At 38.0% G+C, this 144,179-nt stretch overlaps 4 protein-coding genes across 6 annotated transcripts; 3 read left to right on the forward strand and 1 right to left on the reverse strand.

Moving 5' to 3' along the window:
- Positions 1–17,496: 17,496 nt before the first annotated feature.
- Positions 17,497–37,726, forward strand: CIBAR1 (CBY1 interacting BAR domain containing 1). Its single transcript, XM_081326187.1, has 8 exons — positions 17,497–17,550; positions 21,907–22,141; positions 22,599–22,667; positions 27,210–27,311; positions 29,430–29,534; positions 30,363–30,476; positions 31,481–31,600; positions 34,113–37,726. Exons 1-8 carry the CDS (start codon positions 17,519–17,521, stop codon positions 34,206–34,208), a joined length of 873 nt encoding a protein of 290 aa, XP_081182313.1. The 5' UTR covers positions 17,497–17,518; the 3' UTR covers positions 34,209–37,726.
- Positions 37,727–38,287: 561 nt separating this feature from the next.
- On the reverse strand, positions 38,288–44,508 carry RBM12B (RNA binding motif protein 12B). Of its 3 annotated transcripts, none has more exons than XM_081322363.1 (3): positions 44,490–44,508; positions 41,613–41,658; positions 38,288–41,058 (listed from the first exon to the last, which is right to left on the reverse strand). In XM_081322363.1, the coding sequence occupies exon 3, from the start codon at positions 41,028–41,030 to the stop codon at positions 38,730–38,732; it is 2,301 nt and encodes a 766-aa protein (XP_081178489.1). In that variant the 5' UTR covers positions 41,031–41,058; positions 41,613–41,658; positions 44,490–44,508; the 3' UTR covers positions 38,288–38,729. The 3 variants fall into 3 exon arrangements, with proteins under 3 accessions (XP_081178489.1, XP_081178488.1, XP_081178490.1); XM_081322362.1 differs by lacking the exon at positions 44,490–44,508 and adding an exon at positions 44,191–44,481; XM_081322364.1 differs by lacking the exon at positions 44,490–44,508 and adding an exon at positions 44,336–44,472.
- Positions 44,509–46,829: 2,321 nt separating this feature from the next.
- Positions 46,830–82,216, forward strand: TMEM67 (transmembrane protein 67). Its single transcript, XM_081322517.1, has 28 exons — positions 46,830–47,001; positions 48,421–48,509; positions 48,620–48,713; positions 49,558–49,657; positions 50,120–50,189; positions 50,771–50,845; positions 51,662–51,724; positions 52,651–52,805; positions 52,901–53,009; positions 53,894–53,980; positions 55,481–55,546; positions 57,481–57,640; positions 58,679–58,802; positions 59,884–59,989; positions 60,999–61,055; positions 61,141–61,239; positions 63,108–63,206; positions 63,560–63,646; positions 65,236–65,335; positions 65,739–65,878; positions 70,317–70,457; positions 71,365–71,445; positions 74,138–74,254; positions 75,632–75,748; positions 77,487–77,591; positions 78,114–78,216; positions 79,755–79,897; positions 80,756–82,216. The coding sequence occupies exons 1-28, from the start codon at positions 46,866–46,868 to the stop codon at positions 80,834–80,836; spliced, it is 2,904 nt and encodes a 967-aa protein (XP_081178643.1). The 5' UTR covers positions 46,830–46,865; the 3' UTR covers positions 80,837–82,216.
- A 14,572-nt stretch (positions 82,217–96,788) lies between these two features.
- On the forward strand, positions 96,789–106,352 carry PDP1 (pyruvate dehydrogenase phosphatase catalytic subunit 1). Its single transcript, XM_081324059.1, has 2 exons — positions 96,789–96,924; positions 102,495–106,352. Exon 2 carries the CDS (start codon positions 102,539–102,541, stop codon positions 104,147–104,149), a length of 1,611 nt encoding a protein of 536 aa, XP_081180185.1. The 5' UTR covers positions 96,789–96,924; positions 102,495–102,538; the 3' UTR covers positions 104,150–106,352.
- Positions 106,353–144,179: the final 37,827 nt, after the last annotated feature.

Consider the following 144,179-nt stretch of genomic DNA (forward strand, 5'->3'; position numbering starts at 1 on the left):
TATGATTGCTATTCTAAGGCACTTTGTTTTCCTGATTTTGCATGCATAGCTTTCTTTTTTCACCTTTTTTGACCCAAGCTAAGCTTCATTTTGGCAGATTCTCTGATGTGGATCATCCCCAGAAGTCTATGAAATAACAGTGCATGTCGTCCTATAATTTTCTCTTCCATTCCCGTTAATGAGTGAAACTTTAGTTTTTTTCTGAGATTCTGTAAATAAATATTGAGAGATCACAGGACTGATTGGTCACCAGTGTAAGTTTTTCCTTAAAATGCTATCATCTTTTAATACTGGCAAGGATATGCAAAGGCCTCTCTCAAATAAGAACCAGGAAGAATAGGAGGAAGTACAATTTGTTGCCAGATTCTTATCATTCTTACAGATTTTTTTAAAAAAACTTCATATGAAGATTTCCATTACAAAATTTCAACTTCGATTGATACGTTCTTCTCCAATTCTTTTCTTATTCTATTATCCCTTGGTATTGCCAGATCAATTATTCATACTTTCTTCTTTTCAACCATAATTAAATCTAGTGTGTTATGAACAAGGCTTTATCAATTTGTATTTGGAAATCCTACAGTATTTTAACCTGCTCATTTTTTACTACTTTTTCAAATATACAGTATATTCCCAACAGGCTTTTGTTAATGGCACATGATAATTTTTACAGATGTTCCAGTGAATAATTTTGATGACTGTGTTATGTTGTTGTTTATTATCAGTTTCTGTAATTTTCTGGCATGAGCTGAGTATATGATGTACTGTTTCTTCTGCTTCTTTACACAATCTGCACTTTGAATCATTTGACAATCTTTCAGTTGTGGCCTTAAGTGCATTATTTTGAATAGCTTCTTGGTGAGCAGCCAAATCAAGCCTTCAGTTGGTTTTTAAGGTTTCAAATGTACCTTTTTCTAGGTTGTATCTTTACCCTTGATCTTTTGTAGAAATTGACTATGTAATGCTTTTTCTTGCTAGCATTCTGTTCGATATTTATGTTTTGTTTCCTATATAGTCAATAAGTTCCAATGTTTAACTTATATAAGTGCTTGTTCTTGGCTGTCTTTTACTTAATCAGCCAATCCAAGCTTTTCTTCTTCAACACTTATTGATTTGAAGTAAACCTCCACCATTTCTGCAAGGCAAGTTGAATCTGTCATTTGTGCCTCAAGTGAGAACTCTAGATTGGTTTGATGATCCATTTGTTTGTTTTCTTACTTATCCATGGTATTCTCAGGTATTTTCTCCAAACACCAAAGTTCAAAACTGTCGACAGTCTTTCTATCTTGCTTCTTCAAAGTTCAACTTTTCCTTACATATAGTGTCACAGAGAATACCAACTGTTTGCACATTTCTGATCTTTATATGTATAAATTGTTGTTAGTTGCGAAGTCGTGTCCGACCCATCGCGACCCTATGGACAATGTTCCTCCAGACCTTCCTGTCCTCTACCAGTATAAATACTTCATCGCATTTGAATATTGCTTCTAAGGTTTTCATAACTGCTCTACGAAGTGCTATTCTGCAAATCTGTATGAATTAATTGCATTCACATAATTAATACCAAATCAAGTTTGGACTTAATAGAAAAAATAGTGAAGTGCAATTTGTGCAGGTGTTAGTGTGATAGAAAAATCTATCCCCAGAATTGAACTGAACAGCACTTCAGCAATTCATTGAAGGTTAATTTTCTTATTTCTTGGGAGAGGGGGAAATTAGGCACTGATATATATTTACTTTGGCATTTGCTGTATTACCAGGTTATTTCTCAAAACTGGAACAGACATGAGAAATCACAAGCTATACAGTAAGAAAAATGAATAAAAATCTCTTCTGATTTAAACTTGAGTTACTTTCCACAAAGAATAATGGATTCAAAATAAAAATCTAAGAAATCCTATTTTGTTCCAATTAAACTGATGTTTAAATGCACTTTCTAGATCAAAGTTACTGGTTTTATACGACATGTCACGTGAAAAAAGACTTAATATGTTGTATCTATTTTCTTATCAAAACAATTTAGCTTTCACATAGTAATCAGAAGAATGAGTTCTGTATTAATTTAAAAAAGGGAGTTTGATAAAAAATATTCCAATTTATTCTACTCTTACCACTTGGTCATTTTGGGGGAAAAATGGGGAAGAGAATGAACATCATACATAGGTTCGCTGTAATTCAAAAGGGCAGGATAGGGCCTAAGCAACAGATAACAAATATCTGTACTGTTCAAATGTAGTATTTTGCTGCCCTCTAGAAGGAGATTCATGAACATACTTTGGTGTAATGAAATGTCCTAGCAAAATATGTGGGCCTTAGAAAATTAAGCACACCTATGCCCTTTTGTTGCTGCTGAATTATAACTCCCAGCAACCCATACTGTTGACCATACCGGTAGGGATCACTAGGAATTATAGCTAACAAACATCTGTAGAAACATAAATTCAACATCCTTATTTTAAAAGATGCAGTTCTACTCATATGGGCATACATCAAATTTCCATTGATTTTCCAATATTTTTAATATATAATTTTTTGTAGATAAGTATTTGCTCAGCTAACAAGCCATATCATCAGTCAGCCAGAGATAGTTTTTTAAAATGAATTGCTTCATAATTATATTCTTATACTTTTAAGGTTGCCAAGTCTGAGAAATATTGAGCTAAGGTTACAATAACCTCAGGTGGACACAGGATGGGGGAAAACAAGATTAATAGTTGAAGGGGGGGAAAAGAAGACAACTTTTTCCACCTGCGATTTCTCATTCTGTTCTGTGTAGGAGTTAAAAAAAAGAATCATGTAGCACCTTTCCCGACTAACAAATTTTATTAAAAGACATGCATTCTCATGAGCTGCAGCATTTTTCATTCAGTGCTAGACTCCTGATACTTTGCTCCCTTAGACTAACATTGCTCTCCTGCTATAATCATCCCTGTAGTGGTGTGGCTGATGACACTGTGCCCTCTGTAGATGCTGCTGTCAATGCTGCTAACATCAGATGTTTTTGCTTTGACAACATATGGAGATGCAGCCTTTTCCTTTAAATTGCTTTACTCTTAGAATTAGATGATACTGGGGGGGGAGGAATGTGATGGGAGTTAGTTAGACATAACAATATTATAATAGTTGTTGTGATTCAGGGTCAGCCTGTGGGTTCGGCAGTTGGGTCGGACGACTCAGAGGAGGAGGAGGAAGGGGGTGTTGAAGAGCTTGCTGAGGGGGTTGGACAGCTTGATGAGAGCCCTCAGCCAGGCCCCTCTCACCTGGTCACGACGCAGACCCAGCTGTGTGAGCCTGACAGCGTGGATGAAGATGACCCACAGCTGGCCCTGTTCAAGGACGCCCGACGAAGGAGGCAGTCAATCAGGAGTAAACAGAGGAAGGCAATGGGGCTCCTCGGAAGGAGGCAGAGAGAAGCCACACCCTGAACTGTATTTAAGGGGGAATGCGTGGGAGGGCTGGTTTGCTGAAGGCAACCGCTTGAAAAGCTCCTGTTTCTTGGTTCGTGTCTTGTTCTATTTGTTTTTGTAGCAATAAATTTGGCAGGCGTAATTCCAGCCTCTTGCCTTCTTGTAAAAGGGGTTGCCCCTGCCTTTTCTGCAGGGCCGGTAGCAGGCTGGTACAGAACAATAGTGTGTGTACTCAGGGCTTTTGAAATAAGAGATGATAAGAAATGGTGGGTTGAAGAACTGGAGGGAAAGCCTGCATTTCAAACTAATTGAGGAATGTGATTTATGACTGTTAATTAGAGGAGGGAATTGTGTTTGATACTATGTGCGAAAGAGAGGGGAATTCAGATTTTGGCTTCGACCATGTATGTGCCGAAGCCATGCTACTCGAATAAAGATTCTTTAAGGTAAACAATGCCTCAAAGTTCTTTGAAGAGTTTCATCTGTCAGAACCATGACAGCTGCAGCCATTCTGATCCTTAAAATTCTGGCCCAAAATGGGGAGGAAAACATTCAAAACTGCCAGCTCTACTCCTTCTGGGGGATCATGGCATGAACATGGCAAAATACAAGATGAAAGAATGAAGTATTGCTAAGAAATGTTAATAATTTCACCTTAGTTCAAAAGGCATTTAAGAAAATATAAACACATTACCCTAAACTGAACAATTTACATTTTGAAATACTAGCATACAGAAGTATCATTTGCACAATCCAGAAACCTTCCTGGCTCAGCTGTTCACTTCCTTTCTGCAACTAGAGTTACCTTCCAGTACATTCACAATACTTGTAATGTATTGGGCTTTGTCTTGTTAAGGGAACACCACGTGGGTTAATTGCTAGAAGGTTGCTTAAGCAGGGAAGCTGGCTAACGGCTCCCAGGTCCTCAGACAACCCGTCTCCAGTGCCGCCATTGGCTGCCTCTAGGGCGGCAATAGGTTGCTTTAAACCTATTGGCCGCCGCCTAGAGGCCAGGGTATAAATTGCTGCATTCGCAGCCCTGTTTCTCAGTTCAGATCCTGCAAGCAATAAACAATGATCTTTGCTGAACTCACTCGCCTTGTCTCGTCATTGAAGTGATGAACCCAGTATCTAACAATACTCTCTACCTTTCCACTGGCTGGAGCCAACAGATCCCTCAGCCCATCCCTCATGGCTTTCCCTATTAGATCTGAGAGACTCAACAGAAAGTTGTGTGGCTTGCATTGCTGCTAATCAAACTGGACACCAGCAGGAAAGTTTATTTACCTGGTGAGAGAGACAGGAGGATTGGACAACTTGATTAAGTGCAAACTAGCCATTAAGATTACCTTAACACAATATAAGTAACTGTTAAAACATAATTGTAAAGATTTTTTTTAAAAAAATGCCAAATTTCATTGTCTAAAAGCCTGAAGCAGGCAATCTCATTTAGATGGCAGTCAGAAATAGCTGGATGAATCTATAGAAATGGCTACATCAAAATCTCATGGCTTGATATTCAAGTTTCATGAAACATTTACATATGAGGATAATGATGCTTGCTTGTTTGCTTGCATTGTCACGATGCCAACAGTCCTGCGAGGAAGTATAGAAACTGGATTTCTTAAAGCATCATCTATCAAATAAACCTCATATGCCTTTCCACTGGTTGAAGAGCATATGCTATGCTCTTCTATTTCTTTTTTAAAAAAACCATTTTTTTACATGGAGGGTTGCTTGGCATGTTACTTGAAAATCCCTCCAAAAATACAGAAAAGGCAAAATTAATCTGGAACACAAGCAATAGAATCTAAAAGAAATAAATGTTCTTATTGATAACGTTTTGTTGGCTATAAAAATGAACAGCTTAATGCTTTTCACTCAAGATATTAATAAGCACATAAAAAGTGCATGCTTTCCCCAGAGAATTGGAAAAGAATTCTTTTGAATTTCTTAAAATTATTAGCAGCATTGTACAGAAGTATATGAAGCAGCATTGGCAACATTTCATACTTGAGCTTTTGATGAAAGCACAGATGCATCCCTCAAAGATATTTGGCCCTCTACTTTCTTCCTTTCTTTGCTTACTTGCTTGCTGAGGCTTGTATGCTGCTCAGTTCTCATAGATTTTGAGTAGTTTAAAAAGGTAAAGGTAAAGGTTCCCCCGCACATGCGTGCTAGTCGTTTCCAACTCTAGGGGCCGGTGCTCATTTCCGTTTCAAAGCCGAAGAGCCAGCGCTTGTCCGAGGACGTCTCCGTGGTCATGTGGCCGGCATGACTAGACGCCAAAGGCGCACGGAACGCTGTTACCTTCCCACCGTAGTGGTCCCTATTTTTCTACTTGCATTTTTACGTGCTTTCGAACTGCTAGGTGGGCAGAAGCTGGGACGAGTAACAGGCGCTCACTCTGTTACGCGGCACTCGGGATTCGACCCGCCAAACTGCCGATCTTCTGATCGACAAGCTCAGCGTCCTAACCCACTGAGCCACCGCCCAAAACATCTGAACACCTCCAATCATATAGAATACACCTAAGTAATACATCATGAGTGTAATGTCACAGGGATATGCTAATCTCCTATATCCCCAAATGAGTGGCCTGTCAAAGCCCAAAAATGTGGAGGAGGTCCTGCTACTTGCAGTGCTTGTTCTATAGAAGAGGAACATCACCTGAGAAAGCTAGTCCTCAGGAGGTCTGTAGATAGCAAGAGCAATAGCAATTAGACTTATATACCACTTCATAGTGCTTTACAGCACTTTATAAGCAGTTTACAGAGTACGCATAATGCCCTCAGCAATCTGGGTCCTCATTTTCCCGACCTCGGAAGGATGGAAGGCTGACTCAACCTTGAGCTGCTGAGCTGAATTAGCCTGCAATACTGCATTGTAACCACTGCACCACCATGGCTGTAGATGGCATTCTCCTGACGTAAGGACTCTCAACAAGCTTCCTCTCTTGAATGTTACCTTTCAGAAGACAGCAGATTCAATCTGGAAAAAGTAGTCACCTAGCCTTGAGATGCTCTGTCAAACTTCCACAATACTTTGTAAATTTCAAGAAATACAGAATGCTTCTGAATATGATTTAGTAGCTTTCAGACCTTCCAATAACATGCACTGGGCACTTTTCAGCAATTATTTACAAGTATAATCACATTTTGGAATACTTTGAGCAAAATAAAAATAGCAGTCTAATTTCTAAAAGTTGCTTGCAAGAGTTGGTTCTCAGACTGATACTTAAGCATTATGTAGAGAGCCAGCTGAAGACTTACTTATTATCAGTAAAGACAGCTGCCTCCTGTCTGGTATACCAGAATGCTATCAGAAAAAGACTGTTTTAATTGACCCCAAGAATATTTGTTCTAAACTGAAAAGTAGTTATTTGTTAAAATTTTTACACCTCATGTTTCCATTTTAAAGAACTCTTGCTAGAGACAGTTCTATGAATTCCCACTTGAGGAAAAATCACTTTAAGTTTGAGCACCTGTAAAGGGCATAATATCATCACAAAAATTTTAAAAGCATGGAGAAGTAAGTAAAATTAAAAGATTAGACTGAAGTTTTGTTGAGGACTTCCGGTTTTGTGTCGTGGTGGAATGGGACACAAGAAGGCAGGGCACTGCCTTCTACACCCAATTTCACCCTGCTAAGGGCCCTAAAAAGGGCCTAAAGTCAGCCCGAAGAGGCAATGAAGAGGAGGAGTGCCTTGTTGATCATGCAGAGATGGTGGTTTTTCCATTTGATCCAAGGAAAGCCCTCCAAACCAGCAGGGGAAAGACTGGTTACATTCTTGTGGCCGGCCATTGGCTACTGAAAACTGAAGAAGAAAAAGCACTAATTAACACATTGTAAACAGCATGTTTGGAACTGGGTGAGAATATTAATCCTTTCTTTACTACTTTACAACTGAATTTCCTGGGAAAGGCTCCCAAGAAGCTAAAAACCTCTGAATGTGAACAGAAGTGGCATTTTAATTTCATGGGGGACAGAAAGAAGTAATATAAAGCTACAGTTTTGATAAATTTGAGAACTGAGATAACTTTTAAGATTTTCTCTTTGGAAAACAAAACATTGAGGCGAAATATAAGAAATCAATCCTTTGTCTTAAGAGTGGAAAATGGACATCTAGTAGTGGATTTGTGTACAGCACTACAATTTGCTTCCTGGCTGCTTGGTGACTCCTAGCTTGGGAGAACAGCTGGCAATAAAGGGAAATATTTTGGCATACTTATCACCCTGACCTTCTTGGATTATAAATACCTACTGAGCTTGGACTTTTAATCTTAAGAGCTAGTAGGATAGAAAGAAAAATTTCACTTTGGTCTATGCCTGGCTGGGAGAGACTTTTGAGCTGTTCTCAGGGAGGTTGAACATTTTGAATACCATGAACGTTGTGGATTACAACCTTGCCTGATTAACAAGTTTTGGATAACTCAAATAAATGATCACTATAAAATATTGCTTTCAGGACTGGACTTATACTCTGAAACCTATTGGATTATAAAGGCTACATATAAAGACCAGAAAACTAGATGAAACTTTGATCCACTCTTACTGAGACTGCTGATACTAGAGGATCTCCAGGAACAATGCCTCAAGAAAAAACAAACACCTTTCAGAAGGAAATATACTCTATGCTACAAGTAATTCATCAAACAATTGTTGCATACAAAGAGGACATAAAAAGAAACCATAATGAGATTAAAAACAATTTAGATAATATAAATGAACAAATATCCAAATTAAATCTACAACTAGAAACTTCCCAGACAACAATTACAAAGTATGAACAAATAAACCAGAAATCAGAAGACGAAGCAGAGGAAATGGATTTAGAGACAGAAGAGATAAAAGATGGGAAATATAAATGAGTATATACAAACAAAATACTGCAAGACTCAGATATAACAATGAAAATGCAAAAGACCCCTTACCCCTCAGGTCTGCAGAATACATCTGATGATAAGGAAGAAGATTTTAAAAATGGAATACAGAGATGTTAGGGGAAATGTCACAACTCAGGAGACAGGGAATGAAAAGAGAAATTGAGGGAGAAAGAAACTGGGAGTTGCTTAAGGAATATGAATGAGCGGAATTCCACCCACCCACCCCCAAAAAATACCCTACCTAAATTGTCTTCACAAAAATAGAAAAAAAATATTGGGTGATTTAATTGCCCTGGCTTGGAAAGCTACTTGGCAAAGAAAGAAAGCGAGAGTTAGATTTAAAAAACAGAAGATTTGACATTTTACAGGGCATTATATGTTTAAATACTTGTTTGAATAAGATTAAAAGAATGGACAACCCTTAAATACTATTAGACTTTTATAATGAAAGATATGATTTAGAATTAAAATAGATTGTTTTTCTTTCTCTTTTTTGATATGGGAAATATGAAAATAAGAGGAGGATTGATATGAATAAAACATTTAGCTATATAAATGTAATTAATATTGAGAAAATCATAACTAACAAAGATATTTCAAATACTGATGGGAAATTAAACCTTAACAAGAGCATGAAAAACAGGATATTGATTTATGAATTGATATTATTATTTGTATAATATTAGTAAAATATGATGAACATGCTTATATCTAATTTTGTATACATCAATAGTACCAAAAATTGTAACTCTGTAATGAGGGGAAAATGGAAAAAAATATGGGCAAGAAAGGAGGATCATGGGAAAAAATACTGGATTGTGTAGTACTGAACAGATTCATATTGAAGAAGTTAATGTCAAATATATGAATCCAGACAACCTATTGTTTACTAAGCACTAAAAATTGCAATTCTTAAAAATCAATAAAACGTTTATATAAAAAAAGATTATAATGAAGTTTTGTTGAGCTGTTTTCATCATCCATGTTGCTTCAAAATGCAATCTGACATCTGAAATAAGCATTTCAATTTGCATATAGTAAACTAAATGAGATCAGAGGACAGCATCTCTGAGAGTCAGTTTTATGGAATGACTAAAGTTAAGGTTGTTTAAATTGGAGGTTCCAAGAAAATTATCAAGTGGATAACCAATTTTATAATTACTACATGAGCATCCTATGTGCTAACATGCTTCCAGAGAATGAGATTGGATGAGGGAGGAGTCTGCTTTAGTTTGCACAGCAGTAGCACAGTAGAATTCACTTCTGGAAATAAGCAGGTCAGTTTCTTGTGTTCAAAATGTGAAGATTTTCTTGCTGGAAATATAGGAAATATTTTCACATAGAAAAACTCTAATACATATGTTTTTCTCTGTGCAGTCTTGGAACCATTAAGTCGGCTGCTCTAAACAGGTCAACTTACAGATGAAATTACAGCTAGTGCACCTTATTATACGTTTAGGTGCATTTTTAACAAAATAACAAAATTATTTTCATCACAAATTCAGAAAAAATAAAGCATATTATTTGTATTATACCCTCTTCGGTGCAGTCAAGTCTTGGCAGACACATTTGAACTCTGCTTCAAAAAAAAGGTTTCACAAAAGAAGTCTTGCACACAGTCGCCATTCCTGAAGCTTTAAAACCCTTGAAGCTTTTTTTTTTTTGGCAATAAAAATGATATTTTATCCCAAGTGCTGGAGTTTAAGGAAAAAGAAAAGATGTAAATTCTACAGATACAAATGCATCATGACTGAGTTTCTCCATAACAAAATAAAAAATAACCCAACACAATTTAGAGAGCAAAATTGTGTTAACTCATTTCCACAGACTTTCTTGTCTCACTATATCAGTAGTTATGTTACACAGGGTAGAATCATGCACTAAAATAAGACTGTTGCACAGCTGGTTTATTGTCTCAGGACCAGTTCTTCCTGATAATTTATTTTTCCAACAGAAAAAGAAAATTTTAAAAATACTGTCATCCATGCTTACAGCTATGTCTACGGCTGGGATGAGTACATTTCAATGTTAGGTAATAGCAAGTACAGTTTTAAATCCTTTAGCTATTTTCCTTACAAAAGGTTATGGCTATGTTTCATGATTGGATATATTATAAAAATAACCAACATTACTTAAACAGGCACTCTATACGAGATTTGGAAATTGCACCAAAGAAACAAAACTAACAACACCTAGCCTCTTTTCTTCAGGAAACTCAGTCTGGCAGCAATGCTGGATGTATTACTTCATATTTAGTCTAAGCAAGAACTAAGACAAGCTCTCCTGCTGTTCCTTAGGTGCTGAACTGAACAAGTCTAAGTGCCCAACTGAAAGACATCGGGAAATGTAATGCAACACCACCATCTGCTGACTGTTACTGTGATATTAAGCCTTCCATCTTTCCCAAGTTTGCCTACAGAATATCACCACTTACTGCAGAAACTCATCACTGTATGCCATACAGTAATCCAATCCACTGCCTTGGAAATTCACCACACTCCTGGTTCTTTATAACATTGGTGATTCTCTGATCTGCTTATATTGCCCAGAGACCAGTCTGTTGTCAAGCCCTCAATCTCCCAGATCCTGTGGCATTTTATGTCTCCATAAATCAGGACACATCAGCCATGTCAACCAAAAATTCAACATTCTTTCTAATGAATTATTATCCTTTCAAATTTTCTTCCAATCTTTTATAATATGAAAGCAAAGCTTGTATAGCCCAGACATTTTATTTTGATTATAGATATGTTAATGCAATTTTGCTCTACATTTTGCTCTTCTATATTAATGTACATGTTCAATATAGGAGGATGTTTAGTGCAATTTACGCTTCATTCTGAATTATTTTACATAGACAATCTGTCCTCCATTCTTTGTCCAATCGAGTCTATGGGTCATTCTCAACTGACAACTACCAGTATTTGTTTAACGATTGTTCAAAGTTGCAACACATTTTTTAAAAAGTGATTCACATGATCAGAATGCAGGCGCTTGGCAGCCAGATTGTATTTATGATGGCTACAGAATCAAGGGTCATGTGATCACCATTTGTAACCTTCCCAACCAGTTTCCCAGAAGGAAAGTCAAAGTGAGAAGTTGGATTTGCTTTAATGACCTCATGTTTCACTTAACAACTGCAGTGATTCATTTCACAATAGTGCAAAAAAGGTCCCAATTGTGGTCATAAGTTGGGAACTATCTGTAGTCATTTTTTAGCAGAGAAGAACATTTTGATCAGTTGCGTGATGACTGTGAACAGCAGTGTCAACCTTCCCACGTTGGACTCCTTTGACTATGATAAGACTAATACTCAAAATTCTTAGATAGTAAAGTTCCTTGCTGACCTACAAAACTCATTGACCAAAGAGATGAATTCTAGTTTTGGAGTCTGCTCAGCATGGATGAAAAGAACAAAGACGTATTAAACATCCCTAAAGTGTTGAGGAAGATGCACCTTCCGGGAATGTGTCCGCATGTTTCACACATGATGTCCCCAGTCCATTGCCATTTTATTGGTGGTCCCAGAAGAAGTGTGGTTTATATCTGCAAACACACCGAGAGGCAACTTTGGAAACAGATACACCAAGCCTTTGAGAGAACTTGTCGGCCTAAATTCCTTGAGGAAGGATGTTTTGTTCACATCAAGATACTTGGTGAAACATCCTTTTGAATGTTTTGCACAGCCCTAACATTAATCACACAACTAAGAAGTATCTTTATTCAATGTTTTTTGTTTACATTTTATTTTTTATTATTAATGATATTTATATTCTACTTTTCCTGAAAGATTTACGGGCACACATATAGTATTTCTTACTCCTTGGGATGAGAACTCCATAACTTCAGAACCATCCAACAGCAAGCTCTCTTTCACAAGCTTCTCTTGCTGATCCAAATAGCAAGTCACATTCAAGACAGGAGTAGCAGTCCCTCACACAGTGATCCCTAAGCACTTCATGATTTTAAATGTCAAAAACAGCAGTAAAAAAAATGAATCAAGAAAGGAACAAAAAATCAGTGAAACTCTAGCAGTGGAGACATCACGTGATCCTGTTTTCTGCACTACTTAACTTTTTAACTACCGGCATCATGTTTTGTACCAGTGGTAATTTCTAAGCTCTTTTCACAGGCATCTCCACATAAAGCATACTGAAGCAGTCAAGATGAGGTATAATCAAAGCATAGATGTTAACTGAGGCTGAAAATTTCAGAAAGAGACAGTTTAATTAATTAATTTAAAATGCTTCTAATGTATTTCAATCATAATGACTCAAAGTCAGTGGTGAGCAACTTTATGACCTGTGGACCTCAGCTCCCAGAATTCCATGAAATCCACAGGTGGTAAAGTTGATATAGTTGCCCACCCCTATTTTAAGTGATAAGTTGGTGCACTAGCCTAACATATTCGTGCAAAAAATGCTCCCTTACTTTTGATCTCTCAAATCTTTCAGATTATGTACACTGTTTTCTATTGCATGTTTTCTGTTAATTTAAGTTTTTTCTTATAAAAATGCATGAATCCTATTATTTTTAAGCATAAATATCAGCTACATATTGAAGGAGCATTTTCCAGCTTACAAAAGTCCTCAACATACAACCATAAATGGAGCTTGCCCCATCATGATTGCATATCCTAACAATCATAAAACAGGTAGATCACGTTGGCTAGGGGAATTCTGGGAATTGAAATCCACACATCTCAAAGTTGCTGAGGTTGAGAAACACTGCCCTAAGCTAGCCATTTCTTCCCACCTTGGTTTCTCTGGGTCTATTTCCCTCAGTGGAGTTCCTAGGTTTGCACTTGCCTCCAGATGTATTCTGTGCAACTCACAACACTACACCTTTTGTATCTTCTCCAGATTAGGTTTTGTTCATTTCTCTCACCTCTCCTAATTCCAGGTTTCTTGTAAGCTCCCCTTTTTCTGCTAAGAAGCCCCTTGTCTCTCCCTGTGATCAAATTACTTTACAATTTCCCCATTTATTTTTACACTCATGAGCTCTTTCTTACATCCTGATAATTGCAAACCCTGGGCCCCAGCTTCTTAACACACAAGGTATTTCCTCTCCTCTAATACCAAATTTCTACTGCTTGTACCATTTTCCCCACTCCTCCCATTTTACTGCAACCTGCTGGGTTATACCACCAGTAAATTAAAACTAATATTTCAGGAATCTGTGGGCAAGTGATGTGCCATCTGGGCTTGGGATTCAGAATGGAGAACTCTAGGGGTCTATTTTCAACAAAGTTAAGAAAAGATGTTGTTTTTTTTTAATTCAGATACTGTTCATTTATTCTCTCCATATATTTAATTTTTTCACTCACCCAACCCTGAGCAATCGGGATGAATAAAAACATTATAAAACAAATTAAAATTAGTCATAAACAGCAGCCAAGACAACCATACTATAAAAATTCAAATTATACTAAGTGAATGCCACCTACTGTTTGCTTACCACTAAACATAGAAAAAAAAATTCAAGCAAAATGTCTTTGCAGAACTTTAGGAAAATATTCAAGTGTATTGTCTGGCAGATTGCCAGAGGAAAAGAGTTGTTCTATTGCATAATTTTCAAGACATATATTCATATAAGCACTGGAAGTCTGTAGCTGCAGAAAACAAAGCCCAGCCATGGTAATTTGGCCCTCCAGGTTTGGAATTTTACCAGAAATGTGCATTTTAAATCATTTTCAGAATTTGAGCTGATTTGATACCACATCTGCACTACCTGAAATGTATTGTATTTAGTGTGATAATTTAAGAATACTGAGGTCAAAGCTACACGTTATATAGAAAATCTTTTAACAAAGGAAACATCAGAAGTTCCAATAGCATAAGAATGATAAATGGTATAAGTTGGCCTTATATAACATATATGACAATTCTCTGGCAATGCAGATGACAACACGTAGAGTGCAGTGCCTGATCCTGGAATAACATCCTCTTGGGAAGCTTGGACTTCCCTGCAAGCCGTTTAGACACTTTTAAAAACCTAGGGATTTTCCGCAAGCTCTTCCAATAAGCTAGTGGTACTATATGCCCATTTGTTGTTTTGATTGTGCTATGTGCTTCCCCTGTTAGGTGGTGTTCTTTGAGGGGTGATGGTCATTTTTAGGTATTGTACTGGTTTTAATTTTACAGGGTTTAATTTTAAGCAGTGTCCCAATGTCTCAGGGGTTGCCACAAAGAAGAGGGAGTCAATCTATTCTCCAGAGCACCTGAAGGCAGGACAAGAAGCAATGGATATAAATTAATCAAGGAGCCAACCTAGAACTAAGGAGAAATTTCCTGGCACTTAGAACAATTAACCACTGGAACAACCTGCCTCCAGATGTTGTGAATGCTCCAGCAATGGAAGTTTTTAAGAAGAGACTGGACAACCATTTGTCTGAAATGGTATAGGGTTTCCTGCCTGAGCAGGGGCTCAGGCACTAGAAGACCCCCATGGTCCCTTCCAACATTATTATTGCTGTTGTTTTGTTGTTGTTATTGTACACCACTGATAGTGGTCTGTAAGGGCTGTTTTTGTGGGGGGAATGTCTTCAACTCAGTGTTGACTCCTGGCAACTGCCTTATAGTACCTGCAGTTTTTCTGCAAAGTTACAGAGGTGGTTGCCTCCTTCCTAGGGATAAGCAAGAATAGCTGGGCCAAGAGCACCTACCAGAGATCATGCCTAAAACTGGAGTAGAAGTCATGGTCTCCTTGTTTCTAGTCTGGCACCTTTACCACTACAGGTGCTCCTTGATTTATGACTGTTTAACAGTGGTCTAGAATTACAAACAGCCTCAGAAATGGTACTTTATGGTCCATAAAGGACTACTGGCCATCACAAAATGTTGTATTACTACTCCCATCCATGTTTGTTCAATTTATATTCACATTTCTGAACTGTCCCATTTCCCTCAAAGCTTCAGCCAGCCAGCTATGTTCAAGGGCTATGTTCCTCATTCTTACATCCATGCCTCCACAGGACCCCAAAAGACTGGTAAAACACACCAGCATGTTTCTCTAGTTCTGCATCTTTTTAATACGGGTAGTCCTCCACTTACAACCACAATTGGACCAGAATTTTGGTTGTTGAGCAAAGTGGTCATTAAGTAAGATAACACATGATTCTTCACTCAACTACAATCCTGGCTCTCCCAGGTATGGTCATTAAGCCCACTAGAGAGAACAGTCACAAGAATACTGGCATTTCCTCCAGCATGCTGAGGGACTTTTCTCTTCCCCTCCAGAAAAAGGTTCAAAATGATCAGAAAAGGCTCAGAACATTGATGTTCACTAGCAATTTCCCCTTCCTTCCAGAGTCTGCTGGAGGAGAGTGGAAAACACTGGCTCAGGATGCTGGCCTTCCCTAGCGTTTTCGCCAGATTTGAGGTCCATTCCTCCTCCAGCGCATAGAAGTTCCCTCTCTGCATGGAGGGGAGGGGAAATCCCTTGGCATACTGGGGAAATAGCCCTCAAATCCAACATTCCCTCCTCTTGCAACCTTCCCTGCTGAGTTGATTTTCTGTGGAAGCCAGCAGAGAAGTTTCCAAATGGAAATCACATGATCATAGTGTTGTGTAGTGAGTTCTTTGGGGGCAGTAAGCGAGACGAGAGGTTGCAAACAGGAACATTGCTTTATTGAGGCAAACAGGAACAGAACTGAAACAGAGGCTTCTGCCCAGCTACTTATACGGTTGGCCACTAGGCGGCGGCCAATAGGTTTAAAGGAACCCATTCCCACCCCAAATCATCCAAAACTCTACTTAAAACTTTGTCTACAGCATTTTCTGCAGCCACATCCCCAGCATGGAGGGGAAACTCAGGCAAATCCTGAATTGACAAGATGCGAGCTGCTGGAGCCGGATCTGGTTCTACCCGTGGCAATGGCAACCTTCTAAGGCCATTTGCATGGCCCATGTCTTTGCTGGGTTTGTGAACCAGCCTGTAGCTGTAGGCTGACATAAAAATGGACCATCTTAGCATTCTAGGGGACAGTATTTGAGGTATCTACCTATCTATAGTAAATAACCCCAACAGTGGCTTGTGATCAGTGAAGACCGTGAATTTCCTGCTATATAAGTAATCATGGAATTTCTTCGCCCCGGCCAATACATTACATATAGGGCACTTTGCAATGGGTTGCAAATACCAACAGGTTGTCAAGCATCTGAAATGCAGGCATATGACCAAGTCGGTGCAATGTTTTGTAATGGCTGGAAGTGTTTTACAGGTTGTAAAGCACCCATACCAAGGCTGCTGTGACTGTGAACAATCCTTAAGCACTGGTCATAAGTCACGGACTATCTGTACTGTAACATAATAGAAAATGATTCCCCAGCAGAACATGAAGATAATCACCTCCTGCTGCTGCTAATTTTTGATAGTGTCCTTCAATTTTAGTCATGACTAATAAAGATAGGATTCTCTGTCATTCATTCACTTAACTTCTCCTTCAGTGTGTAATAGTGGGGAATGAGAAGTGAAGTCTCCAACGAATACTGAGGACTACCAGAAGTTATCTCTTCCATTTGCTTTTGCAGCTTTCAACTGGAAAATACTTAATTCATTCTTAGCAAAAAAAACTGAGGCTACCCTTATCATAGTTTCTTTTGCCATTTCTTCATTCACACGTTTACTGGGCAGCAGCCATTCCTGCAGAAGTCGAAAATAAATGGTACTGTATTTCTTTTTCCACCTTTTCACAGTGGGAGGGAAATAGAAAGATTTATTCAGCACTTATTCGGCAAACACTCTTGAGTTCCCAGAAGAAGAAAAACAGATGCTTGAATCGACAGGGAAAATGAGGCTGGAGTTCCCGTCAGGTCTCCCTGGGAAAATCCCAAGATATAAGGCTGCCATATCTAAGCTCCAAAAAAACCGAATCAGAGGGAATAAAGAGTTTTCCTATCACTTTACTGCCACCTAGGGAACAGATGATTTAGTGCGTCGTAGAAGGGTTATCCAGAAATGCAAATAAGGTTTCATGAAGGGGAGAATGTAAAGTAACGCCACCGACTCTGCCAAAGATTGCGGAAAGGAGAGAAAAAAACATAGCAACAGGGATGACTCGAACGCCCCCAACCCCCCCAGTTCTGTTGAAAGGCGAAGAGTAACTTCGCATCAGCCGCCGGGTGGGTGGTGCTTGGCTTCCAGGGCAACCGGAGAGAAGTGAAGCGCATGCGCGCACCATCCACTTTCAACCGTCAGCGGCAGCGGCGGCTGGTCGCAGTCGCCATGTTGATGCTGGGCAGGGGGCTGGACGGCAGGTAATGGGGTCGCGGAGGGGCAAGAGAGGGCTTCTGGTCTGGGGGATCCTGCTCGGGTCCCACGCTCCCTGGCGCGGGGTGTGTGCTCGCCCCGGCATGGAGGGGAGCGTTGTCCGGCTAGGGCAGGGGTCGGCAACCTCGGCTCTTTTATGACTCGTGGACTTCAACTCCCAGAATTCCTGAGCCAGCATAGCTGGCTCAGGAATTCTGGGAGTTGAAGTCCACGAGTCATAAAAGAGCCGAGGTTGCCGACCCCTGGGCTAGGGCGTGGGCAGATCCGTCCCGTTGAAGGAGAAGAGGGGGAGAAGAAGACAAGAAAAGGAGAAGACAGAAGAAAAGGCCTGCCGACTTAAAAGTACCCTTCCTCATCTTGATCAGGGCAGATGGGAATGGTAGTCCAGCGCATGCGCTACAGCAGGGATGGGGAACGATGGCCGTCCTTCGATGACTTGTAGACTTCCAACTCCACAAGTTGAAGCCAGCCACAAGTCATCCAAGGGCCGTCGTTCCCCACTCCCTCTGTAGATTTTCGGGGGAGCGCCGGAAACTGTTTCGGCATCCTCGCCCTGATCCTGAACGAAAAGGAATGAGGCGGGCGAGGCTCTCGGGAAAAGCGCGCGCTCCTCCTTTCTCAGCCCTCAGGTCCATCACCGGCTTGGCAGCACGCTCGGGGACTCGCCTTCTGGGCCGCACCGCTGAGAGAAGCCGCGACGTCCCCTCATTCGAGCTCAGCCGGCTTCCCTTCCTGGGCACAAAAAAGGGGTTCGCAATCTCGCAGACAGTCCAGATAAAACAGTAAACTAAACCAAACCGGGGCCTGCGTAAAGACGTGAACCCCAAGTCTTAAATGCTTTTGGGGAGGCTAGGAAAATGCAGTATATAGTTCGAAAGCTTGCAGATGCAAGTAGGTACCACTTTGGTGGAAAGGCAGGAGTGTTCTGAGGGCCTTTGGTGTATAGCCATGCTGGCCACATGACCACGGTTCCCTGGGCCAAGAAACTGAGATGAGCACCTTGCTCTAGAGCAGTGTTTCCCAACCTCGGGTACTGTAAGATGCGTGGACTTCAACTCCCAGAATGGCTGGGGAATTCTGGGAGTTGAAGTCCACGCATCTTACAGTTCCCGAGGTTGGGAAACACTGCTCTAGAGAAACCTTTACTATTAGTTAGGTCTTTTAATCTTTAGCAGAATTTGCACTGACCATGGGGTTGGATTAGGTGACTCCTTGACCTATTTACACTTGTACGTTGATGTGTAAGGACAATTTTTGCTAGAACATCAAACACAAAATCACGGGCTATTTTTATGACTATAGGTATTTTAGTATGAGAATTCAAACCAGTGCAGCTTTTCATTTATTGCCTATTTACCCAGGTATACACCTCTGATTGCAACATTTACCTTAATCAGAAAGTGGAGAGCATCTTAACCTTGGTAGCAATAAATATTGTGTTAAGTAAAAATAAATTCAATATTGTTGTACTTTGATAATTTGGTCATTAGCTATCTAAAAACATCCTCTATGAAACCTTCGCTGGATCATGGAGAAAGCTAGGGAGTTCCAGAAAAACATCTACTTCTGCTTCATTGACTATGCTAAAGCCTTTGATTGTGTGGATCATAACAAACTGTGGCAAGTTCTTAAAGAGATGGGAGTACCAGACCATCTTATTTGTCTCTTGAGAAACCTATATGCGGGTCAAGAAGCAACAGTGAGAACTGGACACGGAACCACTGATTGGTTCAAAATTGGGAAAGGAGTCCGGCAAGGCTGTATACTGTCGCCCTGCCTATTTAACTTATATGCAGAGCACATCATGAGAAAGGCAGGGCTAGATGAATCAAAAGTTGGAATTAAGATTGCCGGAAGAAATATCAACAACCTAAGATACGCAGATGATACCACTCTAATGGCAGAAAGTGAAGAAGAACTAAAGAGCCTCTTGTTGCAGGTGAAGAAGGAGAGTGCAAAACTTGGGTTGAAACTTAACATTAAGAAAACCAAGATCATGGCATCTGGCCCTCTCAATTCCTGGCAAATAGATGGGGAAGAAATGGAGGTAGTGACAGATTTTATTTTCCTGGGCTCCAAGATCACTGCAGATGGGGACTGTAGCCAAGAAATTAAAAGACGCTTGCTCCTGGGGAGGAAAGCCATGGCAAATCTAGACAGCACACTAAAAAGCAGAGACATCACCCTGTCAACAAAAGTGCGTATAGTCAAGGCTATGGTCTTCCCAGTTGCAACGTATGGCAGTGAAAGTTGGACCATAAGAAAGGCTGAGCGCCAAAGAATTGAGGCCTTTGAACTGTGGTGCTGGAGAAGACTCCTGCGAGTCCCTTGGACCGCAAGGCGATCAAACCGGTCAGTCCTAGAGGAGATCAATCTTGACTGCTCTTTAGAAGGCCAGATCCTGAAGCTAAAACTCAAGTACTTTGGCCACCTAATGAGAAGGAAGGACTCACTGGAGAAGAGCCTAATGCTGGGAAAGATCGAGGGCAATAGAAGAAGGGGACGACAGAGAATGAGGTGGCTGGATGGAGTCACTGAAGCAGTAGGCGTGAGCTTAAATGGACTCCAGAAGATGGTAGAGGACAGGAAGGCCTGGAGGAATGTTGTCCATAGGGTCGCGATGGGTCGGACACGACTTCGCAGCTAACAACAACAACAAATGAAACCTTATTTCACAATTTTGTATGTATGTATGATAAAAAAACAGGGAGGTTTTGAATTTAAGCTAGTCAACCTAATTATTACAATCTATTGAAACTGCTTTATTTTTATATCTCGGTATGGTAGTAGCACTATAGTTTTATGTGATCGATACAGTAAACTGAAGGAAATTACATTGTTTAAAAATTTAATCATAGTATTCAAATTGAAATACAGCTTTGTACATGAATGAAATTATGATAATTCAGTAATTATCACTGAATTATGCATTTCAGGAAGAATGCTCAAATATCGAAGTCTAAAGGTTGGGTTAATGAGGCTTCCAACTTTTCAGTTAGCTTTATACTGAAGAAGGGTCAGGAATTGACTCTTCATTGCCTGTTTTATTTATTGTTTAAAAATAATTTAATTTTAATTTAATTTATTAATATTTCTATACTGCCCTTCTCCCGAAGGACTCAGGGCGGTGAACAGGGCAAGAATAAGAAACATTATTTTTATTAAAAATAAAACTATGTTGATGAAATTGAAAAAGAAGTTATACAATTTCAATAACTTGTTTTTTTTCCTTTTAATTTAGCATTTTTGTCTGTTTTTGTTGTTTTGTTTAGCTTTTGCTATTTATTTTCAGGGTTATGTTCTTTTTCCTGCTGTGCAGTTCAGTATAGGGTTTTTTATTTTATCATATACAGTAGCTTTGTGTGACACACACACAGGTAGCCCTCAGCTTACAACCATGGAACCTGCCCATTACACTTGCATATTGCAATGGCCGTTAAGTGAAGCATGTCATTTAATGACCCTCATTCCTGCTGTCCCCAATGTAATCCTTAAATGAATGTATGGGTTGTTAAATGGAGCAACAGGTGCCTCCAGTGAGGGAGGTCCTTGGACGCCTAACACAGGTCTCCAAAGGCCTCCCTCACTTCCAAGACACCTGGTGCTCTACTCCCTGTCCTGCCCCTTGGGATTCAGCAGGTTTTGGCCAGCTCTCAGCCTGACTATTCAGCTGGGCAAGGAAATCTAAAGCTGGTTCACAGAAGTGATTGGCCCATGCAGGTCACTTATAGCCTGTAAAATGATACCTACTTGCCATCCAGCCACCGGAGACTTGCAGGACTTAGCCTGCTCGCCACCCAGCTCCAGAGGCCAGGAGCACTCAACTTTTTTTTGTTTTATGCAGAGAAGCAATGCAATGCAATGCAATGCCCAGCTTTGCAGAGGCTACCAGCCTCATGGCAACCTTGTGCTATTCTACAGTTTCTCGTGAGATTGTAGATTGTTTTTTAAGGAAGCTCTCTACAAACAGGACCTCATTAAAAATAGAGAGCTCACAAGAAGTACTACTCTGCTGACCAGCTTTAAAACTTTTGCTAAATAGGAGCCAGTTGAGGCTGGGGAATCCCAAGGAGCAGAGGGAAGCAAGTCGCCAGAAGCAACATGCACACAGAGGGCAGTTACCATCTGTAGGCCAAGGCTTATTTCCCATCCAGTCACCCAGGGTCATCATAAGTCAAGGTTTATGTATATAGGTTAGATTTTCTATTCAGATTTAATGGACACTCAGATCTAACAAATGTTGCTTCCCCAAGTAAAGTTTGCTTGCTGGTAATGTTGGATGTGCTTATAATTCTCAACACTGTCCTTTGTCTTTATTAAGTCAACTCTCCTTTTTTAAATAGGGATAACCAGACCAGACAAATACGGGAAGCTGTTTCAAATGTGGAAAAACATTTTGGTGAATTATGTCAAATATTTGCAGCATACGTACGAAAAACTGCCAGGCTACGAGACAAAGCAGACCTTTTAGTAAATGAGATACATGCTTATGCAGCTACAGAAACACCAAATTTAAAGTTTGGGTTGAAAAATTTTGCAGATGAGTTTTCCAAGCTTCAGGATTATCGCCAAGCAGAGGTATAAATTTGCATTCATACATTTTCTTATATGTCAGTACTCAAATTTTGAATGTTTGCATGTTATGACCATGATAACAAATTACAATTACAGCCATTGGAATCTAATACTATACAGTGTAACTTACCCATAAACAGAACTTCCAAACTTTTGATAATTTCTGATATAGTCCCTGATTTGTTCCACAATAAATTTTCAGAGAATTAAAACCTTTTTTTCAGTATATTAAGAAGATGTTGCATTAAACTTTAAAAGATGACAATGGCAAACTATATTTTAAACTAAATAATGAGTATACTAATTAACATACCATTAGATTTCTTTATTTCAGAACAAGGGTTTTTTCCCCTCTATTATTTCCTTCTTGATTGTTTTCTATATTTCAGATTCACTGAAAATAATGGGAATTTATGCAATGAAAAATTCTAGAATGATTCATCGTGACCTCTTTTTATAGGTAGAAAGACTTGAAGCTAAAGTTGTTGAACCTCTGAAATGTTATGGGACCATCATAAAACTTAAAAGAGTATGTGACAGACTTTGTTTCCCTTTTTCATGTTTTAAGGTACTTCTCTAAGAACCTGGTGTTTCTAGTCTTTCTTAATTCAAGTAATCAAATCCTAAAATCTATAAAAGACCATGTTTAGTTTTAGTTTTAGTTTTAATTAAATTTTTATACCGCCCTTCTCCCGAAGGACTCAGGGCGGTGAACAGGGCATATAATAAAAATACAAAAATACAAAAGTTAAAATAGAATTAAATTAATGCCCGAAATAAAACAATAAAATATACAAATATTTAAAACCCTAAATTAACTCCCCATCAGGCCAGGCCAGCTTGTTCAAATAGGTGGGTCTTTAACCCGCGCCGGAAGGAGCGGAGATCCGGTGCCATCCGGAGCTCAACCGGCAGTTGATTCCACAGAGCCGGGGCGCCCACAGAGAAGGCCCTCCCCCTGGGGGCCACCAGCCGGCATTCTCTGACCGGAGGCACCCTGAGGAGGCCCTCTCTGTGGCAACGCACAGGGCGGAGGGGAGTTGACGCCGGCAGCAGGTGGTCCCCGAGGTATTCCGGACCCATGCCATGTAAGGACTTAAAAACCATCACTAAGACCTTGAACCTCACCCGGAAGACAACTGGTAACCAATGCAGCTCGCGGAGCAAAGGTGTAACATGGGAGTACCGGGAAACTCCCAAGACAACTCTCGCGGCCGCATTCTGTACCAGTTGGAGCCTCCGAGTGGTCTTCAAGGGAAGCCCCATGTAGAGAGCATTGCAGTAGTCAAGACGAGAGGTCACGAGCGCATGAGTGACCGTACACAAGGCCTCCCGGTCTAGATAGGGCCGCAACTGACGCACCAGGCGAACCTGAGCGAAAGCCCCCCAGTCACGGCTACTATATGATCTTCTAAGGTAAGCCGCGAATCTAGGAGGACTCCCAAGTTGCGCGCCCTATCCACGGGGGGTAAAGACTCACCCCCCATAAAAAGAGATGGAACATTTTGAATGTCCCGGGATGCCGGAATGTACAGCCACTCAGTCTTGTCAGGGTTGAGTTGAAGTCTGTTCCTCCCCATCCAGACCCGAACCGCCTCCAGGCAACGGGACATCACAGCGAGGGCATCACTGGGGTGGTTTGGGGTCGAAATAAAAAGTTGGGTATCATCAGCATATTGATGATACCCAACTCCAAAACCACGAATGATCTCACCCAGCGGTTTCATGTAGATGTTGAACAGGAGAGGCGAGAGAACCGACCCCTGAGGAACTCCACAAACGAGAGACCTAGGGGCCGATCTCTGCCCCCCTGCCAACACCGACTGCGAACGTCCCAGGAGATAGGAGGAGAACCACCGAAGAACCGTGCCTCCCACTCCCAATCCCCTGAGACGCCGCAGCAGGATACCATGGTCGATGGTATCGAAAGCCGCTGAGAGGTCTAATAGGACTAGGACAGAGGAACATCCCCTATCCCGGGCCCTCCAGAGATCATTCACCAGAGCGACCAATGCCGTCTCCGTGCTGTACCCGGGCCTGAAACCCGATTGGTACGGATCCAGATAATCCGCTTCATCCAGGACCAGAGGGAGCTGATGCGCCACCACACTCTCAACAACCTTCGCAAGAAAGCGAAGGTTGGAGACTGGACGAAAGTTGTTCAACACAGCTGGGTCCAAGGCTGGCTTCTTGAGGAGGGGTCTCACCACCGCCTCCTTCAAGACGGTGGGGAAATTACCCTCACTCAAAGAAGCAGATATCACCGCCTGGAACCAGCCTCGTGTCCTCTCCCTAGCTGCATAAACCAGCCAGGAAGGGCACGGGTCCAATAAACATGTGGTGGAGCTCAGCCTCCCCATAATCCTGTCCACTTCATCAGGGGTCATAGAATCAAACTCCTCCCAGATAACATTGACAAGACCGCCCGTCTCCTGATCGTCAGACTCTGCCCAGCTGGAGTCCAAACCGGTCCGAATCCGAGCGATTTTATCCGACAGATGCTGACCAAACTCCTCGGCACGACCCTGCAAGGGATCCCCCCTCACCTCCTGATTAAGAAGTGAGCGAGTCACCCTAAACAGGGCGGCCGGGCGATTATCTGCGGACGCGATGAGGGTGGAGAAGTAATTACACCTCGCCGCCCTCATCGCTGCGAGATAAGACCTAATATAGGTTCTTAACCGCAACCGGTCGGATTCGGATTGGCTGGACCTCCAGCAGCTCTCTAGGCCCCGTTTCCGACGCTTCATCTCCCGGAGCTCCGCGGAAAACCATGGAGCTCGCTGGGATCTGCACCGGGTCAGGGGCCGCAAGGGTACAACTCGGTCCAGTGCCTCAGTGGCTGCCCTTTCCCAGGCTTCCACTAAGGCATCCGCCGAGTTGTGAGCGACGGAGGCAGGTGGGGATCCCAGCGCTGCCTGGAACCCGTCAGGGTCCATTAAGCGCCTGGGGCGGTACCATCTGATTGGTTCCGTATCCCCACGGCGGGGGGTGGTAAAACGGAAGACCAGCCGCAGGAGGTGATGATCGGTCCATGACAGGGGCATAATAAATGGAGAGCCCCCACCAAGATCATCCAACCATCGTCCAGATAAAAAAACTAGGTCCAGGGTGTGGCCTCCCTCATGAGTTGGTTCAGAAATTACCTGCGTCAGGTCCATGGCCGTCATGGAAGCCATGAACTCCCGAGCTAACTCAGATGACCCTCCCAGGGATGGTAGATTGAAGTCACCCAAAACTAAAAGTTTGGGGAACTCAATCACCAAACCGGAGAGGACATCGAGTAGCTCAGGCAGGGCTGCCGCTGTGTGACTAGGCGAAACGTACACCAGCAGCAAGCCCAACTGCGCCCCCGAACTAAACCTCAAAAAGAGAGACTCACACCCGACTATCTGAGGGACGGTGGTCTCCCGCGGACATAAGGTCTCCCTGATAACTACCGCCACTCCCCCGCCCCTACCTTGAGCCCGAGGCTGGTGTAACGCTCGGAAACCTGGTGGGCAAAGATCAACCAAAGGGACCCCACCCTCTGGGCCCAACCAGGTTTCGGTGATACAAGCCAGGTCCGCATGCTCACCCTCCACCAAATCCCGCACAAGGGGAGCCTTATTAACTACGGACCTGGCATTCAGGTAAACCAGCCGGAGCTTAGCAGGCTGCACATCCTCGCTCCCGGCACCTCGGGGAAGAAACAGAGGGTCGGAGCGCCTCACCGCTTGTAAACAGCGGGGACGGCCCTCCCGATAACGATACGGCCCTCTGTCCATACGCCTGCTGCCATACCCCAGTGTCGTGGGAATCGGTAATCCCACGACCCGCTCCAGAGCCCCAGACGTAACCACACCCCGCTCCCCCCGAACGCAGTCGGACCCAGGCCTGGCCTGCACCATGGTTGTATGGCCACCCCCCATAGTCAAACAACCATTACCCCCCACCCCTCTCCCTAACCCCCTAAAAAATTTAACTAAAAAATTAACCAGGGGCCTCCTATTAAATTTGGATCGAGAGCCCCTGACCTTACCCGGCCATCTCTCAGGGTCCCAATAATTGGGCCCTTCATTGAGACTGGGAGTGGCAAAAAAGGCGGGACGCACCCAGGAGAGGGGGGCACCCCTGAGGGCGAGCAAGTCCGTGCTGGAATATCTGTTCATAAGTCCAACAAGTCCAGATAAGGCAGTCCCATAATGGAAAAGTCCAGTAGGAGGTTCTAAAGGAAGGGCGTGAAACATTCGGACCATCAACCAGCCTACTGCCACCCGGTTGGATGCTCCCGGGGGCAGACCCCAACCCGTCCTCCCACGACAGGTCGAACGTCTGATCCAGGGGATGGTCCAGAATGTACACCCTGGGTGGGGCATAACCCATAGAGCTCCCACCTCTATGGGAGTGCCGATGTAAAACAAGCCGATGTAAAATACTGCACGTTTGGATATTCAAAATTGGCAATGTCCAGGAAAACTTGGAAATTCAAAAGCATATATTTACTCAAATTCATTTAATAGGAAGCATGTATATATAAATCATAATTTCATTTGTTCATCCAAGCCTACATATAAATATACTGAATATTGAATCAACTATTAATCAAACAGTACCTTCCAGTTCAGAAACAATAGGCCTGGCCATTTTATGTCCCATGGCCCATATCTGGCCTTTTGGTTGTCCCTGTCTAGCCATCAGCCGCTGGGAGGCAAGGCCCTGGCATCAGTGGGGCAGCTTGGGCAGTGGCCCTCCGTAACAGTCCCAGCTTCTCCTGTGTCCCCTTGGGAAAATTGCTCACCCCTGCTCCAGATACTAGTAGTGAAGATCCAATTATGATAAATGGCTGTTTTCCTCATACGTTGCCCAAGACTTTAGAAAACAGAATGCTGGGAAAACAGCCTTACCTAGTAGTTCATCCTATAGCAATTCTAAAAAATTGGGAAAAATACTTTATTTAAAAGCACAACCTTTGTTGTATAATTTAATCAATAGCCTTAAGTAAATGCCTTTGAATTCCACAAAAATGTAAATAATTAGAAACCTCTTTTTTAAAAATATAGTTTTTGACATGCCTACAATCTGTTTGCAGGAAGATCTTAAAGCAACTTTAACAGCAAAGAACAGAGAAGCAAAACAGTTATCTCAACTGGAGAGGACCCGTCAACGAAATCCATCTGATCGGCACATTATTGTATCCTTTGCACACATACTTATTTAAAACTTTATATGCAATAGTTAAAACTGTTGAAAAAGATTGGTACATGTAAAAAATTAAGTGCAATTTCTTTTACATTGCTTTCCTAAAATACCTTAGTTCAAAGGTCTCCAACCTTTCCGGGCTCGACCAGAGGGAAGGAGAGCAGCTTCAAAATTGGTGCGCACACTGGCACGGCACTAGCAGCTCCATTCATGCATGCGGCATGGGCTGTGTGCATGCACAAATGGCTGTGCATCCCCCATGGTGGCTAGCGGCCCATTCGTGCATGTGCGAATGGGCCACGCAAACCACCTGGGATAGCAGTGCATGCACAAACGGGCTGCAGACACCCATACCACGCTAGCATCCCCGTTCGCGCCTGCCTGCATGTGCAAATGGGGCTGCCGGCGCAAGTAGGGGGAATGCGCGCCCATGCATATGTGCACCGGGCAGCCGTTTCCACGGCCCGCTGGCCAAGAGCACATAGGACCATAGGTTGGGGACCCCTGCCTTAGTTGACAAGTAGCTATATTGATTATTCAGCAATTAAAAGTAATTACCTTATATAATTCTTTTTCTTTATTCCCTAATTTGTTATAGTTTCAAGATTTACTAAAAACCAAAAGCCATCAATAATTTCTGTCTGATAAACTAGAAGCTTGGTGAGTTGTTATATGGAAAGGATTGTTTAAATATCAGAAATACTGCTGCAGTATTTTCTGTAACTTAGAACATTTTCCTTTACTGTTAACACCTTCAGTCACAGGTGAGTCTTCCATCTGAAATGATAGCATAAGTTCTATTGATAGTTATGCTTTTTCATATTTATATTTGTTCCACCAATAAGAAAAATAAGTTGTATCTACCTACAGATACTAAGATCAGAAGTAGGAGTAGAAAGTAGATTTTCATTAAAGATCTCTTACTTTGGAAGGCAAAAAAGGAGTTTGGTACCATGTTTTCTGACTAGTACTGTATTAAAATTCATAAGTTAGCTAGCTAAATTGGTTTTTTTCAATTAAAGTTAATGATTAGTATTGGCATAAAACATTGCATAGCTAATATAAATTAGGCAAGAGATCTAAACTGCTGTACAGCTTCGTATTACACAATAGAATTTAGTCACATTTAAAGAAATACAATCATTGAAGTCTTAATGTAATATTTGTAAATAAAACTGATCAGAATGACCATGGAGTAAACGGCTCATGGTGTCAGTTTCAGTGGCTTGTTCACCACATGGGCTCAATCTAGATTTAAATAGAATTTTCTGATAATATTTTAACTTTTATTTTTTATTGTTTTATTTCTTAAGGATATAAAGATGGGGTATCTGTAGTATAAATAAAAAAATAACTAAACATGAAATAAACTCAAAATACTAAGGAAAATATTACTCCTAAGATTAAAAACTATACCAACAAATCAGCTTAAATTCCATAAAATCTTTGAACTAAGTTTTAAGAATGAAAAATAGTTATGTTTTATCAGCACATCTATTGCAAATAATGTTTCCAGTAAATATTTCTAAGTTACAGGTGAGAAAAATAGAAACATTTTCCCATCTATATCTTAGAAATCTTTAGAAACATTTTCCCCCAAGGATCCTAAAGCTACAGCATCTCATGGGAAAATTGTGAGTCCCACTTGTAGTAGGGATTTATGGTTAATAGGTACTTTTAATGCCCAGAGAAGATTTTAAAAGGTGTTTCAAAAAGACTGTTCATAAATCAGTTCAACTTTTTAATTATTTCCCCAAAAGAACACAATTTGATTAAGAAATCAAGCTCTTCCAATTGTGAGGTTAAAGGTTTGTTTCCCAAGCTTATGGGTTGGTTTCTGAACTTTTTGTTTGCAGGCTTATCCTACACCCAAGCTACAGATATTGGCCACTTTTCCAATTATGCTAATTATGAATATGTGTGATAATACATTGGTGTAGGTCCACTAGATAGAATTTTTCCAAACTGTGGGAAAATTAATGTTAATTTACTTAGAGTATCCTATCTAGGGCTATAGATAAGCAGAATGCTTTCTCAGGCAGTTTATCTAATTTTTAAATGGAACATTGGAAAACATCTGTTGTCGGGGGAAAAATACTTTATTTTTAAGGCTGAAAGTGAATTACAGAGAGCCTCTCTGGATGCAACTAGAACGAGTCGGCAGTTGGAAGAAACAATGGACAATTTTGAAAAACAAAAGATAAAAGATATTAAGGTAGGTATGTAATACAACGCAATACAGATTAGCAGACTACTTCTGAAATGGGAACAAACCACAGTCTTGACACAGACCTCTCCACACGTTTAATGAACTTGTAAATAAGTGAGCCAAGTTTATTAGCCTCCATGCGAGGACCCTAGAAAAAATATAATTCCTGGTTTTATTTTTAAAATTGGCATGTTCAAGTTTAGTGACAGAATTCAAATTATGTTCACTAAATAATTCAAACTGGCAGATTTTAAATACTCATAGTACATGTCAGACACAGTTTAGCCCCAACAAATTGCTGCTTCTGTTAAAATATCTCATTTACAGTGAAGAACAACACTGCTCAGATTTATTACTGAATTTGATCATAGTAGAATTACAGTATTCTAGTGCAAATAGTATTTGAATAGATTAACATTAAAATGTATTAATTCTAAGGAGCAGGCAATTCCCTTAGTAAATAAATGAAATGGGAACTCAGTATTTAACACTGAGACAGATACTAGCATGAGTGGGGGAAAAATATTGCTCAAATGGTCCATGCTGTTACATTTCGGATAAGAAACCTTCAAAGTATAGAAGAACTTTTCCCAGTTGAATAAGTTGTGGCTGCATTGGTCTCTTCTAGGCAGATACCAAGTCAGCCTGTTCAAAAGTCACCAATTATACAAAGACTGTTACAAACAGTAAATTGAACATTCTTTTTTTCAAGCATAGTGAAGTTTTCATAGTGATGGCTCAATTATTGCCACAACTGTCATAAAGCAATAGATACACACACACACACACATGTATGTGTGTATATATATATAATATTCTACCCTTTATTTTTAGAACATACTTTCAGAATTCATTACAATTGAAATGTTATTTCATGGAAAAGCCTTAGAAATTTATACTGCTGCATTCCAAAATATACAAAATATTGATGAGAATGAAGATTTAGAGGTAAGAGACCAAATGCATCTTTGGTAAAGGTGTAGTCAGTTGATTATTTTGTAGCATATTACAATTTTAAACGCTAGCTGTTCCAAAATAATTTAATATTTAAATATTCAACATTAAAAAAACCTCAATTAAGGAATAATTATAGTCTGTATATATTTTAAAACAGATAAAAATAGATTGAATAAGTAACAGAAAGGTTTCCCATTCTTGCTCATTCTGTCCTAAGTAGAGATGCAATTTATTTGAGTGTTTCCTATCTTATCAAAGTAGATTTGGTGACAGGAAGCAATGGGTAAGAGAGATTTATATTTAACTCTTTATCTTCCTAATTTCAACTTTTTAAAAGTGTAATGTGCCTCCCTAAATTGTCTGATAAGGAATGTGTTGAAATAATTTTTGCTGGTTTAAGTTTTAGCACTTCAGCTGCTAGCAGTTCAAAATTGTTTTCTTTGTGACATGGAAGGCAATTAAATAAGCCTTTTTAATCTGATTTGCAGAAATTCTTCCGCATCTAGAAGTTGGAATATAACAATAAACTAGGCATAGGTAACATAAATTCAGCCAAAACTTTTAAAATTGCTTTTGATAATTTAAAACTGAATGACTTTCAAAAAAATAGATTTCTAGCTTTTCTCTTCAGTACTGAAAAGATAAAGGAAACTTCAGTTATACAAGCTCTCTTGCTTGGCCTGCACATATTAACTAATATCTAGATTTTGGACTGACGTTCATGTCTGGTAACATTTATACTTTCAGAAGAGATGAAGTGGTGTAATTGTTCAGCTTGCTCTCTTTGCAGCCATTTACAGTACATCCTAGAATCTGTATTACTTTGATTAACACCAGTCTGTTTAGATTAAAATGTGGTCTACTGGGAGTATTCCAAGAAATTATGCATTGAAATGACGTTTATATCACTTAAATCAGCGTAGTACTAATAGTGTACCTCAGAATTGCTGCATGCATTCCAAATCTCACTATCAACATTGAAGTTTTATTAACAGGTATTTCGGAGTTCACTTTATCCACCAGAACATCAAACCCGTTTGGATATTGTTCGTGCAAATTCCAAATCTCCCCTTCAGAGAACTGGTTCTTCCAGAACTTGTACTGGAATAGTTCAGGTAAAAAAAGATCTTGAATGTTTTTGTTACTAAATGCTACAAATGTTTTAATATAGCCTTTCCAAATAATTTATTGGATATCAAATTGTTTGAATGTCCAATTTACTTGCCATTTCAGTGAATAGTTAAAAATGAATTTATAAAACCTTTTATTTCTAAAAGCGAATACGCACAATGAGATGTGTAAATCATTTATGAAATATTACACTTACTCAGATATGTAAATTATTTGTGAAAACCGTAGGGGTAATATTGAAACTTGTTTTAAGGGGCTTTTTTAGTACCATTTTCAAATACTGAGGCTAGCATTTGTAATACAGCTGCATGTAAAATACATATATATGTTTTGGAGTAAAACAGACTGTTAAATTTAAAAATGCATGCCAATTAGTTTTGCATCTTATCTATATTTGTTCATTTTGGAAAATCTGGCTGAAAATACTTCCATTTGTAAGCCATTAAACATATAATTCAGAAAGACAAGTTGATACAGTCATGGCCGAAATTGTTGGCACCCCAGGAATTTTTCCAGAAAATCAAGTATTTCTCACACAAAAGTATTGCAGGAACACATGTTTTGCTATACACAGGTTTATTCCCTTTGTGTGTATTGGAACACAACAAAAAAGGGAGGAAAAAAAGCAAATTGGACATAATGTCAAACAAAAGTCAAACAAAAGGACTGCCGATGGAACTTAGGACTGCCTCTGACCTCCGCTCATTCCGCCGGGACCTGAAAACTTGGCTCTTTGAGCTGTCGGGCCTAGACTGAGGGGTTTTAATTGGATTTTAATGTTTTAACTTTTCTAAATTTTGGGCTCTAAATTTAATTAATTGTTTTAATTAACTGTTTTAAATCTTCTAATTTTTGTATGGTATGATTTTAATTGCCCTGTAAACCGCCCTGAGTCCTATGGGAATAGGGCGGTATATAAATCAAAATAATAAATAAATAATAAATAAAACTCCAAAAATGGGCTGGACAAAATTATTGGCACCCTTTCAAAATTGTTTCAAGCATGTGATGCTCCTTTAAACTCACCTGGGGCAAGTAACAGGTGTGGGCAATATAAAAATCACCTGAAAGCAGATAAAAAGGAGAGAAGTTCACTTAGTCTTTGCATTGTGTGTCTTTGTGTGCCACACTAAGCATGGGCAACAGAAAGAGAAGAGAACTGTCTGAGGACTTGAGAACCAAAATTGTGGACAAATATCAACAATCTCAAGGTTACAAGTCCATCTCCAGAGATCTAGATTTGCCTTTGTCCACAGTGCACAACATTATCAAGACGTTTGCAACCCATGGCACTGTAGCTAATCTCCCTGGTCGTGGGCGGAAGAGAAAAATTGATGAAAGGTTGCAACGCAGGATAGTCCGGATGGTGGACAAGCAGCCCCAAACAAGTTCCAAAGGAATGCAAGCTGTCCTGCAGGCTCAGGGAGCATCAGTGTCAGCATGAACTATCCATCAACATTGAAATGAAATGAAACGCTATGGCAGGAGACCCAGGAGGACCCCACTGCTGACACAGAGACATAAAAAAGCAAGATTACAGTTTGCCAAAATGTACTTGAGTAAGCCAAAATCCTTTTGGGAAAACGTCTTGTGGACAGATGAGACCAAGATAGAGCTTTTTGGTAAAGCACATCATTCTACTGTTTACCGAAAACGAAATGAGGCCTACAAAGAAAAGAACACAGTACCTACAGTGAAATATGGTGGAGGTTCAACGATGTTTTGGGGTTGTTTTGCTGCCTCTGGCACTGGGTGCCTTGAATGTGTACAAGGCATCATGAAATCTGAGGATTACCAAAGGATTTTGGGTCGCACTGTAGAGCCCAGTGTCATAAAGCTGGGTTTGCGTCCGAGATCTTGGGTCTTCCAGCAGGACAATGACCCCAAACATATGTCAAAAAGCACCCAGAAATGGATGGCAAGAAAGCGCTGGAGAGTTCTGAAGTGGCCAGCAATGAGTCCAGATCTGAATCCCATTAAACACCTGTGGAGAGATCTTAAAATTGCTGTTGGGAAAAGGCGCCCTTCCAATAAGAGAGACCTGGAGCAGTTTGCAAAGGAAGAGTGGTCCAAAATTCCTGGTGAGAGGTGTAAGAAGCTTATTGATGGTTATAGGAATCGACTGATTTCAGTTATTTTTTCCAAAGGGTGTGCAACCAAATATTAAGTTAAGGGTGCCAATAATTTTGTCCAGCCCATTTTTGGAGTTTTGTTTGACATTATGTCCAATTTGCTTTTTTTCCTCCCTTTTTTTGTTGTGTTCCAATACACACAAAGGGAATAAACCTGTGTATAGCAAAACATGTGTTCCTGCAATACTTTTCTGTGAGAAATACTTGATTTTCTGGAAAAATTTCTGGGGTGCCAACAATTTCAGCCATGACTGTATGTCGGATAACCTGGCAACAATGAATCCTTAACGTACAAAAAATACTGTACAAAAATGTTTTTCTTTCTCCAATGAGTGCTTTTTTCAGTTTTATTCTTTGCTAACAGATTGCTAGGAATCGCCTTAAGGAACAGGAGGCAGATGAAGAGGAAGATGAGGAGGACGAAGAGGAAGAATTAGAAACCACTAAGGAGGAAAGATAGCTTTTGCCACAACAAAATATTCCTCAAAAATGCTAGTTTCATGTTAAGACATCATAAGGACAGCCATTAAAATTACAACAAAATACACTATTTGACCACCTTATGATCTTAGTAGTATAACATGTACAAAAAGTTGCTAAAATGGAGATATTTTTTTAAAAAAGTTGTGTCAATTTTGACAATTACCGTAAGGAATTCACCAAGTTTTCTTGTTTCTTTGCCTTTCAAAACAGACATTCCCATTGATTATCTATTAACAAGGGGAATGAGGTATATGTTCATATTTATTAAATATAAGCAGTCATCCCCCAGTAACGAAGTGAGTTACATAAATTTCTTTGATGTATCATAGAATCCATCCGCTGTCAAAACATCTAAATTTGCTTTGGCCTATATGCCTAAAAAAACCCTGTAGTTCTTGACTTACAACTACAATTGAGCCCAAAATTCTGTTGCTAAACAAGACAGTTAATGAGTTTTGTCTCATTTTATTATTTTTCCAGTTAAGTGAATCCGCAGTTGTTAAATGAAACATGCAGTCATTAAGAGAATCAGGCTTCCTCCATTGACTTGTTTGTTGGGAGCTGGCTGGGAAAGTTATAAATGGTGATCACATGACCCCAGGTCAGTGAAGCTGTCATAAATACATGCCACTTGCCAAGTGCCCAAATATTGATCACATGTCCATCAGGATGTTGCAAAACTAGTCATGTCACTTTTTTCAATGCTATTATAATCTTGAACAAACAAATGGTTTTAAGTGGAGAACAACTTAGAAAGATCTTTCATTAATCACTTCCAGCCTTACCTTCCAGCATGCCATATAACTGGAGAGTGAAGCCTGAATGTAATTTTCTCTGCTCATCCTTAGCCAGATTCTTCCCCAGAATCTAGTTTTTGGTGTTTAACTGAATAATCATATTTGATTTGCAACAGAAGCAGTGTGAGTCAGTATTAAGTTTACCTTTCAGCATTTTACGGTATAGCTTTTAAGTTTGTAGTCAAAATTCACACACGACTTTAGAAGAAAAATGGGATTTAAATTTTCTTCTCATTTCATAATTAGATTTAGTGCTTTAATTATGTATTAGCAGTATTCTAACATCCATTCTGTTTAATTGCCGGTTATCACATATTTTAAAAATAAAAAATGCATTTTCACATTAAGTATTTATATCCTCTGTCTTAGTGATTCTTAAACTGAAGCCCATAGCAGTGTTTTTAAACTGTAGAACACACTAAGTTTGAAACCAGAGAATAAGAAATAAGCATTTAACTTCCTTCTATCAACTGTAATCAAAACGCAGATGTGCAAACACCTAAAACTGAACCATAATCTCTTCACCTCAGTAACTAAAAATCAATTAACACTGTATAATATATATGATAAACTATATATCCATGCTGAAAAAAAGCAGTTTTCTATACTAGTCATACTTGGAAAAACATGTTCCCTGGCTCAGCTAGAGTAATAAATACTGCAGAGATATGTTGAAGAAATTGGAAATGCAGCATTTTCTACTAAAATGTGAATGGCAGATTTTTAATATTACGTTTAGTTATTGGAATTCTACCAGATGGAATTTAAGAAAAAAGTCACCATTTCCCAAGGTTAAGAGATCATATAGTACTGTACAACTCAAGTTACATCTCATCTGCGTAGAAAACAATGTCAAAATTTTGCTTTAGTATGAATAAATAATTCAGTTATCATCCAGGTCCCTAGATGACAGGAGTCCCTTTTATCATATCAAACACTATCTTTAAGAGACGAGATTAGTGGTATATGAAATAAGATGCGTTGATTGAGGAGACTATCATCCTGACTTATCCCATACACCGTGCACAGTTTTAAGTATTTTAACCATATCATTTTCATGCATATTTTCCACCTCCAAGCTGTATAAACTTGAATGTTTAATGGATATAAGCATATCAAGTAATGTGTATTTGTGTAATGAGAGGGTGTAACAGCTTAAGGAGATCAACACCCTATATCAAGGTGTGCATAATTACTAGGCAGCTTCTTTTCCTCAGGCAAAATGGGCCAAAAAAGATTCTAGCACTCTTGAAATTGCTAAGATATTGGGGCTTGATCACAGAACCATCAAATGTTTTGCTGTAAATAGTCAACAGGGTTGCAAGATTTACACTGAGGAAAAAAAGATGCACGTTAACTGCCAAAAATTTGAGATGAATCAAATGTGAAGCTTATCAGAAATGTGTTATCCTTCAGTGCTGTCATATTCCAGAACCGCAACATACCTGGAGTATCCAGAAGTACAAGGTATTCAATGCTCAGAGACATGGCCAAGGTAAGAAAGGCTGAAACTCGACCACCACTGAAAAAGACACAAGTTGAAATGGCAAAACTGGGCCAAGAAATATCTGAAGACAGATTTTTCAAAGGTTTTATCAAGTGATGAGGGACTCTCAACGGACCAGGTGGATGGGCCCGTGACTGGATCAGTAACGGGTACAGAGCTCTACTTCGACTCAGACACCAGCCAAGGTCAAAGTGGGGTACTGGTTTGGGCTGGTATTATTAAAGATGAGCTAGTTGGACCTTTTTGGATTGAAGATGGACTCTAAATCAACTCCTAAGAAAGCTAAAACCACACTTTTACTTTCTTAAATATTCAGGTTTGAGCTTTACTAGCATTTTGGATTTACTGAGAGCACTGTAGTTGTTCAATAAGAAAATTAATCTCCAAAATACAACTTGCCTAATAATTGTGTCCACAGTGTATATAAGTATATCTGGAAGAGCACATGACAGCTGTGACTAGGGGAGCCTTTGCCCAGGTTCGCCTGATGCGCCAATTACGGCCCTATCTAGACCGAGATGCCCTACGTACGGTCACTCATGCACTCGTGACCTCTCGTTTAGACTACTGCAATGCTCTTTACATGGGGCTGCCCTTGAGGACCACTTGGAGGCTCCCAACTGGTACAGAATGCAGCCGAGAGAGTTGTGTTGGGAGTCTCCCGATACTCCCATGTTACACCTCTACTCCGTGAGCTGCATTGGCTCCCAGTTGTCCTCCGGGTAAGATTCAAGGTGCTGGTAATGGTTTTCAAAGTCCTACATGGCATGGGTCCGGAGTACCTTAGGAATCACCTGCTGCCAGCGTCAACGTCCCTCTGTCCAGTGCGCTCCCACAGAGAGGGCCTAAGGGTTCCGCCATTCGGAGAATGCCGTCTGATGGCTCCCAGAGGGAGGGCGTTCTCTGTGGGCACGCCTGACCTATGGAACCGTTTACCGGTTGAGCTCCGGATGGCTCCCGACCTTCGCTCCTTCCGACGCGACCTTTGAGCAATCCGGTCTGGTCTGACGGGTTCTGTTGTAATTACTGTTTTAAGGTAACTATCTTATGCATTTGGGAAAAATTAGGGTTTAATTTGTTTTCAATATCTGTATTTGTGCATTCTGTTATTTATGTCACTGTTAACCGCCCTGAGTCCTTAGGGAGAAGGGCGATATACAAATCAAATAAATAAATAAATATTCAACATTGCCTTTGACAATCTAATTGATACCGTCCAGATTGTTTAATTCCCAAGCAAAGTAGCTGACTAAATTTGATGAGAATTGCATTCTAATTGATTTGGAAGACACACAGTTGGGAAAGACTTGTCTAATACATACAAAGCCAATGTAATCATGTCAAAATGATGCTGCAGTTGCAAGTGCCCAAGATGAGTAAAAATGCCCTTACAATGCATGTAGATCAACTTGAAAATGTTTCTAAAGTTTTAAATACCGGATACTTTTCAGCTGCCATTTCCTTTTCCTCCCATCACAATGCTTAAAGGAATGTGTTAAGGCTTTTTTTGACCCAAGGATAATATTGTTGCCAAATTAATAGAAAATGTAGGCATGAAGCAAAATTGTAAGGGTATATGGGTATCACAATAAGTTGCATTCTTTAGGCTATACTATGCAAAATTTTACATTGTGCCAACTCCTCTAAAATGTAATTTATAAAATCATTATGTCCACATGCCAAATATAAAACTGGTTTTAGAATTGCAAGATATTACTGCTATGAATAAGCAAGGCATCAATGACCCACATATTTCAGTGCATGTACTTTTATTTTGAAAGAAAAGCTGAGCTGACATTAACAAAACATTCAAACTATCACTGAGAATTAACAATGGACAAGAATCCTATGGATTTAAGTTAATATATACAAGGATGACACAACCTATGCTTTTGAACAACTCTGAAAATACAATGTTTTACATCAAACCATATTTAGATAAACTGCAAATATACATGCAGCAGAGGGATGAAATACGTGTTAAATTTCACATTTCAGCTATGCGTATTTTAAAGTTAACTTGTCAGAACTATCAGGTTGATCCATTATTTTAAAAAAATCAATTAAAAATGCTGCAATTTTAAAATAAGACTTAACGCTTTATAATGCTTAACATTTTGGGGTGTCTTCATTTTCCAAGTAAAAAAATTTGAATTATGAAATAATACTGTATATTTCTTTATCTCATTTTCACCTATACCAAGGTTAATCTAATTTTGCGCTGGCCAATTGGCCTATGGTTCAGTTCATTAATAGCAGCCTCTGCCTCTTTGTAATTTACTAGAGCAATGATTGCTTCACCAGAAAACATTCCATATTCATTGTGCTGAACAGAAAGAGATTCTGGTATAATTTTATAGCCATGGAAAAAATCCAGAATTTCATTAGGAGAAGCTCGAAATGGTATATTTTTTAATTTGACCAATGTTACAGAATCTGAGCCACCACCAAAGTTAGAATCAGGCATAAAGTGCCTATCGGAAAAATTTTCAGGAATACCATCACCAAATTCTTTAAATGAGGGAGGACCTCTATCGGATGAATAGATAAAATCATCAGACAGGCTTCGATAATCACCTTCCTGCACAGGTCCTTGTGAATCAACAGAGTAAAAGTTTTCATCTCTTTCGCGTGTATGGTGATGCCCTTGCATCTTTTCATTAGATGCTGGTGAAATATTAATACCAAACTTTTGCATTTGCTCCTCAGGTATACATCTTAAGAGTACCTCTGTCCCCAAAAAGCATCGGCGATTTAAGCTTTCAGCTTTTCGGGCCTGATTTTCTGTCCTGAATTTAACTAGTGCTTCTCCCAGTCCAACTCCTTTGTCATCATAAAGCAAATAAATGTCATTGTCATCAATATTAAATCCTGCAAAGAATTTTTGTACTTCAACATTTGTCACATCAAATGGAAAATTTCTTACATACACACACGTCTTTGAGCCAAGGTATCCATCTTGATTTTTATCCTTTACATGGTGATATCCTTCTGGTGATCCAATTAACTCTAGGACTGTTCTTTTGGAAACAGGGAAAATGTAAACTTGCCGACCAAAAAGATCAAGCTTGTGATGATTCAGTGCTGATGTATATGCTCCTTCTGATCTGAACATAACAACTGCATCCTTGATTCTTGCCTCATTATCATGTGATTTTAGAAAAGTAATGTCCTTGTTCACTAAAGTTAGCTCCTGAAAGAACGCCCGCAAGTCTTTCTTTTTAACAGCAGCAGATAGATTTTTAAGATGTATGTAATATTCCTTGCTCTGGGGTGAACGGGACTGCCTTGGAGCAGAGAAAGGTGAGTTAGAGTGGGTTTTAACCCTCCTTGGAGACCTTGAATGGGTACTTGCTGTGATCCTCCTGGGAGAATGTGAACGCATAGGTTCCATGACCCTCCGTTGTGGTGACCTTGAACCATTGCGTGCCATGACCCTCCGTGGAGGAGACCTTGATCCAGTGTGTGCCATAACCCTTTCTGGAGATCTTGAATAGGCATGAGCCATAACCCTTTGTGAAGGAGATTTTGAATAGCTGCGTTCCATAATCCTCCATGAGGGAGACCTTGAATTAACCTGTGGTCCTACTCTACGTGGTGGAGTTCTGGATCGGGTACGTTTCCTTGAAAACAAATAGCTTGGCTCTCTTTTTGAATATTCTATGTTTGAAAAATAATGTCCTTTATTTGAATTTTGTTGAAAGTGGAAAGAATTATCTATCTTCTCATCTATCTTGCCACCATACTTAATCCATGTTTCTTCCTTGGAGGGACGTACTTCTATAAACCGTGAACCCATATAATTCCTATCCCGTTGCAGTCCTTTCATGGCATCACTTACTGTAGCAAATTTGACAAAACCATCTCCATTGATTTGACCATTGGTTTTTAACATAAGTATCTTCTCCACTTGTAATCCAGAAAAGAAATTGAGCACATCATCTTCTGTTGAAGAATAAGGCATACCACGTATGAATAAATATAACCTATCAGATTTAGACACTTCCTTCCTAGGCTGGTTAAAATTTGATTTTGAAATATTTATATTGGCATTTCGAGGGCCACCAGAATGAAACTCATCCTCCAAAGGAACCCTGGAATCATGGCTAGATTTACCAAATCCCTTTTTAATGACTTGAACTATATTTGAAAGGTTGCCAACATCAGATGTTCCTGGATTATTAGGACCGGTCCGCCTATCTCCTACTCCTCTTCCACCACGATCAAATCTTTTCTTATTAATTTCTATTATGTTCTGCATTTCTGTCTTGCTACTAAGAAAGAACTGTATACGTGAATCCTTGATAAATCCTCCTGAATAGCTCATTGCTTGTCTGGCATCTTCATCTGTTGCAAATATAATAAAAGCTTCCCCCTTTTCTCCTCCAATAATATGTACACCTCCATCAGGAATATTCAATCCTGAGAAGAAACGACGAATATCTGCAGAACCCGCAACAAGAGGAAGTCCCTGTAAACGGATGACTACAGCCATTTTGAGCTCAACCCACAGCAAAAATCACCTGTGGATAAAAAGGCATACATGATAACAAGCCTTCAGTATACTGGAATAATGCTAGGCCTACGCTACACCATTTAAAACAAAACAAAAAGAAATCCTGCCATTATTGAAAGAATAACTCCTACATTTCAAATCATACAACCTAATTTAATCTGAATGTTTATAAACACTGGCCAGTCTGAAATAAGTGTACAGTTCCCAATAATATTCTCAATCAAAAGCACCAATGTCATTCATAACATCTAAAATAAAAGCTATTGAAGCTTTCACAGCATCTTATAAAATCCAGTAAAAGAAAACATCGTTTTCCATTATCTGACATTCTGAACTACTTTGATCAAAAAGATGTCATATCACTTCCAAGCAATAATGAAGTTTAAGTATTTTCTGTCAGGCCGGCTCATCTCATAAAGAATTAAGTTCAGTAATCTTTTTCTCCATGTTTATTCTTTCCTATGATTAGATAGCCAACTGGACATCTTCCTTTCCAGTCATCAGCTTGGATGAAAAGCCATCAAATCTGACAATATAAACATCAAGCTTTCAGAAGCTTACCTGGTTCTTCTTAGAAGGCCTGATAAAGGCTGTGAAATCAACTTAACTGTGGAAAGAAAATGAAACAAAATTAATGGCCAAGAAGCAGATTTACATTTTAAGCCACATTCAGTGGGATATCCAGAACTATGGTGAACATTAACAACCCAGTAAGAAATAAAAAAAATAAGTTGTTCTGTTCCTTTCCTATTCCAGAGATGTACCAAAAAAACCAGGATTTGTGAATTTCTGTTGTATAGTATCTTGTTTTTCACATGTTTTGAGAGGTTCATTATGTTCTCTACTTAAAACTGATGTCAGCAACAATGATATGAGATTGATCTTCATATTTTGATACTGGTAAAAAAATCCAATTAAAAATATTCTTTTCATCAATGTCCTCAGTCCTTGAAAGTTCCACCCAAAAAAGGTAAGTGTCCAATTGTTCTAACATGATTTTCTTTTACAGAACATAGCAGAATGTTAATCAAAAATTGAATAAGTGACCAAATTAAGGAAACATATTCCAACTGCAGAAATTCCAGGAAAATATACTGATGATATACCAATTTCCCCATAAAGCTTGCTGTGCCAATATGAATCCAGAGGAATCCAGTATGTTAGAATAACTTTGAATTTAGAAGATAAGTACCTTGCAGAGGAGTACACATGTAATGACTATATGCAGAAATAGATTCACACAGCACTTGTAATACCCATATTTCACAAGTTCCAGAAAAAGAAAATAACAGAAAAACTACAAACCTAAATAACCTTAGAAAAGTAAAGCTCCACTAAGCTCATCAAAGTCCACTTATGAACGTACACAGTACTGCAGTTTCAGTATCAAAGACCTAATACAATATCAAATACATGGAAGGAAATGTATTCAATTTAATAGTCTATTAATAGAATATTAATATCAGAACCCAAATTACATATATCTTATGTAGAAGTTTTAAGGCTGTAAACAATGATAAAATATACTAAACATTCAAATCTGTCACTATGCTTAAAACCAAACTACTTTCTCCAAACCCTACAAAAGTATGGCACATCCATCTTTCTTTTTAAAGACCTAATTTGTAAGGTCCAATCCATTTCACTGAAAACAATGGCAACTAATCTAGGGACATGAATAACAACTTGTTCAAAAAGCTTACATTAACAAATGCAAATTAGCCAACTACAACTGTTACTAGCATTGGGCATCTCAATTTTTCCCCTGAAAGTGAATAATAAACAACTAGATCCAAACAAAAATTGACAGCATTATATCCTGCCCTTTATTTCCAAAAGAGGTCTACCAAGCAATGAAAAAGCCTTCAGGAATTCCAACTAAAGTAAAATTAACAATTATTAACATTTCAATTCCTGACTGTCAAGTACAACTAAGACACATATACATTAATCTGGTAACAAAATGAGAAAAACATATATATCAAACAAGGAGTTCAGGAATTCAGTAAAACGTATTTCTGAGCAGATTAGTAAGCTTTAAAACTCCTTCTAAAAACCAATTGAATACTGTAGTTAACCACATGTCAAAACCCTCCAATCCTCTATGGACCAGTTTATATTATACAATTGCCTACAGAGGATGAACATCAGCTGAAGTGGTTTATTTATGTTTTTGCAGTTAAAATATACACACTACATTTTATTCTTGTGTAATCCATATGTGAATTCAAGCGAGCAAGCATTGATTCTTGTTAAAACAGGCACATTCATTCCTATCCATTCAATGGCTGCTGGAGTAATGCCTGGTTGACTCTTTCCCAGGAAGATAGTTGCCAAGATTTATTCCTCTAGAGAATGCAGAGTATAGAACTCTGGAATATGAGGCATGACTTCCGTGATTGTAATCCTGGTAGAAAAAATACATCGTAAAAAGACCAGGTGGGGAGAAAAAGCATGTCTTCTCTAGCAATTATCAATTACCCATTCCTTTCCAAAGATACGTTGACTAAGATAAGATCAGAAATACCCATCGAGATAGAAATCAATCGGTAGAACAAGCTTGCGACTCCGGAGTTTCTTCATCTTGTACAGCGTCTATATACAAATTCAGTTTCTAGTATCGTCCAACTCACTCCTCGGGAAAACGTTCGGAATGATCCAATATTCTCAGGAATGTGCCGTTTAAACCAGCGAAAGAAAATACAAGAACTACGAGAACTTCCGTAGCGTGTTCAATCCTGAAACGACCTTCCGACACAGAACCAGAGCGATTTTTTCCAAGCACGCCAGACAGTTGTTTTTTTTTCCCATCCCCCTCGTAAAGGAGAAAGAATTCACTTTCGGAGAATTGTTTAAACGCCTCAATATGTTATCAAAACACTGAAGAGCAAACGCCTCGGCATCACCGTCCCCGCAGCAGGAGCTGCCCGGACAGTGCTCAACGCCTTTGCCACCCACCCCCTCATTTATCCATACCACTTGCCGACCTCGGTGGGTCTCTCAACTCAAGAGCACAGAGAAAATACGGCATGCCAAGTGCAGCTTAGACGCTATCCTCGAAGCCAGCAATCCCACAAACACATACGCACACATACGGAAACCCGTAACAATGACCCCTTCGCGTTTCAGTTCTACTAACCAGGCCCCTGGGAGTCGAAAGAGGCCTTGAAAGCGCCTCAGCTCCGTAATTTCCCGCGGGAAAGAAGAGCAGAACCCCGCGCTTGCTTTAACAGGTCATGAGGCAACCGCCGCAGCCTCTTCCCTCTGCTCTCGGGCGCGCCAACCTCTCCAGCTGTCCGTCAGGAAACCGGCTGCGGGCGTCTTGCCCTCTCAAAAAATACGGTGCGCCCCCCGCTTCGACCTTCCGAAGCGAGAAAAGACCGACTCGCAATCTACAAAATGGCAGCCGCGCTTCCGCTCCAGCTTCCCGCGTCCCACCTCAGCAAAGCCATCGAGCGCGACTTTCGGTGCGCAGGCTCAGAGTGATATTCTAAACGCATGCGCCATGTCCCGGAAGTGCAAAATTTGGTCAGGAATTCGATTTGCCCAGTCGTTTTCGATCGCTGATAGTACAAATTTTTTTACCTGCAAAAAAAAACAACCCCGAAAATTTTGTAAAGGGAATAGAAAGGTAGGGAGGATTGAAAGATGGCAACTTTTGTTAGCAGTCCGATGGCACGTAGAATAGCGTTTTGCACGGGACTAGAAAATTTAGCATAATATAAACATTAACTCCATTTGGCCTCCTAGGGTTTTCTTAAATACAACTCAGAATTTTTTTTTTTTAAAAAATGAGCTATTTATACAAGTAATGTGTAACAATGTGTATAATGCCATCATGAAAACCAAAGAGCTTTGATTTCAAATAGGTTTATGATTTCATGTGACTGATTTTTATCCATTTTAATGCAGTGCTCTTCTCTGTGAATATGAAAAAAATAATTTCGTTGATATTTTTGAGCTTAGATTTGAATAGTATTGTGATATAGATCAAAGGTCCCCAACCTTTTGGGCACGAGGGACTGGTTCCATGGAGAAAGATTTTTCCACAGAAGGGAGAGTGTGTAGTTTTGTGTGCTGCCTGCATCCCATGGATGGGATTTTGCTTGTTTGTGCAGACCGGTTGTTGGCATGCCGCGGCCCAGTACTGGTCCAGAGACCAGGAGTTGGGGACCCCTGATATAGATTGATGGTTGTGGTGATGTTATCCATTCAGTCATATCTGATTCTTGACACTTCTGTGGGCCAGGTTTCTCCATGTGTTCCAATCGCCATTAAAAAAGACTAAACTTTTCTACATATAAACATCTAACATCCAAAGTGATGAAGCAACCAATCATGCTGTTTCAAAACCTACACTAGAAAGTCCTTGACTTATGTTAACAGTTGGGAACATAATTGCTAAACAATGTGCTTGCTAAGCAAGTCACACCCCATTTTACCAACCCTTTCTGACCGTGTTATGCAAATCACTGAAACGGTTAAGTGAATCACGCTATCATTAAACGAACGCAGCTTTCCCCATTTATTTTACTTATCAAAAGCTGACTGAGAAGGTTAGAAATGGCAATCATGTGACCGTGGGATGTTGCAACCATGATAAATACATACCAGTTGCCAAATGCCCCAGATGTGTCTATGGCAAGGATGCAACAATTGTAAATGCAAAGACCAGTCATAAATCATTTTTTCAATGCCACTGTATCTTCAAACAGTTATGAAATGAGTAGTTGTAAGTCAAGGACCATTTGTATAGCAGGGGTTCCCAACAGGGTGTGTGAGACGATATTCCAGGAGATGCAAAAACTTGGTTTTAGAAGTTTAAAAATTATACTGTATATGCATAATTCATTATTTTGAACTTTTATAAAGGGTGCAAGCATTCTATTGGTGCGGGGTATAGAAAAGGTTGGGAGCCGCTGCTCTATAGGAATAGGAAATTCAATGCATCTGGAGGTTTCAGTATCCTGGTGGGCAGTTACGTTCTCCAGCTGGTTATAAAATAATTTTATATTTAAATTTATTTATAATATAACAATAAGCATTTTTATAATTTTTATAAAACATTTTTTTAAAAAATATGTGTTGCATCAACAAATCATTTTTTATTTTGCCAGTTGTAATAGCCTAAGAAATAGATTCAAAATCATTACCTGGAAAATGTGTTACTGCAAAACACTACAAAGTACATAAGTAAGTACATAATCCCTTACATAGAAGTATTTAAAATTACTGGAAATTGCTCAGAAATTATTACACCAAAAAAGCTGTGAAAATGAAAGCTAAATTTAATAAAATTTTGTAACCATCCATTTCATCATATAATGATGTCCTAATACCATCATCTGTATAAGTGATGTTGACAATGTTTTTTTTTTCTATTTGAGATCTCATAGGTAACAAAACAAACAATATATGCACCATATTCTCAAATAGTGTTTTTTAAATGCAATTTTTTTTTCCAATTCAACAAAAATAACATGGGGGCAAGAAGTGCAGATTATGATTTAATTTTCATGGACTGCTATTCACTCATCAAATGACTGAAATTTAATCTTCAATCGCAAGGATTCCATTTAAAATTGAACCTCATCCATCTTTCATTGAATGAGCCGCAGGACCTCTCTGCTTTGCGGGATATAGAGTTGGAAAAAGTGATCGTGTATACTCCTGAGATTTTTTTAACCCTCTTGGCGTTCCGTAGTTCGAGTTTCAAACCCGCCTTTCCAACAGGGAATTCTCGATAGGGTGGGTGGGGTCGAGGTTTGAGTAGCCATGGCGACGCTGCGGCGGTGGCTTGCCGCGGCGCTGGTGATGGTCCCCTTGAGCGCGGGCCGCGGCTTTTTCCTCCCATTGCGCGACCCACAGAGCTGCGCTGGGACTCAGTACTTCGATATCGCCAGCTTGGACTGCCGGCGTTGTGGGGAGTTCCAGAAGCAAAGCGCTCAGGGTGAGACTACCTAAGGGCTCAACCGGATGGAAGATGGAGCTTTTTAAAAGGTTCATTCAGACGTTGCGCTGAATTCAGTGGACCTTCTTGAACATAGTGCGTGTAGAATTGCATGTTCATTTATCCACCCAAAAAGCAGATAATAGTTGTGCTTGATTACTTACCATCTTCCGGTCATTATGTAACTAATGGTCAGATCAGGAAGAGTAGCTGCTGCTCGTCATTGGATCGCCTCCAGGGAAAAGAATACATATAACCACAGGGATAAATTAAAGATGGTGAAATTGCTTTAAAGTGTGTTTATTAAGAAGCAAATTAGTTGTCAATAGAGGGACAAATCCCCGCATAATACGAACAGCAAGCCTGATATTCTCTAGTTCTTGCTTCGTACTGAGGGTGTGTGAATAAATAGAAGCAGGGCTTTTTTTTCTCATAGGATGCTCAGAACAGAGTTCTGGTACCTTTTTTGGATGGAACCTTGTAGGGTAGGCAAAGCGGGTTGTATGACGTGTGAGTTCCAGCACCTTTTTCTTTTACAAAAAAAGCACTGAATCAGGTGCCATATATTTTGCTGGAGCTAGATCTTTTGTAGTCATTCTCTATCCAGACAGAGAAATACTAAATGCTGGTATTATTGGACAAATGCCGACTATTATGCCATTAAGAGGCTGAAATTGCTGTAGTACATAGAAGAACAATTAGAAGTAAGTGAAAGTTTCATTATCTACTCAGAACCATCTTGGCTCACTTTCTGTCTGGATGGTGGCCAGGCATCCTTATTTAGCTCTGGAGATTGCAGGTTGGTGGGTGGAAACATTACATTCACACATTCTTACATTTAAGCCCTATCTTCCATTAATCTTGAGCACTATAATTGGAAGAGAAAGTAAAGTAACTTCTCCCAACTGCTATAAACTGTAGGTTCTTTCCATGCCAAATAAAGAAGGCATCTGGGTAGAAGAGACGAAACTTAATCCTCTTTCCATCTATTGATTCATCTCTCTATCAATGGATTCCCACTAGTAGGGAAGGACGGTGGAGACCCGCTGAAGGCACCTTGTTAAGAACATTTCAAAATCTGACTGTCAGTCCTCTCAGAATTTTTGGGATGTCAAGATAACCTCTTTTTTCAGGTTTGACTCTAGTACTGAAACCTGCTAGAGAATACCTACTGTCAAACCAAAATTCTACCAGGAAACATGAAGATTACTTTAGAAAAATGATTCCAATTTATTTCTTTAATTTATATAGTCATCCACCTCTTAATTGCTTCTCTGGGCAACGAACATAAAATATTTAAAACCTTAAAAACTTTTAAAGGCAATATATGTAGACAAATTTAAGAGATCTCTTTCAGTCATATCCTTATTAAATATTTTAATTTGAAGCATATAATACAAGATATTGTGTATTTTTCAGGTACATCATGTGATTGTCTTCCAGGATTCAAGAAAGTTTTTGATAAAGATGGAACAGCTATTATGTGTGAAAAATGTCCAGAAACTATGGTAAAATCAACCTAAAATATTTCTATTAGAAAAAGTAGGTAGATTAACTTTATTTTTTCTACACCATAAGCTTTAAAGTGAGTTTTAAATACTTTTATTCTTTCATTTAGAGTGGAGTTACTCAAGATGGATGGGACTGCATTACTTGTCCCAGTGGCTTAACTATAGAAGGAAAATGTATATGCGCTAATAATGAGATTTTAGGTAAGAATTTTATAGTTATTTTCTGTTTGTTTATTTTTCCAGGTAAATATGTAGAAAGTTACATGTGAGATATACTTTAACATTTTAGTTCAGTGAACAGATGAAAAATTGTAAAGTTTTATTTATTCCAGGAACAAAATGGATATAATTATGTATTTCAATTTGTGTTTTTAAAAAATAAAACAATTCATATGTGTTTTTTCAGATCCACTATTCCAAATAATAACTGAATGTAAATTTTATGACTATTTCCTTACTTACTTCTCTAAAATAAAAATCTCATTTAGAAATCACTGATAGTTTTACAGGAAAGCAAACCTGCTCTGTTATATAAGCTGTCAATGTCTTTGATTGAATGGTTTTCAGGATCTTCTTCTGAGCTCTTTTATTTTCCCAAATTGAAAATAAAATATTTTCTCTGAAAATATGTTCTTCTGAATTTACACTTTTGTTGCAAGTTAGATTATGATACCATTTTTCTCTTTGATGAAAGTTGCAAGATAGAATAGTGTTGAGAGAGACTTCCAACATAGCTTCTGTTGTTACATAATTAAATATAACGTTTCCTTTTAAAAACATGTTAGCTGATTTTTCCTCTTAAAATAGCTGGTATTAATAAATGATCAAGCACTTCCATATTTACAAAAAGTTATTTTTTCATTATTCAGTGTAATTTCTGGAAAGTTCATGACCAAGAGGTCCAAATTGGGAGTCATGTATTAAGCGATGTCAACTGAATTTTCTGGATTTGCTCTTTTTAAATATACATTTTAAATATTCATGCATTACCCACTATATTTAAGTATAAGTATATTCTAAGATTATTACTTGTAATTTTTTTAAGTGGAAAGAAATATTAATGGTTCACTACTGAAAGCTGCATTATGTGTTCAGTGTGATGGAAAGGAACAGTCGTTTTCAATTGCAAATGCATTAAATAACATGTAAGTATATTATTTCTATAAGATGTATATTGGATTAGGAAACATTTGCCTTTCTTATTTATTCTCATTAAATTTGCACAATTGAAGAAACTAATTTATATTTGCCAAATGTAAAGATTTCAAAGTGTTTCCGCTTTTAAAAATGTATTGGGCTGACTCAGGAATAAGACTTTTACCTTCCCTCTCCCCTTTCATTCAGTTGTGTCCTCCTTTGAAGGCAATTCTCATTATTTTGCTAAAAGGGAAAAAAAGTCAGTGAAAACTTGTTCTATTTCCAGGCTGACTTTTCAACATTGATTTAACTCTAGTGCAGTACTCAGCTTTACCATGATACCATGACACTGAGAGATACTGCATCCATTCATGTTGCTTATTAACTTAAGAACCATTGTATCCTTTATTTAAGGTTATTTAGTGTTAAACTCTATGTACATTCTTCACAATTCATTCTATCTTTTGTAGGTGCAAAAGATGTGAACCAACATTCATCAGCGTTAACAAATCATGTAGCTGTTCTGAGCCAAATATTTTAGTAAGTGTAACACATAGCAGATAATAAAAACAGCTGCTTTCAATGTTATTTGGGCACCGAGGAGGGGTATAAATTTAATAAGTAATCATAGTTCATTGTACTGAATATGGGGAAGCTTGTTCACATAAGTTGCCTGCATCTACTTTTCCCCGGTTCTCCTAGAATTGTGGAGGAACCATTTATCTTTCAGGTCCAGACCATTTGTAGTGCAGCAACCCTACTGCAACCTGTTGGAGTTTTTACAGGACATACATGGGACTATGGTAGAAGGGATAGGAATTAGGTTTTGCATGCCTAAATATGAATTAGACTGCTATACTAAACCTAGATATCAGTGGAATGTTCACTAAAATGAGACACACATGTCCTCCCAAATTCTTTCCTCAAACAGCTTTGCACGGGAGATAGGAAAGGACACTCAAATAAATGGTGAATTACTGAAATTCAAGTGGCTTGCTTTCTGAATTGCATCTATTGTTGGATCTTCAGTGTAAAAGAAACTTTCTTATTTTATCTAGGTTAAGACCTCTACCTTTAAAATAGATATGTTCATGACAAGATTTATTGATTTTCAATTTCAGACAGGAAGTTTATGTTTTACAAGCACTGGAAATTTCCCTCCAAAGGGAATTACAACTGTTCGATTTGGAAAGCTAGTAAGTTATAGTCACATTTTTATATGAGATTACAAAAGCACTCAGGGCGTAAAACAATTGTTGATTTTAAGCTCCTAAAACTACATAAATACATCATTTTTACCCAGAGCATATTAATATAAAAGCTAAGTTTAATATGCAGTAGCACCATAGACATGAGTCAAAAGAAGCTATTTGAACTTATAATCCAATTTAGTGCAGAAATCTGTGTGAAAACATCAGTGTCATATAACTTTCCAGCCTCCATTTGATGCATCTAGTGAATGAAAATACACCATTAGATTTGATTTTACTAATGAATTTTCTTACCATTAAGTAAGAAACTTGATACTGTAAGATTTCCTCTAACGTTCATTCGGAAGCTGTCTTCCTATAAATCTGTATTCAAAGTCTTGACAGCCTTTCAGGTATTTGAGAAGTGCTATTAAATTTAATTTTGGTTACTATCAAGTCAGGTGTTGCTGATTCTTCGAAGGAAAAAGTCATCAGAGTACAGTCTTTCCTATACCTGGGACTGACTTAAGAGCCGATGTTTATAGAATTATACTAAGATATCTTTAACGTGCATGCAAATTCATTAGAGAAGTCAACGATGCTAGGAATGGTTGGTGGAACAAAAAGAAGGGACAAGCAAAGAACATGCTGGCTTGGTAACATCAAAGCTGATACAAAGATTAACATTCAACAACTGAAAGAAGCTGTGCTTGACAGAGCAGCAGTGAGAGCACTTGCCTATAAAGTCACTAAAAATTAGATATGACCGAATTGGTTAAAACAACAACAAACCTGTAACAATTTGAACCGTTCCATTTCTAGGGCATCACATTGAGATCAGAATGGTTTTATAAAAATCTGCAAGCATCAGCAGCTGCTTGCTGGGTATGTATTAATTTTCTTTTAGAACAAAATTAATGATAAACATTTCTAATCCATGTAATTTATACAGCTCTGAAGTTTTATAGTAGCAGTTGGGACCAAAATTTCCATTACTTATCAACGCAGTCATAAAGTGTAATGTCACATCCCAGCATCCCTGTGGTCATGTGATCACAGTCTGAGCTCTTGCCAACAGGCTCACACTTAGGACCAGATACAGGGCCCTGTGGTCATATGGTAGCCATTTGCAACCTTCCATGCCAGCTTCCCCAGAAAGTCAGTGGGGAAGCCAGCACGAATGGGCACAAGTTGCTTAGCTAAGTCATCTTCACACATGCACCTTGCCTCAGGGCTTTTAGCTCACATTGCCTTGGCCACCCACACAGCCTGTGTACCCTCCATGCCTGCCTTGCACCTCTGTGTACCCTCCCCAAACCTTGTCGCACCTCTCTCATGCGCCTTCTCCAATTCTTATCACACCTCCCTTCCACCCACATGCACCCCATTCTACCCTACCCTACCCTGCAGGAGCCTCTTACCTACCTGCCAACTTGCTTACAAGCCACCTGGGACTTGCAGCTACTTGCTAGCATCCCCACTAACATGGTTGTGATAAGTCAGCAGAAGGAGGCCTCGCCTCAGAACCATTGGATTCGGTTAATGATGGCAACTGGGATGATTTAGGGATTGCCATCACTAAACAATGCAGTCACACTTTACAACCACATTGCTTAGCGATAGAAATTCTATTATTGATTGCATTGTAAGTCAAGGACTAACTGTATGGAGCATAATGTTAGAAAACAACCCATGATATTTTCTTTTGTTCAGAAGGAGGGGTGGGGGACGCATTTTTTTCTTTTTAATTTTTTTTGTTCTTTTATATAATTTTGCACTCTGTTCCTAATTGATGGCTTACTTTCTTTCAGCTATATTCCAATCTTACATCTTGCCAAGCCTTGGGAAATATGTGTGTTATGAACATGAATAGTTTGAGCTCTGCCACCCCTGATGCATGTGGTTTGTTTCAGTTTGTGTTTGCAAATACGGTTGGACTTGGTACTGTTCATTCAATATCATTTTGGTACGTTGTCTTTGTCAGTCATTCCTTTGAATTATACGCTATATGCTTTTGCCATAGATAGGTTGCAGTAAACACTATATAATTGTTGTTTGCAGGAGACAGTCTCTACCATGGCTATTCTATGGTGACCAACCAGGCTTAGCATCCCAGGTTCTTGATGGAACGGAGTTTCCTACCAGCTTCACTTTTAAAGGAAAAGACGAGGTAGGTTCCCTGCAGTAAAATTCTACTGTTTCCTGCAATAAAAACTCTTTTTTTCAATCTAGACTTCTCCTTGATGTGATTTTGTAGTGATTAATTTACCCAGGTGACTATTTTAATGTATTAGTTCATTTCTTGAGGATAGACTGCTTTTGAATATGTATCTTAAAAATAGAACATTAAAATCCATGTTACAGTTATATTGGAGTTTTTCCATGTAATTTGAAATGACCAAGCTGTTTTTATTTTCAGGTTTCCATTATTTGAAGGGGATGGGAAATTAGCACTGTGCTGGATCAACACAGCTTATTTATTAGGATTTAATTTTATATAAACTGATTTCATTTCTTCACAGACATATATAAGCTTTTCTGTTGGGGTTTGACTTTTTTTCTTGAAAACAACATTTTAGGCAGGAGAGCATTTGCAGGCATACGTATGGTAGGCAGACATTAATTTTTAATATGTACAATACAAATAATCATGCATTTAAGATCTTAATTAATTAAAAGTTAATATTTCCTCATAACTGTTTTGCTGAGAGAGTTCTATCTCGTAGCTTCAGGTCTACATTGGTACATTGTAACACTTCTTTGTATTAAAATTATGGTCATTATTCTTTTTCATATTTTTGAAATAAGAAAATAACTTCTACCTCTCCCAGATAATGTTTCCATATGGTGGGCTACACAGTAGGTGGAGTGGTAGGGATTTATATTTAGTACTTAATTCTTATGATAGTTTTTCGTATACAGTTGTAAATTTGCAACATGAAATATTAATATTATATTAATAATTAGTAATCTGAATTTCTTTTTCATCTTGCATAAAAGATACGCCTAAGATGCAAGAATCTAGATCTTGAAAGCACCTAATTTTTTTTACAGGATGTAAAATTAAATTTTATTGCAGCTTCATACGATGCAATGGGAAATTTTCTGAAATGGCAACATTTAGAAGATGGCCTTTTACAGGTAAGGAAAGAGCACATCACCTTGTATTAATTTGGGTTAGGAATATAGGATCAGATTTAGTCAAAACTGTCTATTGAAATCTCATAGAACAAATTTGTCAAAAAAGGTTTTGAATAAATTTAAACAGGGCTAGATGTAATGTTTCTTCCTCTCCCATCACCACTACTGCATACTTTGCAGGAACTCAAGAAGGTATGCCAGACCTCCAAAGCAGATACAGGGGTATGCAGAAGGTGGGATGGGGAAGAATGTATTTGAGTCACAGAAGCAGTTCCATGGAGAAAATGATATCATTGATGCATTTCTAATTATGAATCCACATGCTTGCATTTTGAATCCCATCAACATAGTTTCAAAATATAAAGTGTGGTGGCAAAACATTCTATAGCCTTATCATCTAAAATCAATTCTAGGAAAACGTACAGGTAGTCCTCAACCTATGACTACAATTAGGAGCAGAATTTCTGTCACTCATCATTAAGTTGCATCTGATTTTAAGATCATTTTGCTGTGGTCATAAGCCAAACACATGCTGATTAACTAAATTTGGCTTTCCCCATTGACTTTGCTTGTCAGAAGGCCCCTGAGAAGGCCGCCAATGGCCATCATGTGACTCCAGGGTGCCGAAACCACCATAAATACATACCTGTTGCCAAGCCTCGAATTTTGATCATGGGACTACAGGAAATGCTGTGGCATTAAGAGCTGTGAGAACCAGTTGAACGTCACTTTTTTCAGCGCTGTCATAACTTTAAACAGTTATTAAACAAAATGGTTTTAAGTTAAGGATTACCTGTAATGGTATGTGGAAATGACCTTGGGAGACCAAGAGGAGGAGCTGCAGAGTGGGCGACCCTCATGTTAAAGATATCTCAGAAGGAGGAGGGCATAGGAAACAATTCAGAAGGGACCCTCTTGAGTTTTCCAAAGAGTAAAAAGGAGAAGAGGAGAGAAATTCCTTAAAACTCTTAATGTCATCTTAGAAAAAAGATAGTGTTGATATCCCTGGTACAGTTTAAATTTATGGTGAGTCCCACAAAAGGTACTTAGGGCCCAAATACACATTTCTGACAGCCACACACATGCAATCGTGTAACTGCATTTTGGGCACTTAGCAACTGGTCTACATTTAAGGTTTACTTGTTTACTTCCAGATTCCAGCAAAAAAATACTTCAGAGCAAACGATCAGTTCACTTTTTACAACCCTATGTCTGTGTAACAGCTGTCAGAAAAAAAGTTCATAAAATCGGGGGCAGTCACATGATGATCCCCTCGGTGACTGACTTGACTTTTCACCAGGCTCAGTCACAGTCATAAGTCAAATACTACCTGTAGCGCTTTACATCAATTAAAAATCCAAAGTGACAAGACTGCATTTTGCATTCATGGAAACATAAACCCTCTATCTTTTTTTTTAAAAAAGGAATGAGTGTAACATTTATTTAAAAATCGGAGAATATTGTTATGAAGAATGCTAACTATTTTATTTTAAAAAACAGCTTTGTCCAGACACATTAATGAGACTCAATGCTGCTTATAAGTTTGGAACAACTTACCAACAAAAGGTGAGCATTGTTTTTTTTTAAGGTTCAAAGTATCTACATTAATTAATGCTAGAGAAGAAAGTGAATATCCTATTATTGTGCTTATTCTAGTGTAAAGCTCCCTGCTCTCATATGGAGTGACAGAAATAAGATTATTCTGGGTTGTCACAGTATGAACACAGTTGAAAATAGTTTGGTATTTATACGGTATTTTGAGATCACGTAAGTTTAACTAAGAAGTGGTAATATACTGCATATTTTGCAGTTCAGAATTTGGTGGTGTTATTGGTTTTTAAGGCATGGCTGAACTCCAAATATATAAAATAAAAGGGCTTTTTAGAATCATCAGGGCATGAAAAATCAGTACTACTTGAAAGTGCATACAAAAACACTATCAACAATTCATTCAGTGTTAAATTTGAGGGTTGTCCTGTTATTTTTTTTTTAATTAAAATTATCTAAACAGAAATGAGTAATGATTTTGGAAGTTTAAAGCATAGTATAAAAATACTTAAATAGCAGAGAAAAAAGAGTGGGGAACAAAAGAGGATGGCTGCTTGATTGCTTTTTTATACAATTTTTTCTATTTTTAAGTTATTTTTAAATATTTATCTTTAAACATATTAAATCTCATCTTTTGAATTTTCACTTCAATCCTCATCTCAGTGTAAAACTTATCCAACACAAATAACAGCTTTCTTTTAAAAAACAAAAACAAAAATCAACATGGACATGTTAACATTACCTTGCTATTTTAATGCAATTGTATTATGCCTTTCTCCTTTTTGTTGTTTTATTTTTATTTATTTATATTTATTTTCCATGGTTTTACTTAACTAATTAAATACTGAAATAGTAACATCACTATTATAAACCTACTGAAATGTTTTTTAAAAACTTATCACATTTTTAAATATTTAATAAATTTAACTTGGTGATGTTAATCATTCTGTTCAACAGCTCATTAGATGAGGCATTAAACATAAAACTGCCAAAAATGTATCATAATGCTGTTAAATAAATCATATCTGAACTGGTGTGGACCGCTGTATTTGCAGTATTTCACTAGCATTATTGTAGCATCAGAAGAAGTTCAGAAAAAGACCACCTTTCCCAATGGAGCAACCTTCCCAGGAGTGCATTGAAAGGGCTTACAGGAACCCCTTGTTGAAGTTTTAGAAATTATCAGAGTTCCTTGATTACAAAAAATAACAAGTTCTTAGTGCTTTCTGAGCTTGGTTGTTTTCTTGCAGATGTTTCATTATCCAAACTAGGTAACATTATCAGTGCATAATAGTGAAATGTCAACAAGAAAGTAACCAAGCTTAGAGAGCACCAAGGACCTCTCATTTCAACCCTGAGCTACAAATATTCTTCTCAGTACAAAAAAATAGTTTGATAAAATGTAATATTGTGACTGTGAATAGTGGTGAGGCTGTTGTCATCCATCTATTGTTTATGACAAAAGAGTCTCTTGTTAGCAAATTGACTATACACCCTGAATTCTTCCATATGGAAAAGTTACAGTGCTTGGCCCTTTTTCATTTAATGCAAAGTCATTGGAGGAAGATTCAAAATAGGCAGAAAGAAGGACTTGTTTACACAGGGAATCAAGCTGTGGAATGCAAGATGATTCTTAGTAGTTGAGTCCCTCTTATCAAAATAGGTCCAACTGATGGAGAATAAAGTTCTCAGTATCTTTCTAAATTGCCAGGTATTGGGGAATAGCAAAAGGGAAGCTGTTATTCTCATGTCCAACTCAGTGTACCCAAAAGATTCTATCTTGACACTTTGTAGTTGTATACAGACTTTTGAAGCCATTTGTATTCTGTCATTCTGTCTGCTAAAAATAATAAGGTACATGTTTTAAGGGGAAGGCCTTTTTCCTTCCTATTTTAGAGCTTTCTTGGATGTTACTAAAACACATTACACGTTCATTTGCTCTTTTGATACAGTGTATAATTTCAGTTTCCAAGATTTTAAAGGATTATGCTGAACCTGTGTTTTACGATATATTCCTTGAATATCGTGATGAAGAAGATGGACAGCAATACCTTTGGGCTGTGCCGGTGTTAAATGTGAATCTTAAGTATAATGAAATATCTGTGAACCAAGGTAAGAATATTCTGTTGATGTATCTCAGTGAATCAACAGGTAAAAAGTAGGTGTAATAAATATATGATTCCGCTTTCTTGTTCTTCAAAAGTAACTCTACTGGCACTCTAAACCTCATTCATACATAAATGACCTCATTTCAATAAAATACAAAGCTATAATTTGGTATTAAGTGAACAAGAATCAGATTTGGACCTCCCTATTCCTTCTCTTTTCAGGCAGCCCTATCAATAGGAGAATAGAAGTGTTCATTCAGTTTTCAGTTAACTGAAGCTTAATATTTAAGCACTGTTAATTTAACAATAAGGTGGGTTAGGACGCTGAGCTTGTCGATCAGATGTTTGGTGGGTCGAATCCCGAGTGCCGCGTAGCAGAGTGAGCGCCTGTTACTCGTCCCAGCTTCTGCCAACCTAGCAGTTCGAAAGCACGTAAAAATGCAAGTAGAAAAATAGGGACCACTCTGGTGGGAAGGTAACAGTGCTCCGTGCGCCTTTGGCGTCTAGTCATGCTGGCCACATGACCACGGAGACGTCCTCGGACAAGCGCTGGCTCTTCGGCTTTGAAACGGAGATGAGCACTGGCCCCTAGAGTTGAAAACGACTAGCACGCATGTGCGGGGGAACCTTTACCTTTACCTTTTTTTAATTTAACAATGTTATTATTGAAATAAGCCAAGTTTGTAAATGATCGTTTGAAACTGAATTGTTTTCAGTAAACTATAAGGCCAGCCACAGTTTATTTGAACATCAAATAACTATAGTTAATTAAAAGCAGAATCAGAAATTTAGTCTTAGGGCAGTGCTAGGAGAGAAGGAAACGCAGTATATATGTGTTCCTGAAGTAACTTCGGTTAGTTTTAAAAGTAAATCTATTAAAGCGTATTTAATAGTATAGAACAACTTAGTTATTCAACATGATTGTTATCATTGTTATCATTGTTCTATATTAGTGATAATGCAAGTTTCCTTATTTTTCCTTCTCATACAGTAATTCTCAAAGTTTTTTTTCTAAAGTTGTAATTTTATATGTTTTTCAAAGGCAGTAATGTGAATAACTGGTTTTTGACACGGCGTATATTTTTGGTGGATACCTTAAGTGGACGAGAAAATGACTTAGAAAGCCAGCCAAAAGTAATCCGAATTGCTAGTAAAATAGCAATAAGGTAAGGTTATATAAAATTTGGATAAGATGCTGCCCAGTTGTAAATTCCCAACTTCTAATTTGAATTTTCTTTGATCCAACATTTTGCTGTGAGAAAAAAAATAACTGCACAAAAATAAGATGGCCCAATGCCCTGCAACAATCAAAACCCCCACATGTATGCTCAAAAGGCAGCTCTGTTGAATTTATTGGGATTTATTCTGCTCTTTTCTACATAAAGTGCGATCATAGGTTGAAAATGGTCCATCCATGCTGGCGATAATATCCTCAGTTCAAACAAGTATTTTGCCTATGCATACAATGTGAGTCTAAAGGAAAATTTCAGGAAGTTATTGCTATATGTTTTACTCTTGAAGAGGGAACTTGCTACCATAAGTAGCGAAATGGGAAGCAGCTTTAAAAATGCTATGATTCATACTCGGAATGCAAAGCAAAAGCTAATTTCATATTTGACTTGCTACATTAAAGCCATTAGTCACTGATAAAAGTAAGTGCTGTTGATGAGACATGGGACAAGTATATTGTCTTAATTTTGTAATCTGTACTTTGTAGAAGGATGAATACAAACAGAGAATAAGTTTGTTTTAACCCCAAACAAACACACCATGGCCTGGAAGTTTAGCCAGGTAGACTGCTAACCCAGAACCAAAATATTTCAGTTCTTCTGAATTTCATCCAAGACAAAATCAAGAGCGGTTTTACCAAATAAGTGGGACAAGGCCAATGTACCACATTCCTTTCTTCTGCCCTCTTCTGTGATCTATACCCCCTGCCACCGTTTCTTCCCTGTCTCTGCCTTTGCCTATCTTCCATTAACAGTAATAATAATATTTTTTAATATAACAAATAACCATATTTAATCATAGTTCCATAAATGTTCTGGGAGTTAAAAAGAGTAATGATTGTTTAAAAAAGAGATGCTAGGCACATTACATTAAGTGAATAAGAAAGCAAGTTTAAACAAAACATAGAACTGGGTGCACAGTCTATAAAGACATTACACATTGCACAGTTGTTACCTTACTTCCAATGGTGCCAATTGCGATTTTCTATCTAATGCTCCACTGCATTCCTTTTTCCAGTATTCGTCTTGTGCAGAACACTCAAAGGGGAGCCATCTATCCACCTCTGATAACAGTTGCCTATAATGATATTCTCATCCAGAATCCCAATGCTGAGAATATAATGGTAAGCTCTTCTCTGCTTCTCAGCTACATTTAACAGTAGCTTAGCCAAGCAACCAAAACAGCATAACCAAGTTATAATCCTGCTGAATAATGAATAATCCCACTGATAAACTGGAAAGCCCTGAATTTTGATCATTATAAAGTTTTCACAGTTAACAAAAAAAGTGCAAGTCAGAGCTTAGTAGCAAGAAATAAGCTCTTACCTGTTTAACCCAGTTTATTGAATCGGAATGGGACAGTGAACTACAGGCACATAGCTGCGCCCACTTCATTATGGGCCCCTCCGCCACAGTTAATTTATCACAGGCATGCCAGCCGAGGATAAATGCCCATGATGGGTCAGTTGCAGCAGGAGGTACGCGGTGAAGCAGGCATGGCCAGGCAGCCACGTTCAATTGTCCTAGACCCTTATTGAATGGCCATTAAAATGAATGATTACAAACTGGTGCATCCTCACAAAATCTCCATTCTGATTTATTTAAGCATTGATCAACTTCTTGGTTTCCTATTTCTCCCATAGTTGCGCTTAATATCTAGGCGTCCATCTCACGAATATGACTGAGTGCCATATAAGAAAAACATGTTCAATAGTCTGTGATAATATTTTATGATTCAATTTTGCATTCCCAGATTACTTTTTTTGTAAACAAGAGTAACTGACTTAGCACTTCCTACATTCTATTCTGTATTATTTTTTAAACAATCTCTCAGTACCAGTTTTACATATAAAGCCATGCTGTTTTGAAAATTCCTTACCAGTAACTGTTCAAATTTCTATATTGTAGCACTATTTTTCTGACACCGTCCATTTTATCTGTGGTGTTATGACATTCTTTTGCCAAAATCTGAAGACTTAACTTAGCAAATAGATGAGAAGCCGATGACATACATTTTATTTTAATTATATTTTATGACTTATAAACTTACGTTGTGTGGATGGTGGTGATCAAGTACAGGTGATTTAATTAGTAAAATTATACTTTTGTCATTCTAACAATTTCACTGTTTAGGTTTCCTTCTCAGTCAACTATGAAATGAATCAATCAGAGGCTCACATTCACACTGATGTAAGCATTCTCTTCTCACCAAATTTTAATTTCTTTGCTCATTTCCATAGGCAAAGCCATATGATTTGCTTACTTGTTCCTGCAGATAGCACTAGGTGTTCTCGGCGGCCTGGCAATTCTATGGTCCCTTCTCAAGACTGCTGGCTGGAAAAGGCGTATAGGAAGCCCCATGATTGATTTACAGGTATGAACAGTTATCTAATACTAGATAATACTAGTTTATCTACTATTATTTAGTTATATATGTTAGGACACTTTCCTGCAACAGCTTTGACCTGGTTAAAGCATAACACCTGGGTACTATAACAAACTGATGTTATGAACACACTTAGTAAAAATAAATCCTATTCAGTTTAATTATTTTTTATGATGCACACTTATGCCAGGATTACAACTTTAAGGAATGTAAGCACTGCGTTAACAGCATCAAACTGGAAACTCCAGTGTCAATACAGGTTTTTTTATAAAACTGCAATCCTAGTATGTATGTGCAATAGTAAATTTCATGAAGAATAGCAGAAAGGTTATTTTAATTACTCATCTCTGAATGGAAGGAGCCCTCTATGTCCTGCATGAGGAGGCTTATTTTCAAATAACCTGGCATTCTAAATCTCATTTTAGCAAAGAATATATTTATTCTTTGGGGTAGTATAGCCTTACTACTGCATTCTTTCAACCCACTGTTAATGGCATAATTTATTTTTATTTATTTATTTTATTATATTTATATACCGCCCTTTCCCGAAGGACTCAGGGCGGTTTACAGGGTGATTAAAACGAAAAATACAAAAGTTAAAAACAATTAAAAAAATTATAGCAATCCCTGAACAAATAAAAACCCCAGTTAAAATTAAAATTAAAATTCTCAGCCTGGGCCAGAGAGCTCGAAGAGCCAGGTCTTCAGGTCCCGGCGGAATGAACGGAGGTCGGGGGCAGTCCTAAGCTCCACTGGCAGCTGGTTCCAAAGGGCAGGCGCACCCACTGAGAAGGCCCTATCCCTGGGTGTTATCCGCCGGCAATCTTTTACCGGCGGCACCCTGAGAAGGCCCTCCCTGTGGGAGCGCATTGGATGAAGGGAGATTGATGCCGGCAGCAGGTGTTCCCTCAGATAACCCGGACCCAAGCCATTTAGGACTTTATAGGTCATCACCGGCACCTTGAATCTCACCCGGAGGGCAACCGGGAGCCAATGCAGCTCGCGGAGTAGAGGTGTTACATGGGAGTATCGGGAAACCCCCATCACAACTCGCGCGGCCGCATTCTGCACCAGCTGAAGCCTCCGAGTGGTCCTCAAGGGCAGCCCCATGTAGAGAGCGTTGCAGTAGTCTAAACGGGTGCATGGTATACAGTAAGAGCAGCACAGTATTATATTCATGACTTACGTTGGCTTATTTGAACAGTAAGAAATAAGGAAAACTGTTTCCTAAATACACTTCCACATTTGGGTGCTGAACTGTTATCTCTCCTACAGATTCTTTCAAAAAATCTTCTGTGAAGCCCCTACATATTTCTTCAAGTATAATTTTTAATTAAAACTTTTAAATAAGAACCTAAAAGCTAACACAAACTAATAGACACTAAAAGGAAAAAGAAAACAGAAAGCAAAATGTTCAAGAAAAGGAAAAACAGGTAAAAACAAATAGAAAGGAAAAGAAAAAACACAAAGTGGCTTCTGATAGTCTTCAGAGCATAGCAATTACAATATATTTGACCTCTCTCTAAAGTTACATCATAATACTTTACTTTCTATGATCTATATCCTATCTAATCATCAAAACCATAAATTACAAGTTTGGGGTTTTTTCATTATTATATAAATAGTTCATAAGAGGCTTCCCGTCAGCAATAAAAAGATAATGTGTTTTCTCTAATCAAAGAAGTTAATTCATCCATTTCAGCAAAATTTGAACCTTTCCTGCACATGAAGCCTCTGCATGTCAAGAGTCTCTTGACAGGTAGATGCAGCTGTTTAAAAGTCACTTTTCTGATCATTTCTGCTGGGGGGAAAAGTCACTCCACTGCATCTTACAAAAACATAATTTTGTATTTTAGACAGTTACGAAGTTTCTACTTTTCTATGCTGGAGACCTTGCCAATGTTTTCTTCATCATCACAGTGGGAACAGGGATTTATTGGCTTATATTTTTTAAAGTAAGTTTTTTCCCTTTTTTGTAAATGAATAAATCGTTCTGTATAATTATAAGACACCTGAATACTTAATATGTTTTACTTTCTCTTTTGCCTTTTCTGATCAGACCATTCAGGCAAGTTCTGCATGTTAAATGATCTTTTTGTTTGCTCTGATGGTTTTTTATTAGTTCCTCCCCTCTAAGTACACTTGAAAAAATAATAGATCTAGTTAGTACCTATTCTATTTCGCTTTCAAGTTCATTAACTCTTGCAAAACTGCTGCTATTCTTTAAGTAATATCCAAGCTAGTATGATTAAACAAGCATAATTGTGTTATATCCTGTTTGGTATAATAAGAGTTTGTTGCTCTTCAGGCACAGCAGTTTGTCTCTGTTTTACTACCTCAGCCAAGTCAAGAAGATAAGTTCATTTCTTACGTTGGATGTGCTTTTGCTCTGAAGGTAAATATATGCCCTTTTGATTTCCAAACATATAACTGCCACAATTTATCAGTGTCAGTTTGGAAACAGTTTGCATTCATTATTGTCTGAAGGGAGAAAAGCTTTAATGGTAACTTCTTTTTTGGAATACTACTTTCTTATTAGTGTTCACTAAGTTAAAATTCAAGGAAAGAATCTGATAGCTGATGAAACAATTCTTGCTAAGTGTATTTTTAAAGTCTAGTTGGAAACTCACTCATTTTTATTTCCTAATTTTCAGTGGGGACATGAGATTACTTTTAGGCCTGCACTGAGTCAGACGTGATACGTACATGTTGAAAACCTTGGAATAAGCCTGAATTTTAGCACAGTTGTAACTGAAAAGGAACATGTTTTTCTCCCCATATCCTTAAAAACAGAAGCATATGCTTTTTTCTATTTGAAAGCTCTTGGGTTTTTTTAATTTATAAGTATTTGAAAGTACAGTACATGTATGTACATTGGTGAAGCATAAAGATTCTGTATATAATTCAGCACTGGATTTGAGGTAGGAAAAAAACAGATACCTTTTAACAAGGATTTAAAAATTGTGTTCTTTAGAATTACAGAAATTAAATTCAGTAAAACTTACACCTCAATAAATTGTGCTATTACTGGGAATTTCCTACTGGAAAAAGCTGCTAAATGAAACAGTCTGTCCAGAACGGTAGTGTACTTCTGCTTGTTGGAAGCTTTCAAATGAAGCTGCATCACTTGCCAATCAGGGATGATTTATTGGAGGGCTTGGAAAAAAGATGACCTACAAACTCCCTTCTAATTCATACATTCTATAATTGTGTGATCTGATTGGAATTGCATAGGGAATTTCCAAGTCATCCATCATGAAGAGAGAGATTCAAGGTGCTGGTGATTACCTATAAAGCCCTAAATGGCATGGGTCTGGATTACCTATGGGAGCACCTGCTGCCGGCGTCATCTTCCCTTCGTCCTGTGCGCTCCCACAGAGAGGGCCTCCTCAGGGTGCCGTCAGTCAGAGAGTGTCGGCTTGCAGCCCCCAGGGGGAGAGCATTCTCTGTGGGCGTGCCAGCCCTTTGGAATCTACTACCGGTTGAGCTCTGGATGGCTCCCGACCTGCGCTCTTTCCGCCGTGATCTGAAAACCTATTTATTTGAACAGGCCGGCCTGGTTTAAGGGTTTGGGGTATTCTTAATTATTTATTGTTAGGGCTTAATTAATTTAATCTTATTTTTAACTTTAGTATGTAATGCTTTTATTGCCCTGTACACCACCCTGAGTCCTTCGGGAGAAGGGCGGTATAGAAATTCAATAAATAAATAAATAAATAAATAAATAAATAAATAAATAAATAAATAAATAAATAAATAAATAAATAAATAAATAAATAAATAAATGTAGAACATACAACTCCTGTTGATGGCAATAGGAGGCAGAGGTATTAGACAGGACTTTTCTTATTATTATTTGATAGGTGGCAATGCAAATGTCTTTCTCCATGTAATTCTAAATTATGGTTGCTTTTCTAGAATTGTCTTCTTTTCCAAGACAATAATTTTAAGTTGTATTTTTTTATTTCATCTAATGATTTTTAGGCGCTGCACTTTTTGCATCTACTTGTTTCCCAAGTTTCAATAGATATCTTTTTCATCGACTGGGAGCGTCCAAAAGGAAAGGTTCTTAAGGCAGTAGAAGGTATAAAATGTTTTTCCAGTGGTTGGTTAACTTGCCGATTTCAGAAATGGTGCAAATCACATCCTAAGCATTCTATGCTTATACATAGAAGAGTTTTACTTTTACAGACATATGTAACCACATCTATATCTTCATTCTGATATTATATATGAAGTAACTGTACACATTCTTTTCATGTTGTGATGCTTTTCATACGGCTTTTGGATAATAAATGCATTTATATCCTGGATTATATAAAATAGACCTGGGGGGGGAAACAAAAATACATGAGGTTATTTAATTTAAACACCTATGATATGCTTTATATTAATTTTATATAATCTAATTATGCTATCTAATAACTAGTGGTGTCTGTGTCATTGAGGCCAAAATAAAAATTTTAACGTATGTTTCTTCTTTATAGGAGAAAATGGCATAAGAAGTGTTTCTGCACCAGTCAGCATATGGAGAACATACTTCATAGCAAATGAATGGAATGAAATTCAGACCATTAGGAAAATAAATCCTCTCTTCCAAGTGCTTGCTGTTCTCTTCTTTTTAGAGGTGACATTTATTTATTTTTTCAATGCTCAAAGATGTAATTGGGTCATGAAAATAGGGTAATGAAAAAAAATCACATTTATAATACAATAGTTGTCACAAACTGGGCCTCCTAAAGCACCAGTTTTGAACATCTTTAAACTGACTTATGCAATCCAGACATCCAGCTATGAAATTATACATAATAATCAAAGCAGTATAATTAAGCATATCTGAAGCTATTTGCATACAAAACGATCAAATAGTCACTAACAGTCTATCAGGAATGTAATTCTCAGTTTTATGAGAGAAAGACAAGGGTGAAGTCAAAAAATGGTAAGCAGAAAACACGATTTTAAGAAGTTCATATTAATGGGTACATAGACTGGAAGGGCATACAGCAAAGATGAAAACAAAGCTGTCTTGCTACAGCAAAGAAATCAAGAGATCTGCAGATACAACAGTTCAGGAAAATAAGATAAAGATAACTTTATTTCTAAAAAGAAAAAGGATTTCTGGTTCAGGAAGAAGAAAGGATGTGTCCTTCTTGTGCAAATTGTCTGCTTTTGTCTGCTTGGTGCACTGGAAGATGGTGTAGAGAAGTAGACCAAGACAAATACAGACGAGTTTCTTAGCAGAGTAGGAATCCCTATGCTTATGTTCTTTCTTTTTTGGATGTTTGAGGGCCATTTTTACACCTTTCTGGAAAATTTAAAGAAATCAAAACAACCATCTCACTTTATAATCTGAGAAATAGCAATAGCACTTAGACTTATATACTGCTTCATAGTGCTTTACAGTACTCTTTGTTGGTTTATAATGTCAACATATTGCCTCTAACAATCTGAGTCCCCATTTACCAGCCTCAAAAGGATAGTAGGCTGAGTCAACCTTGAGCCCTGTCAGGATAAAACTGCAGGCTGTGGTCAGAGTTTGTCTGCAATACTATATTTAACCATTACGCCACCAGGGCACCTAAGATATCTATCATACAAAAGAAGAGAATCTTTTTTTTCATTTTCTTTCCTACTTGTTAGTGTAATGATTGTTGATAAGCAGCTTTTTTTTAAGTTTGATCGCCAATAGATTAATTGCATATTGACAATAATTATTCTAAACAAAGGGCAATGTTGAATGATCAGTCCAACATGAGGAATGTGAGCACTGGAATTGCCAGTTATTCAGGCACTTAAGATTTAATTTTTTTCTTTTACAGTGTCTATTAGCGGTGTCTATTTGTATATACCAATCCATGCCACATTTATAGTTTTGCTATTAATCATAATTGAGGAATCATTGGAAGAATTCATCAGGAGCAGAGTGTGCTTTCAGGAGCTGACATACAAATTTGGGTGCATCTTGGCTGAGTCTTAATAATGGAAAAACTTCTTTGATGTTTTTGCTAAGATTGAACTTTTATTTTCAGTTGCTGTCTAACTCTATCCAACATGGATGATAGCTTCCTGACAATTCCCTTTATTATTGAAACAGGTCTCATGCAACAACATTCAGCAAACCAAAACTGTATCAACTTCTTCTATATTTTTATAGTCATGTACTACAATAAAATATAATAAAAGAAGTCAGGCTACAGCCAAGAACCATTTCCCACTGAAAAGGAGCAGATACTTGTTTGGGTTGAAATATGATTGATTTATGACTTACTTCAGTTCCTAAGACAGACAGGTTAATGGTTTTTTCTCTGAGCATAAATAAAAAATCTTGACAATATAGCAAAAGAATAGATGAGCTTATTTGTCAGACATGCAAATTCCATTCTGTTACTTTCATTATCTTACTAAAATCAACAGCTATTCAAAGGCTGAGAGGATATTTGAAAGACTGGGAGGACATCCTGGGTCCTTTTTAATGTAATTTTATTCATGGTTTGGCCAAAGTCAAATATTGAATAAATCAGGCACGGGAGGTCAAATCAGGTAATCCAGTGTCTGGCAGAAGGATATGCTTTTAAGTTTATATTATTTTCATTCATTATCTCTGTGTTCCTGGTCTTGAATCTGTTCAAGATACAATGAAAAGAAAATATATTTTCTAGCAGAATAAAAGTTAGCTGATGCATACGTCTTATATGAGACATAGATAAGAACAAATTTGTTTTATGCATATAAATGCGATAACAGAAAGGTCAGTACATCATCATACGCTCTAGGACTAGAGTTTCAATTTATATTCAAGCTGCCATTTCCTTTTGCAAGTTTACATTTTGGCTGCCAAATCAAATATATAAAGCAGAAAGTGAAGCAGAGAACTGCAGAATGCAGGGTTATTCATATGAATTACAAAATTCCAAGTTAATATTATTTGATGTTGGTTTTAATTTTTGCTAGGTATCAGCATATATTTAGCTGTCTTTGGATAGAAATTGTAACAAATGTTTACAAAGCTCCAGAATACGTTTTTCAACTGATAAGTATTACTTTCTGATTGTACTACTTTAATCAAGTACCATTTACATTATTATTGCAAGCCTTCCCGTAACCAGAGCTGTGATGAATTAGCTCCAGCATCTCTTCCTGTAGGCCATTCTGACTGGGGATAATAATTTAGTAACAGCTGGAGAAATAAGTTCTCCACACTCACCTCAAGGGCTAGTATTATTTAAATGGAAAAAATGATATTGACAAACTATTACTTGCTGTTTAGTGCGCGCTGAAGTATATTCAAAAACTGAAAGTGATTATCTAGGCAACTTAGAAAATCTTGCAGGATCCAATCTGGGTCAGTCACCAGGACCAGGGATTTTGTCTTCTAAGTTTTCGGACTTGTGCTAGAGCCCATCCTCAGGAAACTTCTCTCTAGCAGAGAGTGTGCTGTTCTATGTGTGGTTTTTATAGGGCTCCTGTTGTATGTGGCTTTTTAGGTGCTGATTAGGGTGTGTTGATGGCAGGCTTTTATGTTATTGGCTGTCATTTGCTTGTGCTCCCCAGCCCTCACCTTGTAAGTACTTGATATGCTGGTGCTAAATCAGCACTCCTGTTGATGGATGAGGGGCCTTTTTCCTAGGCTTCAGTCATTTCCCTGGCTGTTTTTGTACCTGCTCGTCCAACAAGCTTAGTAGCTGCAAAGCTGAATGTGTGTCCTTGTTCAATGCAGTGTGAGGCTACGAATGAGTTTGGGTCTCCTCATCTAACTGCTTGTTTGTGTTCTTGTAATCTGGTGTTTAGCTTCCTTCCTGTCTGTCCTACATAGTCACAATCCATGCAAGGGATTCAGTCGATTACATGGGAATTATCTCCCACTTCCAAGCGATCTTTACAATGCATAATTGTCCTCGTATGGTAGTCTCTGGGTGGTGTGTGATGCCCAGTTGTAGATCACAGAGGCTGTGTTCTACAGCTTCCGAAATGTTTTTGATGTATGGCAGGGTGTGCCGTGTGGTTGGTCTTGTATCTTGTTTCCTTTCTCTTCCCACTGTGTTGCGCAGACATCTTGTCAGACACTGTCAACACGGTGTACCCACAATCATTCATCACAAGATGAACAAGTGAGCGTCACACACCGCCCAGAGGCTACCATACAAGGACAAATTATGCATTGTAAAGATTGTTTAGAGGTGGGAGATACTTCCCATGTAATCTACTGAATCCCTTGCATGGATTGTGACTATGTAGGACAGACAGGGAGGAAGCTAAACACCAGATTACAAGAACACAAGCGAGCAGTCAGATGAGGAGATCCAAACTCATTCGTAGCCTCACACTGCATTGAACAAGGACACACATTCAACTTTGCAGCTACTAAGCTTGTTGGGAAGTGACTGAAGCCTGGGAAACAAGCCGCTTGCCCATCAACAGGAGTGCTGATTTAGCACCAGCATATCAAGTACTTAGAAGGCAAGGGCTGGGCAGCACAAGCAAACGACAGCCGAAAACCTAAAAGCCTGCCATCAACACACCCTAATCAGCATCTAAAAAGCTACATACAACAGGCACTGTATAAATACCACACATAGAACAGCGCACACACTGCTAGAGAGAAGTTCCCTGAAGATGCGCTCCAGCATAAGTTTGAAACTTCAGAAGACTAAAACTCTGGTCCCAGTGACTGACCCAGATTGGATCCTGCAGCATTGTTCCGGGACATGTATATTCACTTTCATTCGTTGGAAAATCTTTGCTAATGTAAATAGATATTTTTAAAATTTATCCATACAGTGGTACCTCGGTACCCATCTGGGGTTCATTTCAAGGGGCATAACAAATATTAAAAACAGGTATCGAGCAAATCATGTGACTTACGACAAGACCCTTCATTTTGGCCAGAAGGAGTAGTGAGTCACAAGGCAACTGATGCCAGCAAGTTCTACCTTGCGTATCCAGTACCGAGAGATCAAGTACCCAGACAAGATTTTTGCTTCAAAACATGTGGATTACCCAATTTGATGAGTTTTGAAGCAGTTGAATACTGGGGTATAACTGTAATCTGTTTGTTACCTTTACAGGTTGTAGGATTTTCAAATTTAGCCTTAATGGATTCATCTTCTGGTCTGACTAGAAACCCTGAAAGTTACATAGCACCCTGGAGCCGCATTTTGAGATATGGTATATCCACTGTACTTTGGCTATTGATCGCTGTAATTCAGGTAAAACTTTATAAAATCATTTTACTGTGACTACCTTCCCATAAGATGATTCATATTCATTAAATGATTTTATTGTGTATGAGTCATCAGCATAATCTAGATACCTACAATAAATTGATAAAACCTAGTTTCTCGAGTTTTTCTTCAGGAGTGGCTTTATGGACATTTATTACTTTCTGATACAAAATAGGAAATATCTCTCAAACAATAATATACCAAATTGTTATAATTATATTAACCTTTCTCATAATGAGAGAATAGTGACTTTCTTTCTCTTTCCACAACTAAGGAGGATTTGCACCTATGTAACAGAATCTGCTTTTCTTAATATTTAGTCTACAGGAAGGAACATCACTGAAGGACAAAGGGCCTTCTTATCAGTGATGTTCCTTCCTCTAGACTAAATATGACAGTCAGACTGAGTTGCATAGACTTCAGCTTAATACATATTTTTTCTACTGTATTTCCATTTTATGGAATTAATTTCAATACCAGTAAATATGTTTTATTTCCAATAAAATCAAATAAGTTACATATAATAATTATTAGAGTTTTCCAAGAGGTGGCTCTTAATTTATGCATACTTGGGGATGATCACAAAATATTAAGAAAAGCAGATTCTGGTACATGGGTGCAGATCCTCCTTAGTTGTGGAAAGAGAGAGAAAGTCATTATGAGAGAGGTCGGTTGTTATTGTGGAATTGGCAAAGTTGGAAATCTCTTCAGTTCTGCAAACCAGTTGCATGGTAGTACCTATTTAATTGTTGTTAGATTTATATTTTGTCTTTCCTTCTGGAGGTGAAACAAGTGTGTATTGCCCTAGCCTGGTCTGACGTCTTAATCAGTGTATCTTATTGGCTAAAATAGAAAAAAAAATTAACTTATTAGTAAATCTAATTTTTCACAGGTGATATATTTTTCTGTCATTCATGAAAGATTTATCGAAGATAAGATCAGACAGTTTGTTGATTTATGCTGCATGAGCAATGTAAGTATTTTATACTTTCAAATAGTGCCTTTCTTCAAAAAGTCTGTTCATATTTAAACATTTCTGGAAGTTACGTCAGGATGCATTTTGTTGACTACAGCTCGGCTTTCAACACCATTTTGCCGAGCATTCTCATCAAGAAGCTGACTGACTTGAAATTCTCCCCCGCCATCTGCGATTGGATTCAAGACTTTCTTAGGGATTGGTTACAAACAGTGAGGGTCGGCTCTGCTTTGTCCACCCCCCTGAAGCTTTGCACCGGCACGCCACAGGGCTGTGTGCTTAGCCCCTACCTGTACTCTTTATACACTTATGATTGTGTATCATCTGACCCATCCACTGCGATAATCAAGTTCGCAGATGATACAACTGTGGTGGGTCTTATTACAGGTGGGGATGAGACAGCATATAGGGCGGAGGTACAAAAACTATCCATATACGTTCCGGCAAACCAGGATATTCAGAATGTCCCATCGCTTAACATCGGGGACATGTTACTACCCCCTGTTGATAGGGCCCGCAACCTGGGTGTCCTCCTAGACTCGCAGCTCTCCCTAGAAGACCACATAGGAGCTGTGACCAAGGGGGCCTTCTCCCGGGTACGACTAGTTCGCCAACTACGGCCTTATCTGGACCTGGATTCCTTACGTACAGTCACCCATGCCCTTGTGACCTCTCGCCTAGACTATTGCAACGCTCTCTACATGGGGCTGCCCTTGAGATCCACTCGGAAGCTTCAGCTGGTGCAAAGTGCAGCGGCACGGACACTCTTGGGAGCCTCCCGATACTCCCATATCACACCTCTCCTCCGTGCGCTGCACTGGCTTCCGGTTGCCTTCCGTGTGAAGTTCAAGGTGCTAACAATGACATACAAAGCCCTACATGGCATGGGTCCGGACTACCTACGGGAGCACCTTCTGCCGATGTCAGCACCCCACCGTCCTGTGCGCTCCCACAGAGAGGGCCTCCTCAGGGTGCCACCGCTCAAGGAATGTCGGCTGGTGGCCCCCAGGGGGAGGGCATTCTCAGTGGGTGCGCCAGCCCTCTGGAACAGCTTACCAACCGAAATCCGGATGGCCCCCGACCTCCGTACCTTCCGACGCGACTTAAAAACTTTCCTGTTCCAGCAGTCCGGCCTGGCATGATAGCGTTAATTGGGGTCCCAGTTTGTTTTCAATATTGTTTTTATTACTTTTTATTGTTCATCTGTAGACCTTCCTTCCTCTGTACACCGCCCCGAGTCCCTCGGGAGAAGGGCGGTTTATAAAAACTAATAAATAAATAAATAAATAAATAAATATGGTGTAGTAACAACAACTTGCACCTAAACATCGGCAAGACGAAAGAGATGGTGTTAGACCTCCGGAGAAAAAAGGAGGAACCTGCCCCACTTTACATCGGAGAGAACTGTGTAGAGAGAGTTTCCTCCTTTAAATTTCTGGGAGTCTACCTCTGTGAAGATCTGACCTGGAAAGTTAACACAACTCAGGTGGCTAGAAAGGCCCAACAGAGGCTTCACTTTCTTAGGGTCTTGCGGAAGAACAGGGTAGAACAACAGCTAATGACCCGCTTTTACCAGTCTACTATAGAGAGCGTCCTCTCGTATGGTATTGTGGTTTGGTATGCTGGTCTGACAGCCGTGGATAGGAAAGCATTACAGAGGGTAGTGAGCACAGCACAAGACATTGTGGGCATTCCCTGACACCACTGGATGACATCGCCAGGGCTCGTTGCCTTGGAAGAGTGAGGAAGATTCTCAGGGATGACTCACACCCTGGACGGTATCTCTTTACTCTCCTACCATCCGGTAGGAGATATAGGAATATAGCCAGCCATACCAACAGGCTGAAAAATAGCTTTTATCCGTGGGCTGTTAGGCTTTTAAATGGGACATAATCTTATGCAGAATTGACTTGGGAGGCCGGTGTGTGGTGTAGTTGGTTCACATGGCGTGGTGGGATGGAGGGTTTGTTGTCACTGTGTGTTGGGGGGAGAGAGCACGGGGGGAGGCTCAGCTAATCTCAATGTACACATCATGTACTTTGACAATAAAGGTTTATTATTATTTATTATTATTATTTATTATTTCAAAATTATATTTGAAAAGACGTGCTGTGTCAATATATCTATAGTTAGTCTACTAATAATTGATATCCCAAACTACTTTTTTTGAACAACTTCCTGATTTTTTTACTAAAACCCATATGGGTTTCTTTATAATTTTACTAATGTAAACCTGTAAAAAAGTTCTAACCATAGGAAAGCTTCTGATGATATCTGAGATAAATTCAGAATTCCGTTTTTTCAAGTGTCTCAATTTAGATGTGAGCCAAAGAGAACAAAGGGCAGATTTTCACTTTTCTTCTTAATGCCCAGTGTAATGCCATTTGAATATTTAACGAAAGTTGTTCCACCCAGTGTAGTTGTTGCTGAGTTTGAGCTGTATTTCAGTTCAATAAAGAAATTGTTCCTACTCATAGCCTCATGCAAGGAAGCATCTCATGATCACACATACAATTTCAAAGGTGCTTCAAAATTAAGACATATCCTGCTTTCCAAATATACAGTTGCTTATGCTCTGTAGCATAGGAGTAATTACATAATAAATTTACAAAATGCAGTAGTGGGTGGAATTCTACTTGTTATCTGAATGTATACTAAAATGCTCCGTTTTATTTTTCTCATATTGCAGATTTCAGTTTTCCTATTGTCAGACAGATGTTTTGGGTATTACATTCATGGGCGATCTGTGCACGGGCATTCAGATACAAATATGGAAGAGATGAATATGAACCTAAAAAGGGAAGCAGTAAGTGAATAAACCAGAAGACTGGAAATCTAAAATGGTTTCATTCTATCATTTTTGCTTCTGCTACAATCTTAAGTTCAATTCATTCATTGATACCCAATTAAAACAGTTTACTCTCTTCTACCTTCCCTTCATTTGATTTTTCAAAATATTCCAGTTCTGCCACAGCTTATGAAATTCACCAGAAAGAAACAAATAAAATATTTCATATGAACTTAACACTACAATGAACAGTACTTAACTGGGAGGTGTTAATACACAATCCATTGTCTCTTTCAAAGTATTTTTTAATTTTTTAAATCATGTTATAATGTTTGCATTATTCGTATGGTTGCCTTATTTATTTATTTTGACCCTTTTTTGTAATTGTTCATATTTTAATTTTAAGCCATCCAATAAAAAAGGAATAATTAAATTACCAAAGCTTGTAAGAGTATCCTAATGATTATGGAGATTCTCAGTCATTCAGGCCATAGTTACCCCAAAGGTGATTTTTCACGAGGCAACTGGACTTTGTTTTTCTTTGAAGAAATTTCACTTTTCATCCAAGAAGGGAGATCACAACAGCAGTTAAAGAAAAAGGTCATTGATTTCTTGCAACAACTACAGAAGCACAATGCCATTGAAGAAGCTTCTTGGATAAGAAGTGAAATGTCTTCAAAGAAAAACAAGAAAGTCCAGTTGCCTTGTGAAAAAGCACCTTTGGGATAGCATCCTAATGAATTTTGGTCATAGAGACAGGGCATCTGCAGGACAGTGTTCAGAAAGTCAAGATGACAACCAGAAATGTACAATCAAAGCCCCACCCACTTTTAATCTGCTTTGTAAGAAATGTGCAGTTGTGGTTGCCATCATTACTTTTTTGACTTTGATTCCTATAGCTCTCCCTGAAGAGAAACTATATTCAACTGAATCATTAGCATATCAGTATTATCTTTTATCACTTTTTGGCGGTGGCTGTTCTTACCATTATATAACTTATGAACAGTATTTTATATCAGAATTTTAGATTCTCCACAGTTCTGGAATCACATATTGTGTACATATTCTGTTGTGACAGAAATAATATGGGGCTCCCAAACCTGAGCTAGAAAAATCCAGATCAACCAAAGAGAAAAATTATTTATTCCCATCCAGAGTACATCCAGATTTTTTTTGCAGCTTGTATCCGATCACCCTATAACAGTGTTGATAAACCTTGACATCTTTAAAATGTGTGTATTACAACTTTCAGAATTTGCTGTCTACAAAATTCTGGGAGTTGCAGTTCATACATCTTAAAAGTTGCCACGGTAGAGAAACACTAACCTATATAATAAAATGTTAAATTTCAATCTTTGTACATGTTATTTCATCACTTCTTTGTCATTTCCTCAGGAAAATCTGTGTAGCCAAAGAGGCTTGTTACCAAATACAGATGGTCAGACATTTCAGATTTCCATTTCAAGCAAAATGAGGCAGCAATATGACAAGATTCATGAATCATTGACAAGGGTATATATCAGTTTGTTGTTAGACTGTTTGCTATCAAATATTTGAAATATAATTTTTGCAGGAAATACGTGAGCCAATTCTTGCTAGAGTATGGTGTTTGATACAATTATTTCTCTCATTTTTGTTATCCTTGAATAACCAATAATTTATTATTCATTCTCTATCTGCGTGTTGTATAGGTGGATCATCACTTTCCATTCATATTCCCACAGTTTTGAGTGGAGTTTACCATTTATATTTGTATGTTAAAATGGTTGATGAGGTCCTTGTGGATAGTAGTATTACTGCAGAATATACTCTTGGGAGAGAATAAATGTAGCTCAGGGTTGAAGTGTAAAGTTCTTGGTGCTCTCCGTGCTTGTTTGTTTGTTGCAGACATTTTATTACCCAACTAGATAACATCTCCAATGCTAAAAGGGAGTGATTATTTGCTCTGTTTGTAGCTTGCTCTGTCAGTGTTGGTGACGGTGTTGTTTTCTCCTGAGTAGTTCCTAGATGTTTACTGCTTGATTGTCTGCTGTCAATTCCTACTTAACTGGGTGTTGACTGCTGGTAAGGAACTGTTCTAATCTTTTTGTTTCATTTTTAGCTTTTTTATAGTCTATAATACAACCCACAGCAAGGGGGGAAAAACCAGGAGTCATCTATAGCATAGAGTATGAAGACTTTAACAGCTATTATGTAGGACAAATCAACAGAAGACTAGCAGAACGCATGCATGAACACCAACTAACAATCAGGAGACAAAAGGAAAACTCCTTAATTTCATAACACATGGAAAGACTTAACCATAGTTTCAACTAGGAAACTGTGAGTGTCCTAGACCAAACTAAATCCTAAAATGCTGGGAAATTCCTGAAACCTTGGCAGTCAGACAAATCAGCTATCACAGTCACATAGAGGTAAACAACATTTACACACCATTCAAAAGAGACAGTAAAGAACTAGAAAGGAAGTGAAAAGACCAGAACATCTCCTGATCAGCAGTCAACACCTAGATAATTAGGGACTAACACCAGACAAACAAGCAGTAAATAATATTGCAATCATTGCCTTCTTCCTGGGCTCAGAGAAAGTGACTGGCCAAAGGTTCTCCAGCTTATTTTGTGCCTAAGGCAAGACTGGAACTGGTTTCTGGCCTGTGTCTTAACCACTACACTAAACTGGCTTATGTATTTTAATAATAGACTACCTGTATTTTCAACTGATTAGTTCTGTGAATTTTGTGCTGCTTAGGAGAACCTTTGCATATTTTTATGCAATGAGTTTGAAATACTATAAGCATGTTAGAATTTAGTACAATTGTAAATGATATTGCCTTAATGGAATACTCGCAAATATTTAATTGCAAGCCTTGAATATTTAGTATGGAGATTTCCCAATAATGTTACATGCTTGTTTTATCAGAATGGACCCAGAAATATGCATGCTTCAGATCAGCGGTCCTCAACCTTTCCAGTTTGGTGGCCTGGCGGGGTGGGGAGAGGGAATGACTATGTGAGTGCAGGTTCACACGCTCACGTGTGCAACTCCATTTACAGAAGTGGCATGCACATGCCACTCGTGCAAATGGAGCTTCACATGCAAGCGTCCACTGCTCATGCAAGTGGAGCTGTGTGCAAGCATGAGTACCTGCCATTCGTGCAAGTGGAACTGCACATGCACGGTAGTCAGCCACAGCCTGAGACTTAGGGACCCCTGCTTCAGATTAATTTTTATTCTCTCGTTTTCCTTTCAGAAACATGGTCCCGTTAGGCTTCTGAATTCTTCTGCAACTACATTTGAGCAAAGCACAAAAGCATACCATACTATGAATAAATTTCTAAGCTCATTTATAGATCATGTATGTATTATAATTAACATATAAAATATTGGTTTTCATGCAGTTGTGAGTTAGGTTGCTTTAGCTTGTGTTTCATATATGTCTGTTTATTAGGTGCAATATATTTTTGTCCCAAATATGGGTCATTATTGTTCATTTATTATTGTTGTATTACCTCTTAAGATGCCTTTTAATATAATTTGTGAACAGTATTTTTACCTATGATACCCAGAACACAGTGTTATCTGCTCTGACAATATTCTGCTAGCAGATGGGGCATTATTATATTTTAGTTTTTTTATGTAACAGACTTTGGCTTGATCTTTCTGTTGTTGTTGTTGTTGTTGTTCATGTATATTATCATCATCATCATCATCCACAGAATTATTTTATACTTTTTATCCTATTTTAATTAGTTTGCAAACATTATCTTACAATGAACACATAATTTATTTTTTGTGTTACTGTTCTTTTGAAAGGAATTTCATAATGAAGAGTTTCTTTTGCTTTCTTCTGAGTTGTTATGTTTTCCCTTTTTAATAGGTTCATAAGGAAATGGATTACATCATAAAGGACAAATTATTATTGGAAAGAATTCTTGGAATGGAATTTATGGAACCAATAGAAAAGAGCATCTTTTACAATGGTATTGCCAATGTAGATTTCAGATGCTTAATTTATGAAGGCACGGGAATCCTAGCAATTTATTTCAATATGCAATTTTTTTTTGTCTTGCACAGCATTTAGTGTTTCCGAAAAATTATCAGCTTAACTACATAACATATAGCTTATGCTTGCTACTTTCTATGTGCATATATTTGTGAAGATTAAATCTGTCAGCATTTAAATACATCAGGTTGTAAGGGAACAGCCATCTTTGTATATTAGTATAAGTCAAGCTCTTCTGCCTCAGTTGCCCTTGTCTTGTCACTCCTCAAAACAGATGTGCCTTCAGCAGTGTTGTCTCTGCTACATCTTTTGTTTAAAATTTACAGAATGTACAATTTTGAATAGTTGTTCCTTAAAAATGAGCACACATTTCACCCCCATTTTTTCTCTCTTAACCTGATCTCAAGACATAAAACACTTTTAGCAATGAGAGGAACAGTTCTTTCCTGCAGTATTTATTCAGACAAAATTAGTCCATTTCTGAGCTTTGAGATTTGTGATATATTTACCAGACAATCATCCCTAACTGAATTGCTGCAGCTAAAACTATCTTAGTTTCTAACTAAGTTATAAATTAGCTATAATACAACCATCTAATTAAGTCCCAAAGATTTTAACTTGCAAAAGTGTTACAGCCTATTAGGGTAGTGATCCTCTATCTCTATAAACAGCATGTAGATAAATGATGATGATCTTTTTAAAATTCTGCTAAAAACACTTTCTTTACCAAAAGAAAAGACAGAGATGAGATTAAGTGGTGAGTCCTTCATCTATTCTATCACTCTGCTTAATTTCAGCACTAATTCTGAGAATGGAATTTCCTTTATAGAGAAACCAAGCAGCTTCCCTCTCTGCTCATACTGGCAGAAGATTAGAAGTGTTATTACTTTTTCATTCTGAATAGTCTTCAATTTTTAGGAATTTGGTCACAAATAGCATATTGCTCAATGCAATTACAAAAAGGACGCCCAGGTCAGGCTTGATTCCTAGCAATATGTGATTTTTGTGGCAACAATCTAAAAATGGTTTGGCATTGACTTTTTCCAGCTTGTTTTCAACCTCCCAATATTATCTTGCAACTCTGATATTTCTGGATGGTCTTCCATCCAGGTTCTGGACAATAACTTTATAAATCTTTAGAAATCAAGTGCTTCTAGTTGTATTTTTAATCGTATTTTGCTTTTGAGAAGGGCTTTGAAACACTATTATGCTCTGGCAGAATTGCATATACATTAAACGCATTACATTGCTTGCAGCCAAATATAACTTGAGTAGTGCATTATTATTTTTTTCAAATCTATACAGATAGTTCATGTTTCCTTTGGCACTGCGTGTTCTCTGTATTTTTTTTATCAATTCTCCAGTACAGTCAATTGGCTATGGATTATGAGCGATGGAACCTAGTTTGAAAAAAAACATTCTAGTAGTAGTTATGATTTTATAAAATAAAGTTTGTTTTTTTAAAAGGCAAGCTATTTTTTTAAATTTTTTACATTTTATTTTTCATTTTTGCAGATGAAGGTCATTCTTTCAGCAATATTCTTTATTATGGCAATGAAACTACCCTTCTCATCTTTGATATACTGTTTTTTGCCATTGTGGATATGGCTACTCAGAATTTCGTTTTAGCAGCTGTTCTTACATATTTACAACAAGAGGTAAATCTCACAATTAGAATAACACAGATAATGCTTTAGGGTTCCATTCTGTCATTTATTTACAACTTGTAGTTATCCTGTGGGAAAATGTACATTATTAAAATTATTAATATCCCATAAATTGCTATATACTTTATATAAACATTTTAAATAATCCATCTTTCACAATTTAAAAGGAAATGGCAAAACACCATTGGAACAGAGAGCAAAAGAAAACATTGGTTTGGTGATTTCCTATGAAAGTAGTGTTTTAAAGATTTACATTTAGACTTTTTCCTGGGTTCTTTTATCCCTCCAAAGAAACATTATGCAATTATACCTGGCAATATATAACTTATTGTTATTTTATAAACTATGTTTAGTATTAAGCAAAGTTAATCTGGTGTGGCATTTTCAGGAAGTACTCTGAATTCTGTTCAGAATTCTCTGGTAAATTCCCATTTGTTAATAAAATCTGACTGTTGAGACAGCAAAGTCATGCGGTTTCATTTGTTTGGCTGTTAGTACCTCTAGAATTTCCAAGAAATTATAACTTGCAACTCTCTGAAAGCCTGAAATAGCATATTTAAGACTTGTCACTTTAAATTGATATATCCTATAAAGTGACTGATCTTAAAGCTTTGCTTTGATATATTTCTTAGAATTCCAAATTAATATGAATACACAACATTAGATAGATTTGGATGTCCCCCTTTTTCTCACGGACTGTAATATCAATTTGTCACAATCTAAGACAATAATCTGTATGAAAATAAACAGTATGTAAGTTAGCAGAACAGCCTATGGACATTTGTTGCTACACAAAGAATATTTGGTTCAGTTTGTGACATATCATCTAAATCTGCTTTGTGTTCTTAGATTTTCAGGTTCATTCGTAATACAGTTGGGCAGAAGAATTTAGCATCCAAGACGTTAGTGGATGAAAGATTCCTGATATAAATGGGGGGAAAAAACAGTACTTTAATGGACACTAGTGTTGCTCTGAAAAAAAGAAGAACCTGTTTGCAGTATTATTTAAATATTAATGTATCCTACTTTTGTTATGTGGCATACTGGCAAATCTATTTTGTATGAATTAAATACTTCGGTACTTGTAGTAATTCATAATGAATACCATGCCCTAGAGCATTGATAAAATACCACAAAATCCTATTGTCAATATTACAAAATAAAATGTATGCATTAATTTTGTAATTTTATACAAACTCAAATTTGCTACTGCAATATTTCTGTTGTGGCTATGTTGAACATATTTGCATATGGTGTAAGTAACCTTTATGGGTTTATAATTTTATAGTCTCATGAACCATTTGATTTAGAATATGTAAAGTATTTAAATACCATTTTTAATGTTTCTGTAATTTTATAAATTTCTATAAACTTTTATAATTTTACTATTGTTAAATGGTATATAAATTAAATAAACAATGGGGGAAAATAAAGAAATTGGAGAGTTATGGCAGAAAATACTGGAAAATACGAGTCTAAGAGTGCAAGGGATAACAGAATTACTTTTTTCCCCAACATTTAGTATATTTAAACAGAAAAAACTTGGAAAAAGAGAAAAGCTATAGTGTCCCTGGTTATAATAAAACAAGTATGTTGTCATTTCTGCTTTGTTTCATATGTCAACAAAGAATTCTGGAACTTGGTTACTTTAGCTGGTAGTTTTGCTGATGTCCTGAATAAAGGCATGCTGGGTTTAGCCTTCCACTAAAGTAACAAATGCTGACAGATGCAAAAAAAATATGCTGATCAAATTAAACAAAGCAGTTATGGAAGCAAACAAGCCTCTTCTGCCTGAGTTGAGGCTAGCCAATCCCACACAGTGTTCCTGACAAACCAAACAGCATGTAACTAGCCTTGTGCAGTGAAGAAATCACATGTTGATGGCTGTCATATATAACTAAGTATATTTTCAGCCAGTTTATGAGAGAAATTTTCCTCCCTGTTGAACTCATTAAAAGTTCTGAAAGAAACAAGTATTTCCTCACGAGTGTATGTGTGCTTTCAAGTCAGTTTTTTGACACTTTGAAACTGCCTGCAGTTTTCTTAGAAAAGATGTCACTGTCTTTTTTCTAGGGCTGAGAGAAACTGATTGGCTCAAGAGTAATGAAATTTGGGGATGACCTTGGGACAGAGACATAGATAAGGGAACAATCAGATAAAGCCTATTTAGTACCTTAACCTACCGCAGGAATGTGGGTATAGCAGATGTCTCGGAAGGGAACATTCTTAGTTTCTTGAGGTATAAAGACTGAGGAAGAGATGAACTTTCAAATTTGCAAGATTCTGTTAATATAACCTTACAATAAAGTAAAAATAGCTAATCTGATCGTGTTTCTTGTCTAGCCTACCTCATATAAATAAATTAAATAAGACTGGCTTCTTACCTAAGAAGGAACTAGAATTTAGAGTCTCCCAGATTGTACCATAATGCCTTACCAAACTGGCTCTCATGTCTTCATATGAAAACAAACTAAATTGTAAAACTAGAATAAGATATAGAGACGACCACTATTTACTTATTTGCAGGAGATAAACTTGAGAGCTAAGGAGCTGGTACCTGATGTCAGCTTTAAATTTGAGTATCTGAATGCACCCCTCTTCCCAGGAAGCAGAGTAGTACGGACAGGAGACTCCAGGGGACAGAAGGAGGTTCCCTTCAGGAGGTGTGAACTGCCAGGTTGACTGCAAGAATGGAGAAGCTTGAATGTCAAAGCACCCAACACATTTATTATCAGACACTCCTAGTGACTAGGAGGAAGAAATAAGAAAAAGCCATCATCTTGATAGTTGGGAACACTCAAGACATTTTGCTAGCATTGCAATTCAGCATAGCAGGACTTTTGTCAGTCGCCTTATTTGTTGCACTGTTTTTTCTCCATTGGTGGGAGTATTCAAAGGGCTGCTGCCTCTGGACCACCCTAGGTATGTTGACTCATTCCTGCCAGGCTCCTCCGGACCTTAACATAGCCTTAATGCATATATTCCCCTTCATGGATTACTGCCTTGTCGTGGCGAAGGGGCTTGCGTAATTCAATGAAGCTATGAGCTATGCCGTGCAGGGCCACCCAAGACGGAAAGGTCATAGCAGAGAGTTCTGACAAAATGTGATCCACTGGAGAAGGAAATGGCAAACCACTCCAGTATCTTTGCCATGAAAACCCTATGGACAGTACCAAAAGGCAAAACGATATGACGCTGGAAGATGAGCCCCTCAGGTCGGAAGGCGTCCAATATGCTACTGGGGAAGAGCAGAGGGCTAGTACTAGTAGCGCCAGAAAGAATGAAGCGACTGGGCCAAAGCCGAAAGGACGCTCAGCTGTGGATATGTCTGGTGGTGAAAGGAAAGTCCGATGCTGTAAAGATTCTCTCTCCATAGGAACCTGGAATGTAAGATCCATGAATCAAGGAAAGCTGGACGTGGTCAAACAAGAGATGACAAGACTAAACATCGACATCTTAGGTATCAGCGAACTAAAATGGACAGGAATGGGTGAATTTAATTCAGATGACCATCAGGTATACTACTGCGGGCAAGAATCCCTCAGAAGAAATGGAGTAGCCTTCATAGTCAATAAAAAAGTAGGAAAAGCAATACTGGGATACAATCCTCAAAATGACAGAATGATCTCAGTTCGAATCCAAGGCAAACCATTCAATATCACAGTAGTCCAAGTCTATGCCCCAACCACCAGTGCTGAAGAGGATGAAATTGACCGGTTCTATGAAGCCCTACAGCACCTTATAGAAGTAACACCAAAAAATGATGTCCTTATCATCATGGGGGATTGGAATGCTAAAGTAGGAAGCCAAAAGATAACTGGAATAACAGGCAACTTTGGCCTTGGAGTACAAAATGAAGCAGGGCACAGGCTGATAGAATTTTGTCAAGAGAATACGATGGTCATAGCAAACACTCTTTTCCAACAACCCAAGAGACGGCTTTACACATGGACATCACCAGACGGTCAACACAGAAATCAGATTGACTATATGCTCTGCAGCCAAAGATGGAGAAGCTCTATACAGTCAGTAAAAACAAGACCAGGAGCTGACTGTGGCTCAGACCATGAGCTTCTTGTTGCAAAGTTTAGGCTTAAATTAAAGAAAGTAGGGAAAAGTGCTAGGCCAGTCAGGTATGAATTAAATCATATCCCTGTTCAATATACAGTAGAGGTGACAAATAGATTTAAGGAATTAGATCTGATAGACAGAGTGCCTGAAGAACTATGGACAGAGGTTCGCAACATTGTACAACAGGTAGCAACCAAAACCATCCCAAAGAAAAAGAAATGCAAGAAAGCAAAATGGCTGTCTGAGGAAGCTTTGCAAATAGCTGAGGAAAGGAGGGAAGCGAAAGGCAAGGGAGAAAAAGAAAGATATGCCCAATTAAATGCAGAATTCCAAAGAATAGCTAGAAGAGATAAGAATGCCTTCTTAAATAAACAATGCAAAGAAATAGAAGAAAACAATAGAATAGGGAGGACCAGAGATCTTTTCAAGAAAATTGGAGAGATGAAGGGAACGTTTCATGCAAAAATGGGCATGATAAAGGACCAAAATGGCAGGGACCTAACAGAGGCAGAAGAGATTAAGAAGAGGTGGCAAAATTACACAGAAGAACTATACAAGAATGAGCTTAATGTCCCTGATAATCACAATGAGGTGGTCACTGAGCTCGAGCCAGACATCCTAGAATGTGAAGTGAAGTGGGCCTTAGAAAAGCTGAGCAACAACAAAGCTAGTGGAGGTGACAGTGTTCCAGCTGAGCTATTCAAAATCTTAAAAGACGATGCAGTAAAAGTGCTACACTCAATTTGCCAGCAAATTTGGAAAACTCAACAGTGGCCACAGGATTGGAAAAGATCAGTTTACATTCCAATTCCAAAGAAAGGCAGTGCCAAAGAATGTTCAAACTATCGCACCATTGCACTCATTTCTCATGCTAGTAAAGTTATGCTTAAAATTCTACAAGCTAGACTCCAGCAGTATGTGGATCGAGAACTACCAGAAGTACAGGCAGGATTTCGAAGAGGCAGAGGAACTAGAGATCAAATTGCTAACATACGCTGGATCATGGAGAAAGCTAGAGAGTTCCAGAAAAACATCTACTTCTGCTTCATTGACTATGCTAAAGCCTTTGATTGTGTGGATCATAACAAACTCTGGCAAGTCCTTAAAGAGATGGACATACCAGACCATCTTATTTGTCTCTTGAGAAATCTATATGCGGGCCAAGAAGCAACAGTGAGAACTGGACACGGAACCACTGATTGGTTCAAAATTGGGAAAGGAGTCCGGCAAGGCTGTATACTGTCGCCTTGCCTATTTAACTTATATGCAGAGCACATCATGAGAAAGGCAGGGCTAGATGAATCAAAAGTTGGAATTAAGATTGCCGGAAGAAACATCAACAACCTAAGATGTGCAGATGATACCACTCTAATGGCAGAAAGTGAAGAAGAACTAAAGAGCCTCTTGTTGCGGGTGAAGAAGGAGAGTGCAAAACTTGGGTTGAAACTAAACATTAAGAAAACCAAGATCATGGCATCTGGCCCTCTCAATTCCTGGCAAATAGATGGGGAAGAAATGGAGGTAGTGACAGATTTTATTTTCCTGGGCTCCAAGATCACTGCAGATGGGGACTGTAGCCAAGAAATTAAAAGACGCTTGCTCCTGGGGAGGAAAGCCATGGCAAATCTAGACAGCACACTAAAAAGCAGAGACATCACCCTGTCAACAAAAGTGCGTATAGTCAAGGCTATGGTCTTCCCAGTTGCAATGTATGGCAGTGAAAGCTGGACCATAAGAAAGGCTGAGCGCCAAAGAATTGAAGCCTTTGAACTATGGTGCTGGAGAAGACTCCTGCGAGTCCCTTGGACTGCAAGGCGATCAAACCGGTCAGTCCTAGAGGAGATCAACCCTGACTGCTCTTTAGAAGGCCAGATCCTGAAGCTAAAACTCAAATACTTTGGCCATCTAATGAGAAGGAAGGACTCACTGGAGAAGAGCCTAATGCTGGGAAAGATTGAGGGCAATAGAAGAAGGGGACGACAGAGAATGAGGTGGCTGGATGGAGTCACTGAAGCAGTAGGCGTGAGCTTAAATGGACTCCAGAAGATGGTAGAGGACAGGAAGGCCTAGAGGAACATTGTCCATAGGGTCGCGATGGGTCGGACATGACTTCGCAACTAACAACAACAACAAATGCATATATTTCACTCAGGACTTCCCTAGAGGGGGTGGGAGGAGCCCTCTTTCTCCAGCCCTGCTGTAACTCTCTGCCTTTTTCCAATTCTTGTCTGCATAGAAAGGAGAGACTTTACAAAGAAACATAAAGGGAGGGGTTGATGGCATTCCTCCCTCCACACCATGCAAAGCCTACCTAGCCTTTCACAAGGTCTATTTTTTCACAAATTCTGTCTACTATTTTGCACATGACTGAAAATGTATAACCTAAAGTACCCCACTATATTGCAAATGGAGGTTAGGAAAGCATCTTCCTGCTATCTTCCCAAGTCTTTCATTAACAGAAGTAAAGCCTTGATTAAATAGCTGCCCATTATTTCACAGTAATCTTTAGCCCCAAATTGTGTTCATTGCATCCAACTTTGATCTAAGAAGTCTGTTCAACCTAGGCTTTACTGTCATATATTCTGGGAAATGACCCACTGAGAACACATTGCAAAAGATCACTTGCTTGTAGATTATCAGAGTAACAGAGCAGGAAACCAATAAATATTTAATTTTTTAACTTAAGGACCAATGTGTTACAGAAATATACACGCTAATCCATTATTGGTTTCTACAGGCTGTAAAATATATGCATGATTTAATTTTCCTGATATTTCAGCCACCATTGAGAAAAAGCACTACATTTTATTAAAGCTGTGGACAATGAAGTCTTAGAAAATGGAGAAGGGTTGATCAACGCATGAGGCTTGCCAAAACATTGTAAAATTCTGCTGTTTGCTTGACAGGAAAATTTTCATGTGCTGCACAGATCTGTATCTACAAAAGGCCATTTGAAGAGAAAAAGAAGCCAGTTCAACTGCTTTTCTGTCTGCATTTCCTATCATCAACTGAAGTGAACTGAAGAAGCTTCTTGGATGAAAAGCAAAATGTCTTCAAAGAAAAAAACCCAAGAAAGCCCAGTTGCCTTTTGGAAAAAGCACCTTTGGGACAACCATGATCTGCACGACTGAGAATCTCCATAGACATTCCTATCATCAAATCACTCCTTTTATTTCCTTATAACAAGTATGTTTCAATACTATGTTATTAAATGAAATTGTGACAAAATAAATACACCTGCACATTTACTGTACTATTAATATGAGCTAATTTCCAAATTTAGCATCTTTGATATAAAATCTTTCCTACTTACCGTAGTTTTGCCTTGCACTACAACATATGTATCCTTCACATTTTATAGGAGAAAAAAGCAGATGCATATGTGATCAATTGTACAGATGGCCATTCCTCCTTCCTTCTTCAACCCCAAAAGAATTTTGAAATTCTTCAGAAAATACACGAACCAAATTAAAAGCAACTTCTAAAAGTGTGAACAGTGTTCTTGGTAGAATTGTGACTTACTCCATAAAACAAAGAGCAGGTGGCTGGGAATAAGCTTTCATTCATGGTGACTTTTTGACTACATCCTGTGGAGATTCTTGCATCATGCCATCCAGATTTAATTTAATGTACTCTAATGTATAATGCACAGTGATTAGCAAACAATTCAAGACTATTATTTTGGATAATACAATTCTAACCATCCTTATTCAAAGAATCAATCACTTCAGTATGAAAATTTATAGTGTTAATTATTATGACAATTCCTAGTAACTAGTGGAAAAGCATTATTTCCTGATAAAACACAAAAGAAATAAAATTACAGAGATGGTGATGGGTATTTTAAAGCAGGTGATTGCACATGACACTAAGAAATCCTATCAAGAATACAGCAATTATTGTCAAAGAAGCAATAGGACCAGCTGCACCTTTGTGGGATTCAGGGTTGATTGGTTGATGGATATAAGTTTTATGAGACCTCCACGTCATTTTAAATGCTTTTGTTTGGTTTTGTTTTAATTTATTGTGTTTTGATTCTTGTTCACCACCCAGTTTATTCTGGTAGATATAAGTTTAATAATTGAATAGATATAAATGTTCACTCATCTTTTATGTGGTTGATTTATTAAAGCATGGAAACTAATATACTTTTCTATGAAATTCATTTGATTACAATTCTTATAAAGCAAGTTAGGTTTTTGGAGTTTTTTTGATTCAGTTGCACTATTTTGTTGACTTATTTTAAATAGGAAGTTTGATTGGATACTGTAAGCTTTGTTTTTGTTTTGTTTGGGAGAGCAAAACTTAAAAAAACTGAACCATCCTGTGTGTTTTTTTAAAAAAAGTTATTGAGGCCATTTTGAAAATGATACATTTTGACCACAGTAAAATAAAAGATCTCCTGAGGAGCAAACAGCTTCACAACTTTTTTTTTCTTCCTATTCAGAGTAAGGTCACCATGACCCACTTTTTCCTTGACTTCTCACAGTTCCTTTTATCTGAAATGCTCTTCTGAATCTGTAATATTATACTTTGGAATATTACTCAACCTTTACTTACAGCCATTTCTCAAATGATCCTTGCAAAATCCCATTTGTTGAAACTGATGTTGTCTGGGCATTGGAATGTAAATAAGATAATATGAAATTCACTTAGGAAGCTGTTTACAGACCAAAGCCATTTGGCATTTTAAGTGTATTTTTTGTTCATGATTAATATATAAATAGCAGATAGTGGTTCAATACTCAAGTGTCCTGATAACATTTGATAAAATGGATGACTCTTGCTATCTGGACTGAAATGCAGTTCAGCAGATTGCTTTCTAAGTAGCTTAATTTCTGTGTACTGGTCATCATATACTGGTAAAAAGCCATTGTAATGCAAAGAACTACAGGTAGTCCTCAACGTACGACCATAATTGAATCCAAAATTTCTGTTCTTAAGAGACATTTATTAAGTGAGTTTTGGGGGTGTTTTTGTCACCCTCTAATACAAAGTTATATAAAAATAACTATGAAAAGTTATGGGGAAAAATTCAAAAAGAAATGGAGAGTTGGGAAAAATTGCAACTGTCTTTGCTGGGAAGAATTGCAGCAGTGAAAATGAATGTCCTGCCTAAATTTCTATTTTTATTTCAAATGATACCGGTCCTTAAAAAAGATTCTAATTTGGAAGAATGGCAACGGGGTATCAATAAATTTGTTTGGGCAGGGAAAAGGCCATGAGTTAAACTTAAGATTATGCAGGATATTCGTGAAAGAGGTGGCCTTAAAATGCCTAATCTTAAATTATATTATGAAGCTGCTGCGTTATCAGGAATAAGTGACTGGATTAATTTGACACAAGAGAGATTATTAAATCTTGAGGGCCATGACTTGTTATTTGGCTGGCATGCATATTTGTTGTATGATAAGAAGGTAGATAATGTGTTTTAAGTGCATATTTTAAGACAGGCACTGTTGAGAGTTTGGAAGAACTACAGGTAGTCCTCAACGTACGACCATAATTGAATCCAAAATTTCTGTTCTTAAGAGACATTTATTAAGTGAGTTTTGCCCCATTTTACGACTTTTCCTGCCACGGTTGTTTATTTATTTTATTTATTTATTTGTTTCGATTTATATACCGCCCTTTTCCCGAGGGACTCAGGGCGGTTTACAGGGCAAATTAAAACAGTGCAATGTACAAATTAAAATAAAATTAAATTAATAGCCCCAAAAGAGTTTAAAATTTAAAATTTAAAACCTTAAAATCCCTCAGTCGAGGCCAGCTAACTCAAATAGCCAGGTTTTTAGGTCCCGGCGAAACGAGCGAAGGTCGGGGGCAATCCGGAGTTCCACAGGCAGTTGATTCCACAGGGCAGGCGCGCCCACCGAGAACGCTCTCCCCCCGGGGATCGCCCGCTCCCCTGTGGGAGCGACAGGACGATGGGAAGTTGATGCTGGCAGCAGGTGCTCCCTAAGATAATCCGGACCCATGCCATTTAGGGCTTTATAGGTCATCACCAGCACCTTGAATCTTAACCTGAATCAAGTTAGTAACATGGTTATTAAGTGAATCTGGCTTTCCCATGGCCTTTGCTTTTCAGAAGGTCACAAAAGGGGATCACATGACCCTGGGACTTTGCAACCATCAATATATATGAATCAGTTGGCCAAGCATATGAATTTTGATCACGTGACCATGGGGACGCTGTGATGGTTGTTAAGTGTGAAAAAAATTCATCGGTCACTTTTTTCAATGCTGTTGTAACTTGGAACATTCACTAAACGAACTGTTGCAAGTCAAGGACTACCTGTACTGTATGCCTTGCATTCAAAAAGGCCCTGGTTCAAATTGGGGGATTTCAGTCTAGAAAAATCGTGCAGAGGCTGTAAAGGAAATTATACCTAAAATCATGAAGAGTGCCATCAGAAACAAGAGGAAGAACATGATAGAGAAACTGCAGGTTACAAAGGTAATGAGTATTCTGTATCAATACCGGCAAGGGAAATAGGACAGATAAAACAAGAAGTGGGACTCTCACAGAATGTTGAGAAATCATTTTTTAGTATTTTCCCTTTTCCCCGTTCCTGTTCCAGCCAAACTGGTCAAGCTAAAAACATTCTTTGGTATAGGGTTGCCACGTTTTCTGTACATGATATTAGCTGAAAACAGCTTGTAGGTACAAACATTTGGCTACCTTAGTTTGCTTCGTCAGAACTGTCCCAAAACTTTATGCTGCCTCTGGAGAATAAATAGTATCCCTTCCTATTAAAACACCTTGTATCCAAGCCAAGACTAACTATGTTAAGTTGGCACCTGAGCCAATATGTACACAGATACACAAGTATCTTTGCCTTATGGCAGTTATCAACCTCAACAAAAAAGGGCAATGGGTCATACATACATAGAGACCCATGGAAAACAGTGAGACATAATTATTAAGAGACTAGAGACTAGACCACAGGTCTGCAACCCGCGGCTCCGGAGCCGCATGCGGCTCTTTCAGCCGTCTCCTGCAGCTCCCAGTCCTCTGCCATGTGCAGTCCAAAAAAAAAAGTGGGACTAAAAAAGTTCAACCAATCAATTCAAATATGCAGGGTAGGTGCATATCTCACCTTGGCTCCACTCTTCAGTCAAACCCTGTTCTGCGCATGCGCGCATGTATGCGCATGTGCACACATTTTGTTGCGGCTCCCAGTTTTTCCTTTTGTGAGGGAACCGGTTCCGAGTGGCTCTTTCACTGTTTCAGGTTGCTGACCCCTGGACTAGACAGTCACTTGTTTGAGATAGTATAGGTCAGGAGTAGGCAACCTCGGCTCTTTTATGACTCATGGACTTCAACTCCCAGCATAGCTGGCTCAGGAATTCTGGGAGTTGAAGTCCATGAGTCATAAAAGAGCCGAGGTTGCCTACCCCTGGTATAGGTTCTCCTTCTTGACCAGGGGGCTGGACTAGAAGACCTCCAAGGTTCTATTCTATTCTATTCTATTCTATTCTATTCTATTCTCAATGCCATTGCTCTTAATTGGTCTATTCTATTACTAATCCAGCCAGTAATAATAATAATAGTAGCAACAATAATAGCTAGCAATGGGTCTTTTCATGATATCAAAAGTGACTACTAAAGTCAGCCAAACTCAGTCTGCCTAATGGAAGGGTCAAGTTGCTTGCCTGGGACTTGAAAGGGAGGGTGAAAAATTGAGTTTGAATGTACGATTTGCATTCTCTTACAATTCGAAGCATGAATCCTCTGTCCCAGTTCTCTCCCACTATTTATTTTTTTATTCTGCCTGTCATGTGGAAATTCATTCCATTTGCTAAGGCAAAGCACTATGTGAAAAGAATCCAGCAAGCATCAGGCCTGGGCAAAGACTGCAATGCAGTGCAATTTCAATATGGTAGAATCAGAACATGGTAGAATTCTGTTATTCTGTTAATTCTACCACATGGGTTTATCCAGTCTCTAGGTCACAATAGCTCAGTCATATTTTGCCAACCCATTGATAAGTTCGATTCTCACCGGCTCAAAGTTGACTAGTCTACCATCCCTTCTGAGGTCAGTAAAATCAGTGCCCAGATTGTTGGGGAGCAATATGCCCATTCTGTAAACCGTTTAGGGGTGTAAAGCACTGTGAAGCAGTATATAAGTGCTATTGCTATAATGCAAACAATGTTATTAGAAGTTCAGATTCAGATCAATTCAATTTAGTTCAAAACTCCCCATCATGTCTTATTACTTGAGGACAGGAATGGCAGAATTACCCTGTTTCATTTGAGTCATTTTCATCATGCTATTCTCTTCTTACATCACCCTATTTATGTAAAGTTAAATAAAAATGTCTTTTCTAAATATATTTTTATTTAAAAGTACAAAGTGTTATTATTAGTGGTAGGGAAATGAAAAACAATGTGAGGCATATAGTTGATGTGTTGGAGTTTTTGGAAAGGAACAACCAGATCCCTGCGGCGCTAATTTTTCTAGATGCTGAAAAAGCTTTTGATCAATTGAATTGGCAATTTTTGATGAAAGTTTTAGATAAAATGAATTTTGGGGATAAATTTCTGCAACCAATTAGGGCATTATATCAAAAACAAACTGCCCGAATAATAGTTAACAATAGTTTGACTGAAGTATGTAATATTGAGAAGGGCACAAGACAAGGGTGTCCGTTATCACCTTTATTATTTGTTTTAACATTGGAGATATTATTGGTAAAAATACGGAATTCGGAAAGAATTAAGGGTATACAAATTAGAGATCAGGATTATAGACTGAGAGCGTTCGCAGATGATCTGGTTGTTACGGTGACCCAGCCGGAAAACTCTGTTGTGGACCTGATGGAGATAATAATGCAATATGGGAAGGTTTCTGGATTTAAAGTTAATGCACAAAAAACTAAAATTCTGGCCAAAAATATGACAGTATCGCAAAAGGCCCTTTTAGAAGGATTAACTGGATTTGAGATTGTTAAAAGGATCAAATATTTGGGGGTGTTTTTGTCACCCTCTAATACAAAGTTATATAAAAATAACTATGAAAAGTTATGGGGAAAAATTCAAAAAGAAATGGAGAATTGGGAAAAATTGCAACTGTCTTTGCTGGGAAGAATTGCAGCAGTGAAAATGAATGTCCTGCCTAAATTTCTATTTTTATTTCAAATGATACCGGTCCTTAAAAAAGATTCTAATTTGGAAGAATGGCAACGGGGTATCAATAAATTTGTTTGGGCAGGGAAAAGGCCATGAGTTAAACTTAAGATTATGCAGGATATTCGTGAAAGAGGTGGCCTTAAAATGCCTAATCTTAAATTATATTATGAAGCTGCTGCGTTATCAGGAATAAGTGACTGGATTAATTTGACACAAGAGAGATTATTAAATCTTGAGGGCCATGACTTGTTATTTGGCTGGCATGCATATTTGTTGTATGATAAGAAGGTAGATAATGTGTTTTAAGTGCATATTTTAAGACAGGCACTGTTGAGAGTTTGGAAGAAGTATAGACATAAGTTAGATTACAAGATGCCGTTGTGGGCAATTCCAAAACACGTAATAGAAAACATAAATGTTGGTTTCAAACATGATACGACTACGTATAAGGAGATTTTAAGCTTGGAAAGAAATGTCTGGTGTTTAAAACCGTATAACCTCTTGCGAGATGAGAAGATTGTTCAAACTTGGTTTCAATATACTCAGTTACGGGCCAGGTGGAAAGAAGATCAGAAAATTGGTTTTGCAATGACTGACGAAAATTTGATAAAGCAAATTAGAAATCAGGGTCCAGCACATATCAAACGGATATATCTTGCATGGATAGAAATTGACTCAGAAACAGAACTTGTTAAAGATTGTATGATAAAATGGGCCCAGAATATCCAAGAAGTTATTACAATGGATACGTGGGAAAAGATCTGGGTGAGGAACGTAAAATTTACACAAGCTCAAAACTTAAGAGAGAACTTTTATAAAATGTTTTATAGATGGCATTTAGATCCTAAAAAGCTTGCAAGTATGTATCCGAACTATCAGCCAAAATGCTGGAGGTGTGGTGGCGAAGATGCAACATATTTTCACATATGGTGGACCTGCAAAAAGGTTAAGGTTTTTTGGATAAAAATTTGGTGGAATATGCAGAAGATCTTCAAGCAAAGGATAAAGTTTTGTCCGCAATTGTTTTTGTTGGGCATAATTACAGATGCTACTGTTGTGGACACTAAGTTGATGTTGAATTTAATTACAGCAGCAAGACTTTTAATAGGTCAATATTGGAAGAAGGAGGAACTGCCGACTATAGAGGAATGGACTCTAAAGGTTTCTGACATGGCGGAAATGGCAAAGATCTCGGCTTATTTGAAAGATCATTCGCAAGAACGTTATATCACGGAGTGGAAAAAATGGATTGATTATATCCAGAACAAATATGGGACTAAAAAGTTTCATTTAGCATTTGAATAGGTCTTCCTTTCTTTTTTCTTTTTTCTTTCTTTTTATATGTAATATTAATATTGCTTGTAGTTATCTTATATGAGCTAGAGAGATAGATTTAAGAGTTTATTGTTGTTAGCATATGGATGTTTATGATTGTTCTTTGTTTTTATACCTTGTACTTAGCTCTGGGAAGTGGGGGGGGAGGGGGAAATGGGGGGGAGGGGCAGGGAGGGATAGGTAGGGGTGGGGGGAGGGGGGATTGTTAAAGATAAAATGTACTCTAAAACTTTTCAATAAAAAAAAAGTACAAAGGAAGAATTGCATGGCAAAATTGGCACAGCATCTCAAGAGATACCAATAGAGGGTTTTTTTCCAGATTTTCAGAAATGTCTATTGTTTCATTCCCTGGATCTCTTTTAAGAATTGTGATTTCCTTCCGGATAAATCAACATACTTTTGTGCACTCAGCATGTCTCTTTATAAACTAACTGATATCTTTTAAAAGTTCAGACTTTGCTTCTTCTGGTCTTTAAAAAATAGTATTTCTTCTACTGTAGGTGAATGGAAATGGCTCAGTCACACAGTATGACATCTAAAACCAACGGTCTTTTTCAGTGTCACTTTTCCAGTTCTGGCTGACCTTCAGGGTAGGAGAGCTTTTAAATTCTTAACATTCATAGCATAGAGCTTTTGAAATCCAGTAGTATTTCATATTTTAAATACCTTCACCCTCTTTTTTGTGACCACAACATCTGAATCAAACTACAAAATAAAAGGAAGTTTAAGGATGGCAAGGAACTATGGGAGAAAAGCAGGACTTTGATGATCAGAGAACCAAGTGCCTAGTTTTTCCATTTTTAAAAAGCAGCATATTTCTACCTTATCAAGTTCCTAAAACGAACAATTTAAACTTTTTTTCCAATGATATCTATAATTCTGATATTGGGGCAAATTGTTCCTCAAATTAATTCAGAGCTCAGTCATTATTCTGCAGTGCATGGAACAAACATTATCTTTTCCTCCAAAACAGAGAGATTTGTGTTTGGGTTATGTGAGATCTAGGACAACCTACATTAATCGATTCCTTTTTGACAGAGTCCAACCTCTGCCCGTCTGCAAGCTGCCAAAGATTAAATGAAAACTATGCTTTTTGAAATATATATTTGCTTTTTATCCTTTTTTATTACTTTATAAGTAACAACCCTTTCTGAAAAAAGTTTGAAATATGTAATAATAGCTCAAACTAGCTAGGGGTAGGCTTTCTAATGGCCCTGTTGAGCAGAACCACATGCTGTATTTATCTTACTCTTATATGTAAGTCTTAGGCTGAATCTTATGCACAACTTTACTTTATGAGTATCTAACTACTGCAATGCCAAATAAATGTTTTATTTTTTCCATTATACAGGCAGTAATCCTAGAAACCTTGGGCAACAGAGTAAGATCTGATTAGTGCTTGGATCCCAGGACTGGAGCCTAAACTGGAAAGTCAAAAATCAATTCCAGAAGGCAAGTAAATGACCTGTGCCCACTCACACCCAAAATGTACTTGCAAAGGCTACATCGAAATATCAGGGCTTATGTTAAGACCCACATACCTGCCGTGCAAACCGTTTGGTTCGTTTTCGATTTAGTCTATTGTGCAAACCCAGAACATAGGGTTAATTATACACACCCTGTGCAAACACATACACTGTGTCCACTGAGATTTTTATTCAAAGCAAGGCTAGCTATCCTTGTCATCCTGTGAACTTAATTACAGCTTCAGCAAAGAGGGAGTACTGTGAAGAGCATTGAAATTGCTCTCACCTGCTTTTCAATAGAGTACAGCTTTCACCTGCACCTCGTGCGGCCCCACCCCAGAAGTACAGACCACGCCCCTCCTCAGAAAGCGTTCTGATAGGCCAAAAGCTATAAGAAGGAGGACCTTCTGGGAGATCCGAGCCAAGTACAGCGCTGGGCGAACCCGCCCTTTTTTTTTTGCCGGCTCCCGCCTTTCCAGATTGGAAAATAATAAAAGAAGAAGAAAAAAGTCCTCAGCGGCAATTTGTACAAGATGCCTCCCTCTTCTCCCGAAAGCCAGTAGCAGCAAGGCGATCGGCGGAGGCGAATGTAAGATTTGAGATCCCTCCGCCGAGCCCTAGCAATTAAAAAAAAAGGAGGAAAGAAAAAAAGCGGAGGGGGGGGGAAATAAAGCGAACGTGAGAGTCACGTGATCTACCCTCCCTCCCCGCCCATTTCTGTCTTTAGCCAATGAGCGTGAAGACGGCCGAGCGGAGGCTATATAATCGAGGTAGCGTCACAAAAACCGCCCACGATCCGTGAAATCCATCTCGCTTTTTTTTTCTTTAATACCCGCTGCGCGGCTGCAGAGCTTCTGGGTGGGAGGGGTGGGGGGAGAGCGTCAGAGAGGCCGAGTTGCTCCGTCGACGGCGGCCGCGGAAGGGCGGGACGGCGGCCGCCTCGTTCGCTCTCCTGTTACCCGGCTGTCCTCGCCGGGTACCGTTACAGTCCCACTCCCCCTCTCGGGCCAGGTCAGTATCTCTGGGGCTGGAGCACCGCGGGTGATCCTGGGTAGCGGCCGCTGCCATCTCTCGGCTCCGGTTTTTCGGGCCCCGGGCGGAGGAGTGCGCGCGGACTGGGCGCGGGAGGAGTGATGCTGCTGCCGAGGCTGTAGGGCAGCTGCCTCCCCTTGGTACAGGCGGAAAGGCCCCGGAAGAGACCGGGATCCCTTGCAGGAGGACGCGGGCGTAGTTTCGGCAACAGACCCGAGTTCACGCGTCTCCTAGGGAGCCCCCGAAAGAAAGGCGTAAACGGGCATGCAAAAAAAAAACAACATGCATCCCTGAGTCCTCCTTGAAGGTGACATTTCGGGATCTACCAAAAGCAGGACCGGTGTTTTGCCTTCAGAAAGCCTTGGTTCACTGTGCGGCATCTCTAGGTCGTGGGAAAGAGAATATTACATCCTTTGGGTCAAGCTTTGCTCCTGGTTTGCATCCATATGGTTTGCATAGTAAGAGTAGGGACTGGAAAGCTCCAGCCTATCTGTAGGGCCTGTTGAGCAAAATGGGCCATATCTTAAGTGCGAGTTCTGAGTTCCATTAAGTGTTCCTGTACGTGTGTATATAATGTGCATGTACATATAAGCATATATTGAAAAATCTCAAGTTGAGAAAATTATATAGACGACAGTGGTGAAGATATTGTGAGAAAATGTTTTCTTGCAATATCTTCACCATTGCTGTCTATATCAGGGGTCCCCAACCCCCAGTCTGTGGACCAGTATTGGACTGCAGCATGCCGGCAACCAGTCCACACAAACAAGCAAAGCCCCATCTGTGAGATGCAGGCAGCACACACAAGCAGGCACTCCCGGGTCTGCAGAAAAACCTTTTTCCATGGAACTGGTCCCTGGTGCCCAAAAGGTTATGGACCTCTGGACTATATAATTGTTTTAGTCTCATCTCTTCATAGCCTGTGGTATTCTCTACAGTTTACTTCTCCCAGTACTAATCCAACTCAATTCTTTTCTAAGCTTTCAAACTCAAACATAGACAGCCAGCTATTTCCATCTGCTGGAGTTGTGCTGTATACATCTATTGAGTTAATAATATTGAAGTAGGCATATGTTGCTTTTTAATTGTTTTTGTTTTGAATGCAAAAGAATAAAACTAATATCATTGTATTTATTAGAAGAAATGCTGCCTTTCTCCCTGGGGACACCTCTAGTATAAATAAAGCGCTTAATTGATTAGCAGATCATTGCATAAACTATTCAGTTTATTTTCTCCTGCCTTGTATTCAGAAGAACTCACTTGTGCAGCCCTTTTTCTTTAAACCACTAGCTGCAATATGGAGAATTATTAACAGGACTGACAGAATCCTGGGAAAGATATAGTTAAAATCTCCTGTTAGTTTGTTCCTAGTATAAGGGCATTCTTTTGTGGCTAAACAGCTGGTGTGGTCTTGCCAGGTTTGTGATTGACCCCCTTTTATCTCATGAATATGCAAAGAACTTGGAAAATAGGATATATGTCTTGTAACTGGATTGACCATATTCAAATAAGGAAAATCAGGACATGTAAGAAGGGACTCTTGAAAACACCAAACTCTGGGAGAGGTAGTGATAAACTGTTCTTCACCTAAGAAGCCTCATTCTTTCTGTGATGTTCATATATGTTCAGGAAGATTGAGGCATACTTGTCATTTTCAGTACTAATACTTGTTTAATATGGACATATGGTTTTGATCTGGTCGGAATATGTCCTGTTTGTCTCTTTACTAATCTCTGTTAGATCAATGAAGCTGGAGAAATCTTGAACATCTTAGTTTGTAGAAAATACTAAAGTGAAAACTCTATATTACGCTGTTCAGAGCAGCTGCATACCTTTTGATGGTGGCTTCAAATAATTGAAGCTGGTGCTTAGCGGATTAAAATATTCCTCCAGCCTCATTTCAAAACAATGTATATGCCTGTCGGCTGATAGCAGGTGGGTCTTGTGTGAACTGGATGCTATGTTGCAAAGCAAGTGTGATTGAGATCTGCTCTGTGTTCGGCTGTAGAAAGCTTAGATAGTGCTGGTTAAGAAATGGCTATGCTGCAAGTTGCTTCTTAATGTTTGTCACTACAAACAAAACTGCTTGTATTTCTGTCTTTCTTTTTCCTGTCCCCCTTCAATGTTGGAGACTTCTTCTTCCTCCTTTAATAAATCTGTCCTGTTCCTTGCTATCCCTGGGCTACTGCTTTGTGGATGTTGGCGGCTTCTTGTTGTGACAGGAGAATGTGTGTGTGTCCTGGGCCCAGGAGAATTGGTAGGTATTTTTTTGCTCCTATTATCTGATGAATAGAATTTTAGGGGTGGGTAAAAGGTTAATGAGGGAGTGTATTAAATAAGTATTACTGTAGATGACTTCTGGAATTGTTGGCTGTGAATTCTTGGAATTGAAGTCTTAACATTTCTGAAAAATACCAATTTTGAAAAAGGTGCTGTAATTATTGTCTTTAAATGCTTCTTTAAGCTTAAATCAGTATTTTCCTACTGTATACTCTTACAAATAAACTTACCTTGGATTTCGATGTCACAGACATCAGCTTCACTGTACAGTAAAAACAGATTTCACACAATACATTAAACAATTTGTTTAAATGCATGAACTCAGTATGGTGCTTTGTGAAATATGCTTTATGATTTCACATTATAGGTAGACCTAACAATTACGGTTTATTCAACTGATTATGGTTTTAAAAAATCCTTAGGATGTGTGTACCCAGCCATCATATATGTGTTGAATATGGGTTGAATAAATTTACTCATTTGTACAAATGCATTGCTCATAAGCATCCCAAGTATCTAGAATATCATATAAAGATAAATTCTATTGTTACTACCTTCATTCTTGGTTTTTTGAATACTCTCAGGTTTAATTTTAACTTGCTTCAGTTACTGGAGTAAATTGGCCATGTCACTGATATATTTCCCCCTTGCCTCCTCACCCCATCCCTGTTTTCCACCTTGTACCACACTCCTGGTATGATATTCTATCTGATTCAGTGCTGAGACTTACTTGGAAAGTGAAATATTGGTCAAGGTAACCATAAGTGACACTATATATCAGGCTTTCAAATTGTTTTATTGATAGTCACAAGTTATCAGCTGCTTAAAATTGATATGTTTGTCTGGGGACCTGACAGTAAACAAGTAAAAAACAATAGCACTTAGACTTAAATGCCGCTTCATAGTGCTTTATAGCCCTCTCTAAGCGGTTTATAGAGTCAGCATATGTCCCCCCAACAACCTCGGAAGGATGGAAAGCTGAGTCTGGCAGTCAGCAGAATTAGCCTGCAATACTGCATTCTAACCAGTGAAACTGAGGAATTAAAAGAACTTGAACCTGGTCACTTGTTGGCAATTTCTAGAACTGTCTGACTTGATTTATTTCTGTCTTTCATCTATTAAAGGTAGAAATTTTCAGAATTTGAAATTATATACATATTTAAATTGTGCAGTGAGAGAAGCTATCTCTGCTTCACCCCAAAAAGGCTCTCCACAGTAGCATATTACTATTGGCACTGTAAAAGTCAGTGTAGGGTATGATTGTAAGAAAAACAAAATAAAATAGGAACAATGGATCCATCTTGTGTCTTCCATTTATGGTTAAGGATTAAGGTAGCAAAAAGTGTCTTGACCTTTGAGAAAGACTGACAGGTAAACAAAACACTGAGCAAACTATGTGCGACCAAAAATATAGGAATACAGAAGCAAGCAATAGATACAGACCGCTCAGATTAAGACAGTTTAACTATTTTTTTTAAATTCTGTATGACTGAAGTTCTTGAAAAGCTGTCAGCTGAAACTGGATTAGATCTGTGGCTCCCAAACTGACACCCAGATTATTACAATAATTTCACAGGCACTAGGATATTTTACTACTTAGTAAACTGAATTGTCCCAATGTCTTTGGGGTGCTATGGAGCATGTGTCAGGATTGATAGGGTGCAGTGAGAAAATTACATTAAGGGCACTATGAAGCAAGAAAGTTTAGGCTAGATGTTAGTTCTAGCATACAGTCATGTACTCCATACTAATTCTGAAGTTGCTGCTGCTGTCATAGACCACTAACTCTGTAATAGTAGATAGTTGCTGAAAACTACCTACAAAATGGTGACTTAATTATTTTTCTGATTTGCTTGAAGACTATTAATGACTAAGTAATTGTTTAAAACAATCTGTTGGAAGTTTTGTAATTCCAAACAGTAGTCTGCTGTACATGATTGTTGTTATACACAATAAGTATCCATTGTAAATGGTGAACTTAGAGCTGGATTTACTGGTGGGTAATGCAAAGATGATATTTGCCTGTTCCCCTCAAATTTTGGTCGCCATGATATAAAAAAAGATGTTGAGACTTTAGAAAGGGTGCAGAAAAGAGCAACAAAGATGATTAGGGGACCGAAGACTAAAACATATGAAGAACAGTTGCAGGAATTGGGTATGTCTAGTTTAATGAAAAGGACTTGGGGCGACATAGTAATGTCCCAATATCTAAGGGCTACCACAAAGAAGAGGGGGTCAACTTATTTTCCAAAGCACATGAAGGCAGAACAAGAAGCAATGGATGGAAACTAATAAAGAAAAGAACCAACGTAGAACTAAGGAAAAATTTCCTGACAGAACAATTAATCAGAAGTTATGGGTGCTCCAACACTGGAGATTTTTAAGAAGAGATTGGACAACAATTTGTCTGAAATGTTATAGGGTTTCCTGTATTATTATTATTATTATTATTATTATTATTATTATTATTATTATTATTATTATTATTATTATTATTATTATTATTTAATAATTAATAATAATAATATTTATTATTATTATTATTATTATTATTATTATTATTATTATTATTATTATTATTATTATTATTATTATTATTATTTCAGTTTATATACCGCCCTACTCCCGAAGGACTCAGGGCGGTTTACAAGGCAAAATTTAAAAACAATACAATATAAAATTAAAATTAAATTAAATTAAGTCTAGCCCCAAAAAATTAAAATCACAATTTAAAAACATTAAAACCCCTCAGTCCAGACCAGATAGCTCAAACAGCCAGGTCCAACTTCGTTATTCTATTCTGCTATTAAGTTTGTAAAATTTTAGGGAAAGCATATCAGAGAAAACAGATTACAATAATTAACACAAATAACAAATGTGGCCAATTTCCTTTATATGGCAGTCCAAATCCTTACATGTATAGAGATTAGAATCTTTTTAATGACAGGATTTTAGTTGTGGTTGTTTTGGGGCTTCAGCTTTTGAGATGACTTTTGTTCTCCCAACTTGAAGCTTCAATTAAATTAAATAATGCTATTTGTAATTCTCTACTAGTATGATAGGGTGAATTGAGATATAAATAAAAGATTAAAATCTTAGATTAATACTTTAAAATATTCTTGCTTCCTGCAAGTATCTGTTGAATTAGCAAAGCTGTACACATTAAAGAGGTATTTAAATAAAAGTATATGTGTACATGATACGATGTATATATGCTTTTTTAATGAAATGGCCATCCTAAGTTTTCATTGTCTTGTGTTTTCTTCCAGCAATTCCAGTCAAAAGCTCCAGACTACCATTGTTCTCTGATGCCATGCCCGCACCAGCTCAGCTACTACTCCCATTAATTCGCAACTGTGAGATTGGCAGGATATACAGTACTGCATGTTACTGTCACCACAAGCATCTATGTTGCTTGTCCCCTCCTTTAACTCACAAGCACTTGAGATATGTTCCTCAGAAGAAGATTGCAACGCTCTGCAGACCAAAGGAAAACTTCAGTCAGTTTATTCATGCAAGAAACTATGTCTCCACACCACAGCGATTTTACCTCACGCCTCCACAAGTCAACAGCATCCTCAAGGCAAATGAATATAGTTTCAAAGTACCAGAGTTTGATGGCAAAAATGTAAGTTCTGTTCTTGGCTTTGACAGCAACCAGCTGCCAGCCAATGCTCCCATAGAGGATCGAAGAAGTGCAGCGACTTGTTTACAGACAAGAGGCATGCTTCTGGGTGTATTTGATGGCCACGCAGGATGTGCATGTGCCCAGGCTGTCAGTGAGAGATTGTTTTATTATATAGCTGTTTCTTTGTTGCCTCACGAAACTTTACTTGAAATAGAAAATGCTGTAGAAAGTGGTAGGGCCCTATTACCCATCTTACAGTGGCATAAGCACCCTAATGACTATTTCAGTAAAGAAGCCTCTAAATTATACTTCAACAGCTTGCGAACTTACTGGCAAGAACTCATAGATCTTAACTCTGGAGAAACAACAGATGTCAAAGAAGCTTTAATTAATGCATTTAAGAGACTTGACAATGACATTTCTTTGGAAGCACAAGTTGGAGATCCAAATTCTTTTCTTAACTATTTAGTATTGCGTGTAGCTTTTTCTGGTGCAACTGCTTGTGTGGCTCATGTAGATGGTGTTGATTTGCATGTTGCCAATACTGGTGATAGTAGAGCCATGCTTGGTGTCCAAGAAGAGGATGGCTCTTGGACTGCTGTTGCTTTGTCTCATGATCATAATTCACACAATGAAAGTGAAATTGAACGACTTAAGATGGAACATCCAAAGTCTGAAGAAAAGAGTGTTGTCAAACAAGATCGGCTTTTGGGTTTACTTATGCCTTTCCGAGCTTTTGGTGATGTCAAATTTAAGTGGAGCATTGACCTTCAGAAGAGAGTAATAGAATCTGGCCCTGATCAACTCAATGATAATGAATATACAAAGTTTATTCCACCAAACTATCATACTCCTCCATATCTCACGGCTGAGCCTGAAGTGATACACCACAAATTGAGACCTCAGGACAAATTCCTGATATTGGCAACCGATGGTTTGTGGGAAACCATGCACAGGCAGGATGTAGTTAGAATTGTAGGTGAGTATCTTACAGGTGTTCATCATCAGGAGCCAATAGCTGTTGGTGGTTACAAGGTAACATTGGGACAGATGCATGGACTTCTTACTGAAAGGAGAGCCCGTGTCTCTTCAGCCTTTGAAGATCAGAACGCTGCTACTCATTTGATACGCCATGCTGTAGGAAATAATGAATTTGGCACTGTTGATCATGAACGCCTTTCTAAGATGCTCAGTCTTCCAGAAGAATTGGCTCGGATGTACAGGGATGATATCACAATTATAGTAGTACAGTTCAATTCCCATGTTGTTGGTGCATGTCAAAATGAAGAATTCTGAATTGAAGTGGCAAACTAAACTTCACAGAACAAAATGAAAAAAATGGCCAGTATTGAGTGCATCATAGTAAAACACTTTATTATCAGGTCATTGGAATTATAACTGGAGCAAATATAATTTGCAAAAACCTTGGACAATGGTCAAAATGTTACTTATCTGATTTAAACTACCAGGAGAACAAAACAACTTTGCACTAAGTATATTTGCTTGAACAATGGCTTGTAATTTGGGATTATTTGATAGAAGTAAATCTTCATATGCGTCAGCGCAATGCCCTTCAGGGCAAAAATAGTGTATTTATCACATGTAAATTCCAATGTAGGTAGGTATTAAGTTGCTTTAGAAAACTTTGGATGATAATTTGATCATAAAATTGAACTTTGAAGAGGGCTGTTGACTTTTATACCTACAAAGTAGCTGTTGGGTCTTTCCTTCAGGAAAGGAAGGGAATGTATTTTTAAACAGACAGTAGATGTCTTGAAATTATATCTAACTATCTTATCTTGGGTAGTGATATATCTGTTGAAACACATGCCTGGAATATTGATGTTAAAAGTCCAAGTTTAAGCCATAAATATCCTAAGCCTATCCAGAAGTATTAGAAATTGAAGACCATTTTGCATCAAAAACTAATATATTTTGCACAGTTCAAAGGGCAATAAATTATTAGAAGGTTAGATAACTAAATGGAAAAGTGCAAACCCCCTCCCCCCCAAATCCCTTGGCTTATGTTATAAATTTAAAATTCTACTTTTGTGAATCTTGACTTTCAGTCAGAATCATACCAAATCTATTTCTGCTCATCTTGAGTTCCGTGTTGTACTTAGACAAATGGTAGTGACGGTAAATTTGTGCGGTCACATGTTTATAGTCTGAATTAAAGTTTGGTCTTCTGGATGTGTTAAGTATTACAAAGCAAACAAATGTACCTGTATTGTTTGGTTGCCATGGTGACTTGAAGAAAACCATGTAATAAAAATTGTAAATAGAAATAGTGGCAGAGAAGAATCTGCATGCTATATGCTTAATTCCACTGGCAGTGCAACATCAACTCCTTTCAATTTTATTACTGGTATGTAAACTTGCTAACATCCCAGATCTCTTCCTAATGTTGCATGACTGATCTCTGAAGTATATGCCATATAATGGTATATTTGGAAATGGCAGGTAAATTTAAAAAATTTCCTTAGCAATTACAATTTGAATGGTTTTAATTTAATGTCAGACTCAAGGCTTCACAAATGTCACTTGCCTTATAATAATGAACTTGTTTTTATTTACTTCATAAAAAGACAGTATAACTATATGAATCATTGCTTAATATTTTTCTCAAGTTCATATCTATATTTGAGGCATTTGCAAATAAACATTAATATCTGCTTCTCTGTTTAAATATCTTGTATGTATTCCACTTGAACTGCATTTGACTTTCCATCACATATGTGATTGTTTAAGCTGACACATTTTAGAAAATGTCAGTGCTCTTCACAGCATAGATATATAAAAAGAAAAAAGAACAATGAGCTAACTGTCCTTAGTAAATCAGTACTATGTGTATGAATGTTTCCAGCACTTAGGTTTTGTAACACTAAAGCTCTCTTAGCTCTTTACTGTACACTAAAAGTCATATTTGTCTAAAGATTGCAAGTATTGAAATGCAAAGACATACAATATGTAATTGCATCACTTTCCTAAATGGATATTCTTTATAAATTTATCTTGATGGAAAATTCCTATCTGCAGCCTTAAAAAGGGGATGGTCTTCTCTTTCTGTGTCCAAAGAAGTGACTGTTCTAGCTTTTGTTTATATTACTCATCTAATTTTATTTTTTATTGTATTAATGACAAAACTGAGCAGTTTAACATATCACCTTTATAAATGGAGTAGAATTGTTAAAACCATATTTTATGTTACATTGTTCATTTTCTTAGATATTGTGACATCTATAATACATGTCAATGTATCTTTGTGGCTTGGTTCTAGTTAAAATGAATGGTATTGAGTCCTGGCCCTGTGTATTCAGCATTTTGGGGAGAGTTGGTCTTGTATGTACAGATATGAACATAAGAATTAACTTTTAAGTTCTCAGAATACGTTTGCATTGTAGAAGGAGGGGAAATGGCTTTTTCAACACCACACGATATAGTCAAAGAACAAATAACTTTTTGGTAAATTTCAATAAAAACAATTATTGGAAACATGCATTAGAGTCTTTGAAAAGTTGTCTTGGCTTTATTTTCCTGAATTCATATTTCATATTTGATTGTTAGACTATGTTTAATAATAAAATCACTGTTATACATGAAAATATTTGAAATGAAACAGCCTTTCCCAAGGGAGCTCACAACTGGAGCAAATGAGTAGCATCAGACCAAATGGATCACAATATTTGAATGTATTCTACTTCACAAATGTGATTTTGTATTATCTTCCAGCTGATTAGAAGTATTCTTGACTTCCATTTTTTTAGTGAACAGAAGAGCTCAGTTGAATATAGCCATCTACAGCATTCTCCAGTTTTCTTTTATTTTAGCATATGCTTTTACCTGATCCATTATACAGCAACTATAGAGTGCTGGATTATTTAAATCCCTTTAGTTTCCAACCAATGAGTAACTATTATCTTTTCAATGATTTGAGTTAGTCTCATTTATTGGCCTTTGCATTATTGGCAACTTAAAAAAAAACTGGTTCCGGTTGAAATTTGGGAAAGAAAATCCTTAAAACCAGCCATCCTCTTGTTCCAAATTCAGATGTTAAGAATTGTTTTCTTAAATTGCTGGAAATTAGGAACCTGGGCTTTTGGATCAGTTCTAGCACAGAGTAACCTTACAGAATAGGCAAAGTTTTTGAGAAAATAAAAATAAAAATAAGACAAAGGGGCAAAATGTGTAAATCTTAAAAGCTTAGGCAGCCTTGCTATTATTGCTTCTCTACCACTAAAAGAAAAATGTATTCTGTTTCAAGCAAAGGCCTATAACTGACATGTTTGTCTATTTTTACTCTACTAAAGTAGAACCTTTGGTTGACCTGAATTAAAATGTCTTGACCAGCATGCAGGAACAATATTGCATAAACATGTATTTTTTTTCTGCTAACTTTCCAGACAGGAATTTGGGCTAGGGTTTTATTAAGTTATATTTATTATTTGATTTCTGTCCTCCCCTTTATTATTTTATAAGCAATCCAAGGCAGCAAAAATATATATCAATTCTCTAAAAAATCTAGATACAAAATACCAGGAGTTATCTGATCTTGTTGACGTAACAATATAATACCTTTCAGCGTGACTGCCAATGTAGTTCTAAATTACTGCTCAAAATGCTAAAACAAATTGTGAAAATTTCAGATGGAAAAAGTAAATGCTACTGCTAAAAGATATGCTGTATATAATCTTTATCAGAAGAACATCATTTTATATTCAGGCATTTCTGCTAGTAACTGTTTAGAGTAATAATAATTCTATATACTATAATGAGACTTTTTTAGATGAGTTCCTAGGATCTATGCCAGGAATTAATAAGGCCATAAATTTATGTAATTACCATTTAAGCTGAAATATGCTTGAGGCTATTTCTTTCATAAGCAATATCAAATGTCAATTATGAAGTGAATAGTCTTGCATCTCTTGTGTTGGAATGTACCGTCATGATAGCAAGACTATTATTTGTTTTTATAGCAATATTGTTGGTTGGGGGAAAAAATTTGCACAATTATGCCAGATTAAAGAAACAACATATATAGTACTCTTGCTTCTAAATATGAAATAAAGAATGGTATAGAATAATGGCTTTTTATCAACTCTTTAGTGACTTCTAGGAATTCTGTAGGCCCTTATCAGGTGTCATTACTTGTGACTTTTCAGTGGCTTGTCAATTGGGTAGTCATTTTGAACAGCTCTGTAAAAATCAGTCTTCTTTTATGTTTCATTCTGCCAATAGTATAATTTCTCTTTTGATTTGGTTGCCAGATGTATTGGACAAATTAATCACTGAAAATGTAGTCATTTATAAAAATTGAAAGCATGGGCTTGCTATGATATAGGCTAAGAGGTAAAATTGTATTTACAATATTGTTTAATATTCAACACTAGTAGTTTTTCAGATGGTTTATAGTAAAAGTTAAATCCATACAAATAAGTTTCCATTTGTAATTATTGATTAAATGTTGTTGTAGTGAATCAGATATTGGGAAGGCAAAAAGATCTTCATATTTTGTTAAAATATATTCTAAAACATTTGGGATATTTCATTCTGTGGAGAACTTTGGCTACATCAAGCTTGCCATTGTAATTTTGAATGGTCACTGAATGGTTGTCAGTTGAGAAACTACCTGTATTGAATCAACTCTTAGACTTTATACCAAAGGGGACAGGCAATATGATTCTGTGTGTGCTAGATTTAATTATTCAAAAATTGATTTAGAATTTGAAGAAAATTATGTAAATTTGAGATTTTAACAGCTTGGTCAAAAAAATAGATAAAATTTAAAATGTTTAAAAATAAATATAATTTAGATATGGGTTTGAACTTTTAGTTTAGTTTTTAAATGTTTGTTATCTGTACATCCACATATAGTCTAGTACAGAGGTCCCCAGCCTTTTGGGCACCAGGGGCCGGCGCCATGGAGAAAGGTTTTTCCGTGGACCAGAAGGGGTGTGCTTTTGAATACTGTCGGCATCCCAAGGATGGAGCTTTGCTTGTTTGTGTGGCCTGCTTGCTGGCATGCTGCAGACCAGTGCTGGTCCAGGTACCAGGGGTTGGGGACCCCTGGTATAGTAGAATGTTTTCTTTAAAATAGGCTAGGTTTCTCTTTTAAGTCTTACACAATATAATTATGCTACTCTTTTAGTATATATGTAATATTACAAAGTAATGGTCTTTTATCTATCTGACTTTTAGCATTAGTTAAAAGATAGATAGATAGATAGATAGATAGATAGATAGATAGATAGATAGATAGATAGATAGATAGATAGATAGATAGGGATAATCAATAAAATATGCCAGAATAAAAGTATACTAAAAGGAAACTAAAACTTTTTATTGTGAATGACAGATGTGGCAAAATAAATTGGTTTATCTGTCAATTTATATTGATATATTTCATGTATATCATAGTAATACTTGTACTTTTTTTTTTTCTTTTAAAGCGATGCACCTTTAAGAAAAAGTAGTTATGGTTGGTTCATTGGAATTTCCCAGTTGGGCTCTGCCTTGTTGAAGAAAAGCTTAACCTGAATTTCCCATCCCCTTCTCAAAAATGTGTTTGAAATTGTTCTTCAATCAGCCTAAAGAGGAAGAAAATACAATTAAAATTATTGGGGCTCTCCTCTTTGTTATATTTTGATTGGTATTGTACAAAACAATAGAATACAATACCAAACAGCTACAAATCTGCAGTGTTTTGAAGAACTGATAGTTTGCAATTCAAGTAGTAAACTGGATTCTGTTCTGTCAATTGTCATGTGATGAGCTTGGCCAGATGGACGTCAAAAAGTGGAGCAGGAGGGGAAGGTTAGTGGGACTGACTGGCCAAGCACCTCGGCCAAAAGCTTTTCAATAGGTCTGTTTATGACTTGGGCATGGATGTGAGCTTGGCCCGTCTGCATTGCTGTTTCTCAGTATTTTCAGTTGTATTCTAGCCATAGCTTAATGCTGCCAAAGCTCTTTAAGGCTTTAGGGTGTGCTTGCACAATAAAAAGAAGAGCCTCCCCTTAATATAAGTCAATAGCACCTACAAACATTTATAAATTAGACTGCAGCTTCCCCATCTGAGAGTGATTCATAGTGATCTGGGTGCACCAGAATGTAATCCTGGGGATAAGATTAATCATGGTTTAAAATTCTACTTTTCTGCAATTCTGTCTGTGCCACTGCAACTTCATTCACAACCCATATCCTGGTTCTTTGAATTTGATAAGGTTGGGAAGCTATTCTTAGCTTTCATTAATATCTGGCTCAGGACTTTTAAGAGACGGAGACGGGTCATGACAGACTTACAACATACTGATGATATCAGACCTTGAACTCGTGGGCCACTTCACCTACATGTTAAAACAGGGATGAGAATGTTGAGCCCTTTTGTCCACAAATGAGGGACTGTGCATACAACTACCTCTACTCCCCTGTAGAAGGAGTAGAAGTGAAGAATACTGTGGTTGATAGTATTGAAAGGCACTGAGAGTTCAAGCAGTGACATCATCCTAACTGCCAAAGGTCATCAGGTCATCATGTTGCAGGCTCCATGCCATACCTGACGTGAAACCTGACTGCAACAGATCCAGATTGTTTTTGTTTTCCAAGACTTGTAATGGTTGTTCAGTTATCTTCTCAACCTTTCCAAGAAAGGGAATATCAGAGACTGGACAATAACTGTCCAGAAGAGATGGATCCAACAATGGTCTCTTGAGAAAGAGGAAACAATTGCTGCCTCCTGAGAGGCTGACACCTTGTTCTGCCAGGTGTCAGGGCAGTGATAGATGTCCAGACAATTGCTTCTTTTGGATCCAGAAACGAGCACACAATGATTAACTCAATAAAAACATTTAAACATTTAACTCAATAAAACATTTAAAAGCATGCATACAAAGTAAGCTGACACCCAAATCTCTTACAACCTATTAAGAACTCCTTAATAATGACAGCAGATATAGCCCAAGGATAGCCAGCCTCCACCGTACCTAATGCTAGTTTCTTTGCAGAGGTTCCCACAAATAAAAACTCCAAGGATTTTATCAAAACCTGGCACCACAGCTTCATGCCCTACTATGGTCATGAGACTGCAAGACTTGACCTTTACCGGGTGGCACACGAAACTGGGATGGGAACCAAAAGTCTGAGACTTTCACTTTTGCAGCTATGTGCAGATTTCCCCCCCCCCTTCTTTATTCAGCAAATGAGAGTGAAAAACAGGTTAGCTCAGAATGAGTTCTAAACTAGATTTTTCTTACTGTGAAGTAAAAATCAAAATAGGACACTAAACTCCTTGGCACAATGGCATTGCCATCTCACACCTAATTACAGGTCACCACTTGAACTACTTTTGCAATACAGGAAGGACCTGGGTCTAATAAACAGTGGACCAAACTTTGGGAGACTTTGTCCACTATCTCAGGAAATAACCTCACATGACTCTGCTTATGCTCTTCAACTTTGATTTATAGACCTGTCAAAATGAGAATTCTCATTATAAAGTTACATTTTCATCACCATTGTAATTTCAAAAGGTTGCTATACAAGGCAGTCACTAAACAAGGACTACCTGTACATGTTAGGTCAGCACACCATTAAATAAACCAGAGATGGTGGTACAAAGAAAACTTGACAATATGAAATCCTGGGAGGAAAAAAATAATTAGACTCTTTCCTCTGAGATGATTGGCAGGTTTTTGGCAGAAAAATTTGCAGAACCCATTTTTTGAGGTCTTAAGAATGAAGCAAACGTTTGGCCTCAATTCCTTCTACTGTTTGCCTGGATTGGACACTCTGAACTGTCTTCTTGACACCTGACAAGGTGGTCCTGCTTTTATCTATGTATTCTTGTCTTTCCAAAAATTCCTATGCACAAACAGATGGTGGATAGTTGCTTAGAAATTCTCCCCCACCAGCTTGCTCAGCATCCCTTTCCTCTGCATTTAGATCCTAATGGGCAGCTGATTGACACAGAACAGTCAAGCTGAAAAATGATATTTCATTTAAGCCCTGAGCTAAATATGGGTGACATTGCCCTGGGTCATATGCAACTGCAGCTTGTATACAAACTCTTGCTGTTACTAACGTGTCCAATATTCCCTATTGTTATTACAGAAAATTAGCCAAAGTATAAACAGAAGCCATAGGCAAATAACAAAGACAAGGTAAAGGAGGGATTTAAAATAAATTCTCCAAACCAAGCTTGATTCGTCATGATTTCATGGTTATGCCACACTGTATTCTTGGCAGCAATATTGAAGTCATCTGTTGTTATCTTTTTTCAGGGTTTGTTTTTGACTTAATTTTCCATTCACAAACTAACCAGATCCAGTACTGCTTAATTTACAAACCTTGTCAAAACTGGGCAGCTAACTGCTGAGAAAAAGGATAGATTTTATGTTGTGAAAAAGTGAATATTACAAAATCTGTCTAACATTAGTATGATTCATAATTCTTTAAATAGGCTCAAGAAATATATTTGACAATCTAAACTGCTAATTTATGGCCCTGTGACTACAGGTAGCTAAAAGCTCCACTTTAGGGTTTTAGAGCTTCCTCTGACTCTGCCTTTGGATTCTATTAACAGAACTCCTGAAAAATAGGAAAATATTTTTTGCACTTTTGAGGTAAGAAAAATGAAAAGAGTAAGAGGAATAATATAAGTACTAAATAAAACTAGTAAGTAAAAGTAAGTAGGAATAATGCAAAGAAAGCATCCTCACGAAACACAAGAAGTAGCCATTCTTATATGTGTCTCACAGTTATTTATCATTTCATCCATTGTGATCATTGGCTTTATAAAGCTATGAGATTCAAAGAAATATGAAAAACAGAGGAAGTAGTGCATCGTTAAGACATGACATCCCCAAGACATTCCCAAATTCCACAGTGTGAAAGTATTTATCTGATGTAGAAATAATAATAATAATAATAATAATAATAATAATAATAATAATAATAATAATAATTAATAATAATAATAATATAATTTCGAAGGGATCCTGGAGGTCATCTAGTCCAACCTCCTGCTCAGGCAGGAAACCCTATACCATTTCAGACAAATGGCTGTCCAGTCTCTTCTTAAAAACTTCCAGTGTTGGAGCATTCACCGCTTCTGGAGGCAGGTTGTTTCACTGGTTAATTGTTCTAACTGTCAGGAAGTTTCTCCTCAGTTCTAGGTTGCTTCTCTCCTTGATTAGTTTCCATCCATTGCTTCTTGTCTTGCCTTCAGGCGCTTTGGAGAATAGCTTGACTCCCTCTTCTTTGTGGCAGCCCTTGAGATATTGGAACACTGCTATCATGTCCCCACTTATCCTTCACTAAACTAGACATTCCAGCAACCATTCCTTATATGTTTTAGCTTCCAGTCCTCTAATCATCTTTGTTGCCCTTCTCTATACTCTTTCTAGAGTCTCAACATCTTTTTTACATTGTGGTGATCAAAACTGGATGCAGAATTCGAAGTGTGATCTTACCAAGACACTGTAAAGTGGTATTAGTACTTAACATGATCTTGGTTCTGTTAATGCAGCCTAGCACTGTGTTAGCTTTTTTGGCAGCTGCAGCACACTGCTGGCTCACATTTAAGTGATTGTCCACTAGGACTCTGAGATCTCTCTCACAGAGCAAGGTACCCCCTATACTATACCTATACTATCAACACTTAACAGAGATTCTTTTGCTATTCTAATTTTGTCATATAATCATAGTTTTCCCTATGAGGTAACTTTCTAGATTTTTTTGGAACTATATAAATAAAACGATAATAGAACTGATATTATGTAAACATTTATTTTTATTTCATTTAAGCCAGCAGATGTAATTTTAAGACATATATTTTAGGAATCTTTGAACCTCTTGGAAACAGCAAAATGTGGAAGAAGATTTTCCTGCTCTAGCTCAGGAAATAATAACTTAGCAATCCCCAGAGAAAACAAAAGTATGTACACCAAGAGGACAGATGCCTCTGTGAGACAAAACAAATCTTTGAGATGAAGTCAAACCTGTTCTGTGACTCAGAGTGGAACAAATTTGACCTCTCAAGGTGATAAAACTACAGTAATCAAAACAAAAATTCTAGGTAAGCAAGAATTTCTGTTTTGGGTATAAAATCCTCAAAAATACTTAATCCTAGAGAGGCTTTGATCTTGCTTTCCAAAGCAGATGCAAATTCTGCAGACCTGGCTTTAGAGAGATGTGTATGAAGGCAGAAAAACCATATCTATTAGCATCCTACATTTCCAATATTTTTTCAGTTTTTTTCTCCTTTAAGAATCAACTTTGGGGTCAGAGAAATCCATTAGGCAAAGATCTGGATATTAGATTTTCCTCAGGGATTAAAAACTAGAAATTGGAGATAACAGAATAACAAAGTTGTAAGGGACCTTGGGGTCTTCTAGTCCAACCCCCTGCTCAAGCAGGAAATCCTATACCATTTCAGACAAATGGTTGTCCGATCTCTTCTTAAAAATTTGCAGTGTTGGAACATTCACAACTTCTGGAGGCAAGTTGTTCCACTGATTAATCGTTCTAACAATCAGGAAATGTCTCCTTAGTTCTAGGTTGCTTCTCTCCTTGGTTAGTTTCCATCCGTTGCTTCTTGTCTTGCCTTCAGGTGCTTTGGAGAATAGCTTGACTCCCTCTTCTTTGTGGCAGCCCCTGAAATATTGGAACACAGCTATCATGTCACCCTCTAAGGCAGGCATGTCAAATTCATGACGTTGCATGACGTATTGCGACTTTTTCCCCATTGCCAGCAATAGGGTGGGCGCAGTTTTGGCATGATGCATCCAGCCTGCAGGCCGGCAGTTTGACATGCCTGCTCTAGGGCTTGTTTTCATTAAATTAGAAAATGTTTCCATTTCTCTTTTCAAAATCTTCTTTTGCTGATTCATTTGCAGTTCTAATTCTAGTCTTATAAAAATTTTCTCTTAATAATATATATTGCTGTCTTTTCTGTTTGTTTGTTTTTTGTTGTGTATATTATAGCTATACCTCTAAAGTATGCTTTGGGTGTATCCCATACCTTTTGTAATGTTGCATCTTCTTTTTTATTTTCTTTGAAGAAAAACTCCATTTCTTTTTTTGCTAGTTCTATAAATTCTCTTTCTTTTAATATAGATTGGTTCAAAGTCCATCTTGATCTTTTTGGTATTCTTCTCCATATCACTTTTAAGGGGTTGTGATCTGCCCATGTACCTGGTTCTATCTCAATTTCCTGCATACTTGTCCTCAGTTCAGATGTCATCCAAATCATGTTAATCCTGGACCAGGATTTATGACTGTTTGAATAAAATGTGTATTGTAATTTTCCTGGCTTGATTTCCCTCCAAACATCTTGTATTCCAATTTCTTCTATCATGTTAAAAAAAAGTCTTAGGTAATCTTTTTCTTCCACTTTTTCCTGCTTTGCTACTTTTATAGTCTAATGTCCCATCCACTATTGCATTGAAGTCTCCTACTAAGCAAACATTTTAATTCCCTCATTTCTGTTATTTTTCTATGGAGATTTTGATAAAATTCTTCCTGTTTATTATTTGGTGCATAGATTACTACCAACAATATTTGTTTTTGATGTAGGTATTTTCTACCATCACAATTCTTCCTTCTTCATCTGAATAAATCATTTTAGAATCTATTGTCTCTTTAATATATACAGCTACGCCTCTTTTTTCTGTTGTGCTGATGCATGGTAAAGTTTCCCAATTTTTGGATATTCCAACAGCTTGTAATATAGTCTTTTTATATGTGTCTCTTGCAGACAAATTATATCTGTATTTAGTTTCTGTAGCTTTCTAAAAAAATTGTTTCTTTTTGATGGGGAGTTTAGTCCATTTATGTTCACTGAAAAAATTCTGTTTCCTTTCGCCATTTCAATTATTTATATTTAGGTCTTGTCGATCTCGTGGTCCTCTGTTCTCTGGCAGTTCCTTCACTCCCTTGGTCAAGTTTTTCTTTCTGTTCTACTGTTTGTATAGTTGCTTCTTTAGTTGCTTCTTCTGTTTGTTTTTGATCTTTTCTCTCCTCTTGTCGATATTGCACTCCATCTAAGAATACTCAATTTCTTTCATCAAAGTCTTCTGCTTTCCAAACTGAGTCCAATCAGTATCTTACATTATTCCAGTTGGTTAAGATCCCTCTTGACATTAACCATCTGAAATTTATGCCTTTTGCAATTAGCTTTGTAGTTTGGAAGTGATATTGTCTTTGGGTATCTTTTACTCTCTTGGGGATCTGTTTTAACATCACGATTTCTTTATTCTTGTATTGTAATGGCTCATCTCTAACTTTTCTCAGTATTTCATCTCTTGTTGTTTTCTTTATAAATCTTACATGAACTTCTCTGGGTAGTTTATATTTCCTTGCGTAGCTTGAATTCATTCGAAATATTTCATCTATCTCCATTTGCATCTCTGCTCGGTCTGCTTTCAAAGCCTCTGCCAGAAGATCAATAATCACAACTGCTATATTTTCTTCTCTGTCTTCAGGAATGTTTTGAAATCTTTATTAGTGTTCCGCTTTCTCCATTTCTAAGATCACCACCACTCCTTCTAGATTTTGATTTGCTTGTTCTAATTTTTCATTTTCTTGTATTAGTACTTCCATTTTTTTTGCCAATATCATCTGATTTATTTTCCATTTTTAAGCACTGCTCAAAATGAGATGCAAACTACATTAAAATAAATTCAAGAATCAATACAAAAAAACAATGAAAAGACAAAAAGTAATTTTGATAAATTAAATGAACAAATGTCGGATATAAAGACACAATTTGAAGTTTAACAAATGATTGTTAAAAATGAACAAAAATTCAGAAAATGCCTCTGGAAGTGCATAGCTCAGTTCGCTGTCTTGTGGCAATGGAACATAAGAGATCATTGACTTACTATAGTGAGTAAAGAAAATGACCCTGATGGAGAAATGCAGAACTTGTTACTTAGGTAAAAGAGGCTGAAGCATTTCTCAACAAGAATAACAAGATAACCGTTGGAAGTGGATCAGCCAGGTGCCTCCCTAATTCACTGAATTATAAAAAGGAACAGGAGGCACAGCACAATTGCAAATTCTCTTGCTGTAACCAATTTCAATAAAAGTAGCACTAGCCTTCCTGTGGAGTTGTTGGTCTGGTCTATCTAGTGGGCTGCACACATCTGAAGACTTCTCTTCCATGCACTAAAATATGTGCCTGCCCTGTCTTCTGTCATAAGATGGAAAACACAACTTGCATGCTGAAACACCTTAGTCAAGCTTCAGGCTGCCTTAGGATGGGCTGGCCTTGAAATATAAACCACTTTTGGAAGACATTCTTCACAAAACAGCAGAATGACTTCATACCATAGTAAGCCACATTTACTACATACATTGCTTACTACATGTACACTTAGATGTTGGTTATAGGATTTCAGCTCTAACCCTAACCTTAATTAGGATTTTAGAGGAACAAGTGGTCTTATACATTCAATGCATTTCAATAGCACAGGGTTGGGACCATAGAGAGGGAGAAAGATTAGTCTTCCAGATTTATACAAGTATTGCAGTAAAAACAACAGCCAAGCACACCTAATTTCATCTTGATTTCTGGGCAGTGTCTGCAGAAAACCTTGGCAGGGTGTCTAGAGTCTAAGAGGAAGGACAGTCAGACAATAATATAATGACTGCATTGTTAAATTTGCTGCTGTCTTCATTTTGTTTTATGAGTTTTTATTAGTTATTTGCTTTTGATCTCTCACTTTCCTTTGTGATTAGTTCATCTCATATAACATCTGTTCTATATCTTATCAGAAAATAGAGATAATGCATGACAAAAACCTTTCTGTGAAAATAAAATATCTTTGGCAGGGGATCTGGTAGGGAGAGATAGTGCAGTTTTTCACTCACCTAAGCAGCAATCTGCTCACGTACAAAATAATGAATGATTCAGGGTGAAGTGCATCTACTCTGGAAAACAACTAGCTTCCTTGTTCCTGGCAGCTCTAATCCTCTTCAATCTAGTTTTCCATTTTCCCCTCCAAAACATTCCATAGCCCAGAAAATGGCAAGTTATGGTCAACTTTGGTATGTAATATTTTGTAACTTTTTTTTATTTCCAGATCACACTGCCAACATTTGCCTTTACTGCATTTTACTTAAAATAAATGCAATAGCATTTGTGTTTGGTTTCTAGTAATCTTGATAGATATATAGAGATGTAGACGTACAGAGAAGTAGAAAAATTCTGCCTTGGCCTTTCCAGTGACATCATGCAAATTCTTCTTTTCCTCCTTCTTTTCCTGCAAGGTGCAAGGTCTGCTTCTTGGATTATTTCACATGATCAGATACAGCAACCAGATACAGCTAGGTGATTTTCATAGCCATGCCATGTCCTGACATATCCTGCAGTTTAGGTCACTGCAGAGAAGCAACAAGTCTAATTACAGGCATGCAAATATACAATTTATAGTTTCATCCCAAACTGTTTTTTGTTTTCTTATCATACCTAGTTTGTGAGCATAGGCCAAGAAAATGTTTAATTGATGGACAGCAGTATTGATGACAGATGACATAAGGTGATTGGAGTGTTGATGGACCTCAGCAACATGGCTGCACATATCAGTATTTACTATGACAGCCTTATCTTCATTACTGGACACACTAATATGCTAATCAACATTTTCTCTACTCCAATGTTTTATTGTCCCGGCCTTCCTCCTCAATAGCTTGGCCAACGCAGGATCACATTTTACAAGAAGGTTGATAAGTCAGGGTCTGGGTCTTATTTTCTCTCCTGTGTATTTAATTCAGTGTTCCTGTGTGCTTCTAAGAGCAGCTTTGGGAGACTCTCTAAGACAGTAATGGCGAACCTTTTAGCGACCGAGTGCCCAAACTGCAACCCAAACCCACTTATTTATCGCAAAGTGCCAGGGTCGCATCAGAATTGTGATGCCCGCAGGGTGTGTGTGTGTGTGTCACTGCTCTAAGAGTTAAAAGAAACAGAGTAAATAAATTCCAAAATCCATGGCATCAGTATCAAAGCTGGACTTCTTTTAGGTTCTTTGTTTCATTTTTAACTTTGCAGTTCCACATAGCACTCTCTTTTCCTCTGTTGTTCGAATCTCTCATGCAGAGAGGAGTTCCTTTGATCTGCAATCATTGGCAGAGTCTGCAAACTCACATTCCAGATGGACTAACTTGATCTGGAGTGACTATTTCTGGCCCTTAATTCATCTGGGCCTTTGAACTGCTGATGCAATGAGAACAGTGATCTGGAAATCTTGCATGGAGTTATTAGTGGGCCGTATCTTGTTGCTATGGTGATGTGGCTGCACCAAATACTACTTCAATAGAAGAGCATACAATTCTTCCCTATTTATGTATTTGTTTGGGAGACAGGTTGTTTGCTCATTGGGAAAGCTTTAACGCTTTCTTATCATGTAACAACTATCCAATACCACAGCACAGTTTATGTCATGGAAATGTGACCAAGTTAGTTTATCTAATCCAAAGGTGTCAAACTGGTGACGTCACGTGACGTGTCGCAACATATCACAACTTTTTCCCCTTTGTTGGCAATGAGGTGGGTGCGGTTTTGGTGTGACGCATCCGGCCCCTGGGCCGGCAGTTTAATACCCCTGACTAATCCATCCTTTCTCAATCTGAAGTGCATGTGCTGGATAAGTGTTGGGGGAATGGTAGTTCACAGGTGTTTCAAGGTCACTAAGATGGAGAAATAAAACTGATCTCCATGACAGGAACTACTGTCAGCTATAGCAATAACTATTTTCTCTTACAAATACAATGACAGTATGAGGTGAATCCTACAGTTATTACCAAAGCATAGTCTCTGTTGGAAAAGGACAACAGCTTTAAGAGCCTCTAAACAGATGCAAATTTACTGGTTGAATGGATGATTTGTTGTATTTATATTACCTTAATTTATTTATTTATTTATTTTATTGAATTTGTATACCGCCCTATTCCCGTAGGACTCAGGGCAGTTTACAGGGCAGTTAAAACCATGAAATACAAAAATTAAAATCAATTAAAACAAATTAAATTCAAGCCCCAAGAGTAAATCTAAAACCCAGTTAATGATTATCCCAACATATGAATATGGAGCAGAGTCATGTATGATGTATTTATTCAATTTCTTTCTTTCTCGCAAAAGCTCTCTTCATTTTATTAAACAAAATCTGGGAGGTAGGAGTTCCCATACCTAAGCTAGAGTGGGACCTAAAACTGGGTCTCCTTGATCCTATTCTATATTCCTGATCCTTATCACTACATCACATTGATTTTCATATCAAAATTTCCACCAACACCCTACTGACATATATCTGAATATTAATGAGGTCCATAAAGTATAGTTCCTCCCTCCCAGACAGCCACATGATTTACATAAACTTTTCTAAGGAAAAAGCCTTTGGACATAATCTAATTGCATGAGATAATGACATCCACTTGGCTTCAAGAAGAGAAGCTAAATGGCCCATTAATTAACTTCATCTGATGACTCCTTCTTGTAACATCTTGAAAGAAGGAGAGGAAAAAACACCAAATTAATAATTTTCTCTATCATGCATGGCATTATATACCTCTAACAGTACACATTTACTCAGTGCTTTTTTTGTAAAAGAAAAAGGTGCCGGAACTCACACTCACATGTCATACTTGCCTACCCTACGAGGTTCTATCCAAAAAAGGTGCTAAAACTCCATTCTGAGCGTTCTATGAGAAAAAAAGCCCTGCATTTATTCATCTTTTTTCTGCACTAAAAAGCCTCAGACATTGTAAGCTTTCCTCATGAAAGTGTTGGCTCCTTTAATCTAATAAAGCCAATTCAATTTTCAGCATCTTTTCCCCAGATCTTCAAAGACCGGTTTTAAGCACCAAGGTAAACCATGGTTTTTCCTTTTGTTTTTGTTGGTTTTTTTTACTTAAGCAACAGTTACAGACTGATTTTACACAACATGTCAACTAATCAACTAAGTCTTACAAAGGATCATGAATGGCTTCACACAAGTGGAATTGGCTATGCCAACAGCATTGTGACTGAGGGCTTCATTGAATTGCTCAGTTGGCCATCAGAAGAATGGGCAGACAAGAATTTCTAGACAGCAAAATGGCTGACATCACCTCTATTAATCCTCCAATCACTATTGAAACAATATTACAGTTGGTGTTTTTTCTATTCCATTTCTAAAGTACATTTTTCTGTATTAGGTTGTCTATATTTTTATCTTTTTTAGGTAATGCACTTCAGTCTCTGTCAGTACGTTTCTTGTCTAATAAATAGAACACTAGTTCTAAATGTAGCGAAAACATTTTAGTTTTTATTATTATTTCTCTTACCCTGAGTTTCCCAATTTCCCTTGTATTTTAAAAATAAGTTTGAAAGGTTTCACCCTTAGCACTCAATAAGTTATACCATAGAATCCAAAAGGCAGAGATTAGCTTAGTTTGAGTCAACTCAGTACATGATGCTAAATGTAAGAATGAACCGTAAACTACCGGTAGCAGTACTAAAAAAAAATTCTTTTTTTTTTTTGGTCATATTTATGTAGTGCATATTGGTCCCTTCGAGAGTTGTATGCAATGAAATTTCATTTTAATATATGCTGATTAGTGTACATTTAAAGTGACATAAAGTTATTCTATTCAGTTCTGAACATAGTAACTGGTAATTGAGACCAAGATTCCAGATTAACTTTACCCAACAGGGCAGAGAATTGTATTTAGTTGTTCAGTTCCACAAACACCCATATATAATTCAGTTTACATTTAATAATGTGCACCTCTCTGAATGTTTCAGTAAAATCCACCAGTAAATTGAATTGGCCAGCTGATGGCACTATCCTGTCAGATAAACACACTTAGTCAGCCAAGGCATCATTTACTTTGCTATGAGCTCTTGCACAGATTTAAAAAATGCAAGCTACAGAACAGTGAAAATTATGTCCGGATCTTGTATGGCAAAGTTAAACAACATTGCTCTAAAACAGAACAGCTTCTTAATGGCTTATGGTTTTATGTATTGGAGACATCAAATATATTGCCATGAAATATTGTTATTTAGATACTGTTATGTACAGAGAGACCTGGCCATTCCTCCTTGTATAGGATAGTTGATGGGAAGATTGTTATCCTATGCTAATTATTTAAACAACATTTTATATCTATCTCCTAAAAGAATTTTCATAATTCCTAGACTCAATGCTCTGTCCTTCATTTACTCAAAGGAAGATTTTGTGATGCTCTTGTGGAAAAAAATTTCACATACTCTTATGCTGCTTTTTATTTGACAGGGAAATAATATTTTAGATAATAATAACATTAGAAGGGGAATGGCCTGGTAGGCAAATCTACTATTTCCCTTTCTAACCATGATACTGTGCAACTAACCTTACTGTGTAACTGCCTTCTAACTTGCTTTCTGACCAGTAACCATGATACTGTGCTATTGGTTAAATACTACAATTATATTAGATAATTGCACTTAGGTTGACTTCTCTATTCTAGTTTAACTACATGCTGAAATGTTTATTTTTAATAAATTATATGCAGTCTGTGCAGATGATGATGATGATGATGTGGTATATTATATATCATGTAGGTATTAGAGATTGGGCTATTCAATTCTTGTGCCATAAAATATGGGAAAGGTGACCATGTAGATACAGCCATCCAGTTTTCTAGGCAGTAATGCTGGTTTGCTAATGTTGCCTTCTGCAATTCTCTGACAATGTCTCATCCAGAACCAACCTAGTTTAGGGTCCTAGCCCAACCAATCTTGGCCTGATGCTGAAATCTATTGAGACAGTAGTTCCTTAGGTTAAGAATATAAGTTGGAATAATATATTATTAGAACTAACTGCACTGCAAAGCACTAAGTAAGCTTTTGAGTTCTCCAGAATTGTTCAAAATAATTTTAATCTGTACTTGAAGAAGAGTTCAAGTGCGGGTAAACTCAAAAACTGTCTTTCTTATTTATAATTTCCTCAGGAACTGGACATCAATCTTGCAATATGACATGAGCACCAATTAATATATAAAATAAGGTTCAAACCTCATTCCAAATTGCTAAAATCTCACCCAAAATCTTGCATGCTTTTGTGAGATTCTACCTGTGCACGTAACAAATGATTATAGATGTTTTGTTATTTTTCAAGTACTCTAACTCTTAAAGATCAGCAAGACAGTTATATAATTCTTGCTGAAACCTGCAGTTGGAATTGGAACCTACAATTGGAATCTGTACTCACACAACTCTCAGAGAAAAGGCAAGACATAAATGCAATGAATCTCCTCCTCCTCCTTGACATATATCCAATGGAAAGGCACATATACAATATTGGACAGCATGTGATTCAAGAAAGCAAAAAAAGCATATTTGTTACTGAGGTTACTGAGCAAGGTATCAATGACTGATTTCATGTGGTGTGCTCAATAATTGGCTATGAATTTGTGTTTGAATCCTCTCTACTAGAGATGGGAGGCTCAAAAACTAACCACCTATGAAGATGAATGCAGTCCACTAATTGTGTATGTGATCCTGCATAGACAAATGAAGAAACATCTTACTTGTTTTGTTGATTGGTTTAGGAAACCAAAGAAGATATTGAAGTCCTTGGTGTTCTCTGAACTTAGTTGTTTGTTTGCAGACAATTCATTACCCCACTAGGTAACACCAGGTGGTTGTGCTTTATTTCTAGAAGTGTAACAGCTACTATGTACAACAAACAGAACACTAATACAGTGCATCCATGAACACCAACTAGCAGTCAGAAGACAAAATGAAAAGTCATTTATTTGACAACACATGGACAGACTCATCCATAGTTTCAGCTGGGAAAAAGTGGGCATCCTAGATCAAACTAAATCCAAAATATTTGGGAATTCCTGGAAGTCTGGCATTCTGACAAATCAATCATTGTAGACACATAGACATATACTAGATTCAAAAGGAGCAATAACAAAGTTAAGAAGGAAGCAAAAACACATCCACTCCAGCAGTCAACATCTAGATAAGCAGTGATTAACAGTAGCCAAACACTCAAGTAGAAAACAATACTCCAATCAAGGAACTATAATGAGAAGAAAAAAACATATTCCCACCAAAACTGGCAGCTCAAGCTACTATATATAAACAGGGAGCAAATTCCATATTCATCTGCAAGCAAACAACCAAGCTCAGAGAGCACCAAGGACTCAACCCTGAGCTAGATATATTCTCTTCAAAGAAGATGTGCCAGGCATCTGACAGGTCATGATCTCCTGCTGCTGAGCTCTAGTGTTATAGAGCAGTCTTAAGGAAAATAAAATAAAAACTGAGTTGTCAGGTTGCAGAAAGTTAAAAACATACAAGTTGCTTGGCAAATCAACTTGAAAACAGCACGACTTGTTCACTGAAGCCTTGGTTTTACCACTGTAATTAATTTTGTTATAAGTGAAAGTTGCCACAGACATTAAACAGGCACCATTGCTTGTAAGGTGTAGAGTCATCTCCCAGGAACCAGAATTTTGTAGATGAAAAATATGCCCCTTTGTTCTCAAGGGCCAACCTCATTGCTAATGTGCCACTACACTTTCATTCTTTATCTGCTATCCACTGCCATTCTGCATTTCCTATTCTAAACTGTTAAAAAAGTAAAGGATTTGATTTGATTAAAAGGCCCATTACTAAATAGTTACATAGGAATGTATGTACTGGCCATTTCAATGGTTATAGAGTACAAACCCATTCAAAATGGCCATTACATGCATTCCTAGACATATACTTTAGAAAAAGAGACAGTCACAAAATATAATTAAGATATAAATTCAAGAGACAGTTTTCCGTATTCTGAGTAGCAGATCCTACTTGGAACTCTGTCTATAAGAACAATTAGACAATGAGGATACCTGATGGGCCTTACTCATGGCTGGCTTCCTGCTGTTGTGATTCAGGGTCAGCCTGTGGGTTCGGCAGTTGGGTCGGATGACTCAGATGAGGGGGAGGAGGGGGGTGTTGAAGAACTTGCTGATGATGGCTTTGAGGCTCCGCAGAGCCCCCAGCCAGGCCCCTCCCACCTGGTGGAGACCCAGCTGTGTGAGCCTGACAGCGTGGATGAAGATGACCCACAGCTGGCCCTGTTCAAGGACGCCCGACGCAGGAGGCAGTCAAGTAGGAGTAAACAGAGGAAGGCAATGGGGCTTCTCGGAAGGAGGGAGAGAGAAGCCACGCCCTGAACTCTTTATAAAGGACTTGTGTGGGGAGGGCTGGTTTGCTGAAAGCAACCGCTCAGATAGTGTTTCAAAGCTCCAGTATCTTGGTTCGTGTCTTGTTTGTTTTTGTAATAAATTTGGCAGACGTATTCCAGCCTCTTGCCGTCTGTAAAGGGGTTGCCTTTTCTGCAAGGCCGGTAGCAGGCTGGTACAGAACACCTGCTTGTGACCATGTCAAACCGAATCCTGCCAGCCTTGTCATTACTAGCCATTAAGTGAACCCTAAGGAATCACCAGCTATTGTTGAGTCAGCCGTCAAATGACATTAGTTTTAGCAATTAATTTTGTCTCATAGCAGAACAAAATTAACATATCCCAACACATATAGCATCTTTTCAAGAGTGAAGTGTCTTTTGGACAGTGTTGAGGATTTAGTAACCTGGTCCAGAAAACAGATTACAGCCAGCATGTAACTTTGCTTTCCTAATAATTTATATGATATGTGCTTCCTAATAATAATTTCCTAAAATTATTAGGAAACCATAAAGCCATCTACAGGCTGACTAAGAAAATCAGCAGCCCAGTCCGTCCCTGCTCAATTTTATTTTCCAAGAAAAATTCTGAACTTAATATCAAAGTTGGAAATATACAGGACTTGAAGATAAAAATGAAAGGGAAACAATACTGGACATAAGTACATGAGAGGAGAATTATGGTGGTTTGGTGAATATGAGCAAATAGTGCAGTTATAGATTCAAGGAAAGCAAATGCAACCCTAGGATGCATCAATAAAAATACAATGTCAAGGTTTTTCTTCTCTATTTGATGTTAGTTAGGCCTTTGCTTATTTCATATTATCCTAGCCTGCCACCTGCCTGAAGAAGTTAGTCTAGTTGTATTTGTAAAGCATTCCTGAACTTTCTCAAACTGAAAAATAATATGGATAGAATAAGGGTTGCTGGGTGAATCTACTGCACTGTATTATGTTTGTATGACTTGTGCCAACTTTCTGCAACTTGAAACTTTCCAGACACATTTGAGATCAACTCTCAACGTTTCTCACTAGTGTGGCCAACTGCTTTAAGACTGAATAGTTGAGATTTTTAGAAAAATGAGGCATACAGGCCAGACCCTTGATGTAACATGCACTTAGTTTTAATCATGATTGTCAGGATTGAAATGAACCTTTGCATGATTGGCAAACCTGCTCAAAGACTTTTCTACTTGCTCGTGTAAAAAAAAATCTATGGCAAATCTTTTGTGCAATACAAGGAAACTGGAGACTTAAGCGGTTGGGACATGTACGGACATTGGTGGCAAGAGTAGTTTTGCAAGGCCTCCTGCCTCTTTCATGTGCTTTCTGTAAGATAGCATAAAATTAATTTAAAAATCTGTAAATCTCTGTCAAACATGATCCATTAGATGAAAGAGAATTAGCTTTTGAAATTGTTTCTAAGGAGAAGAGAATTTCAATGGAACGCTCATAGGTGGAAACAAATGTTTTTACATTACTTCCATTTAAAGGCTGTCAAGAGGGCTGTGTGAATGCTGTGCAGTTTGTGATTCTTCACTTCTGTCTCCAGCAATCTGCAGCCAGTCCATCTGATTTCTCACACTTGGATGAATCTACAGGCATGTTTTCATCACAGAATGCATTTTGTTGAGGTTTTTTTTTTCAGATTGGAAAATATCAACAGCTAGACAGGCCTCTGAGTGATGGAAAACTGTATAACAGAAAACAGTGAGACTACTAATCATACCACCCACCACCACCAACAATAAATAATGTTCAAAAACACCACCCATGACAAGAGAAATTCAACAGGAATTTTCTGGGGCCCTGGGAATACAGTAGAGGGAGAAAAACAAGTCCCTTTCACAGAGAAAGCAGGACAATTTTCACTACATTGAGTCTCTCATCCAAGTCAGATACAGAGGTTAGAATTTGTTTTCAAAACAACCAGTTCTCACAATCCTCTTGACTATTGATTCTAGAGTTCACAGGATTAAGAATATATCTAAATATGAGCACAAACTGGGATTTTGCAAGTTGTTGACTAACCCATGTGGAAGACATTTGTGGTAGTACCCACCTGAATGAAAGTCTGGATGATATTGTCTGAATCAGATTGAAAAAATACACGTCCACACTCTTATAGACTGGCATGGGTTGAATAGTGGTAAGAATCAGGTTGAACATCATGGAAAGTGGTTTTTGTACAAATCATCCAAGAGGTTTCTTTGTTCCATGTTGTTTAAAGAGTGTTTGCAAAGACCTGTCACAGCATGCAAGAGGAATGGTTTCTGCTGCTTGTCCTGCTACAGTATAGTTTTGATTTGGGAACACACTGTGTTTATAGCTGTGAAAGTTCCCAAAGTTTAAAAATATTGAAAACAATCTTTAGTTATAAAACAATTATAACTATATAGTTGTAGAATAAAAACAATTAAACCTTCAGAAAAATAATGGCTAGGTTTGCGGTACTGGAGAAACACACTAAAGCATGACTTGTAAGGCAAATGTTTTCATCCAGAAAGAAAACATTCTCTACAGCTTGTAGATGTTGTGGATTAAATCCATTAAACTTCAATAACTAGGAATTGCAGAACTGAAATCTAACTCATCTGGGAGGCATCACATGGAGAAAATCTTTCCTCTTATAAAATAGATCAAAGCCTTTAGCTCTTATTGTTGAAAATTATTAGATTTCTCCACTATTTTCAACAGATCTGAACTGATCAGGGACATAGCTTAACTTAGGAGAAGGTGAAGCTTCGATCTGTGGTAGAATTTTGTTAAGGAATATTTCTGCTGTCAGGATTCAAGATGCTGTTTGGCCACTGACAATACTGCTAGATCTCCAGAAAGAAGAGTGGTATAGTAGCCTGCCTTAGCATAACCCAGCAGGCCTCATTAACCAAGCTATATAGTTAATGCCTCAGGATTTCTTACATCAAACAGCACCATTATTGGGAACTCTTGCCTGCTCTTTCACTCTCTGGTGGCAGCTGCTTCTGACATGGCACTGGACTCTCCAGGCAGGGGCAGTGGAGGCTTAGGCAAGGAAATTGGGAACGAAGGCTGTATCTTCCAGAGAAAAGGGAAGGAGGTAACTGAGGAGGGGAACCAGGTCAGGCTACCCAATTGTGAGGATCTCTCTGTCAGTCAAGGAGTAAGAAGACATCAGATAAACAAATGTCTGTGGAGATTCTCAATCATCCAGGTCATGGTTGTCCCAAAGTTACTTTTTCCAAAAGACAACTGGGCTTTCTTGGGGTTTTTTTTTCCTTTGAAAATATTTCACTTCTCACCCAAGAAACGTCTTCAGTTCTAAGAACTGAACTTCTTAAAACTGAAGAAGCTTCTAGGGCAGGGGTAGGCAACCTCAGCTCTTTTATGACTCATGGACTTCAACTCCCAGAATTCCTGAGTCAGCCATACCTACCCCTGTTCTAGGGTGAGAAGTGAAATATTTTCAAATAAGAAAACCAAGTCCAGTTGCCTTTTGGAAAAAGTATTTTTCGGACATCAGACAAGCAAGATATATATAGGAAGGAAGGAAGGTGTTCTGTACCAGCCTGCTACCGGCCCTGCAGATAAGGCAGGGACAACCCCTTTTACAAGAAGGCAAGAGGCTGGAACTAAGCCTGCCAAATTTATTAACATAAAAACATAAACAGAGCAAAGAGAGCAAAGAGAGCAAACACGAACCATGAAACAGGAACTATTCAAACGGTTGCCTTCAGCAAACCAGCCCTCCCACGCATTCCCCTTTTATACAGTTCAGGGCGTGGCTTCTCTCTGCCTCCTTCCGAGGTGCCCCATTGCCTTCCTCTGTTTACTCCTGATTGACTGCCTCCTGCATTGGGCGTCCTTGAACAGGGCCAGCTGTGGGTCATCTTCATCCACACTGTCAGGCTCACACAGCTGGGTCTGCCTCGTGACCAGGTGGGAGGGGCCTGGCTGAGGGCTCTCATCAGCAAGCTCTCCAACCCCCTCAGCAACCTCTCCAACACCCCTCTCCTCCTCCTCCTCTGAATCGTCCGACCCAACTGCCGAACCCACAGGCTGACCCTGAATCACAACAGAAGGAAGGAAGGAAGGAAGGAAGGAAGGAAACCAAAGGACAGTAAGATCTCTCTGTTCACCAAGGATAGAGAAGAAAAATAAAAACAGGGTATAGGAAGTTCTAGGATGGGTGTCCTAGATTATATTAGGATAATATGATCAAGATATTGCATAACATTGCAGCAATAAAATCAAGTACCAAAGTTCTCTTGGCTAATGAAAAACACTGTCAAGTAAGTACCCAGCTGAAATGGTTCTGTTTCACAAATAGCTGTTTGGGAGTAAAGTTTGTTGTTATTATTACTATTAAATAAATTTAATAGCATATTATGATATTATTCATTTTCATAATTTTTATATACTTAAGATTTTGTTTCAGTGTCCAAGCTACCAAACCAATTCTCATGTAGTAAATGGGACATGTTGACACCAGCTTGGGCCCAAAGTTCTAGAGCAGGGGTGTCAAACTCGCAACATCATGTAACATATCATGATGTATCGTGACTTTTTTTTCCATTGCCGGCAATGGGGTGAGTACGGTTTCGCCATGATGCATCCAGCCCGTGGGCTGGCAGTTTGACACCCCTGTTCTAGACCATTTTACAACTACAATAAATAAAAGTTGATGGCACAATTTCTCATTACTTTAAAGCAGAAAACGCATCATAACTGCAGTGAGCACACAGACTGAACACAGAATCTATCTTATGAGAAAAAACATATGGAGGAAACCCCAAGTTGCTGGTAGTAAGATGATGCAAGCAAACAAAAAATATGACTATTCTGCAGTAGCCAGAAACTAGCTTCTTTATCCCACTAATGCCTCCACATAAAGAGAATCACTCTTTCTAGTGTGTGCACTTTTCTCCTCTGTTTTGCTTCATCACTGGAGGAACTGGGTGCCAGCTATGACTCAAGATTGAAGTCTCCAAAATTTCATTCAGCTGCGAGCAAACTCAAGTTAGGGATATTGTGTAGTGGGTCCGACGCAAGGAAGAGACGCCAGCTGGAGTACGTGTTCAGCTCTTTATTGGAAGGGGGTAGCGTACTGCGGGATGAGGGTTACCTGGCCTCCTTAAATACCTAGCCAGGTAAGCGGACAGCCAATGGGGTTGGCCCTAGGTTTCCCGCCGAAACTGGGTTTCCCGCCAAAACTGCTCAGGCCCACGCCCCCTGGTGGCTGTTGCTATGCAAGTGCCTGCATACATAACAAGGGATACAGAGCCTTACAAAAGGCTTCTAGACCTCAACAGTTGTAGAGTGGCAGGCTCCCCAAACTTCTCCTAAAAGCCCAAGGGGTGGGCGGGACATAAATCTCAAATGAATGTTTCGCTTTTATCAGGGCTAATTATCCTAATCTTAAAACAATTTAAGGAAGTAAAAGTGCTTATATATGAAAGGAGCAAATGTTTTCACCTAACTCAAAACAAAGTGGCTCAGTCACTAAATCAAAAGACTCTAACTTGACAATGCCTTTTAAAGTAAGAGCAGCAGGCTGGTTGCTCGATATTAGCCCTGTTGACATTGGGTGTTATGAAAGATACTTCACAGCAGGATTATGTGATTCTTTGATCTAGAGTAGGAAACCTAGTTTGAAGTACACTCCAGTCCTTCCGGTCCTAAGCCTATGTGTTCCTTTTAACAACATTCAAAACAACTTCATATCTGGGCAATTTTGCAGCACAGAAGTCATACACACACTCTGAAGGCCTTCAGTTCAGCCCATCACAGGCACCTAGAATTGCCTATTCCTGCTTCTTCTGTGCTGTTTCTATTGTTGTCAGTCTACCTTCAATAATCTTTGAACCATAAGCATCTCTACTGACACTGTCGCTCTTCACTATCTGTATGGTCTCTGCCCATTTGCCTGATTCATCTTCTCTTGCTGCTACTGTAGTAACAGTCACCTTCAACTTAAAAGACCTTCTTAATGCAAGATTAATAACCACAGATTTTTCAGTCAAAGCTGCAGTTAAAAGCAACAGAGAATAGAAATACAGCAAAAGTGAAGCTGTTTAAAATGCCACATAACAGCAAAACTGCAAATATAATAAAAGCCTCTCCCCCCCCCCCCCCAAAATGACATTTCCCTACAGAATCAAAAAATAACAGAGCAGGTACCAGGTGAATTTCTCTGGAATGTATTCAGAGTTGATGTCTATTATTGAAAAGATCCATTTCCAAGTCATCACTTAGGAAATAGTGCTAGGCTGCATCCCAAAACAGTGCTGGGCTGCATTAACAGATGGAGAGAATCAAGATCACATGAAGTGTTAATATCACTTTACAATGCCTTGGTAAGGCCACACTTGGAATACTGCATCCAGTTTTGGTGACCACAATGTAAAAAAGATGTTGAGACTCTAGAAAGAGAAGAGCAACAAAGATGATCAGGGGACTGGAGGCTAAAATATATAAGGAAAGGTTGCTGGAATTGGATATGCCTAGTTTAATGAAGAGAAGGACGAGGGGTGACATGATAGCTGTGTTCCAATATCTTAGGGGTTGGCACAAGGAAGAAGGAGTCAAGCTATTCTCAAAAGTACCTGAAGGCAAGACAAGAAGCAATGGATGGAAACTAACCAAAGGGAGAAGCAACCTAGCACGAAGGAGAAATTTCCTGACAGTTAGCACAATTAATCAGTGGAACAACCTGCCTCCGGAAGTTGTGAATGCTCCAACACTGGAAGTTTTGAAGAAGAGACTTGTCAGCCATTTTTCTGAAATGGTATAGGGTTTGCTACCTGAGCAGGGGGTTGGACTAGATGACCTCCAAGGTCCCTTTTAACTTTATTATTATTGTTGTTGTTATAGTCTGAAAGGGCTCTGATGTTAGTCTCAGAACTTGGAAATAAAAATTTTGATGTTAGTCTCAGAATTTGGGAAGAAATGTATGAGAAGAAGTACTCTTTCAATTCAGCCCTTCTCAGTTTAGACATCATCCAGATGTGTGCACATCAACTCCCAGAATTCTCATCCATGATTAAAGTGGCTAAGGAATTCTGGGAATTGAAGTCCATGCATAGAAAACCATCCAATTTAGGAGGAGGGTGATACAAATAGTTCACCTCCAGTCCCTAATGTATTATATAATTGCTATTAACGCTTGAAACTGAAAATAGATTTTATTCTGAAAGCACTGAGAGCTTGAACCTGACAAACACACTGCTCCAACCTCCAACGTTCTTGTGTTTAGTCAGAAGTCTAAAAACAACTGTTTGTGTATTTACCACTTTTTCTGTGAACTGCTTTTTTAGCAACCTAAATTGTGCATATTATTCCACTCAGGTTCAAGCAAATACAAATACAATTCCCCTTCAAATCAACTGACTGGATGAAGGTTTAATTAAATAAGGAGTGCAAGGTGCACCGTCCTACAGTATTTTTTATCCAGTTGGAAGACATATTCATCTGAAAGGGTCTAAAGTGAAAATATGCCGAGATTGATGAACTTTCCCAACTATTTTATTTTATTATTTTAAACTATCATTTGTATTCTTCATATTGCCAACTACTAAATAGCAATTTATAATTTCAGAATGAATAGCTTTTTTAAAAAAAAAAAGACTATGCAAGGACTTCTGTTTTTGTTTTCTAGCAACCGCAAAACCTAATTTTTCTTTCTGCTTTCCTCTGCCCTGCCTTCCTTATGTTCACTTCTTGTGAAGTTGCAAATATCTTCTCAGAACACTAAAGAATTACATTTTAGTTTTTTGGGAATATATCAAGAAGACTATAAGAGTTTTTGTGGTTATTAATATTACATTTCCTTGTGTTAAAGCAAGGGGACGAGTACCCATAACGGTACATTAATAGCATTAGGATTTCACTTTTAGGTCATGCACCTTGTAGAGAAAAAAGGTGATGAATAAACATGTGTGACATCACCATCCAAATGACACCATTACAGATTTGTGACAGATATCTGGATATACAGTAACTATATAATGGTGTCATTTGCATGATGATGTTATAGCATATATGTCATCATTTTGGCATCACTCTAGTTTGTGTAGAAACCACAGTGTTGGACCTAATATAATAGAATGCAACCTAAATTATTTACGTAATAACAGTCACCAAAAATGAAGTCTCTAGAATTGTTAAGAATACTGCAAAATAATTGATAAAGTCTTTTGCCATTCTCATCTCTTCACTTTGTCAGGCACTAAAGACCAAGACCACAAGTGAAATTCCAATTAAATTGGGGTTTTTTTATTAATCATGTCTATGCACAAGAATCTACTCAACTAATAGTTAGCATGATGTTGGTGTTAGATAAGGATCAATGGTTGACTTCCTCCATCTGTGGCTACGTAGAGATTCCAGGCAGATTCTTCTTTTGACTCCACCCCCAGGTTCTATCACTTTTCTTCTACATCTTTACTTCACATTCTAACCCTTCTTCATCCCTTCTTTTTATTCCATTTTACCATTGGTTCGGTCCTCTTTCTTTCAAAGGAGTTGCAATTCCTCCTCCTCCTCCTCCTTTTCTTGGAATTCTGAACAAATACATTTATATATTCTTATTAACTGAAGGGGAAATACTTCAAAGAGCCTTGCTAATATCTTTTCAGGGGCCACATCCAAGAAATGAGTCTTGAAAGAATAGAATATAAAGAAAAGGTTATGTTTGGATTATTCTACAGAAAAGATTATACAGTATAAACATGTCTCCTGAAAATAAAAATAATATTTTCTAGATTCTACATGTTCTGTTAACAGTTTGGAAGAAATTAGAGTTCCCTCAGCTAGTAAGTTTTGAGACAGGGAAAGTTTTATGTTTTAAATAATGCAATTTAAATGTCAGCTTTATGGTTTAGTGAAGTTTTTATCCGTAATATAGTATATACTGCATTAGAACATTTTCTAACAATTTTTGCTGTTATAAGAAAATGAAAGAAGAGTTTCCTTATTTGTTTATACCCCATCTTTATTATTTTTACAAATAACTCAAGAGAGCAAACATATCCAACACTACTTCCTCCTTTTATTTTCCTCATAAAGCAACCCTGTGAGGACCCTTTGAGCCAAGAGTGACTGGCCCAAAGTCACCCAACTGGCTTTCATGGATGAGGCGGGACTTGAACTCACAGTCTCTGACTTTCTAGCCTGTTTCTTTAACCACTAGATCAAATTACTTATATTATTTCATTCTTTTCCTGACTGGAATTAAAAATAAATCTTATGGGAAGATAATAATAATAAAGTTGGAAGGGACCTTGGAGGTCATCTAGTCCAACCCCCTGCTAAGGCAGGAAACCCTATACCATTTCAGACAAATGGCTGTCTAGTCTCTTCTTCAAAACTTCCAGTGTTGGAGCATTCACAACTTCCGGAGGCAGGTTGTTCCACTGATTAATTGTTCTAACTGTCAGAGAACCAGGGCTTTTTTTTTGTCATAGAACGCCCAGAACGGAGTTCTGGCACCTTTTTTGGATGGAACCTTGTAGGGTAGGCAAGGCGGGTTGTATGACGTGTGTGAGTTCCAGCACCTTTTTTTTAACAAAAAAAGCACTGCAAACTGTCAGATATCAGAGGTGTTGGTTTTGGCGTTGTGTGTGTGTGTGTATGTGTGAGATATTACTACTATAATAAATGCAATCCAACTAACTTCTTAATTTTAGCTTTCTAGACATTTCAGAGTAACCAGAAACTGTCTCTGTGTTATATTGTTATCTGAAGCACATTTCTCTGAATTACAGTGGGAATTCTAATGTGCTGCCTTTTGAGGCAGAATCATAGGTAGTTGTAGTTGTGAAGATTACTGAAATCACATCCCCTTATTTAAGCTAATTATTCTCTTTCACAGGAACATTTAAGCTTTTGATGGTGACAAATTGGACATATATAAGCACACAGGGATGCGGTGGCTTAGTGGGTTAGGATGCTGAGCTTGTTGATCAGATGGTCAGCAGTTTGGTGGGTCAAATGCCAAGTGCCACGTAACAGGGTGAGCACCTGTTACTCGTCCCAGCTTCTGCCAACCTAGCAGTTCGAAAGCACGTAAAAATGCAAGTAGAAAAATAGGGACCACTATGGTGGGAAGGTAACAGCGTTCCGTGCACCTTTGGCATCTAGTCATGCCAGCCACATGACCACGGAGACGTCCTTGGACAAGCGCTGGCTCTTCGGCTTTGAAATGGAGATGAGCACCGGCCCCTAGAGTCAGAAACGACTAGCACGCATGTGCGGGGGAACCTTTACCTTTATCTTTAAGCATACATAAACCAGTTCCAAACAGTTGTTTTAATTGCATCAAAGTTCTTTTTAAAAGTAAATCCATGGGTTTCTTTTTTAACCTTTATGTTGTTTTAATTATCAGTCAACTGCTTTTAAAAAAAAATCTTCTCACCAAAGTGGCATGATGCAGAAGGAAACAGAGCAAGGATGAGCAATTTCTGCCTTGGATGTAAATCCAGAAACAGCCTGTGTGACTAACTATGAGTCTTGCTTCCTTTCTTCTGTGTGGTTTCAGCCAGTTTGAAATCAGATTTAGACTTAGATTTAGAGGAGACCAGCCAGAAAGCCTTCCATGGAAACCCATATATTTCCATCCATGAAAATTAGACCACTGGAAAACCATTGAGGGTCAACCATTTTATACATTTTTTTTCATTTTACAGTAGGTCTTCTAGTCCAACACCTGCTCAAGCAGGAGGCCCTATACCATTTCAGACAAATGGTTGTCCAATGTTTTCTTTAAAATCTCCAGTGATGGAACACCCACAGCTTCCGAAGGCAAGCCATTCCACTGAGTAATTGTTCTCACTGTCAGGAAATTTCTCCTTAGTTTTACATTGTGTGTCTCGTTGATTAGTTTCCATCCATTGCTTCTTGTTCTGCCTGCAGTTACTTTGGAGAATAGGCTGTATTATTCTTGCATTTTGTACTGCTTGAATATGACTCCTAGTTTCCTTTGAAAAACTTGGACAAAGTGAACAGAACTGTTACTTAGGAAGTTTTACTCTTCTGAAAACTAGGGAGGTCCCATCTGGAGTCCTTTTACCACCCCTTCTTCTTTGAACTCAAATTTAATTTATTAGACAATTGCCTAAATTGCAGCTCTTCTTCCTATCTCCCAAAGTCATTCCCACATAAAATTACGATCCCATTTACTTCGTATAATTTTAAAAGCATAGAATATTTGCTGTTTCTATAAACTTTTTTATAACTCTTTGGTTATCTTGTTCTTTTAAAAACTTTGCAAGTGGTAGTGTGCTTATTATATATATTACCGGTATATTACTACATAATATATTAAAATATATTATATTATATTATATATAATATATTATTATATTATATAGTTTGGATAAATGAGGAACAACTCTCTCAAAGGGTGATGTGGTATATTCACAAACTAAAGCACTTTCCAATTGCATTTAAATTTAATGGGTTTTTTAATTGATAAAACATAGACCAGAAAATATTGAGCATTATGACTAAAATCCACACATCTTAAAGTTTCCAAGTTTGAAAGCAATGACCTAGAGAAACTTTTCAAAGAGTTGGGGCTACTATTCCTAGAATTCCTTTGGCCCTGCTGGTTCAATCCTGAGTATTGCAATCTCAAAACCTTTGGAAGATTGGAGAACCTTTGCTCTAGAATGTAGAGTTCTCATGAAAGTACAGTTGCAGAATTGTCAGTAAATGGCTAGGATTATCTGGATTTAAAAGCTAAACAAGTTTGTTTCTCATTAGTGCTTGGATGAATCACATGGTATTAGAAATTAAAAACATAACAAAACAAAAACCCTGGAAGGTAACACTTACATATTGTTTGCCAAGAAAACTGCATGGATGCATCCATAAAGCTTTAAGGACATGTCCATGAACTTTGACTTGAGGGAGCCTTGAGGGAGATTACGGCTTATCATGTTGCATGGCTCCAAGTTTACTGTGGTGAATTCAATAAATGATATAAAACAAACCATTGTTCTATAACTCAACCAGCAGTTTTCTGCTTAATGTATAAATTCTTGCACAATTTCTACATGCAATTATATGTGATAAAAATTGGCAGATTGCTTAGCCAGCATATTAATCATTCTGTCTGTTGTGCATCCAGATCCCTTCAGGTCTTGAGAAAAAAGTTTGGTTTGGCTGGTCATCGGAAATGTAAGACCTATTTGTACATATAAAAAAACATCAGTACTTACTTTTTAATGAAGTTTGGGGTTTAGCCAGTGTACAATAAAAATTGGGTAGGGAGCACTGCGTGCCAAAGTGTTTGTGCCTTTAGTCTCAATTTAATGCCACTGTCTACCAGTGTGATGGTTTTCATCTAGCAAGCTGTCTCAACACTGCTGTGCATCTGGTATTTTTAAAGTTTAATGTCAAATTAACTGGCCCAACTGAAACCAGACCTTGCAGTATCCAGGCAACAGTTCCAAAACAATACTTAACAAGAGATTTCAATGTGTGAAATTACATGCAGCAGAAAGAAAAGATGGCCTACATAACATACTTGTCTTCTTAGTCCTATCTGAACAAAGCTATATGTTTTTGTGCATCCTACTCCTCTTCTGAACTGCAATACAAGGTACCACAGTATAATTTCTGTCTCATGCTTTAGGCGTGACAAAATGTGCTTTACAAGACCAGCTTTCAACTGTATCAAACTAAGATCTGCTTTAAAATATATCCTGAAGAGGTTTATTTGCCTTTCTTTTACCTGGATCCATGCATGTTTCCACAGGGTTTAGTATATCCATACAAAATAGCAGCCTATTTCAGTGTCAATGGCAATGCATGAAAGAAAAATGGACAGAAGGTCATGATCTTCTGCTGATTAAAAAAAGGGGGGGAGGGGAATTTTTGAAGATGAAGAAAGGGTTTTTGATATCATGTATAGACATCAATTATAAGTGGGGTTTAGTAATTAAGACACCAGGCTGCAAACCAGGAGACTGTTCTAATGCCACCTTAGGCATGAAAGTCAGTTGGGTGACTTTGGGTCAATCTCTCTATGTCTCAGCCCAATCCACTCACAAGGTTGTTTTTCTAGGGAAAATAGGAGGAAGAAGGATTATTAGGTATGTTCGCCACTTTGAATTATTTTTAAAAATAATAAAGACAGAATAAAATAAATAGCAAGGAGAATGTCACAAGAAATAATGAATTTGAACTTATCAAAAATCAGGTGTTCCTTGTATGTACAGTTATCCCAAAATCTGACTTGCAGCAGCTCACATAAATTTCTTTTTCCTTCAGTCAAATGCTACAATTCTTTCAACTGAAGATTAAATCTAAGAATTGCAGGAAATTCAAAAGAACATAAGAAATATTCTGCTGGATCAAAGCAATATTTGGTCAACCATCAACATTTAGGAAGCTTAATAGCAGAATACGTTAAGCAGTATTTAGGCTGCCTATAATCAAAGAAGAAATAAACAACAATTGTGACTAATAGCCACTGACAATCTAATCCTCCATGAATTTACCCAATGTCTTTTTAGAATTGTGCACATTGATCACTTTTACCATAACTAAACAGCATCTTCCCGAAAGTGTAGGAGACAGGTGAGTTCCTGCTCCAGCATCATATTACTATTTAGAAGACTCACTAAGCTGATGATAATTCTTCTGATTTAAAATAAAAGATTTCCATGAAGTCATAAGAAAATAAATAATAAATAGCTGTTGTCCCTAGGCTCTTCGATATCAAAAATAAGGCATTACATAAAAAGAAAATAGTGAAGAAGAAAATAGCCAAATCAGACACTAGACTAGGTTATCATTTTTTATATATAAAGGGCTAACCAAAGTAGCAACAATTTCAAGGAAACTAGGGCCAAAGATTCCTGCATTTCAGCAGAAACCTCATGGTCCCATTTCCAATCACTAGCTGCTCTGTTAGCTGATGGAGGAAGTCTGATAGATCTGGTCTCACTGCTGGATCCTCCTTCACTTTTCAGTGCAGCCTGATCTAATAAAGAAGTATGTTTTTGTGTATTGGCTCATGGGAGGGAAACAACGAACACACCATGATCTCCCTAACTCTTATTAAAATGTAAAGACAGAAATAAGGGCCCTCCCATTAGCACTTTGAAATAACAAAGTACGAGAGAAACAGGAGTGTAACCCACGGCAGATGCAAGCAATTTTTTTTTGCTGTCGCAATGTTCAATATGTAGCTAAACAAGTTGGAAATCTTTTTCCTAGAGAAGAGGAAACTCCTGCTTCTCTGATTTATTAAAAGGAAGACAGCATGAAAAGCTTGTTATGGAGCCTAGGTATTTATGAGGGTAATAGAGAATGAATCCCAAATGTTGTAAGATCAGGTCTGTTTTTATATTTGAATGTTGCTGTTGAACATGCTTTTTTTTCAGTTGGCCAGAAGATTACAAAAACCATTGAAGTTGAGTTCACTGGGCCTCTCTGAAAGTGCCAAATGCTTTAAATCCAGCCTTTTTCTCTCCTCTCCGGTTTCAATCATGCTCCTAAATTCCCTTTTATAGGGCTAGGCTGTCAAGAGCCACTTGGTTGCTTCTTTTGTGCTTTTCCACCCATTTCTCCCACTGGCCAACTTTTATCTTCAACAAAAAAATATAGTATGTGTGCATTCTGGAGTGTAATAATTGGCCAACCTCTTTTTATCACAGATGATTTTAAACGACTAAGGATATTTTGTAGAAATATTGGCATCCTGGTGTATATCAGTTCCTTTGATTATAGTTTCTTATCTGTTGTCGTACCAAAACGTTGCATACATCCAAGAACTTCTACAACTGAACTAGAATTTTTAGAAGGGCAAAAAGAAAAAAAACAATTTGTGTCACGTGAAAAATAATCATAGTAGCTGTGATTAATTTCTTACATTTATTTCTAGTTATATTTAATATAAAGAACCAGTTTGATCTAGTGGTTAAGGTACCAGGCTAGAAAGCTAGAAACTATGAGTCCAAGTCCTACCTTAACCATGAATGCCAGCTGGGTGCCATTGGATCAATCATGCCCTCTCAGCCCAACCCACTTCACAGAGCTGTTGTTCTGGGGGAAAATAGGAGGTGTTCTGTTCCAGCCTACGACCAGCCCTGTTTGTGTATCAGGGACAACCCCTTTTTTCCTTTTTACAGTCAATAGGCTGGAAAAACCCAACCCAGATTTATTTACAGTTCAAACAAAAAAGCAATAGAATAAATGAATCAAAATATCAAACAAGAGTTAAACAGAAGTAACAAGAACAGACCAGGACTCTCTCAGAATGTCTTCAAACGGTTGCCTTCAGCAACCAGCCCTGCCCACACCTTCCCCTTTTATTATTAGTCCCAAGGTGTGGCTTCTCACTGCCTTCTCCTCCTCTCACTGAGTTGCCTCATTGATTTTCTCTGCTCTGCTCTGCTGGATTGCCTTCTGCTTCTAGCATCTCTGAACAGATTCAGCTGTGACTCATCTAAGTCTGACACCTCATGCTCACACAGCTGGGCCTCATGAGGAACATGACTGGAGGGGCCAGGCTGAGAGTCCTGCAGTGCATCAGAACCTCCCTCCAAAACCAAAGGCTCTCCAAACCCCTCCTCCTCCTCCTCATATTCATTGGACTCAGCTGCTGGGAGCACAGGCTGACACTGAATCACAACAGGAGGAGGGTGGTGGGTTGGATATGCTCACCCCCTTATTTATAAAATAAAATAAAATAAAGATGGGATACAAATAAATAAATAAATAAAAGTAGATCACATATAGTTTTTATCCATTTTATTTTATTTTATTTTATTTTATTTTATTATTCTATTCTATTCTATTCTATTCTTCTATTCTATTTATTTTATTTTATTTTATTATTTTATTTTATTTTATTTTATTTTATTTTATTTTATTATTTTATTTTATTTTATTTTATTTTACTTTACTTACTTTACTTTACTTTTATTAAATTTGTATACTGCCCTTCTCCCGAAGGACTCAGGGAGGTGAACAGGGCATATATAAATAGCAAATACAAAAATTAAAAAGGAATTAAACAAGTGCCCAGTTAAAAAAATACAATAACAATAAAAAACCCATTAAAAAAACCCTAACGTCCCCCATCAGGCCAGACCAGCTAGTTCAAATAAGTGGGTCTTCAGACCGCACCGGAAGGAGCGAAGGTCCGATGCCATCCGGAGCTCAACAGGCAGTTGGTTCCATAGAGCCGGAGCGTCCACAGAGAAGGCCCTCCCCCTGGGGGCCACCAGTCGACATTCCCTGACCGGAGGCACCCTGAGGAGGCCCTCTCTGTGGGAACGCACAGGGCGGAGGGAAGTTGACGCCGGCAGCAGGTGGTCCTCGAGGTACCCCGGACCCATGCCATGTAAGGACTTGACGATCATAACCAAAACCTTGAATCTCACCCGGAAGACAACTGGTAACCAATGTAGCTCACGGAGCATTTTATTTTATTTATTTTATTATTTTATTTTATTATTTTATTTTATTTTATTTCATTTATTTTATTTTATTTCATTTCATTTATTTCATTTTATTTTATTTTATTTTATTTTATTATTTTATTTTATTTTATTTTATTTTATTTTATTTTATTTATTTTATTTTATTTTATTTTATTTTATTATTTTATTTTATTTTATTTTATTTTATTTTATTTTATTATTTTATTTTATTATTTTATTTTATTTCATTTTATTTTTTATTTTGCCCCAGTACTGCATATTTTTGACTCTGCAGGTCCTAGAATACCCCAGATCAATGTCTTGGAATGAAATATATACAGCTAGTCCTTGAGTTATGACCAATAATTTCTGTAAGCAAGATGGTTTAATTCATTTTTTGCATCTGTCTTTACACAAAGGGGAAAAACAGTCCAACCTACCCAAACCAGTGCCATAAAAAACAGAATAGAAACGCAAGTTAAGATAGGCAAGAAAATGGTAAGTGAGCACCTGTCCAGCCTAGACGAGTTCAAATCACCAGGACCAGATGGATTACATCCCAAGGTTCTCAAGGAACTGGCAGACGTGTTCTCAGAACCACTGAACTATATTTTTCAAAGATCCTGGAGCACTGGGGAACTACCAGAGGACTGGAAGAGAGCTGATGTAGTTCCAATCTTCAAAAAAGGGAAAAAAATAGATCCAGGAAACTACAGACCTATCAGCCTGACCTCAATACCTGGGAAGATTCTGGAAAAGATAATCAAACAACAAATCAGCGAACACCTTGATGCAAACAAAGTCATCACTAAAAGTCAACATGGGTTTGTCAAAAACAGATCATGCCAGACAAATCTTATCACATTCTTTGACCAAGTGACAAAACTAATGGACCAGAGGAACGCTGTAGATATAATTTACTTGGACTTCAGTAAGGCATTCGATAAAGTAGATCACAACCTACTACTTGATAAGATAGAAAAATGTGGGTTAGATAGCATTACCACCAGATGGATTCGTAGCTGGCTGACAGGCCGTACTCAGCGTGTGGTCCTCAATGGAACCGCATCTACATGGAAGGAAGTGTGTAGTGGGGTGCCTGGGGCCCAGTGCCCCAGGGCCCAGTTCTGGGCCCAGTGCTCTTCAATATCTTCATCAATGATTTGGATGAGGGGATAGATGGGGAACTCATCAAATTTGCAGACGACACCAAGCTGGCAGGAATAGCCAATACTCCAGAAGATAGGCTTAAGATACAGAAGGATCTGGACAGACTCGAACACTGGGCACTATCTAACAAAATGAAATTCAATGGTGAAAAAAGTAAGGTTCTACACTTAGGCAGGAAAAGTCAAATGCATAGGTATAGTATAGGTGGTACCTTGCTCAATAGTAGTAACTGTGAGAGGGATCTCGGAGTCTTAGTAGACAATCACTTAAATATGAGCCAGCAGTGTGCTGCAGCTGCCAAAAAAGCCAACACAGTGCTAGGCTGCATTAACAGAGGGATAGAATCAAGATCAAGTGAAGTACTAATACCACTCTACAATGCTTTGGTAAGGCCACACCTGGAATACTGCATCCAGTTTTGGTCACCACAATGTAAAAAAGATGTCGAGACTCTAGAAAGGGTACAGAGAAGAGCAACAAAGGTGATTAGGGGGCTTGAGGCTAAAACATATAGGGAACGGTTGCTGGAATTGGGTATGTGTAGTTTAATGAAGAGAAGGGTGAGGGGTGACATGATAGCAGTGTTCCAATATCTCAGGGGCTACCACAAAGAAGAGGGAGTCAAGCTATTCTCCAAAGCACCTGAAAGTAGGACAAGAAGCAACAGATGGAAACTAGTCAAGGAGAGAAGCAACCTAGAACTAAGGAGAAACTTCCTGACAGTTAGAACAATTAACCAGTGGAACAACCTGCCTCCAGAGGTGGTGAATGCTCCAACACTGGAGGTTTTTAAGAAGAGACTGGACAGCCATTTGCCTGAAATGGTATAAGGTTTCCTGCCTGAGCAGGGGGTTGGACTAGATGACCTCCAAGGTCCCTTCCAACTTTATTATTATTATTATTATTATTATTATTATTATTATTATTATTATTATTATTATTATTATTACTCAAGTTTATGATCTTTTTGCCATAGTTGTTATGCAAATCACTGCAGTCATTAAGTGAATCAGGTGGTCATTCAGCAAAATTCCCATTGATTTTGCTTGTCAGAAGCTGGTTAGGCAGGTGTCATGGTTCCGACAAATGTGGTACAGTACAATGGTGCTCACATGATCCCAGGATGCTGCACTGTCATAAATACATTCCAGTTGCAAAGCACCCAAATTTTGATCATGTGACTGTGGATATGCTGCGATGGTCATAAGTGTGAGGTACAAGAAGGGGGGAACTTCCTGTTTTCTTTTGCAGATCAAATTTCTATATTAGTTGGAAATCTATCTGTATGTCTAGCAACATTTCCCTTTTCAAAACATGTAATTCTGTGGCTAGCATAGCCCATGCTTTGCAGATCCTACTCTAGACTAGCATATAAAATGCAGCCAGTAACATCAGACAGCTCATTCAGACTTGGGATCATTCCCAGAATTATCTGAGTCTAGAACAATGCTAATGGGAATTGTCTTGTTTTGTCCCTAGAGGTACAAAAATATTAATAAACCCACCTGCTAAATAAACTTGTCTTTTAAATGAAATCTAA

This window comes from Vipera berus, assembly GCF_964194415.1.
Source record: "Vipera berus genome assembly, chromosome: 3".
Lineage (NCBI taxonomy): Eukaryota > Metazoa > Chordata > Lepidosauria > Squamata > Viperidae > Vipera > Vipera berus.

What these genes read in the sequence shown, in the direction of transcription:
- CIBAR1 (XM_081326187.1), top strand. Translation starts at nt 17,519, where the DNA reads ATGTTGATGCTGGGCAGGGGGCTGGACGGCAG. An exon ending in GGCAGGGGGCTGGACGGCAG is followed by an intron (nt 17,551 to 21,906) that starts GTAATGGGGTCG and finishes TTTTTTAAATAG; the next exon opens with GGATAACCAGACCAGACAAA. An exon ending in AAAAGATAAAAGATATTAAG is followed by an intron (nt 29,535 to 30,362) that starts GTAGGTATGTAA and finishes CTTTATTTTTAG; the next exon opens with AACATACTTTCAGAATTCAT.
- RBM12B (XM_081322363.1), bottom strand. Translation starts at nt 41,030, where the DNA reads ATGGCTGTAGTCATCCGTTTACAGGGACTTCCTCTTGTTGCGGGTTCT.
- TMEM67 (XM_081322517.1), top strand. Translation starts at nt 46,866, where the DNA reads ATGGTCCCCTTGAGCGCGGGCCGCGGCTTTTTCCTCCCATTGCGCGAC. An exon ending in CATCAGCAGCTGCTTGCTGG is followed by an intron (nt 51,725 to 52,650) that starts GTATGTATTAAT and finishes ACTTTCTTTCAG; the next exon opens with CTATATTCCAATCTTACATC. An exon ending in TAAGCTCATTTATAGATCAT is followed by an intron (nt 77,592 to 78,113) that starts GTATGTATTATA and finishes CCTTTTTAATAG; the next exon opens with GTTCATAAGGAAATGGATTA.
- PDP1 (XM_081324059.1), top strand. Translation starts at nt 102,539, where the DNA reads ATGCCCGCACCAGCTCAGCTACTACTCCCATTAATTCGCAACTGTGAG.